At 40.3% G+C, this 122,984-nt stretch overlaps 2 protein-coding genes and 1 long non-coding RNA gene across 10 annotated transcripts; 1 reads left to right on the top strand and 2 right to left on the bottom strand.

Annotated features, from left to right (window-relative positions):
- Nucleotides 1-38,693: 38,693 nt before the first annotated feature.
- Nucleotides 38,694-62,999, bottom strand: ppfibp2a (PPFIA binding protein 2a). 7 transcript variants are annotated; one of them, XM_026999527.2, is made up of 28 exons: nt 62,596-62,999; nt 59,773-59,921; nt 57,196-57,389; nt 55,196-55,282; nt 54,068-54,181; nt 51,774-51,905; nt 49,518-49,760; nt 48,946-49,038; nt 48,520-48,648; nt 47,560-47,671; nt 47,066-47,098; nt 46,259-46,320; nt 45,337-45,412; nt 45,097-45,185; nt 44,939-45,006; nt 44,661-44,721; nt 44,159-44,200; nt 43,910-44,015; nt 43,612-43,644; nt 42,772-42,907; nt 42,555-42,683; nt 42,300-42,450; nt 42,071-42,182; nt 41,712-41,800; nt 41,463-41,585; nt 41,145-41,270; nt 40,708-40,896; nt 38,694-40,582 (listed from the first exon to the last, which is right to left on the bottom strand). In XM_026999527.2, exons 2-28 carry the CDS (start codon nt 59,834-59,836, stop codon nt 40,379-40,381), a joined length of 2,997 nt encoding a protein of 998 aa, XP_026855328.2. In that variant the 5' UTR covers nt 59,837-59,921; nt 62,596-62,999; the 3' UTR covers nt 38,694-40,378. The 7 variants fall into 7 exon arrangements, with proteins under 7 accessions (XP_026855328.2, XP_035381523.1, XP_035381522.1 ...); XM_035525630.1 differs by lacking the exon at nt 48,520-48,648 and having other exon boundaries at nt 62,596-62,992; XM_035525629.1 differs by lacking the exon at nt 43,612-43,644 and having other exon boundaries at nt 62,596-62,992.
- On the top strand, nt 61,814-72,918 carry LOC113570853. The gene is made up of 4 exons (XR_003409928.2): nt 61,814-61,967; nt 70,203-70,385; nt 71,577-71,721; nt 72,216-72,918. It is a non-coding gene; the product is annotated as an uncharacterized LOC113570853 (long non-coding RNA).
- Nucleotides 72,919-73,102: 184 nt separating this feature from the next.
- Nucleotides 73,103-93,467, bottom strand: syt9a (synaptotagmin IXa). 2 transcript variants are annotated; one of them, XM_026999528.2, is made up of 7 exons: nt 92,844-93,467; nt 86,162-86,612; nt 85,403-85,955; nt 76,893-77,013; nt 76,063-76,234; nt 75,699-75,828; nt 73,103-74,107 (listed from the first exon to the last, which is right to left on the bottom strand). In XM_026999528.2, exons 1-7 carry the CDS (start codon nt 92,989-92,991, stop codon nt 74,039-74,041), a joined length of 1,644 nt encoding a protein of 547 aa, XP_026855329.2. In that variant the 5' UTR covers nt 92,992-93,467; the 3' UTR covers nt 73,103-74,038. The 2 variants fall into 2 exon arrangements, with proteins under 2 accessions (XP_026855329.2, XP_026855330.2); XM_026999529.2 differs by lacking the exon at nt 75,699-75,828.
- Nucleotides 93,468-122,984: the final 29,517 nt, after the last annotated feature.

Consider the following 122,984-nt stretch of genomic DNA (forward strand, 5'->3'; position numbering starts at 1 on the left):
TAAAATTCCTTAAAATTCAGCCAATATTGCAAAGCTAAAATTGTAAATCATATGGGTCATGGAATAAGTGAAAGGTGGTGTTCATAAACATACAGTTCACATTTTCTTGTCATATATTACTTATGTGTGTATTGGTGACCAGATGGAGCTGAGTTCAGTCAAATGTGCAGAAGTTTCAGTGGTTGACAAATGGAAGCCCCTATTCTCACTTTCAGTAACAGGATTGCAGAGGACCCTCCATATCATGCACAATATACAGGCTGTTTTCTCCCACTCTTACACACTCCTCTTTCTTTTTCAGACAGAGCCAACTGTCACAACCATGTTTAAAAAATTAGTGGAAAACACATACACACAAAAATATTTGAAGGTGACAGGAAAAGTCAATTTGACTAAAACTGTCATTTGTAACATTGCGGTAATTATTGTACTAAATACTATAATTATTTTATTCTTACATTTGTACAATGACTAAACAAAACAAAAAAGGCTTACTAGTGAAATGTATATTATAGCCGGGAGTGGATGGTTGATGTTTTTTGTGCATTTAACAACAAAGTTCAAGTTTACAGGGAGCTGTACTACAGTGAAAGAGCAAGGCCGTGAGGCAAGGCTGGAGGAGAACCCCCCCTGCGCTGCACCACAGGCAGCAGGAAGAGAAACATCAGGCCGAATGAATTAAGGCCATTCGTCTGCTCAAGCGACAGAGCTGCAAAGAGCTCCTCACCAAGCAGATCCAGCTGTCTATGTCACTTCTCACAACACAGAACACCCAGCTCCCACACTGCTTCCTAACCCCAGACAGCCCCTTCCACTGCAGACTGATTAACTTATTGAGTCATTTATTCGCTCATTTACTCATTCATTTTGTTGTGCTGCACCATGGACCGCGAGGAATGGCGTCTCATGCAAATGTACATTAGTATAAGGAGGAATGATAATAACCTCAAATGTGACATTATTTATTATTACCTGCTGTAATAGAACCGAGTCTTATCAGCAGCTAAATGCTAAGGGCTTTATGAGCTGAATCAGAAATGTTGATGTTTGCTGTGTGAGTGTGCCTTTAATAGCACAGTGATGAAGCAGGAGAACTCGAAGGGATTTCGCCCTGCGTGCCTCCACCTGGACAGGACCAAGAGCAACACAGCTAAGATTACAGCTCTGGATCCATTGCGCAGACCAATGAAAGATGCTGCTTGCCTGTAAAAATGACTTCCACTAAACTGGGTCTTAAATGCGAGCCTGTAATCCCCCCCGGCCTCCCTCCCTTTTCCTTTCATAAATAATACATTTGCCGAGGGCAGCAGCTCAACCCCTCGCATCGAGTAAAACGCCGCAAATGACAGTGTTTGAACACAACTTGGATTGGTATTCAGATGGAATAGACAAAAAACAGTAAATCTAGGGAAACAGGCAAAAAGTGGCTTGCACAAGAGAAAACAGAGAGAGAGAGAGAGAGAGAGAGAGAGAGAGAGAGAGAGGTCAGAGAGAGCAAGCAAGGGAAATGGTGAAAAAAAAGAGTCTAACAGTTAGAGGTTGGGTCAGTGGGGATTGTGGGGGAAGGGTGTGCACTTCTCCCACCCTTAGGCTTCAGTGGGGGATGATGGAGCCTGACATCCTGTCTGTCTTTCAAAGCACTACTTATTGGGCCAAGGCCAGCTTCTCCAAGAGCAGCCAGTGACTTGGACGGATACAGGAGCTCTAGCATTACCTCCCTGCGCTCCCATCGCCGCTGGATCCTCTCGCTACCCACCAGCCTCGTTTTAGTTGTCCCCATACACGGCCAATTTGTTGTGGCACTCAAACATCCCAGAGTCCAGATCTTATTACATGAATTTGGGTTTTTGGAGAGGAGTTTGGGTGTGTTCCAGGCTAGTTATGGGAGGTTGTGTGTATGTGTGTGTGTGTGTGTGTGTGTGTGTGTGTGTGTGTGTGTCACTAGTGCCAAAACAGAGAAAGATGATATGACTTCTTATTTGGAGAGATGGCAAGAGGCAAAGCCACTAATCCTCAATGTTTGGCATATGATGCTATGCATATTTAATATGCATCAAATACAGTGTATTAACTTTTTTATGCACAGAAATGAATTTTGCCATCCTATTATGATGTAAAGAGACATTATGAAATACATTTTCTTCATGTGATTTACAATTATAATAAAATACATGTCCTCATAAGAATCATTCATAATCATGTGAACTCAAAGAGGGTTTCTGTATGGCTAAAGAAGATTGGGATCTGTGTGGTGTGTGGAGGTGTGTGAGTGTGATTCAGAGAAAGGCACGTGTAAGTAGTTTTTATAAGGTCAGATTATCTCCATGCTGTTGGCATTGAGTTAATCACTGGTGTCCGGTGATAAAAATCTCCGGGCCTATTCCAGACCTGTGGAGTGGACTGCAGCTGACAGCCAAGGCAGAGAGGGGTGGGGTAGGTGGGGGAGCAGGAGGAGAGAACTGGGGTTGATTCTAGCCTCCAGAAAGAAAAAGCCTGATCATATACAAGCTGCCATCGGTTCTGAAAGGACTCCTAAGATCAGAAATATTGGTTTTAATGGGAATACTTGCACTGACACTGCTTAGAGAGAGGGAGAGAGATAGAGAGAAAGACAGACAAGAGAGAGGGAGAGAAAGAGGTAGAGAGAGAGAAAGGTCACCAGGCTGTTAACATTTACCAAAACGATGATAACGATGAGTAATTTTTTTTTTTTCACATCCCAATTATTATTTGTTTTAGTATGAAATTTGTTTAAAAATCAGATCAGATGTTTTTCATAATGTAATGCCTTTCAATATTTCTCACCATGGCTTACACCACATGGGAGCAGTAATGGTTGGGAACACATATATGTTTGCCTATTACTTCACAGCCACACAACAATGCTCAAACAAGCTTCTGTGTCCATATGCCCCTCTTGTGTCTGCAAACCATCGCAGCCCCGTGAACCTCTGCTGAAGGCGAATGCAATGCAACCTGGAGCGGAAAAGTGACGGTCACGTTGGAGGCTCCCATGATGCAGCTGGTCTGGCCTTGTCCCTTCCCTTCCCACCAGGATGTGGGCCAAGAGGGCAAAGATGCATGGAAAAAAAGCCTCTTTTGAAAGTAAACAGATGTGAGATTGAGGAAACAAGGAAGAGGTAGGCATCCGAGGCATGTGGGCACTCAGAGAACGTGGCAGGAATGGGACAAAGGGCTGTAGTGACGACAACGAGGCTCTCACAGCGGATAGGGCCTTCAATCCCAGTGTTGGAATTTCTCTCACACGACAATGGGGGAAGTGGTGGGGGGGCCAGAGGACACAGAATGTCCTTTTTGGCAGACCTTTCATTGTATGGGTGTTGTGGAGGAAGACAAGTCAACATTCCCAGCTTCCACTTGGCATACATTTTATTACAAAGCCATTGCAGGCCAATGACATTTAATCTGCCAAATTCTTCTGTTAGTTCTGAGGTAATCACATGATATGATCACTGTTGGGGTGAACGATGACATTTTGGGAAATAAAACAATTCAGAACAGGCCATCTCTTATTTAGATGTAATGCATAGTGCATTGCCATACAGTGTCATGCTCTAAATCCTAGTTGGTGATCTCTCTAGTAAACAACGAACTGGGTTGGACATGCTGCATAGCTTCTTTGGGGTATGTGATGGGTGGCATCCCTCCATTCTACATCGTGGCAGAGCAGACCAGAATTCACCATGCTTGCCTCACTACCCGAGGCAGACAACTGGTAGGAGGGATGTTAAATAAATGTCCAGTCACCGTCCCCATAGGGGACGTGAAGGAATGACGATCTTTTCTCTTCTTCATATCCTGGTGTATGCTGAAAAAAAAAACAGTGTGGATAGTAGAGATTAAGTACTAAGAACACTCACTACATCCTTAAAAATGGAAAATGACATTGATCGTGTGTACGAAAATTATGCTTTCAGGGATCATCTGATGCGCACGTGACTTTCATGGGGAGGGTATTTATTGGGAGGCTTCCAAGGCCATTCCCGACAACAGGCCGCCCCACTGTGCAATAAAACATGCGTGGGCATGTGTGGATGAAAGGAGAGACAGCAGCCTGTAGAATAATGAGCTCTGACACCTTAGTCCAGATCTGGGGCAATGTTGTATTCCTCAAGCTCTCGGGTCAGTTTTCCAGGTTAGGCATCCTGATCTTCCAGTCACACGGGGCCGGCCTCTCTTGTCCGGCTCGGAACTCATCAATGTCCGCTGATCCCCCATGACCCCCCACCGCTATGGCCTCCACCACCCCCACCCCCACACCAAACCCCTCCCGGTCTCCCATTAAACACTTTCTCATTAGCACAGAATGCACTGATGGAAGGGGGGAGAACACCATCCATCAATAGCCGGCCTAATGGGAGCCGGCCTAAGACAATTCGCTCAATTAGTCTCCCCTCAGGAGGAGTGCTGAGACAGTGGGCTTGCGGACACTTCTGCCTCGCCGTGCAGATTGGCGAGGAGGCGCATCCGCCCGCACCAGGCCAGTCCCATTCCTCTCCTCTGCCGTCAACACCGTCACACTCCAGCTGTCCGCCTGCGCACAGCAGGAACGCCATTTAATCCATAACTGCCAAGGAACCCAGATAGAGATGTGGAGATCTTTTCCATTCCACTTTTAGACATGTGCAAATGGTTAAAGCAGAACTCAAAGGTAAAAGTGCCGTGAATCGCATAATAGTTTCCTAGCAGCAAAATTGAATAGCTAACAGGAAATGGGGACTTTACTAAATGGGCCACACTTGTCTTTTATGATGACTTTTTTTCATTTCAAAGCTCTCCAAATGTGCTATCTGTAAGCTGCTCTGGACTCTCACACACTGGATATGAAATGAGACAAGTGTGCCATGCATACACTTTACCATACACTGGCTGTTCTCCCTGCTGATGCTTTGTCAGACCTGTAACGCAGCCATTTTCAGGTCATTCTTCTTTCACTGACTTTTTTTTGCCTTCAGTCTTGTCCCAAGTCAGTAATTTTATGCTCAGTGGGGTTCAGGTTGTATGAGTGACATGCCTGTCAAAAATATTTCATTTCTGGTCCAGAAAAGCTCCATAGTTGCTTCAGCAGTATGTTCTGGGTCATTGTCCTGCAGAAAGGTAGCGTTAGTGGCTACTGATGCACAGTTATGTGGTTGGATCTGAGGAATTAAAATGTTTATATATACACTTCAGAAATTATTAGATTGTTAGATGTCTCTTCATCAATAAAGTCAATTGTGCCAGTTCCACCTGCAGCCATGCATGGGCCACCGTGTTTCGCACATGACGTGGTATGCCTTGGATCATGAGTGGTTACTTATTTTTTCCACACTTTCCTCATTTCATCACTCCGGTACAGGTTCAGTTTGTCCAGTTAGTGATGGCTATAAGAATAATTCATCCTCTCTCACTAGAGGCTCGAAGCCTGTAGTCAAAACAAAGCTTTTATTATAGAGCAAAAAATAACATATAAAGTAAATGTGCAGTCGAATTATTGTAAATAGAGGCGCTGCCTGAAATTATACGAGGTGTCAGTGAAATGGAAAAAACAGAAAGACACCACAGTAGGTAGACACCATGGTTTGGAAAGTGTAAAGAAATGTGCATGCAGTTCCAATGCAACCCAAAGTGACACCAGGATCCAACAGCATTCTCAGATGTTGGTAGCGGACACGGAACATTGACTCATGGCCATTACCCTGGCAAGCGGCGGCAGGCACACACGCATACTCTCGGGCTTGCCACGCTTCTCATAGGGACCCAAAGCGGAGCTGGCATTTCCATAGCCAACCGTGCCCTGGTTTCCAAACGCTCCAGAAAAAAGGAGCATGTGGAAGGACGGACAGGAGCTCATAAATGCAGGGATGGCTCCCGTCCACTGGTTGGTGTCTCCAGAGGACAAAATTCGGCGTCTCTTTTAAAGTGTCCCGAGTTCCCAAGTTCACCCTTATGGGTGTTGAGAGAATAGCGTGTGGTTTGCAGAGAAGAAAGGGAGAAAAAGAGGAAGAGAGACAGGAAGCAAGGAAGAAAGAGGGAGAGTTCATTCCCTTTTTTAAGGTTCCCTTTAAGGCCTTGACTCTCCAAAGTAGGTCAGCTATTAGCTCCTACATGAGGTAAATTTATTGAACATTTACTCACATGATGATCCTAAGAGTGAGTTCTGCAAAATCACCATTACAGCTGTAGATATACTTCCTGTAAATAATCTTTAAATATAATTCTTTTCTCTGACCGTCCTTGCATTGGACACTGTATTAGTCAGTGATGTAGATAATTCACATGTACATAATCTGGAGGGAGAGAGTACGTCACGAAGAATGAAACAAAGGGATTTGGCAGTGGAGTCGACACATTTTGTTCAACTACGCTATTTACAAGCATCATCGGAGTATCCACTTCCTGTCATCTCCATCATACATCCTAGGTCCAGAGAGATCACAGCCCAATTAGGCCCTGATATCTAATCAATGCACTGCTTATTCCTAGATCTAGACGTAAAGGAGCAGGCCCCTGAGATCAGCAGCTCAAATAACTTCACTGTTAGTGCTACGCGTGGGAGGGAGGGATAGCGGAAAGAGAGGTAGAACGAGAGAGAATAACACAGTGAGGAAGCAAGAGTAAAAGACAAAGAGAGAGATGGTAAGAGTTATTTTATTTTTTATTATTATTAGGTTACCCCCCTGGCAACACTGTCCTTTACATGCTCTGCAGCAGCCATGGTCCTACTTCTTATATTAGGAAGGACATGATAGCTATGATCTTTAATATAAACAGTTCCAAACAGTTTACCCATCAATGCATGTACGGATGTTGCATGTTAGTGGCTTGCCATAATGGCTCCAAGCAGAATATTACTGCTTTAAGCTGTCTGTCGTTTTGCTTCCCCTCGACACCAAACCATTCCTAAGCACTGTAGCGCAGACATATAACCATGTCTCAGTAACTTAGGCGTAAGGGAATGAGGTCATCTCTACAGTGCCATGCTGAACTTAACAAATCAGCATCAGTTTGCCAGTTCACCCTTTTCTGACCCTGACCCTCCCCATGATGGTCCACTGATGCTGACATCACGAAACACTCTCACCTGGAGTTTGGCTAAACAAACCCAGCATCACCCTTTAACCTGGCAGAGTCGTTGAGCATTTTCACACATGCGCTCATGTTCTAATGCATCACAGCCATGACAAGCTTTCCAGCGGACCACCCACTGTAACATAACTGAGGGTGGAAGAGAGTCTCAGGTAGCAAAGCACCGGAGAGGATGACGAACGTCTTGGTGTAACACAAGAATTTGAGGTGAGTCTCTTGGCTGGGGTTTCCGGACAGAGACTGAGCATAGCGTTAGCAATCTCCTATTGACAGAGTACATGTATATATGCGTACGTACATTGAAAGAGACGGAAGGAGAGAGGGAGACAGAACAAGAGGGGGAGAGAGAGTGAGAGCCCCAGCTGTCTGATTAGAGCAAAAAAGGTATTCTTTACAGATACAGCAATGGAAATGTAGATATGAATACTGCTTCTTTGTGACACTCACAAAGAGAAAAATGTGCCAAAATGTATTGTATGTACTTTATTCTACAATACTGCACTTTGAATGTATTAGAGTACTAATATGTTTAAGTACTTGATTAACTGACATCTAACTGCAGGAAGCTGTATTATGATCATCATGAAACACTACAACCAAAAAAAAAAAACCCAAAATGATGTAGCATTGCTCTCTTCCACTCCACTCTTTGCTTGTGTATCTTGCCCTGGTGACAGACATGTTCAAGCGGTCGATGTTCTAAAGAATCATTCAAAGCGATCCGTTATCAAAGCATGCTAACGAGGAGCCCGGTGGGGCAGCAACTGACTCTTTACTGCTACCCCCTCAATCTCACGCAGACGCGGGCCAGCGGGTTAGCCAGGGTGCGGGGGGGGGGGGGGGAATCAAAGGACAGGGGAGCTCAAAGCTCCTCTTTCCTTTAAAGACTTAAAGAGGCCAGAAACGACAGTAAAGGGGAGGACAGAGGCCAGAAACTTTCCGGATTAACTTCTCCACCAATCACGTTAAAGACGCACGTCTGACATCAGCAAGGAGTGAAAGTGATCATGTGCAGGCAATACTGTGCGGACACTGTGTATCCTATAGTCTACCAGTCCAGAGGGAGAAAAACTCTTATCTTTTTTTGGAAGAGGAATGAAAATGGAATCTTACAAGTAAAAGCAATTACAAACAGAGCAAATAGAAACATCAAAAGCACAAAATGTTAGGCATTATGTGTCATTTATATGAAATCGAGCTTGACACATCTGTAAGAAGAGTAAAAATTAAATAATATAATAATAGTTTAAAGTAGGAAAATTGGACAGAGTCCATAGAGCCTGGCACTAGTGCAGTGTATGTTAAAGAAAAACACTCTAAAACACATTCCTGGTATGTAGAAACAGTGATGAGCCAATCCAGCCTTGCTTTCATCTGCTCAGAGATGGAGCACTGAAGACAAGGAAGAGGTTACTTCAGATGCTACAAATCACATTTTCAGCATAAATCTTTCATTGATGACAGATGTTAATATAATTAATGCACTGATATGCATCAAAAGAACACATCACCACAATAATGGTACTAATAATGAACACTGAAACAATGGTAGCAAGTTAAGGCAAGCTGAAAGAATTCTTTAAAAGTACTCACACTCACTAGACTTACATTAACTGTCAACCATGTTCATAGTTTTAGGTAGGTTTTTGATGTTATATGTTACCCTGACGGACTGAGCTAGTGGGCTAGTGGCTCAGCATAGTAAGCACCTGAACAAAAACATGGGCTCTGTGTATACTGTGACCTGTGGGTGGTCCTCATCGAGCCTTCCACCCAGATCACAGCGTTAAAGGAGGGGCAGAGGGCGACCTGCCCTCAGGGGACAGTCTCCAAAAATCCCTGGGCCATGAGCAGCCTGCCGTCCAAGCGAAACAGAGCACTGGGGAGACAACCCGCAGCGTGCGCTTCCATTCAGGTCCCACATCCGCCCACATGCTCACCAGCCTGCCCCGAGAGTTCTGCTGGGTTTTACTGCAGGATTGAAATTATTAGCCAAGCATTGAAGAAAAGCATAAGCATGCGTTTAATGCCTCTGGTGGATGAGATCCATGTAAAAATGTAACAGAGGAGAAATTCAATGAAATAAGGGACTTAACAGCTTTACTGTGTCTTACATAATTTTGAGCTCCGCACCGCCAGTGCGCAGACATGACCAATATTTTCTTTTCTTAACCTCTCTAAGAGCATAGGCAGACACCTATTGTGCCGACACAAACCTTCATTAGGCAGAGTTAGTTTATTTTGGTTGATCCCTTAATGTCACCATCACTCATAAGGAGGCCACAACATTGCTGCGTTCTGGAGCCTCCGGTTTACCCAAGCACGGTTTCTGCATGGTGTTAAGCTCTTTAGCGGTCAGGGTTAATAGTCTCGGGGCCGGTGGTGGACTCAGCGTTGGCTGTCTCTGGTTTGTGGAAGGCTGTGCAGAGCCTGAAAGGGGCATTGTGTTCACGAGGGGTGGAGAGAGGAGAACGGGTAAAGCTGCAGCCCCCCCCTTCAGCTCCACTCTATTCCACATGGTCTGCGGTCTGGGGCCCTAGTGCTGGGACCTGGCCTGGGCCCGCTTGCAGTCACCATAGAGACAATACCTGGGTCGCCCTGGTGAGGGGGCATGAGTGAGTGAGCAAGCAAGGGAGAGAGAATGAAAGAAAGGGAGTGAGAGAAGAACTGACAGATGGATGAAGAGAGAACCTTTTATTTTCAACAGACACCGCTGTTTCTCCATCCCTTCACAGGCTGTTAATTTTACACTTGGCTCATCCAGAGACAGAATGAGAAAGTGGACCTTTGTGTGAGACAAGCTTATGCATCGCTTCATGGAGCAATAAGAATAACAGACATTTCTCTCTCTCAGTCTCTCTCTCTCACTCTGGTTCTCTCTCTTTCTTAAACTGCCTGTAAAACCTTTTCCATGGAACCATGGGTAATTAATTAAATTAACACATAGTCAAGGTCATCTAACCTTCTTTTCCATATAAGGCATATGGCCATGAACCCTCAGTCTCACTTAATGTCCTTCACAGGCCTTGCTTTGCCTTCATATGGAGGTGGACAAAGACAGGATTACACTGTGACATATCCAATACTTTGCAATTATATGCTGTTTAATTGTTCAGAATTTATCCCTGCATTAAACTCACATATAAAGTAGACATTGTGTAATTTCAGCTACAAGTTTATGAAGTCTAAGTTATGCAAATGAGACAGTGTACCAGCCTGAAATGTTTAATACTTATATATCAGTGCATCTAAACAACTTGTTTAGATATATCTTCATAATCATCTTTTTTTTTCCAGAAATTCTGTTTGTATGTGTGTGTGTGTGTGTGTGTTGGGAGAGGTGAGTTTTCAGTGAACATAGGATGAGTGTTTAAGGATGAGGTCCTAAGAGAAGGTCTTTATTTAGGAATTCCACTTCGTTTTGTCTTCTGGATGTCACGTCAGCCATGTTTATTATGACAAATCCCACACAGGTGTCACATCCTCTGAGGCAGGTAAGGATGGATCTGGCACGGACGCAGGTGATCCATCAACAGCGCAGATTGGGATTTCCAGAATCTGTTCCTGGAGGCACTCTGCTGAGGGGCGTGTGCCAGCGACCCCGATCTAGGCGATGCCACAGGAAATCAATGGCAGGCGCCCAAGGTCAATGTAGTGTTAGGAAACTACTTAAGCCCTGATGGATGGAGCGCAGTTGCAGAGATGTCAGGAGGGGATCTAACAACCACGCACATGCAGCGTGTATACAAATAAGGGTGAGATATGTCATACTGAGTGTCATGTACAACTGGCAATTTAAAATTTTCCTTTAGAGAATTCTTTAGGCCTGCAAACAGCAATGTTTTTCATTCATTTATTCATTTAACGGATTGTTTTATCTGAGGTGACGTACATGAGGCAAAGATACAGCATTCCTGCAACCAGTTACACCCAAATAGATTCTCTACAATATATATTTTCCCTGGAGTATTCTCACTTTTTTTCTTTCCATAATAGAAGCTAATACAATTCTGTTCATAAAACGGAAAAAATGAGCCTCACCTAAATTAGTATAGCTAGTCTTAAATTCAGAATGTCTGAATTAATGTCAGTTTTAAAGCAGCAGTGATCACAATAGAAGTCCAAAACCCCTTATGATGATCTCCTTCTCCCCTAACAACTAATTATGAAAGGCTCAAGGTGACCATTCCATAACTACAATATGCACTATCACTCAGTCTGAGGACAAAGAAGCCAATTAATCCTTCATTTCCCCCCGATTCTCTTTCTCCATATGCATCTCTGATGTATGTCCACTCACTAAAGATTCACACCTAGATGAGTGATACTGCACAGAAATTCTTGCTTACAACACCAGTTTAACCAAAGACCTGCAGCAACATTTAAAGCCGCTATTTCCATTATTAAGAATTTCATTATAGCAATAGTAGCTAGCAATATTAACCCTCCTGGACAAGTGTAAAGAAGACCAGGTAATGGTTAAATCATAACACATTTGGTCAGGGGATGATGAATACGTATTATTATTTTTTGATTAATACTCATTATGCTACAAGAACAGATAAACTGTTCCCTTTGCTTGGTCAACTGTTCAAGAAATGGCTCACAGATAATTAAAGTTACTTAAGGACAAAATAGACACTACTAAATAATACTTAACTTACAAACAAATATTAAATTTTTCTCAGAGCAGTGTTTGTAAAACATGATTATGAAAATTCAGGTGACTGTTCAAATGTAGGTATGTGCTTCTCTGAGAGAGCAAATACATGACCTTTCAGAGCCCATGTCTCAACTGCATTGCCATTCTCCTTGAGGGTTGATAAAGAGTGGCGGGTGGCGAGGGGGGTTGTTAGCTGTGGGCATTAGATAATGATGCTTTAATTAAAGCAGTATTGGACCTTCTCCAAACACATCTGCATGATAAGTTAATCTAGTTAATCCTGCTAGGGGCATAATTAGGCCAACCCTTTGTGGACAAACCACTCATTGGAACCAGCTATTGGGAAATACTGGTATTTTTCTTTATGGATATGCAAATAGACCTTGGAGAACAGTCATGTCTCTTGGCAATATTTTGCTGAATCTGTTTCCTGGAGTAATGCTTTACTTGATTGGGATTGTAACACTGATTTTCGATGACAGGCTTTTATATCAATAAATGGCCATCATCATGTGATTATTGGCTTCCATCACAGAGAAGGTATAACTGTCCCAGCCCCTGCATCTTGTTGGTCTGTGGGGCCGATGGTATGTGTCTTTATGACAGTGTGAGCTAGTGTGTCTGCATGTATAAAGACACCAGGAATAAGGGCCCTCATTTGGGTAAATTAGTGGGCTAGCCTAGGCCTTGGCAGCTATCGGCATGCGGCCGCAGATTCGATGGAACTCGCCTTGCTTTTTCCAACCTCCAGTTCTTCAGCTGGCCCGCTGGTGCGTCACACCAGCATCAGATTACCAGCCAGAGGCTTCATTAGAACCACAGCCTGCCGCATGGGCAGCCCTGGCCGGGTCAGAGAGAATGCCTTAGCCCAGATCCCAGCCCTGGACCCAGACCCTTCACACCCGGTGTGTGCTTGGGTGCCTGAATTCCCCATCCACCAAAATTCCTTCCTTTTGAGGAACAAAGGCTTCCTTCGGAGGAACTCCAACACACAGTCCTGTAGCTCTCTTGATAGAGCAGGTAGAGCAAGGTGCTAACAATACCAAGGTCATGAGTTCATTTCCCAGGGATTAGATATGCTGTCTACTGATAAATGTATGTAAGAAGATCAGGATAAGAGTATCTGTCAAATACTGAAAATGTAAAATGTAAACGTAAAATAGTCTGGGACGCTGTCATGACCCATGTTACGTGACCCCCCTGAGGGCAGGGGCATCCCAGGTGGCTAACTGTGCTGATTCAGCTTTGTGGAAAGCATCTTACAGTTTGGATTACTCAAGATTTCTATGAGGCACACTTAGCTTCTGTGGGACAGTTTACGGCATCCCACCAAATGGGACTTGCCAAAGGAAACATTAAGAAGCCTGGCAGTGTACAGGCCTGGCGAGCTCAGCGAAACGTCCACTATTGTTCAGCATGTATGTCAGATATAAGTCTCTCTCATACTGTAGAATCACTCACATCCTGCCAGAGCTGTGGGATCTTCAGTCATCACCACATGAAGCCCACAAGGTACTTTCAGTGTGGTCACCCATGCTACTAACACTTATGCTCAAAGAAAAGAGAAGAAAACAAAACAAGTGCAAAAAAGGCCCTGCTGATGAGAACATTAACATTGTTCCCTGCCTGATGAAAGCCACTGCTTACCTGTCTACAGTCTTTATCTCATCGCAACCGCAGAAACCGTTTATTGTAAGTGTAATAACACATGCATGAATGTGTATGCCTGAGTGAATGCATACATCCTGGGGTATGGTAAGTGACTTCACACAGCATGGAGTTTCTGAGGTTTGGGCCTTACTTTTTATTTTCTTGTGAATTTGTCTAGAAAGACCCTTTGTGCACTACATATGATACAACACACACACACAATCACATATCACACAGTTAAACAGAGAAGCTTGCATTGCAAAAAAAAAAGGTGTTTGCTTTACTTACGAGCTGTGTGTTATTACAAACAAGAGTACTACCCCATCAGACTGTGTGTGGCTAAGTGAATCTCCTTTTGACTTATCTACTTTGTATTCTATAGTATTTTTACTGTGGTACAGTATAGTAAAGTGTTTGGTCATGGCCCCTTCATATAGATATGGGTAAACAGTTATCAACAAAGTTATAATAATAATAATAATAATAATAATAATAATAATAATAATAAATTGTATTAATTAAACAGCTTACAAAGTGCCTTATAGAAAACAGGATTAATAAAGCTTATTTCATCAGTTTATCTTTGACTTCTAACACCTCATGAAGCTGTTTGCCCGAATAAAACAAAAAGAAAAGAAAATCAAATTTAATGAATACAGCAAAAAATTAAAAGAGACATTAAATGAATGGATAATTTAAAATAAATACTTTAATTTATAGACTATTTAAAACCGCATTTCCACCCATCAAGGAAGTAAAAGTGCAGCTGCATTGAAAACAGTTATAGATAAAGAGGTTGTTGGATGCATGTAAGCACTATATGCTCAGCTTTTTTGATCCATGAGTCATTACAAGACACACATGCATGTGACGCCAACACCTACAACCCAAATCACCCTCATCTAAACCTTACACATAATGGATTATATGGCTCACTCCACCAGCAGCCTATTTGTCATACTCATCCTCATATACATAGTTATTATTTTTATACACAGCAAATAAATGAGTTAGCAGCCAAGGCACAATGATCTTCAGCTCTGCTTCCTCTTCCTCTTAGCCCATTTAGAGCCTCCTGCTCATCCACACACAGCAGAAAAGACCCAAGACACATTTATAGACCTCAGTTAAGGCACGAAGATGTGCAATGCCACCGTGGAGATGGAGCTGGTCGAGGACAGGTTTCTCTCGTCCGGCTGCATTCCCCCCCCCCCCCCCCCCCCCCCCCAACACCCTCCACCTACCCCGACTCTTGCCCTGTCTGCTCTGCGGGGCACTCGCTGGACGTGAGAGCGAAGTAAAGCCAGTGAAACGCGACGAGACTGGCCTGCCACGAGGGAAACACAATGGTAGGGGAATGCAAGCAACACTGCAGCGGGGGGCTGAACCAGCTCGCTGGGGATTTCAGGGGAAAAAAAGTAAAGATCAGAAAGGCTGAATCCTTTTGTTGAGAGACGATTTTGTTTAAAGCACTTTGTTTTGGACTTGTGTAGTTTATGAGACCATGAGAGAAACAAGCCGATGAGAGAAACAGAAAGTAGATAACATTAGGTTTAGCAGTGACTGTCCTAGGCCCACTGCATCCATGCAGGCAACCATTGCTGCTGAAGACAGCATCCCTGATTGTTTAAATTTTAGGCTTTTTCTTCACCATTTCAGCCATCTGAAAAAGTCAGAGGAGATGCAACATGCTGCCTCTGCCTGATGCATACTTCAGACCTTTCTCGTGTTTCTTGCATCCAGTTTCCACATCTAAGTGCCGCACAAATAACTGTTATTTCAGACTTGAGGAACTTTACGAGCTACTTTTTAGTACACAAATTATCATCTTGGCGATTGCTGGCTCTAGGGGTGTGCTCCATGAATCTACAGCCATGTTTGAGTCTAAAAAAAAGGATAGGGTACAAAATAAAAATTAGCAATGTGCTCTCAGACACTAGTCGTTAAGCAGCAGTAGTGCTCCTTTTCCAGTGACCACAGGCCAAAGGAAGTGCCAGCCTGCCCTACATCCTGCTCCACATGCTGGATTTTAGGGGGGGGGGGGGGGGGTGAACTCCTTTAGAAGCATTCAACATGGCTGAGAAAGACCGACAATTAATGGTGGAAAGGGAGCTAGCGCGCAGCAGCGGCAAACACCACTCCAGGTTTTCCAGGGAAGCCTGTGTCTCTCATCTCCCCCTAAAGCACTGGCTGGCATCAGAAGTGGGAAGGCTGTAAAACCCGTAACCAAAATTACTTTTGCACAGTTAAAATACATTTAATGAATGAGTAGAAAATTGAATTACAATACCACTTAATTTTTTCCATCTATAATGGCTCTTAAAGAAAAGCAGCACTCGTTGGCTCTTAAAACACTGCAATTTATTTCCATTTACAGCTGCATGATGAAATAAACGCTTTTTATGTCAATTGTACACTGGCAAAGGACAAAAGGCATCCACAGCAGAAAAAAAAATTCCAGCTGTTCCACTGTGTGTAAAACATTGTCAGAAAATCTGAGGTCAATTTTGTTTCACTACAGATATTTGTTTAAGTTGGGCAGTAAATCACAGTTCCTGTGACCTCCCAGAGCATGCTCCTTTACAGCTAATGTTTCAGTTTTTCTTCCATGAATTTTGTGTCATGGCATGTGAGCATAATATCCAGAAAAGAAAGCAGAGTTCTCAGACAAAGTCCAAGAATGAAAAAAAGAACAAATCCTTCCTGCCACCTATGGAACCCACAGCACACGGTCTGCTTGGTCACTGTGGTCTTAGCCAAAGACTCGTGACCACAGTACAATGACCAAAAGCATTCAGGAACTTTCCACAGTGACCTCAGTCCCACGCTTTCACTCCTGGGTAAATACAAATCACACTGACAATACAGGTTGAGCAAGGTGCTAGCAACACCAAGGTCACAGTCTTAGGGAGCACACTGTCATACTGATAAATATGTGCAAGTCGCTGTGGATAAAGTGTCAAATCCTTATAATGTAAAATGACCTCAATTTCTTTGATATCTAGTTTGAAGTAGTATAAATACTACCTGTGGATAACCATCCATTGGTGCTGTATCATACATACAGTTTTAAACACAAACACACACACACACACACACACACACACACACACACACACACACACACACACACACACAAATATACATGCATCATTCAACCTAATTTTAAATGGATGAAAAAAATATTTTCTTGTTGATGGCATGATCTAATTCCAGAAGAATCCTTGTTTGAATTTCTTAAGTGGGTCTCCTAAAACATTAGCTGTATACTGAAAACTATAGGCGGGTTACAAAAAAGGACCTGTGGTCCAGGTAAGAGTTGTTTAGAGGGTTGGAGAGAGAGAGGAGATGAGAGCAAGAGTATGATAGGAAAGAAAAGCCTCTTCTTGCAGTGCAAGAGATTACCAAAGAACACTGGTAAGCAGCACTTGTCTTCTATCGGGGGAAATGATATGGACTTGAACTCCCACTGCAGACGTGCTTACAGACATGCACCTGGCCTACACGGATTTTGTTTCAACACTGTACCTGAATGAGTTCCGCGGTGTATGTGAGTGGCTTTGTCAAGCACTAAACACAAACATCGTCTCCCCCTATACACACACAGACACATACACTCTCTCGCACACATTCCTATCAGTCCACAATATAGCTACAGTCTTTTAGCCAAAGGCACACAAACATGCCAGCATGAACACACCACACTCACTATTACCCCCATTTTCTAAAATTTGCTAAGAGCCACATGTTATTTTATTGGCTAAACGTAAAACCAATAGTAGCTGTGATTCAGACAAGTGCTAGGTCACCAGTTCATTTTTGTTGGCAAAAACCCAAGAAAGGCCAAAAAACTCAAAGATATGTGGACATAAGTAAAGCCCCGTTTTTCCTTTTCAGACATGAATTTCCCCATAGAAATGCAGCAAAATCTAAAGCAGGAATGGCTGAGCACTTTGAAAATAAATCTATACAAACTTAGCAGGAAGTAAAACCCTCACGCTCTTCTTTTAAAATTCCACGTAGCAGCTCTTTAGCACCTCCTTATCTGTAGCCTTAAAACGCGGTGGTTAGTCCTGCCAGTGAAAGACCTTCATCAGCACTTTCACGCTCTCTCAATTTAATATTGATGATTCTCACAGGATCAAATAAGTTAAGCGGAGATATGTTAATCCGTTCTTTTGCTTGCCGAACAAATTTATGGACTCTGGGGTGTCAACATGTGCTCCATCCCAAATGCAGATCATCTCTCACTTTAACATTTCTGCGCTTCTCTGGGATGTTGCCAATGTCAAAGTTAAATTGATTTGTGACTATTTTTGGTGCTTTGTTTTAAAAGGTATGTGCCCCAACTGTTTCATTTTTCAATTCTATTCATTATGTTCTATGCAATTTGGAAGATTTTAAGAAATACAACTGATTTTACTTGGTTTTTTAGTATGGCAATGTCATTTTCTCAACATGTTTGAGTTAAACTCTAAAGCTGTGGCTTCAGCACCAGTACAGTACATTAACAAATGTCCCATGTATTTACAGAAAGAGAGTATAAAGGGATTCATTCATCCAGAACACTACATCAGTAAAACCATACAAAACAAGAAGCAATTACTAGCAAAATGCTTGCTCTCGAGTTAATGCATAATTGAAGTGTATCATTGAAAGGAAAATCAGAGAACATTACCAAGTTACAAGTTACCAGGTCTGTCATATGACTTTAACTGAGTGATCTCTAAATGGTGAAATTTTTACTTATGCATATCAACAATAGGTTCTAAATTTTTCATAATATTTGAACGATGAATAACAGAGCTCAGAAACAGGATGAGATATAGTGGCCTATAGTGTCATAGCATTGTGTTACATATGCTGTGGTGAAATTACAGAATTGGCATTTAATTTTTTTTTATGTCCATATTACATAATTTATCATACATAAATTACTTTCACAATACCTTTTGTTAACTTCATATATTAGGTTACCCTGAAAAATGATAATTGCAAAACATATTTTGAAATGAATGTGCTTTTCACATTCTGAGGTAGGAGTATTTCACACCTTGGCAATCTGAAAATTCTCTCAGCACCAAAATATCACAGTACTCTCAATGACCATGAAGTCTCCCACCTCAGTCAGCGACATTACAAGTTAACCTTCAACCCTGATCTTGGAAGCAGTATGAAGGATGTACAGCCTCTGTGAAATCACCTCCTTGGAGTGCCACTTGTTCATCTGTGATAGTCCTCATAACAGTTATTCATTTAGAGAACTGTAATTAGTACACTAATTCTTGTCCTGGCCTCTGATAACATCAATAATTGCATTGCTGCTGTTGCCCCAGTAACGGTGAAGTGCAGAGTCCCGGTGGAGACATGATGTGCCTTGCTGCCTCCTTCAGATCTCTAATGCAATTGGATAGGGATGCAGAGGTGGAAAAAGGAAAGCTTGTAGCTTGCAGGTCCTTTATGGTAAGAGGAAGAAGCATCACTTCCAAGATCATAATTTATTATTATTATTGCATTTTAGCTACCAAACTATGCATGGTGCCCTCTGTTGGTATGAGAAGTAAGTCTTTTGCCCTCTCCCTTTGCTCACAAGTGGTCTTGGCAGTATATTATCTCTAAAAGGTTTATATCCTGAGTTAACTCCTCACAAAGGCCAGCAATATTAGGTTAATTATACAGTGACCAGCCTATTTTGATATGATTGGCTTGGAACAATAGTAGAGCCAGTACAGTCAGTGTGGTATCAGGCTAGGGTCAGGCTTGTTTGTATAATGTGGTAGTAGAAATTATCTAAACGTCTAAGAACCCATCAAGGTCATTCTGTTAGGAAAGGTATTAATATTCAAATAATGATATAACAAATCTGGAATGTGGGAATGAAGCTGGGATATAACTGCCTTTTCTGTGTTGGTGCTTGTGGTATTGCTCTGTGGTGGTATTAACATGCAAGAGGAAAATAATTTGACAAAAAAATACCACAGTATTCCTCGAATTGCTCATCCTCTCCTGTCGCCTGTAACTGGATCCTTTTATTTGGGCAGGCCAGGAATCGCACGAACACTGCTTTAAAATGCTCATCTGCTAAAAAAGGTTCCTTCCTGGCCACCGCAGGCCATGGTCAGGCCTGGCAAGGAGGATCCTCGTTCCAGCCTCCATGCAGAGGCCTGATTAAGAAGCATCTCTCCCTAGAGAGGACTTCCTGCCTGCCCGACCGCGCTGTGACAGAACTAAACCCCTGACAGGCACAGGCCACGCTGATCCTGGCAGGAGCAGGGAACAGGAGGCTTGACGTCAGCCCAGGCTGCCCGCACGACGTGTCTGGTCCAGGGTTTGAGCCCTGCGCTCCCCACCATGGCGTCCTTTGGCTGGCGGTCCTTGGCCCGGGACCAACTTTCGGCTCTCTGCCGCACACGTTCGGCATCTTTGTGACTCCCTCCTCCCCTCCTCTCCCATCTATACACGCCTAGCTCTGCCTCAGGGGCTTTTCTTAAGTCCTGCGTGACAGAGGACTCTATGGGGCTGGCGTCCTTGCCGAGAGCAGCTTATCCACTTATTGGAAGCACATGCTAATGCTTGCAGCAGCTGGGGCAGACGGTCCGTTGGCACAACACTCAGACGGCCATTTGATGGCTTTCACGTGGCCCGTGACCCCCAGGCCACTAGAACTGCTTCTCCTTCCTTCTCTTTCCCTCTCCCCTTCCTTCTTGAATGAAGTCACTCAGAGACCACTTCAGATATTTCCTCCACCCAGCTCTGTGCTTCGTTTTTTTGCTCCTGAAATGAGCATATGGCTAGCATAGCTACGTCACATCACGGGGACCGGAATTCAAATCCCAGTGATGTAACTTCTCCGGATGGCTGGCAGCTGCTGAGAGTGAGGCTCGGTGGCACACTCCAGTGGCAGGCGGAATTTGGTGTGACTAACACTGAGATAAAATGTCACAAAAATGTGAAAAGAAGAAACACTTTTGAGAAACCCTCAAACAAGGTACAGAATAATCATTTTCTTAATGCCTACACATGCTGTATCTGCTCCCACAATTAGATTTGCCACTAATACCCAGGCAGCACAATGGCCAACACTAGTAAAATCATATACTCGCATACACTCTATCAAAACATAAAAGGAGCGGTTAGCAGCATGGCCACCTAAGTGCTTGCGCCGGGTCATAATCTACTCCTATCTTTCGAGGTCAACTCAGCTTGCACTATAAATGTGAATAGGTGATAACCTGAGCAAGAGTGAGAACAAACAGCAGAAAATGTTCCGATGTTGACAGAAACTGCCCTTGTCGCTGATCCGAGAATATATTTGCCATTTGGCTCACCATGCTGCAGGTCCTAATCCCGGCTGAGGTGGCTGGTCCTGGATCAGCGCCACACAGTGGTCACTATGTGGGACATACAGTTGAGCGCATTGCCACGTGTCTATAATAGGAATCCCTGGTGCCACTGCTGCTACCTCACAAATAATGGCCCACATGTGTGAATGTGTGGGGCTGCATGGAGGGGGTGAGCGGTAGAGGGGGTGGCAGGCTGAACGAAGTGGGAACAATGCCCACCCAAACTCACATCAGGGCTGCAATAAATTTAGCTGCTTGTTTTCCACAGCTTTGTAATTTAGAGACCAGATGTGCACAAAGCGGATAATGGAATTAGATATATAACCTTTTATGCTATTTCTTCTTCACTGTCACTGCACTCATCTGACTCTTCCGGGAAAGTCGCAGCACTGAGTTTTTCGCCACTCTCACAAGCCCAGTTCACCTCAGAAAACATTTTGGCAAAGAGCTGAGAAGTTGAACCGGGAAAAACACAAGAGCCTCAGTGAAGCACTGCAGCCAGCGAGCGTGGGGTTTTGCTCTCGCGTTCTATGCAAATGCACATGCGGAGATGTCTCAACCAGAACAGCAGAGAGAGCAACAGATGAAGGCTGTCACAGGAAGAGACCAGTAAAACGCAAATCTCCTCCATAGCTGTAACTGTGTGGATGTGCAAGATAAGCCTCACAAAAAGTCCAGGGAAGTCTCCTGGCAGGAGTAGAGTTGGACATTATCCTCAGGAGTAATGGAAGATCAACGAGAGCATGTGCTTTCCTCTCTCATTGGTGGTCAAAACCCTGCTGCATCTCCGTTATGCACACTACTGTTAATGGCATAAATGTTTCATATCAGATGAGACACTTTGTCCTTCCCTGCTACCCTGGACTGAGAGCTATACAGCCTGCTGTGAAGTGACTTTAATTCAGTGTTCAGAGGAGTTAAAATGTCTTTCATCTGAATAGGGCATTAAAGGACACAACTGGATTAAGTAGGTGACTCTGATGTCCATACGGCGGAGGTAGTAACGAAGATCAGCATATCAGGATTCTCTGAACATGTGATAGACTATTTGATAAGCTCCACAGATAAAGTAAAATATACATATCTTCTAATCACCATACCAGGACACAAGCTCATAACTGTGAGGGTATGAGGATGGCATGCCATAGAAGTAATAAAATGGATTCTGACTGTCATGAGACAGAACCATGCGGAGACATTGCACAATGGTGGCGGACTGTTTGAAGATACCACAATGTGGACTGAACAGCTTTCATGAGTGCACCAAGCCATGGACTGGGCCAGCCCATACCACAATAACAAACAGTGCCCTGCACTAATTTGGACCCCTGCTGTGCTTCATTTCATTCGATCTCTCTGCCCAGCCCGAGCTTCTTCTGTGCAGAGGGCAAAGAGTACAAAATGACTAAATGTCGAGCAAGTCAGCTATGCACCAATTTGCACAGCAAAATCACAAATTCTTCCATGCCACAATGGGAAGTAACTGTAAAGTGCGTGTGCATATGTGAATGAAAAAAAAAAAAAAGTGACCTTTGCCTTGCTCTCAGCCACAGCTCTTTCAGTAATTTCAGTTCCCTACGTCTATTTTTTTTCAAAGCGCCTGCTGTGCGCTGATGTGAGAGGAATATCTCTCAAACATGGCAGGCATTTAATCTAAATGTGAGCAGATAAACATACACACAGCACTTAATCTGAACATGAAGAACTGACTCAAACCCACTATAGTCTCAATCATACAGCAGCATAGCACCCTGCATTAACGATTAAGCAGCCAAAAGGGTTAACATGTTAATAACAAAGCTGATGCAAATCAATGATTAAAGTATTTCAATCTTGGTCAATACTGTTTTTGCAAGCATAATTATTGCTAGAATTAATTTCATTAATAGCACACTTCTACTAAGGTTACTCAGTATACCATTAAGTAACGTAAAGTTTAATATTAATGAGTCCTTCACCTTGTCTCTACAGTTTTGGAGTGCTCCTCCATCTCTCTGCCCTGTTGGATTCCATATTGCTCTTAATATGATCTATGCTGTATTTCTTTGTATGCATGAGTATGTGCACGTGCCTGTGTTTGTGTGTAGATGTGTTTGTGCGAGCAGGCTCTGCTCATGCACAGTCCATCGCCAGACTGTCTGTGGCCCACACAGAGCGACGCAGCGGGAGGGCCACACCTCCCCCTTTATTGGGGTCGGCTGCTCCTGCCGAGCCGCTTTTACTTGCGCTCTTTCTGCTTAGAGTGGCAACACTAATATTGGATCAGCCAGGGATGCTGCTCAATAGAAAATGCTTTATGCCCGTTAAAATAATTGCTCTTGGTTTTCCACGCCGTAAAGTTGCTTTTGTGATTCGGTGAGGAATGCATCTTTTGAAACAATGGCTCTCGCTGCCCTGAGGAGGGGTTTTAATTAGTGGCACTGGATTTCCAGTGAAATAAATCTGGGACTATTGCACAGAACAGTAATTACTGGGCGATAGGCTTAATAATTCTGATGCTTCAAGAAGTGTCCACCTCAGTACTGCCAGTTGCACCTTTTGGGGGAAACCCAGGCTTTCTGACTAAATGAAACTTGGACCCAGTGCATACATAAGCTTATCTTTTTTTTTTTTTTACCCAATCCCCCTGCCTCCCTCCCTCCCTCCCTCTCAGACCCCTGCAGATGCATACTGAATCCCTCATCCCCTTTAGCCAATCTTAATATAGCAGGGTGCCGCTGGGCCACAGCGCCATGTTGGTCGCCACAGAAACCATGCCTTGACGACCAAGGCCCACCCCAGGCCCTAATCCACTAATCCTTCTGGTTGGGGGCTGGAGGCACTGTGTGCAGCCTGGCACAGGACTTTTAATTAAGACATGGAGGGACTGTGGAGGTGAGGGGCCATGAACAGCTGAAATACCAGAGCTCTTTTGGAGAGGAGGTTGTTACTCACATTTTTTGACACCCTCCGAGTCTTGGCGTCAAGGGAAATCTTATCAGCCAATGTCTGGGTGGTCAGTTATGGTTCTGGCCTCACCTTACTCCCCTCACTTCCCAATTCTGTACTCACAAAAAAAATGTGTCTCCACTATTCAGCTTTAAAATGGAAACTGGTTTAAGAATTTTAAATATTTCATATTCTTCCAAAATTAGTCACAGGGCGAGTGAAAGTATCCCCAAATTTAGATCAGTCCCACTATCACAATTAGATGGAGGCCATTATTACATTTTTCATACTACCAGCCCAGATGCTTTTTTACAAGTTATCAGTTTTTACCAGGATTTGAGGACCTCTGTGTCTGAGTCTGGTGGGGGCATCCTCTCCAAACATAATCCTGTTTGAGACATCCTCTTTCCAAGCATCTAACATGAACTGCCCCTCTCCAACTGCTCCACAACTAACCACCTTGCTGACAGCAATGAGGAAACTGATGAGGTCGCCTGAAACACGAGCGGGGTGGATCCAGTCCTGCTGTGATGGCGGTCTGGTTTCTTGTCCCTGTGTGGATGCTCATCTGCGGCTTCTAGAGCACAGGCTAGCAGGAGTCTGAGGGACAGAATGCTTTTCGTCTCCCACTGCCCTTCTCTCTGTTATTATGATCATGGCTTTATATGAAGTATTATGCCTTACTCAGGGAGTTAGGATGGAGGCCTGTTTTTGTCTCTTGTGCATTGTTTGTATCATTATTGCACATTAATCTTTTTTTATCTTTATAAATGTTCTTTGAATACACTATTCAGAATGGTTCAAGAACTTATAAATAACAGCTGATACCCAAATTAATTTATTACTGACTGAACAACTCTCTGATTCTTATGTTGGTACATGGACAACCAAGTGATTAAACTAGTGGGCTGCAGAGTTCATGATGTTTAACATCCCTATTATTCAATATATTCCATTGATCATTAAGTTCACTGGGCAAAGTTTGAACCAGACTGCCAAAAGCAGGGCTTTATGTACAAAAGTTGAGAAATTTACTAACAAATGATTAGTGGGAAGATATTAGCTAGTTTGGTTTTCATACAACGAATACTACACATGTAAGACAGTCCATTTCTTTTGGATAAAAAGAGATAATTTTGTGTAGAGATATTAAGTTGGCACTGTCAACTGCTTAGAACAAACAAAAAACTAACATAACTGTTGGAGCCCCACATTTCTTTGACAGTATGTACAAAGTATGCAGTCATATACACAGTCATATACACATATACACAGAGTTCCTGGTATCACACCAGCACTTATCTCCTCTGACACTGCAGTGCTATAATCCCGAAGCACTTATGGCTGTCCCTGACTGAGTTCAACAGGGAAATAAAATCTAACTACATTTCAAAGGTTTAGTACATCCAGGTATTACCTCACAGCTCCTAGAACATTATCACAGATCAGATCAAAACCTCTACCACATTGCCTTCACTAATACATTATGATAATGATTATTATTAATAATTTATATATATATATTTTAATAAATGTATATTTTGTATTAGTAGTTGCTGTGTTTTTGACAATTATATCTTAACTTTCTCTATGCCATTCCCCAGGAAACATTTTCACTCAGAAAAAAAAACAAAAAAAAAAACGCACTGGGTGGTTAAAACAGACATATGATTAACTGGCTGTAACCACTTTGAAAAAGTAGTAACTTAAGCAAAGACAAATTCTAGTTCACTAAGACTTCTTAGGAACTCAGTAATATGCACATAGAAAGGTCTTAACAGTCTGACAGACACAGAAGGTGGACAGATTGCTCAAAATCCTTTCACACTTTCTCATTTGCACAGCAATGGAAAATGAATCATTCTGAAAGAGAATGAGTAATTTATTTAGTGTTTTACTAACAGTGACTCTGATGATGAAAAATATTATAATATAACCATATTAGAATACCTGGATTATTCCTGTATGGACATAACTAGTGTGATGTAGAACCAGAATAAAATGTGAAACACGAACTAAGTGGTATTAAGAGATTAATTAATTCACCCTGCAAATGTGCGAATATATCACAGTTAAGAGAAAGGGGGTTTGTATGTCGGGGGTATTCCCCTACCACCCAGATTGGATTAGAGAGTTAAGCCATGCTGTCACAGACAGTGATGGCTCAAATCTCACCATTGCTCTGAGAAGGCACTGGGTCTGTCAGTTCACCCAGCGCTCCATTATGTGATGGCTTGCCTAAGAACAGTAGACCCTGAGAACACTCCTCGTGTTCCTTCCTCTTCCAGCCAGAGTGTGTGGAGTGCAGTGTGCAACGAGTTGACAGAAGCCTAGCACCACTTCTGCCGGCTTCTATGTTTTACATAGAGATAAGTCAATGTGAAATACTGACAGAATATTCATGAAATATTCTCAATTCTCATGTTATTTATAGCAAAAAAGTTAATCTGGCATTCTGCTGTCCGTGTCGAACGTCCATCATGGACAAGTGGTATTAGTGGACTCCCAGACTGAGCTGCCTGTTAAAGCCAGAAATTTGCTAAAATGTACAGTGTCCTGAGACCCCAGAACCTGGCATCAGAAAAATCACATTGGTGTCTAAGCTGTGGCATGATCATTAAATTTGCCACAAATGTCATACTTCAGTACCTCTCATGAGAACTTTAAGCACCAAAAATGTTTGTTCATGGAAGGTGTGAACAATGGAACCATAAAATGACATGGATTGTCTTTTATGGAACTCGATGTACAAAGCACTGAAGGGCTACATTTCTGCAAAATTATTCAAAACCTTGAGCACCATCATATTACAAATTAAAATGATATAAGTTCCACACTATCGACAAAGCCATGGTACAACACTGTCCCATGTGGATTTAGCTGTTCGGAGGATATACTGCATTTCTTGAGCATTATCATAAATCATGTTATTTAATTATTCAGTACCACAATGCTCCCTGGGGTCCTAATCCGTTTACTATGGTTGTGTCTTTTCTGAGGGAACACCTTAAAATCTATACTAAATGCATTTTTAATTGGCAAACAAATGCAAAATATATTCCACAAGGCAAAGTAGCCTGTTCAAGCATGTGTAAGGCTTAAAACTTATTTAGCAAATAGTGTACATAATATTTCTGATAAAACTGCTGGCGTAAAATACTGTCCAAGCATGCCAGATGCTTTGAGGTTTCAGTTACTGTGATGTCTGTAGGTATTAGGCTCATACAGTTGATTTTGGACAGCTAATTTATTTCAATCAAACATCAGTGCACTATGTCGTTAGCCACAAGATCTTTCTCCAAACAAAATTTGACGTTCACACATAGCCATTCACACAAGCACACACACAACCTGGTGCAGGATGATTCACAGCTAGGATTTTACTGGGCTTTACTCTAAATGGAACCTTATGAGCCTCCCACAGAAAAAGACATGAATCAACATTTTCAGCTGTTTCCATAAAAGCTAGAGAAAACCAGTGAAGCTCAAAATTAAATAAATATACATGCTAAACATTACATTCCATCACTTAATACGTATAATATTCCCACAGTTTTTACAAATTTGTCAATCACAAATGCCCCAGACTCTATGTCTCCAGCACATCACCCAGTTCTAATATAAACGCAAAAGACAAGCACATGTGGGAAAGTAGCTCAGTGACAGACAGTTAGAAAGTGAAAAGGAGCATCAGAATGCTTGACTAGAACAAGACAAAACATTAAGAGATGTAAACCAATGTTGTGTTGTGGTTAATTTCTATTAATAATATAGAACTTGTTACTTCAGACAATAAAAAGTTAAGAAATTTGCAAAACAGCTCAATTATAGTAGGGTTAATGACACCTGCATTACTGAGAAAGGAAACACCAGAACATCTAACTTTATAGTGCAATCAAATATCATTTTACAGCAGAGGACCTCCTTGCCAACTGACAGGTTCTAACTAAAGTTATCTGTGTTCTTTAGAAGAAATATTGCAATAAAACCAATTTTGTAGACAGAATAACACTTGATCATGATGGGTGTATTTTTACAAGTCTATTATAATTTCATTAAAAACTCACATAAAGAAACTTTAGCCATTGGGTACAGTGGAAGTGTTTTCATTTGCTTGTTACTATATAGGTTAACTTTTAGTCATCTATGAGTTCAATAACCAAGGTGACACAAACTGTGTTAGACAAACAACCATTTATGATCTGCAGAGTGGCTGACCCTCTCTAGCTAATCTTTTAATAACTGTCCATGCAGCCAGTGGGCCTTTCCATCAGTCCAGCTCATTCATGAAGCTTTTGGGCAACTCTGCTATCATGTCACTTCCTCCGTTATCAACTCACTGAGGACCTTTCATTCGTGCCATCTAACCAGCACTGTTAATTATTCTTAAACGTGCCTGAGACTATGGTCTGTAATGGCACACTTACACCAGTGCCATTAAAGTAATGAGGGGGTCAAGGTTCAAAGTCACATGATTGTCACCTCTGCTAAGCGCTATATCACATGAGGTGAAAGGAAGGCTTCTGCTAATACTGAAATGCCACTCTAATGCTTAGATTTCCACTCCAGAACTGATTAGATCCTAGAGCCCAAACTCACAGTACAAATGACAATGTGTTTAAATCTCACTGGTATCAACAGTATCACTACTGATGGTGATTGATTGCAGTACCTGTCAGAGCATCCATGAGGAATGGACTGGAAACCTCTCATATAGTGTCTATTTAGCAATTGATATTTGGCAGCAAACACTGAGTGGTAGGAATGATATATTAATCATTAGATTCCAATCATTATCACACACACACACACACACACACACACACACACACACACACACACACACACACACACACACACACACACACAAATATACACACACACAATGCAAATATTAAAAAATGCTTTAATCTTTCACAAGGGCAGTGTGCTTTAATAGCTGTCAGTAGCTAAATTGTCTTTGAAATGTCTCCAGCGAGATGCATTCAGGTCCAAAGTTGACATGGCATTGTTTTATCAGGGTAATCAGATGGCAGGGGCAGATATGCATTTTACAGCAGCCAGGGGGACTGCAAGTAGTTGCCCTTTTATGACTTAACAGCATGTTTTTTCTTCAATTAGATGCAGTTATCTAACAGGCTATAAAACATACAGTGAAATAAAGTTTTAGAACATTGAGAAATATTTAACTGAGTGACAATATACAGTATGCAGCCCCTTGTAATTATTATTATATATATATATATATATATATATATATAAAATCCATATTTTATATATATATATATATATATATATATATATATATATATATATATATATATATATATATATATATATATATATATATATGGATCTTGGGAATAAATAAAAATTATATAATATATATATATATATATATATATATATATATAAATAAAACATTTTTATTTATTTAGCCACAAGGTTATTCCCAAGATCCATTCTGCCTTATACTATAGAGTGAAGCTGCCTGACCTGCAGATGGCTCATCCTTGAATACACGGTTAGCATGCTTGATTTGTACTGGGGAATCCTGGATTTTATCTTAGGCCACTATGTGTGCAGTGACCGAAAACTAGCCACTGATTTCTGCTGCCAGTAAGCTCTGCCCTGGGTTCAGGGTGAAGGTGGAGGGGTACAACTAAATGTGCAACGAACCAATGGCTAATCACAGGAGCCAGGAAGCTTGACCTGCACGACATCGCCATGTCAACACAGTGATGTGATAAGGGAAGACTTAGTGCCACCTCCATTCACTTGGGTAGTTCCCGATCAGCTGGATCCGCCCCACTCAGCTCTGCTGTGAAACTACCAAGTTAAGATGTTTACTCTCAACTCTCATCACAGTGGCGGAGTTCATAAGTCCTACTGCAAAGAGCCCAAGAGGCATCTCTGCCCTGCTCACAGATAAGCAGACCTTTCTAGGACTGTACATAGAAAGAAATTAGAAAGTCATTAGAAAGATCCCCTTCTGTGTATTTGCCAGTCTTTATGTAGTGCTGTTAATTAAATAATGCATCAAGCAATGTAAACTTTGAGCTTTACATCCTTAAATGTTTAAACATTGGGGCCATGTAACAAATCTCACAAATAAAGGTTTAACCGTAAATAACCTGTTTTAATATTACAACATTTGGGGGCAAGGAGTGCAACAGTGTTACATAACACAGTTTAGCATTAATTTGAACATGAATGAGAATGTGGCCCTCCACTGTGACCTGTGTTTTTCACACACTCTTTTAGAGAAAAACATTACATAATTTTTTTTTTGGTATTATCTTCCTGTATCAAATGCTTGATTGGGAGAAAGACATAAAACAATAAAAATATTATCAGACCTAATGGCAGCTAAGGTTCATGTGATTTCCTAATAAAAATACTGGAATAAATAAACATGTATATAAATGGATTGCAATATTTGGGAAATTCTGCCTGACAAAGTCAAGAAAACCTTAAAATCAGAGGCTACTAGAACACCACCCATATGGTCCATTACATGACACCAGTGTTCCCGCTGCATTAGTAGATTTTTGATAATTGCGTTTATATAGTAAGTCATCATCTTATGGTGATAAGTGTGATGCTTTCAACATGTGCACTAAGGAGACTTGCGTTATTCATTCCTTGTGCTGCACATTATTTTAAAATAATTCAAACTGTATTACCCATCTCCTGTAAATGGTCAGGTAAACCCAACACTGGATATATTTGCCTGGACTGCCTAATGTAGATGGTTAATTTTTAATTTCCAACATGATTTACAGTTTTCTTACATTATTAACTGTAAATTACAGGTATAGGGATTACATATTTTTTTCCTTCTCTATCACTCTTCCAGTGTGTTATATAAGCCATCCATACAAGAGCAAAGCACACCATTCTAAGATTACCCACTGAGGAGCGCAGAAGACTGGCCAAGCATACAGGCAAAGCAGAGGAGTAATGAAGCGGCTAAACTCATCCACACAAAGGATGGGAAAAAAAAAATGTTTATATGATTAACTAATGCTGCCTGCCAACTTTGACAAGGGTATTTTTAATATTCATTTTGAAATGTCACATCTAATGGAGAGCCAATCAAGGGAGTGTGAAAGAGGGTTAATTAACTCTGACGTGTTTGTTACTCAGTAATTTCCCTTTTAAATGTAGCAAAGCAACGTGTCCTATTCTTAAAGATGCCAGTGCAAGCTTATCAAGCAGATCAGTGAACACAGTGCCAGTGGAGTGAGCAGCATTCTCCACTCTCACATGGCCGGACATGACATATAATGAGCACTGCTTTTTATCAGACTCTCATGAGCAATGGCATGGCTTCATATAAACTAAATGCAAAGGAGGTAACCTGCTTTTATGGGATAAACTAGCATTCTTTCAAAAGCTAATTCCAGAGGCTGTGATTCATTCAATTCCAGAGGTTGTGGTAAAACCAATCTAGAAGAATTCATTAAAAAAACCTAAAGATTTGGTGACTTTTAGTTTAAGCAAATAAAAAAGAGAAGAACTGTGAAATCATAGTCATAGACCCAAAAAGATAGAAATTCACTGGTACATTAGGTTAATTTGCTTTTAGTCAAGAATACCTGAACTTCACTCTTTTTTACTTAAATTAACTCACTTCCTTATCCAAAAGGCATACAATAATTTGAATTCTAATAATGTATTGTTGGTGTTCCTAGTGGTTTTGAAAGAAAATAGCCTGTCAACATGTATATTGTGGACACATATTCGTAAGATACATAATCAACAGCTAGTAAGAAAAAAAAAAAAGAAGTTGAGAAGCAAAGCTGTAACAAACAGTGTGTAATGAGGCATGACACTACACCATATTTCCCATTAAAAACTAAATATTAATTTATTGAATAAATTGTTGTGTGTTAATATATATGTGTGACAAGCTTTAAACCAGAATTGACATGTGGATGTAAAAGGTCCCTGTAACATTTGATTTAACTGTCAAGACACTAAGGAAAATATTAACACAAACAACACTAAATGCAGTTTATTTATACAACATAATATGCATAAAGAAAGGCTTCCTGTATAATGAGTAATTCCATCCAGGGTCTATAATTAAGACAAAATAAATGACTACTGCTTTAATATCGATCAATTACTACAGATGCTGTATCAGTTGTTCTCCTGTAATTAGCAGCTCTCATACAAAACATAATGCAAATCATATACCTCTGATGAACATGTTAAAGAGATTTCTGAACATGTTTTGACAGCAGGCTTCTCATTACATTCTGTGCCCAACACAAAAGGAAAAGCAGTCACTCTTTACACAGGATCATATGGATGTCTCAGTAGTATAAGGCAAAGTTGCTGAGCTTTGGCTCCAAGTGTTCATCTCAATCAGTACCTCGTACCTATGCCACTTGTTAGAGTAGTCAAATTCAGGGGTAATTGGAAATGCATATCACACTGCAACAATTGCATATTAATACCGTTGCAGGGGCCAATTGATCATTACTACATCAATATTCAGTTTGCATAAAATTATTCCTCGTTAAATAGTCTATGTTTGAGGTGGCAAGGTTGCCTCATCAATAATGCAAATGGACCTTAGTCCTTTAGCAGCCAGTCTGAACGAATGAAGGACCATTCTCTCTGTGATGCAATTCTCAATACACTCTGTTACATCAAGAACCTCTATAACATAGTTTCACTTCTTTAAATAAGTCACTGTGTGATGAAACATTAGATGCTAGAAGAGTTAGGTTTTCAATATATCCACCTTTAACTCCAGCTTGCAATGAACAACTAGGAAATGCTCATAACAATACCATTTTGTTACTGAAAGCAACATCTTTTGGGAACACCCAGGATATTTTTTCCTTATGTCACTTCACTTGCCTGCTATTATAAAATGCCAGGAAGAAATACTGCCTTGGCTACATATGTTTTTCATATGCATTTATACATCTAATACAAAAACAACTGATTGGTGAAGTCTTGGCTGCTCCTCTGACCTCAAAGCTCCACCTCAATCCATACAGTTGTATGAGATGGCTCGTGTCCTTGAGATACCCCTGCTTCTCCTGAGCTTGCCAATAACATTCAGGGCGAAAAGGCAGCCTCTCGGCCTCGTCCGTCAATACTGCACACAGCAAAGAAAGGAAAGATGGAGGAGGAAATGTCGTCACCGGTTCTGGGCCTGTCTATGTTTTTAACCTTTGACACCAGAGAGGACAGGATCCATTATCTATTAACACATTAACATGATAATTGGTATAATGCAATTCCACTGGAATCAGAAGAACACATATTACAAAAAGAAGCATTACAGAGTCTGGAACACCCTTTGATCACAAAAAGGGGGCAATAGTGCAATAGAAATCTCAAAACATCAAGGTATTAAAATAAACTCTATATTAAAACTTACTCAAAGAAATGTATACCATAAATTGCTTACAATAAACAGTTTTGCACCGTGGCTAAAAGGCAAGCACAGTAGCACAGTGAGCTTGTAAAGGGGAAAGACTTTATGGAGTCCCAATAAAACAAGACAACGTAGGACTGAATGGCTATGAACCATTGTTAAAAAAGCAAAAGAAAATGAGACATTAAATTAGCACCAAAATATTTCACCTCCAACTGACAGAAGCCAACTAATTCTCATAAACTGCTTACAGGCTGCAGATGAAAAAAGCAGGCTGTGCTGTAGAGCAATGCCAAAAAAAGGCAACAGTAAAAAAGAGGATAAATCCACTGCAGCTAGGCTGCCTGGACGGATCTAGTATCAGTAACTGAGGGAGTAGTAGGCTCAGAAAAAAAGCAAAACTTCACTGATCCTGTAACACTACACACATGCCAAGTTCTAACTGACACTAAAAGGCTGAAATAATATTTCACCTGACACTGGGCTAATATATAAACACCCAACTGCCAAATCCAGGCCTCTGTTTTTCTCTTTCTCTAGGCAAAACGTAGCCTGCATGTCTGAAAAAAAAAAATGTGGCCAGGAACAACACACTGACAACATTCCAATGGAACAGTGTACAGGGCACTGATCAGGTTACATATGAATTAAACAGTGAACTAAATTTAGGGAATCAAAGTCAGTGAATTAAAGTCAAACTTTGAGGCAAAGGAGAATAAAGAGTAAAAGAAAAGTCTAGATGTCTGCATCATATTTCACTCTATTAAAATGAGTAATAGAGTATTACTGTGGAACAGAGATGCCTCTTGCTGGAACAAAAGAGGTACTGCAACTTAAAGCCCAGCCCCAGCAAACCTAACGTTAGTATAATTAGGCTACCATACAGTAAATGTAGCAGGTGTATCTACTCTTGTGTGTACACCTGTGCCACAAAACACCATTGAGACACTTGCCATGGGTGATCTAGTGGATAGGTGATGTGTTGCCATTTATAATTTATATGATTTTGAATTCATAACCATTAAAAATGATTAATGACTTAGAGATAAACATTATACAACCTCTTTTTTTTGGAAATTACAAAATTTGCATCAGTCTGCCATAGCTATAAATGTATCTTCTCTCTCAATGGTGCAATTCATTAGAGATGCTATTAGCATGCATAATTATGTTAATGAAGCAGTAATTAAATGTCAATTCTTCTGAGGCTGTTTTTTGCCTTTTTAATTTCTCTCAACATAGTGATTAGTTATGTTTTATTTAGCTTGTTATTAACTCCTATTAGGATATTGCTTAGCTTCTCCAGGCAACTGACCAGCTCAACCAAATGCAAAACTGAACCAATCACCACTGGAGTCCATGGCAGTCTGAGGGAAAGCTCTTACATACTGTTACACAATTTTGTAAAACAACTGAAGATGACTGAGAGAACACGCATGTGTACATGTTCTGAAGATGAATATAACAGCCTTTTAAAATCCCCAGGAGCCTGAACGTTAGCAGTGAAGATGACGCTGATAATACGCAAATGTCCCACTCATTCCCCATCAACATAAAAGAGGCTTTTGCTTCAGCCCATTGCCCCTGTCTCTGCCACTCCAATCAGATGTGCGTGAGAGATGCCGCAGGACCAAGTCTAATATAACCATGATCCATGCCCTAGAGCCCATGGGGGAGTGTGAGAGAGTCAGCTCTGAACACGATCCAGCTCCCTAAAAACACAGCGCCATTAAATCTCAATGACCCTTGATGCCACCCATTACATACAAAGAACACTCATTTTCTGTTTCTGTGGCTGACTTTTGAGCTACAGAGTATTCCAGCAAAATCCCAATTGACTTTCACTGTTTTCTGGCTTATCTTCTTCTTTGCTGTCTACAAATGATATTTATATTTAAACATTATTAGTCCATAGAAGCAAGAGATTATTCATCCCTGAATGCGCTGTTGAAAGAAGGTTAGGCTGCATCTTCATTCTTGGTGAGTCGTGCACACCTTGTTATTAAATTGTATTGCTGGAGCATACAGGTAAGTGTAGTCACAGATATGAGGTACATCTCTGCCCCAGCAAGCACCGTTGCACTTTTATTTGGCTTTATGGACAGCAGATACTCTTGACAGTGGTGCAACTCGGTATAACATTGAATCCAGCGAGACACTGCTTCCCTTATATTTCCCCTGAGAACAAGACAAGTGTTCTCATTGGACATGAAAGTCCTGGTTCGTTATAAGAGACGGGTGTCAACATAATAAGTTTAGTGTGTGTTTTCTCAGGGCTTGTTAACATACAGTCAGGGCTTATAGAACGAGGTCTCTACCGTGGGAATATCAGAATTTCAGAGCTCTGGTGTTGCACAACCATACAATATGTGTATGAGAACAGCACACCAACGGCCAAAGCAAGCTTAGGTCAAAATGTTATGATTATTTCATACTGCACCATTTTATCTCAAATGTCGCACTTCACGGGGCAATTCGCAAATCCAGCACTTCAGATTTGTTTGCACAAACACAGACTCCAAATGATCTTGGGCCAAACTGCCGTGCTTTCACATTCATTAGTGAGTCCCCATCTGCAATATAAACAACTGCTGAACTTGTGGCCTCACCCGCAGCTACCCTCTCTCTTAGCTCCTAATACGGAAGGACGTAAGCGCAGCCCCAGCTGCACAAACACAGGTGAGAGGTCACCATAACAAAGCACACTCACTGATCGGGCCAGCAGGCCTCAGCCACCTGGATGCCCCAATCACCCATGCTGGCTAGCAGCCTGGCACTCAGCCTGGCGCTCTGGATAAAGGACCTTTTCTCCAGCCTGCTGCCACAGCTGCATCTCCTGCTGGGCTAGTTCACAGGCAAAGAGGTGACGAGAGAGCTCGTCGAGAAAATCTGTGGGCTTCAAGTACACAGGTTTCGAAGAGGCCAGCGTAAGGTCAAGAGCTGAGCCATGTCCCAGATGGTCCTTTATTTTGGATGTCAGAAGTCTTAATGAGGAATGGCACTGCTAATGGAGCTGAAAGGTGAGTGGTGCTGCTTACATGCTCATTTCACCCTGTTTTTAAAATCATGTGGTATGGTTCCAACAACTGCCCATAGTATAATTACACAGGCGAAAGCTTTACACAGGTTTAAAATTTTTTCCACCCAACTGCTGTTTGCGTCCTCTTGTTCTGGAATGCTCTCTTCGGCTTGGAAATACACTTTCTCCTAACCACAGTAGACAGGCAGTTGTCTTAGACAACAGAATGAGGGCCCCGGGCAGTGCAGAGAGTGAGAGACAGAGAGACTGACAGAGAGAGAGAGCTGCAGCCCTCCCGCGCTTCACAATCTCTTTAAATCATATTCCAGCAGGAATGTTTCGAGCCAGAGTGCACTGAGAGGATGGACATACACACAGAGGTTTGATGGGCTCGAAAGAAGTGCCCAAGGACATGTGACTGCTCTCTTCTGATGGAGCATCAGGGTTGCCTTTCACCAGTCGCCACCATGTCAGCCGCAGAATGTCATCGATGTGGCATGGCTGTCAGGCCACACTGGCACCAAGGGAGTGATGGATCTAGCCCTCACCACGGTAACGTGGCAGCGGCTGACACACTTGTGGTCCTGTCCAGAGAATATGCTCCGCAAGCTGTCAAGACGGTGGCTACCAAATGACAAGAATATTGAGTGACACGCTAAAAAAATGTGATTATGCTACCTTTTTCTGAAATGTACTTTTAAATGATCAAGCAGGCAGGCCATGGTTTATCATTGTTGAGGCATGACTGCTGTTTCTTTACCTTTGGTACATGTAACCAAAGCCAAAAAATACACAAACTGGCTTTTGTGACATGCAACTGAGGCAAGGTGTAAAATAAGGGAATTAATCACATGGAATAATCTATAGTACAATGTCTTGGACACATGAGTGCCAATTTGGCACTGAATAGACCATTAAGGATTATTGTGATAGTTATTAATCAACCAGAATGGACAGGTTCCATGAGAAAAATAATATGTAATCATTAGGAAAGTGACTACAAATTATTCATATAACGCGACAATGGCTTACTTGTATTTTCCCTGGGCTTTCCACAGCCATTAAGAAGTAACTTCAAAACTAATAAATGTCACAACTGCTTTCACTTAATTAAAACAATAGATATCACCCAGTAAATTGTGTTGTCACACACAGCTCTCTTGCTCATGCAAAGTCACTTCTGTGAAGGACTAGCATAAATAATAGCTATTAAAATGTCACGGAATGGACATCAAACCACATAACTGAAATTAGCTAGCATGAACGACTGTAAAGAGAGCTGCCTACATTTTTTTTAAAGCATAAAGGATAAAAAAAAACACAGCACAGCATTAAGCCTGTCATGTCACCATGGGAGCAGAGAAATTGCAACAAGATGAACCATCCCATTAGTGCCATTCATCTAACAAGACAGGTCAGTGATTCAATAAGTATTTATTAAGTATTTTCTCTGAATTCAGCATAGCCACAACTCAGACCACACTATCAGTCATTTAATAGCTCTCTGTAAGGAACGGGAGTGGGAGAACCAGGTACACTGCCTAACTGTGATGGCTTTCTCAACACACATTTGCCTTTCTGCACATCTGTCACATATCACTAAGAAAGAACACAGCATGGCATGAACCTCCGAATTTAAAAAGCTTACCTTGAAATAGCAATGGTACCATGCAGTTTTCAAAAAGCATTATGAGGACATATCTCAAACCGTCTAGTTTAAAGGGGATATATATATATATATATATATATGTGTGTGTGTGTGTGTGCGATATAGCTTGAGCATTTAGAAATTTTAGATAAATGCTGCCTCCTTCTGGTTTATTTAAATGCTTGGGAAATTCTGCTCACACATCTCTTAACTCTCCAGCCAGAATTGTTCAACAAATCACACCTAAACTGGGCGATAGACTGCAAGGTCTATCGTGTTTGTGCCCTCTTCTACAAAAATGACAATCCACTATATTTCTTTTCCCGATTTACTTTAAAGTTGTTTCACAATTTTCTGAACACAATCAACTTGGAACACCTACCACTGTTACATATGGTAGCCTATATTGTAGCCTCTATGCACTGGATTGCACTGAATGCAGATGATTATATTGTCATTCTTTTCAATCTGTGATCTGCATCATTCCGAACTATACACCAAACAGGCCAACGACAGACACCCCTAATATGGACCTACGTGTCTTTATACAAAACCATCATATCAAACTACGTCTGCTGCACGTAGCGTTCATGTTCTTCCACTTTCTCCATCTTAAAACCAGGCCTACCTGACGATGTCGGACACTTGAAGACGCGTTTCAGATGTGAAACGTATGGACATCTCAGCGTTAGTTCATTTTCCCCACTAGTCAGCGGCAACTCCTTTCGAAGACATGCGTTTCAATATATGGAAACTTATGATGTCTTCGCGAAGTTCACGTCACGTTCAAATACGTAGTATACAGCTCTCTTGCAAATGGATTGCCGCTATAAATCGTCGTTATAAATAAGATCTTTAACAAATTCTCTTGTTCTGCTAGTGAAATAAAAAATAAAAGATGACTCTCATGCATAATGAAAATTATCATGTGAGGTGAAAAGTCTGCAGCGTGGTTTTTGCTCTTTTACTTCTGTTCACAACTCTCAGGCCACCTCATAGTGTTTCCAATCGCAATGTAAGACGATAGTAAGTAATTTGGTGAACAACAAATACTGATAAAGTATCATAAATACTAGAAGAGTACCATCGGCATCAGTTTAACAATGAAATGTTTGCGCTACCTGGAAAAAAAAAAAAAAAAAGTTTCTTCTTGTTGATTTAGGCCAGTCCAAGCGGGTAACTGCTAGAACACAAAAATGCAGCCAGGGATGTACACGGCATTTGGGCACTTAACACTTGACTGTATTTCTCTGCCACTTTACAGCAGCAATTACCATTTACAATTTTTATTCCGAGGTTTTTTTTTGTTTTTGTTTTTTGCCAGTTGCTGGCCGTATTGCACCACAAATACCAGGAAATATATTTATTTTTCTAATCCTTGTGAATCCACTGGCTTCAAGGTCCAGTAATCAAACGTGTCTCTATAGTATAAGTACTTAAAAAAATGTATGAATGAATGCTAACTAGCACTCAAATTATGTGATCAAATTATGTACATCTATTCAGGATGGCCACAAAGTGTAAATAAACTTAAAACTCACTAGTATGTTATTAGGAGATAGGAGATGGTTGCCTATTCTGTGTTTCCTGTGTCCCTATTAAATGCAGCAGAATTAGTTTAATTGAAATTTAATATACACATTAGTATTATAATTGAGTTTTAAAGTTTTAAACCTGCATATTTTCTCTCTTTTAATCTCACTATGACTGTCCTGGTTAAGCAAATGTTAGACAAATACAAAATATTTTGTATTGGTATCTGTGAAAAATATCTCCATGCGAAAATATCACTTTCTTTTAAACACAAAAATAAAACAAGGACTAAAATACCATAATGTTATATGCTAGTCAGTAAGATGTGGTGCTTTTATAGCAAAGTATATTTAATTAATATTTTTAACAAGGCTGGAAGTTGGAATATGACTGACCATTAACCTGAGAGAGAGAGAGAGAGAGAGAGAGAGAGAGAGAGAGAGAGAGAGAGAGAGAGAGAGAGAGAGAGATGGAAGCATGGATAAATGATAAATAATTTGATGCTATTGCATCACCCACATCAACCCTGGTCTCCTGGCATGGGTCAGTGTGGCCATTTGAACACACAAATCATCAGGAACACTACCTTACTTTTGCTGACTTCTAATTAGTGTGAGAAAGCCTAGACACAACCTCACAATAACACTCCTCTGGTGGTCTTTTCCTCTATGTATTGTTGAGTTTCATTTAAACACATACTGAACCTGTCTGGTTGTGTGTTTCCATTTAAACACATACTGCTCCCATTTTCTCTGATTCTGATTCACCCTCGTATTTGATGTTCATAATAATGTAAAGCATTTTGTAGTTCTGATTCAAATTTCTAAGATCTTCTTCACTAATACATTACACCAGCTTTCAGCATGCCAAGAACAATGACACAATAATAAGAAAGTCCCCGCACTCATAAAAAGTCCACATGACTCCCACTTAATGCTCTCCCATATGAATCAGCTGAGAATCTCATCCTTAATTCAACAAGCAGCAGGGGCCGGGCTTTTCTTTTCTGGGCTGTCCATCAGCATGAGGGAGGAGAGGGGGCAAGCACAGAGTCACTGCCTAAAGAGGGCAGCTGCTGACTGGGAAAGGTGGGGTGAAAGGATCAGCTCCTCGGCCCGACGTGATCCACTCTCTCAGAGTTTCTGTCCGTCATAGGGCTCAGACCCCTGAAGCCAGCCTGAGTGTGGTGAGGAGTTCCATTCAAGACCGGTGAGGCCTCCGCTTCCACCGGACAGATGTAGTCCGCAGAGTCGTCGGGCCTCCTCTTCCTCAGGTGGCTGAAGTTTGTGAAGCCCAGCTTCTTCGGCTGAAGTGTAGATGGACAGTGAAGACAGCAGCGAAATGCAACAGGTAAATAAATATTACTACAGAACCCAGCACATACAAGAGATTTAAGCAGTGGTATGTGATGTGAGGATGGTGGGTGAGTACCCGGACTTTGGCAGTGGTTGTGAGGGGTGTGTGCCCGCTGGTGTTGGCATACTCTCGTTTTTCCTGCTGGGCCTGCAGGCCCACAAGATTGTTGAAGTTGGTGGCTAAATGGCGCCTGAGTAGAGTTTTCTGGGGAGGGATGTTGAGCAGCATGGCCAAAGTCTCGGAGCTGAAACGGGGCTCTAGGATCTGAGGATGAATAACACAGAAGCATTTGGTGACCAGAAAAACCTCAAAAAAAATTTTTAAAAAGAAAACACACCATTTTGCAGAGAAAGAGAGAGAGAGAAACATCATACATTACTGTTTGTATGCTAGTCTGCGTCACTATGTTGATCTGACCGGTCAGTAACAGGTCAGTGAATGGGGAGGTGCAACAGTAAGTATTCAGAGCTACTCATTGTGCAAGGGAGAGACAGGTGAGGGAGACAACTCACTATGAGGCCCCCATGGACGCCGCTGCCTCTGAGGTTGGGTGCGTACTCAGCCAGGTCCACAGAGCGAAGCCACTCCATCACCCGGTGGTTCGACCACTGCACCACCTCAGAGGGAGATGTTTTATTCTACCCAGAAACAGAAGACAAGCACCCCGGCCTTATTGGTGAACACAGTGTTTTCTGTCCACCCCCCCCCCCCCCCCCCCCCCATCTGTCAGTGCATTATGATGAATACTGTAACTGCTTGATTAGATTTTTACATTAGCTTATGTATTATGATTTGTGTCTTATTCAGTGAATGATCCTGATCATGCCCACCTCGTCCCCTGGCCTGCGTCTGAGGCAGTGGGGGTTGAACTTGTTCACATGGAGCACATGAATGGCACACTTGATGCTGAGGTGATGGAGCTGACTAGTGACTTTCAGGAACAGAAGATCATTCTGAGAGGAGGATGTGAAAAGAATACTGAAGGTACAAAAACTAGTACTGTGCCAAAGCATTTCTGGATTATATTAACTTTGCTTTACCATCAGGGGTAGTAGAAAAAGACTGCAGTGTGTCCTTACCACGGTCAGATACTGAAGCATTTTGCCATCTACCCTGCTCTCGTGGAACTGGTCCTTGTACTGGGGCAAGCCGATGTCATCCAGCCACCCTATTTCCACAAACCAGAAACATCTGAAAGGCTCCACTAAAATGATACATATTTTAGGAGAATAAAGGCAATTGTACTTGCTCAATAGATGGTAAATATTTCTGTTTAGAGCAAACCTCAATATATGTCCTGGCCATAATCAGCTCATGTAGCGCAAATAACATGAGCTTAAACAGTACAAGTTCTTAGTACATGGTCTGATACTATGCCTCGGTTTTGTGCTTTATTGTAATTGTAATTCACATACATCCACATTACAAGGATACATACTTGTAACCCAGATGTGATCGAGCTCAGAGGATTTCTCCATTGCTTTGCTGGTGAACGACCTGAGGGCCAGCTGCAATTTCTTTCTGTGGAGGGGGTGTTTGATGCCCATCTCCTGTGCCAAACAAATTAAACACTAGAGAAAATCAATACTGACAAAATTTTCAGTTTAAGTGTATTTAAAGAGGCAAAACTTGCAAAAGGTGGACGGTGACATTAAAGAAAGCAATACCTTCTCAAACTGCTGTGGTGTGGCCAAAAGGAGGGTCTGACCACTGACCACCCACTGGCGGGTCAGGTTAACATAATGACCCAGTCCACAGTCCTCCAGCCATCCACAAACCTGCTCTGTGGTCCACTTAGAGAAGGGCACTGTCATATCTCTGTGGAGAAGGAGGAAACCCATATGGTAACACTTTGTAGCCATACAGCTATTTGTAAGATAAAGACAAACGGGGACAATTCACTGGCCAGTGCAGAACGTTACCGGGTCGCCCGAGCAGATTCAGGTGTTCGGGCGAGTCTGGGGCCAGCTGTGGCTCGGAAGCCACCTCTTTTGAATTCAGTGGGCTCTAGATCATCTCCCTGCAACCCCCCCGACTGCGTCCTCCTGATCCTGAACAGAGAATTGTGTTAAAAGTGTCCCTGCTGACTCAGATGGCAGGGGTCCAACCATGATGGCTCAACCATGCAGGCAGACTCACTTTCCCCACAGTCTGCGTATGCTCTTGTTGTTCTTCACAGCTTCCTGTGAAACAGGGGACTGCTGGTCAGATTCCCCTCTAGGCAGCACTGGAGAAGAATCAGATGTGCTTGTGTCCTGCAGTCTTTCTGTTTTTCCTGTGAGAAAAATAAAGAAAACACGTCCATGCTACCAAGTGTTGAACAGTTGTCACTGTAATAATATAAAGACCACAGAGAGAGATCATGCCAAAATAATCTGTCTGCCATTCCAAGCCAGTTGGAAGGATTTCACAAGTCAAATAGTGTGATGCTATCAGTGCAGCTAGCCACTGTTTAAAGGATCATTTACTATGTTCATCTATGTTCAGCACAATTAAATGTAGTCAGTAAGTCGTTTAAAAAATTTCACAATAGCAAGAGAATAAAACACTACACTGAAACTATGTGGCCTCTTTTACAGTATCAAGTATCCCAATGTTTTGATTCACTCTTATTTTAGATTGGAATGGGTAGGTTGCTTATCTCAACAAAAGATAAATAGGTGAGAGCAGAGTAAACATGCAGCTGTGGGTGTTGGCATGGTAACAGACGCCCAAGCATATGGCCCTAGTTACAGCAGCAGCTGCAGCCACAGGTCTGGCTCCAACCATGGCCCACAGAGAGAGAGAGAGAGAGAGAGAGAGAGAGAGTCCTAACCCTGGTCCGGCCTAAACGGCTACCCCACTACCCTACTTGATGAAAGGAGAGCGTGAAACTACATGTAGGAGCACAGGTGGTTTTCGTTTGCTGAATGGGTGGAGGAGAGAAGAGGCCAGAAATACACATCTACAAAACATCTAGCAGATGCCAGCAGTAGCTACCTAAAATGGGAGCGCTGGCACTCCTGCAGCGAACTTCAAGCCAGAGAGGAGGGTTGAGCAAGCCCAGAGGAAGAGAACAGGGAGAGAGAACACACATACACAGGCTGTTATGTAGCAAAAGTTAGCTACAGCGCCACTGAGGCGAAACAACGCATCAAGTGGTAAGCCCAAGCAAGATCAGTAACACACAGCAACCGTCTGTACAGGGCATGTGTGGGTTAAGGGTGCCTTATTTCTCAGGAAGCATAGGAGCATGCTGACGGTTAATGTACAGTGCAGTCTGTGACATGATTCATACGCAGGTCACTGTTCTCGCTGCTTTCTGGAGACCTCTGGGCGTCACTCATTCCACCCTCTGTTTGAGTGAAAACACCCATCTGGGGTCTGAAGTTGGAATTCGGAGTCTGGTAAAGACAATCACAAGTTGCCAAATTTAAGAGCATTTTATTCTGGTATTCAAAGTTGCACTCAAAGTTTCACTGAGCCGAGCATGTCTGACAGCATACCACCAACAGTGTCAGATTAAAAATGAATAAAAATGCAATACCTTCTCTGAACAAACAGGTTGAACAGAAGTCCCGATTACAGTCTACGGATTGAAGGGTTAAACAAATAGATCAGAGAAGAAACAAAATGGACATCCCAGCTACTAAAACCATGTCACGAGTAACCATAAAAAGAGAGACAACAGTGTTTTTGCAGTATGGCTCTTCTGACTTTAAATATATTCAAAGTATTAAAATAACTATACATAATTAATAACCATACATAAATAAGTACGGTTATAGTCCATTTGACTAGCACCTTGTTTTTCCACTATCCTAAGATATTTAAGGTTTAGTCCAGCAGGTGATGCTCTTGAGCAGCTGTAGCTCACTGCTAATAAATTTCCTGAAAGCTCTCCAGAAGGCAGAACAAAAAGTGATTTCTGACCAGTCTGTGCGTGTGTGTCTGTGTGTGTGTACAAATGTGGATTCATTTTTCCAGGGCACTTTTTTTTCGGTGGTGTTTGTAGATGGGAGAAAAACTGGACAACAAAGATGACAAACCTTTTGTGTCACTCCACTTTTCAAGTCCTCCATGCTACAGGACAGAAGTTTGGATTGTGAGCTGAGAAAATAATGCAGAGGATTATTCACACTGATACTTTTAGAATGCCACTCAATAAGCAAGAACTTTTATTTTCCATATGATACTCTGAGGCATGTAAAATAATTTAGCATGGAGTTGCTGATCACAGGCACTAGGACTGCACTGAAAAGCATGATTTGTGCACAAAAACAGTTCAGCCTGCAGCCCACCCAGGCAATACAGGAGACTGGTGTACCTGAATTCTGTCTCTTTCTGAGTGGAAATTGTGGACACAAGAAGGGGAGAGGAAAAGCTGGACATCAGCTGAAAGAAAGACAAGTAAATACCCGAATGTCCAAGCAGATTAACAGCAGCAACTGACGTGTACCCACACCTACACACATAGTCACACACCTCAGAGTGAGCCTTTACTGCGAGAGCCTTCATCCTCACTCCTCCACTTTTCTCTTCTTCCTCAATGCTGACTTGTAAAGCTGAAAGTGCTGGAGCGTATGGGTAAAAATACACCAGTTACTCACAAGACATATGGAATCAAGACAAGATTAGGTAAACAACTGATCCTTCAAGCTGATACATAAACAAAGTGCCTAATTCAGTATAAGCCAAGAGTGTAATTCAGATAAGCAGGCTTACGCTGCAATAGGGTCATGCCATCTCTAAACTGTCTGCAATGGTTCAGGAGGAGGGAGAGCTCCTCTATACGCCGATCCTGCACAAACAAACCAACAAACCTATTACACTGCAATTCGTATATGGAGTATATGAATAACAATGCATTAAAGAACTCTATTTAGAAAATAAGAAACACAATCTAAAACAGGAATGTGCAAAACATACACAGAAAATACAGATGAATTGTGTCACAGTACCAAACAACTACTATCAGAATGACTTTTGAATGTTCAAGATGGAAGAGAAAAAAGTGTGCCTCTTAGAACACAATTCCAAAGCGATGCATAGTGCCTTGATACTTTATGGGAATTATGTAATCCTTCATATTACCATTCTGATTACAAGTTCAATCATCTAACTGGCAATCTGTATAGACAAAGACTGAAAGAAACTTTCCTCAGCCTGAGCGTATATTACACACATGGGAGCAAAGCTAGATGGTGCGTGGGCTAGATTGGACAGCTGCAATCTGGCGATGAGTTCAGAGGACTGGGCAGGTTTTGAAGTGGTGCTCTAGGGTGGAGCCTGCCACATCTCTCTGCAAGTCCATGATTTTTGGCAGGGTCTTGCACCTATAAGTGGGTTCAAATGACCCATTTGGGGAAGAGTTTTGGTGGAGGTCCTGCCAACACCCCATGCCGTTCCCAGACTACACAGCTCAAGGCTCTGCTGGGAACACTGGCTCGTGTATCCTCACCCTGTCACCAGCTAGTGAGAGAGCGGAGGAGAGCCCGCTGCTGGCTACAGCATCGTCATGGTACCTGGCACATCAACATATAATTCATTTTATGAAGAATTTAATTACATTAGTTACTGTATACCCTTGCTGTACTTCATTTATCCCAGCATAATCATGTTTGAATGCCAAGGACAGACATATTACCTTTTCATTATTGGCTGCAATTAGTAATTCCATCCCTGCCTTTAACTTTTGTAACTCTTGATCTGTTGAGAAAGAGACCAAATGAACACCTTTACAAAATCTCTGTGACAGCAGCATGAGGCATGAGGCACACAGTTCTGTGTGCTTTATATAGTCTGGATTTCATTACAAACACAGTGGTTGCAGGCCTGCAGACAGATCTCATTACAGGACCAAGGTTCCTGCATATGGACAAGGCAGTAAAAGAAGAATTATATGGAGAAACACACATTGATTGAGATACTGTATTAGAGCACTGTTCTACTGAGAACAGAGAGGCCAGCATAATTCTTCTAATTCCTCCAAAGGGCAAAATTAAGACAGATTATTAAAATCCACCCTGGTCCACATAATAGACCAGGAGCTCCCACTGAAGCTGTCATAAAGGATAGAGAGTGACAAGGCAGTTTGTTTGATGTAAGGATGGATAAGGACAGGCATGCTTTGATGTGTTATTACATAAGCTTACTGAAGTGCTGGAACAGGAGTAGTAGGCAGGAATGAGTCTGCATAAGCATACCCACTAGAAAGCCAGCCGGAAACAGGGACATACTCGAGCATCAAAAAGCCTCTGAAGAGCAGTAGAGGCAGTGGAAGTGAGTGCCTCCTGTGCAGCTACACGTGGCGCTTAGAGATTTAAGAATCTCATATGTGTATGCACTTGTGTGATGAAGAATCTCTCGTGTTGAAAGGAACTCTAATGTTATGGTAAGTGAGTGTGTGTGTGTGTTCTGTATCTGAGAGTGAATAAATATACTAAAACCTTACGTTTGCTGTGGAGCCTTCTCCTGTATATCTCCTCTAATGTTGAGAGCAGGGTGGAGAGGACACAGAGCCTCTATTAGATACCACATACTAAACATTCGCAGACACCACAAAACACTTGCTATATAAATGCCACACCAGCAGTTACAGTGCATAAACCGCACCAACACTTATTGTGCAGATACCACATGCTGTTGTACATATCACAAATAAACAATTCATACTCTGATGGAACGCACAGCTCTTATATACTTAATTGAACCATTTATTAAGCAGGAAGGTCACAGGTGAGCTATTGTTTAATATAAAATTCTAAGCTTTGTTATGGCACTTACCAACTGATCTAGCAGGTAATTGCAAGAATCAATAGCGTAGATCAAGACCTTGCATGGACCATCATAACCCTTACTATCACAGCAAGAAGAGCAATCTTCATGCACAAGAAGTCACTGTGAGCTGATATAGCCATTAGTAAACCCACAGGATGGGATGTGTACCTCTTTCTGAGCTGTCCACAGAGACAGGGGCTCTGGATAGGAGCTGGGTCTGCAGGTTCTCTATCTCAGCATTCTTACACTGCAGCAGCTGCTGGAGGCTTGAGATCTCCGCCTGTGGGGTAGGGGTTTCTGCATCAATCTTTATGTCTACATAAAGAGTTTTGGTTGACTGGAGGATGATGAGAACTCGCTAGTGTGATAGAATATAACAGGAATTTATGGGAGTGGCTTCAGTACCCTATACACATTTCTATTTCAGGCAGACATGAACAAAATGTATATCCTCAGTATTGTAGAACAAAAGCAGAAAATGAAAATACAGCAAGATATATTTTGAAAGCAGGGACCGCAAGCTTTAAATTGCTACCTTAAATGGCTTCCTTTACTAATATTCCCTTAGCAAACCTTCACATATGTGAACATTTGACTGATGACTTTGTCACACAGTAATTAGAATGGTTCATAGACACGTGAAGGGTGGTGCTTTGCCCCACAGCAATTAGCACAGTCAGCAGATTCCATGCTCCAGGGGCAGTCAGGTGAACTGGTCAGCCAGTGGAAAAGTCCAAGAGTTAGAGCTAAAAACATATGAAGGCTTTATCTGAGAGGAGCTAAACTCACAGAAGCACATCATCTTGTCAATGACATCAAGCCTATACAATAAAACTGTGAAAAGAATATGACAAAAAGAGACGGCACAGGAGCTGTGGAGGCATGAGCAGAAGACCTAAGATCAGGGGTGACAGCTGGTCTGAGGGAGCTAGGAGGAGGAGGAGGTGTGGCAGATGAGAGTTGGAGGCAGAGAATATGAGACTGAGGCAGCTAGGACAAAGAATAGGCAGGACTGAGGAAGGTAGGAGGTAGAGGAGGTGTGGCTGAGGAGGGTAGGAGATGGAAGAGGCAGGGCTGAGGCAAATAGGACATAGAGGAGGCCGGACTGAGAAGGGTAGGAGGCGACACCTGGAGGCTCCTGCTGCGCTCCTCCCACTGCTGCCGCTCCACTTGGAGCTGCTCCACTGAGAGCCTCAGACTGGACAGCTGGGTCACCAGAGACTGGTAACACACGTGAAGAGAGTAGGAGACAGAGAGCTACAGGAAGAGGAGGAGAAGAGACAGAGAGAAACAGAGAGAGAATAAGGGAAGGAAAGAGGAAGACAAACAACGACGCAAAGGCCAAATGTGAAAGGGAACTGGCCAGTACTGAAAAGGGACTGGCGTGCTTCGCTGCTCTAACGATTCCGAATAGGCAAGGTTAAAATACAGAAGAAAAATAAAGAAGTGAGGGGGATTCCTGTAAAGTGTGTGCTGCAGAGAAGAGGATGCAGGCATGTGCTGTACAGTTAGGCCACTGGGCCTTTGGAAGATCACGTACTTCTGTAGCTGTACCTTTGTAGCTTTGAGTTTCTGCTCGCACTGCGACTTCTCGTCCTCGAGCTCATTGACTTTATTTTTGAGCAATCTCAGTTCCTGCAGCAAGCCCTGTTTGGAAGAACACAGCATAAAGATAGGATCACATGGCATGATTACTACTCTGAGCAATGTTTGTTCTCACGCCATGCTCGAACAATACACTGTGCTTGTTTCAAAGGAAGACTCAAAAAGTTCTGTTATGACTTCAAGCTACAAATGATTTAGTTAAGCTTAATAAAACATGGAGCTCTCAAGTTATCCATTTTCATGCTGAGTTAGACATGTCTCCAGACCTTAGAGCAAAATGCAGTGGTACATAAACAGAGCAAAACAAAAAAACAACAAAACCCCAAAACAAAACAAAACAACAAAAAATCTTCAAGCCCAAATAACCAAGCATACCATCACAGATGTATTGGATAAGTAACAGGCATTCATTTTGGTCAGCAAATGACAGAAACAGAAAAAAGCAAGTTTGGTAGCAGGTTCACAGGCCAGTCCAACATTCCAACGAAAGCAGAGATCTAAAAGGTTAACACAGTGCCTACACTTTCTTTGCCACAGCAACAGCGCTCCTCAGCATCTAAACCTCCGGAGCCTGGCTCCAGCATGGGCCCGTCTTCAGCCTCCACTGCCCCACCTGGAAGAGCCTCGGCTGGGCTAGCTCCCGCACCCTCATCGGGGTCCAGTTCCTGGGCCTCTGCGTCCTGTTTCTCACGGATCTTACAAGAGAGCTCTTGCTGAATTCTACACATCTGCTCCTGCAGCTCACTAATCAGATTCACTACATGCTGTCAGAAAGAAGGACAGGACAGGAAAATGAGCATGAAAAATGTAAAGCAAAAGAGGTTGAACTAAGGGGACATGCGTGATATTCTGTATATGCGTGCATTTGTTGTATTCATGCCCATTTGAGTAGGGTCAAACAATCATTGTACTTAGAGCATTTGGCACAGTGACTTACATATTAATCAGAAACTAAATATTCCTTAGTATAAAGAGACTCGGGTTTTGACTTATGCCACTTGCCATGTTTTGCAGTCCAGACTTTTTCCGAGCTGTTTAAGTGTGTCACTCAGCAGGACATTTATAAGACCAGAATAAAACAGCAAAGAGAAAACACCACACAACACAGACTAAAAGCCGCAGAGCTGTTGAGGCTGGCAGGGCCTGGAGGCATCAACCCAGCCACCAGAGTAAACAGCTCCCTGACCCTGTGTGGGTTGTTTTTTTTTGTTTGTTTTTTTCTCGGCATGCCAGGAATTCAACTATAAGGCCTTTTGTTTAGGAGCCAAATGGTAATATTTCATTTCCTGGATATGCAGCTTGGGCATTCTGGGTCTAAATGCAAACCAGATTCAAATGTTGTGTTTATATGACTTCATTGTCTGGCCAGCTGAATCCGAGCACTGAACTGGCCTTTAATTCATTTAACTAATATATAAAGCTTTCCTCTGCAAAACATAACACATATGTAGTGATTAACTTAATAAAAAATATGGTGCACTTGTTTTTAATGCAGAGTTGAATGGAGCAGCCAGACAGGCTTGATTTTAACTAGTGTAAACATCAGTTAAGCAATGACTGGCACATGAAGGGAGGAAATGTCATGTGATATAGACAGAGACAGAAAACACAGCAGATGAGAGGATCAGCCCCAGATCACTATCTATAGAGCAGTGCTGAGAGAGCCGGGGTGAGGGCCAGCTCCCCTCGGCTGAGCCCTAGCCCGCCAGTGGAACACTCCAAGCCAGATTGCTGTCATTCCTTCATTTTGAGCGAAGCCCCACAGTTGTCAGAGGAGCTGGTGCAGCTTGTGTGTACAGACCTGGTTAAAATATAGATCGACTTTGACTACTAATCTCTCAAGCACTCAAGACATCTGAACCATAATAAGATGACAAAAACCACAGGCCTTCACGAAGGGCTGCTTTTGAAATGGTGTAACATGGGTGTGACAATTTGTTTGGTTGTTGTTTTGAGTCATATTTACAAGGGAGACAGACAACCTCACACAGACAGAAACACACACACACACACACTCGTCACATGCACTTACAGATGCACAAAGCCTAAAGCAAGGTATATTTTACATCACCAAACCCTAACTGTCATGGGGAACATAGCAATTACAACTGGCACATAAGCCATACTTTTACATTACTGTAATTATGAAAAGGAAAAGTCTCAATTTGTTGTTGCAAAAAGGTTGCTGCTAACACACATATAAATGTGGATGCTCCAACAAAAAAGAGCCCATGTGATCACTGAGCACACTATGTCTGCAGGTAGAACCATAATGTTTTGTTCTTCTCTCCTAGTTTTCATTAAATAGAAAATTTCCACAAATTGAGGACATGCCTTTTTCCAGCCAATGAAAGGATTCAAAAAAAGAGACACTAGAATTGAATTGTGTCTTAGTCTTTAATCTTCTTCTTCTTTTTTTTTTTCTTTTTTTTTTTGCTGTGTTGGGAAGACTGAATGTGAGCCCATGCACTGTTCCACTTACTGCTCCAGTGCCCCAAGGAGCAAGTATTAGTGTAAAGCTTTTCACAGCTGAGTGATTGCATCCAAAACTGAGTCACAGTGAAGCAAGATCCTGAACCTTTCTCCAACTCCCCTCAGAACACATACAGTTAACGAAAACATACTGGTGTAGCATTGTTTTGTGAGGGAAAGCTGCCCAAAGCAGAGCCATATAACCAACTGTACAACTTGCCCTTACTTTATTAGACTACAAGGCTCTCAAACCACCTTAGAGGTTTGCTAGAAGGTTCAGGGGGTAACAAACAGCAGCGTGGTACCTCGGCATTATGCTGCCTCTCCACGGTGTGATTCTGCCTCTCCTCCATGCCTACCAGCTTCAGTTTCAGAAACGAAACCTCATCCATCAGATCCAATTTCTGGGTCTCGAGCGCCGTCCTACTCAGTAGCTCCTAAACAAGTCCATACACGCACGCACATGCACACACATCATACACAAACACACACACGTATGCAGACACAGACGTGGATCTCAGAGAAACCTTTCCTCAAAGAGACTTCAAACATATCCCCGGGCTCTGCTGAGCCCCTGCTTGACTTGGGCTAAATATACACAGCCTATGAGTGCTATATTTGCTTTCCCTCTCAGAGAGCGAATGACATGAGGGGGAGCGCGCAGCTCGAGCTGGGGAGAGTGAGGCCACAAACACGCAGGAGATTAACAGGTGGTTTTCTATTTGTGTGAGAACTGTAGACAATCACCATAAAGAAAAAGCCCACAGACAGACTTAAAACGTACACAGTATCAGTGACAAAAACAATGTTACACTGAGTTCATCGTCTGAAGTTGATTGTAAGCAGTGACACATGTGTCATGTGGTACAGCCCCAGAAAGTATTTCGAATGCTCGACTTTGAGCGGGCTTTCCACGCTGCACATGGAAAATATTAGAGCAGTGTCACTGGAAATGGATTTCATTTTGAGGCCAAAACCTCATAATGACCACATCTCGGGCAAGCACACTAAAAATACTTCCAATCAGAGAAGCCAAAGCTGCAGATTCCATCATCAAAGAAACGCAGAATATAGAAACGTACAATTAACTTCGCAGGAAAACTAGTTTTGCACATGGGGCACAAATTGAAAATTGTTTCTTAATTTCTAGATCAGATGGAGAACTTGGAAATGATGTGGAAATGTCCAAAGTTTTGGAATAGATTAGATATATTTTTTATAAGGTGACGTCTTGTGCTTGTCCCCAACGAGGCTTAGAGTATTCAGCCAGTAAATATCACTGCCTTTGAAAGGCACCAGTGATACTTACCTGAAAGACTGAGCACTTAATTGATCACCACTTGTCAGTTACCTAGCCTCACTGCTTAGCTTGAGTCTTTCTCTCTTTTTGTCAATTACCTAGTCTCAGTGCTCAGCTCGAGTCTTTCTCTCTTTTTGTCAATTACCTAGTCTCAGTGCTCAGCTCGAGTCTTTCTCTCTTTTTGTCAATTACCTAGTCTCAGTGCTCAGCTCGAGTCTTTCTCTCTTTTTGTCAATTACCTAGTCTCAGTGCTCAGCTCGAGTCTTTCTCTCTTTTTGTCAGTTACCTAGTCTCAGTGCTCAGCTCGAGTCTTTCTCTCTTTTTGTCAGTTACCTAGTCTCAGTGCTCAGCTCGAGTCTTTCTCTCTTCTTGTCAGGTACCTTATCATACTGCATATTGAGTTGCTCTCTTGTTTCGTCAGTTACCTAATCTCCCAGCTCTGCTAGAGTCAAGCTGATGAAACCCTCAAACTAACACTCTGCTCACCTGGCCTGAAAACTCCCCATCCCAGCTGGGCACAAACCCAGTCCTGGAACACTACAAAGCCCCTCAAAATATTCAGGTTGCCAAGGCAATGTGAGGGCCAGCAGTCTGGAATCACATGGAGGAATTTCCTCCTGTGAAGCTCCAAACACTCAGAGCTCAACTATGGGCACATCATGTCCAGATTTTCCCCAAAGATACAAGCAAGACCTCCATTTTAACTATAGCCTGGAATTACAGCAGTGAATAGGCTCTTAACTAAAAAATTTGGCACATGTCTGAATAAAACCAAGATTAAGAAATAGCACAAAAGAAACCAGCAAACATGTGAAAGGGGGTAACAATGAACTTACAGATATGAAGAAAACACTGTAAAAACAAAACAAAAAGAACAAAACAAGAACCATGAGCAAAAAGTGACTGTAACAGCAGTAACAGACACACTGTTGGCAACATCAAAACAAAAATATCCACTCCTTAGTGTCTGCTTGTACACTTACTTATTTTAAAACAAAGTGAGCACTAGAAGACACTGGATACGCATTCAGTGATAGATTTCTATACTGTAAAGCTACTACAAAGATAGGAACCACTTTTTGTTTGTGTTAGCATTAATAATGAATTTAATTTACATTTACATTTTTGGCATTTAGAAGATGTGCTTGTCCGGAGCAACTTCCAAAAGTGCTTTGTAATCTACACTCAGAATATATCCTAGCCAGTACAGTAGGCTAGAGTTCAAGATACTGTTGAACTAGAATACTACTAAATACAGGAATCAATGCTGATACCTAGAAGTGCAAAATAAAATGATACCTGTTGCAGCATCTCTTCTGTGGAGTTGAGTTTGTGCTGGTGCTCCTCCAGAGAATTCTCCAAGTCTCTGATCTTTTCTCCTTGAGCCTCTACCTGGTCTGTCAACACACTCACCTGTGTGTTTGTTTACATTTATGACACAAAGAGAGAGAGAGAGAGAGAGAGAGAGAGAGAGAGAGAGAGAGAGAGAGAGAGAGAGAGAGAGAGAGAGAGAGAGAGAGAGAGAGAGTCAAATAAAGAGATTATAACAACCCCTCCTGAGCTCACACCCCCTTACAAGCTACAGTACATGAGCTGAATCAGCACTTCTACACCAGCAGTACCTGTCTTTATTTGGCATTCAGGTGCAACGCAAATATTAGTAATTTAAGCAAAGACTCAGGAGCCAGTCCTAGTCTAAACACGTCCTTCACAGGCTGCTGCCCCAGAACTGTTTCTGCAAACAACTGCAACAGAGATACTCGAAACCCAATAAGCCAAGACAAGCCCTGTTCATTTCAATGAGTTTTGAAACAGTCTGAGCTCGTAATCATGAAGAAGCCAAGAAGAGCTGCCCCTATATCTTTAAGAATCAGCGCAGCTGCAACACACTCTAACACACTCACACATCACTCAGAAAAGGTGCTGGTGCCTACCGCTCTCAAGCCCAGCCATCCAAACATGTGACAGAGCAGAGTAAACCCATCCTTCCTGCCTGACTTCAGCTTCACAGGACTGTGTTACCTGATCCGGCCAGTGTTTCTCCACACACCCACCACAGGGGTCACACAACTGTCTGCTATAGGGCATGTTCATATGCAGCCAGTCCACATCCCTCCAAACTGTGGCCAGGTTACTCAAGGGGTTATGGTTAACATAACATTTGCCATGAATACAAAACATTCTGAGGAAAGCCACTATGTCATACATATGTCGTGAATAATTTAGTAATTTGACCAGAAAGTTTCAATAATTCATAAAGACCACAAGGGGAAAAAAAAAGAAGTTATGAATGCACTAGATAATATAAAATATCAAACAGAGACCAACATGCACGCATGTGCACAAAGTCACCGTACACATGCACAAACATATGCATGCACAGACTTCCACAATGGCATTACAATACAACCAATACAACCATCTTACCTGTAACACAAGAGATTCCTTATCTCCCTCTAGTCGAGACAGTCGCTCTTGGTAGCTCTCATTGTTGCCTAGTGTCCGCAGATTGACCTGAAGACCAGTGGTCATCCATATATAGTATTACAATTACATGTGTCTAGAGTGCTACTTACTGCAAGATAAAACAGGCAGGAGAAAACATGTCCGTTTCAAACATGTAGACTGAGAGGATTATAACGGCAATCACCCCTGCTTCCTGGGAGTCCTAGAGAGAGGTTTATCCATCAAATGTTTGTTGCTCCAGCTCCAAGCTGAGCACCTCGCCCTGCATATATGCTCATTCATGTGAAGAATCTATGTCGACTTCCCTGCCCTATATTAGCTTTCCACTCTGGTCCGAGAAGTGCTGTTAAGCTCCTCCTTAAGAATCGTAAGTGTTCATACTGCCAACTCTTCTATTCATGCAAGAACAACTACATTTTTTTTAAGTGACCTGTTAAGCTGTCCACTCTGGTCCGAGAAGTCCTGTTAAGCTCCTCCTCCTTAAGAATCATTGGATGTTTTCCTACTACCAACTCTTCTACTTATGTACAAAAAAAAAAAACTCTAGTGATTGTTTAAGTGACCTTATAGTGACTTCTACTCTACAAGGCCAAGTGAAACATACAGTTCCTCTCCAAAGAAATACCAAACGATGTAGCATCTTACAACTTCCAATGGTGTACACAACCAATATAATCAATGCAGTACAATTTCTCATCAAAAAAATCAATAAAAATTTAAAAGGAAATACAAAAATAACCATCATAGTCAGGCTTACCTTTTTAAGCCACACAAAATGTTTGTAAAAATCAATGTCACACTCCATGATTCAAGGCCATGTTCCTGCTAACTTCGTTTCTCAGTTACCAGAACAATGACTACCTCAGTGCTGGAATCAAATGCAGAACTAAACACAGCAACATGCAGAGCTCAAAGCTACTTCCTCTGTGTCTCCTGTTTCTAAGCACGTAGCTCGCTCTCTCCAGATGAAGTTTGCTTCAGGTTCCTGAGCATCTGGTTTGGAGCACTGAGAGAGCTCCAGTCTCTAATATAAGGCTGCAGGCTGCCGACTGCAGTCTCACCAGCTGCCCTCTTTCGTCCTCCCTCCCTTTCCTCTTTTCCACATTCTCCTCCTCCTCCTCCTCCTCCTCTTCTTTCTCTCCCTTGCTCTTTTCCCCTCTTCTGTGCTAATTCTATTCCACTGTTTTCTATTTCTTTTTCTCATGCCCCACAGCATACAAGCGCTGATTTACCCTCACAGGCTGCCTCTGTGTCTGTCCTCGCTCAGCTCTCATTAGCGTGTACTCTGGAGGCACATCTGAATGGCGTACTCCCTTTGTGCACACATGTTGCACTGCAGGCGGGAGAGAGAATAAGGGTGGCGAGGGTAGTCGAGGAGTAAGGGAGGTGAAAGTACAGTGAATGGAAAGGAAGAGAGAACAGGAGAGAAACTACTAGGAAGCAGAGGGGTGAGAGATGAATACTGAGGCGAGGGGGGGCAAATGGTATAGGGGAACAACAAGGAAAATGGTTGATGGAAATTTTTGAAAGGAGTGGGGGTAGGAGGCTGAGACCTCCACCCCAACCCAGTACCTTCAGCCTCTGTTTCTCATTATTGGTGGACTGCATTACCCAGAAACCCTCCGCAAAACCCATTTCCTTTCCCAGTCCTCCCAGAGTGGCCCCAGGGTGCAGACTATCACACTTGGGAATTGTCTGATGGTGTAGGTATACATAGCATAAGCTAAATGACTTTGCTTTGCTTAAAAATTAATATTCTTCCATACTTACTCTCTTGGTAACTTTTTCTAACCTTTGCCACATTATGTTTTTTTGGGGTTTTTTTTTTTTAACATTTTTAGACACCTAAATTCATCTTTAAAGCCTTCATGGTAAGAAGCACATAGTACCAAAAAAAACCACAAAAAATCCTGTTAGTCCTACACTACACTTCAGACAGAGCAGTCCCACCCACTACTCACCAGGCCTTTGTCCAGCCACAGCAGAAGTGTGTGTGTTGTGGTGGTGGGCAGTTGCCTCCTCAGGACATTCCTGTGCCCCACGCCCACCTCAGCATCCAGACTGCCCCTCAGCTCCTCGGCCAGACGCCGTTCCACAGACGGGACTGGGACCAGGGCACGGGCCGCCTCACTTTCCGGCCCTGCAGCCTTGGAAACTGTAGTGGAGATAGGCAGATGTGGGCAGGCCTTGTCTTGGTGCCAGAGTTTGAGTTTTCAACCCATTTATGTTTTGGGTGATGTGCACACAACTTGTGTATGTTCTGTGCTGTAGTGCACACATGCTTATGTTTAGAACTTTAATAGCACAGCTTTTCAGGTGTCATCAAAGACAAGCTGCAACTTTTACAACAGCCAGGAACATGTTTCTCTCATTAGTCAAACTTCCTTTGCGGTTAATGGTTTTAGGGGAACTAACAGGATGAGGCCACACACATTGCTTTTAGTGCTTCTGTGTGTTCTGTTTTTACCTTTAGTCCTCAATTAAAAATAGTTTAGGTTACCAATACTTATAGCGCTCTTAAAAGTACTAACCCAATACATGTGATTAGTATATGTAAAATATATAGTATAGTACACGTAATAGTATGGCAATATGTTTATGAACTAGAACGTGACTTATGGTTAGTTTCTGTGAACATGAACAGTTAACATCTATATCCACCAGATGGCAGACTCTCAATTTCTGAAAAGAGCTCAACACGACTGGAGAACTCCCACTTTAACTGGGCAATTTTTAGAACATTTCAAATTTTCAAATTTTCGAACTGTTAAATTCTGATCCTCTCCGATTTAAACATACACTCCCTGGGATGGCCCTAAAGTCACCTTCCATATTAAAAAGGAAGGTATGTTTTTGGATCAAGGGCTATTTTTTTCCCCCAACATGAAAACCTTACAGTTAATCAAATCAGAAAAAAAATACTTGACTATGTTTTTTGAAACTTCTTGCTGAGGCTGGATTGAGTTTCCCGTTATAGATGACTGCAGGTAAAATGGCAAAACCACTTTTAGAGATGTCAGAGGCATGGCACAGTTATCTCGCTTCCCACAAACCACCTCTTCCCACAGGCCACCTCTTCCCACAAACCACCTCTTCCCACAAACCACCTCTTCCCACAGGCCACCTCTTCCCACAAACCACCTCTTCCCACAAACCACCTCTTCCCACAGGCCACCTCTTCCCACAAACCACCTCTTCCCACAAACCACCTCTTCCCACAGGCCACCTCTTCCCACAAACCACCTCTTCCCACAAACCACCTCTTCCCACAAACCACCTCTTCCCACAGGCCACCTCTTCCCACAAACCACCTCTTCCCACAAACCACCTCTTCCCACAAACCACCTCTTCCCACAGGCCACCTCTTCCCACAAACCACCTCTTCCCACAAACCACCTCTTCCCACAAACCACCTCTTCCCTCAAAACACCTCTTCCCACAAACCACCTCTTCCCACAAACCACCTCTTCCCACAGGCCACCTCTTCCCACAAACCACCTCTTCCCACAAACCACCTCTTCCCACAAACCACCTCTTCCCACAGGCCACCTCTTCCCACTGCACCCTGAATATATAATGACTCGGTATGTGTAAGTAATACCACACTACTGAAAAACTGTTCACACTACCATGACCTGAATGTCACTGAGATATGACAAATGTTTTTTTTTTTCTTAGCAGTATCATGACCTCCAAATTCAGTGCATTTTTACCTCAGTGTGAATGCATTGTATGTAACTTCAGCGCAACGTGGACTTTCATCCTTTAGCCTCGGGGTGTTTATCTGATTCTCAAATTTAACAAGCTCTGAAACGCAACACTGGTAAAGTCTATAAAATCAATCCACACTCTTTCTTGAAGGGGATTAACTCAAACTCAGTTTAAGTTCCTTTTTATGCACCTCCGAGACCCTCAAAAGTATGTCTGTTGGACCTATTAAGGAGTCTTCCATGAGTGTTATTCTGACTTTCCCATTAGTGCTGGATGCTTCTTGGTGAATCACTGTCTGTAATTGCCTTCTTAGTGTTCTGCTTTAACCATGCACCATCAAAGACTATTGGAGATGCTGCTGTGCTATTCTCTCTCGTGGTAAGTAGAGCTGGCGTAAAAGAGTAGAAACTTGTTTTTACTCCTTAGGGGCCAGAGGGAACACACTAGCAGAAAAAAGATCATGATGTGTAGAGGCAGAAAATAGGAAAAAGATAAAGTTTTGTAGACATTTACAAAGTGGTATGGGGTTCTATATGTAGCCATTTACAGCTGTCAAGTTTTATCACGATATTTCATGATGATCTCTGATTTACTGCTACTCCTACCCTGATGAGCTCATGTCATGGCCTTGAAGCAGTTTTAAACAAACTGTCAAATAACATGTTACATACAAACCACTATGTATAAACAAATGATTTGTGGTACACTTAGGTCATTCTGTATTCACACATCAATTTAAAAAACAAAACAAAACAAAAAAAACCCAAAAAAACCCAACAACATCAGAGAGATGAATGCAATACTTGTAATTGAAGTGTAAATCTTACCGGCAATAATGTCATCCACTTGCTCTAAGGCTGCCTCCAGCACGTGACTGGCATCTGATGCCATGGTGAGAAACTACCTCTTCAAATTTGGAGCTTCAGGAGGCAATAGTAGACATTAGGAAATATCCATGCAGCCATCAAAGTATGCACTGCAAAGCCAAGATCAGCGGGGGAAACAATAATTTAGATCCAGTCTGATTTTCTAGATCCACCCAAAGGAAAAACAACAGCAGATGCTGGGGACTGTGTTGCATATATTCACAGTGGAAATTTCTTTGGTTTGAGACTTTCCTCTCATTTGTCAGCAGCCACTCCCGCTGTTGTCCATATTTCTAGCCCACTGCAGTGGAATGGTGGTGTGGTATATTAAAAAATATATCTATTTGCATAATTGATTTATCTGAGCTTAAATTAAGTGCCAAAAATGTGATTAGTACTTGACCAAATACACACAAATGACCACCATAATACCCAGGTTACACAAAGTCCACTATCTCAAAATTATTTTGTCATATTGGAATATAAAGATAAGCACATATTCATTCAGCAGTACCCACAGCTCTCTGCCTCAACTATGCTGTAGTAAACCCTGATAAGCAATTACAGAGTAATATGGCCCTTCTCCTGACACATCATTAAGGACCAAGTTGACAGTGCAAGATACGGGAGCTGATGAAGTGCAAAAAGTGGACCCTAATGACAAGATATTTGAACACATACACATGCAGACACACGCCATATCATACACATACATGCAGGCAGACAGATAGACACACACACACACACACACACACACACACACACACACACAAGCCAGCTAGGCAGCAGTAATCACTCTGGCAACACAGATTACATAGCCCCCTTGGTGACAACATCTGACAGCTATTACTGCAAATAGTGTGTGAAACACCTGACATCATAGCTGTCTAAATAATTAGCATCAAAACACACATACATGCACATGACTCTTTACACACACACACACACACACACACACACACACACACACACACACACACACACACACACACACACACTACCCCTGAAATGCAATACCTTATACCCCTAACACAGGAAGCCAGATGAAAGTAGTAATTACCATAGTCCTATGTAAACAAGGACCTCTTTTGTATATGAAACTATTCATAGTGATTATTAAGGTAAGTTTAATTTTAGTTTTACATAAGAATGCTCTTATAGAGAACACATAAATTAAGATTTAGTTATGCACATATTGTAGGGCCTTTATTGACCTTCTCAGTCCAGGCTGAACTGATAAACTTTTCTCAAACTGAAAAATGAAACAAGAAAAATAACAGATTACATTCAAATGTTAATATACAGGTATGTTTATGCTTGGAAAGTAACTGGCAGCAAGACTGTGCTAATATTTTAGCACAGTCAATAATATTTAAAAGCCAAAATAATCACTCATAATCACCTTGGGAATAGCTTGAGGCTCTGAAGCATGAGCGGGGAGCGGGAGCATAAAGTGAGCAAAGTTCAGGCACGTCATCCTGCAGCTGAGACACAAACCTGCTCACCCGCATTAACTGCAGCCCCCAAACCAGAGCCCGCCTTGAGAGGACCGTGTTACAGGGATCACACTCAACTGGTTTTCACTTTGGTAATGAGAGTAAATTACAATAAAGATTTAAAGTTTATCCTTCCCAACTTTTAGCATCAGCTTCACATTGGCATAAGGAAAGAGAGCAAGAGCATGAAACCTCTCATGTGGAGGGAAACATCTGTTGCTGTTTTTTTCCGCTTTATCAGGCCTCTGATTCACAACATGCTCTAGTGACAGTGGCATTTTCTTCCTTTCTTTTAAAACTTCTCAAGATTTGATCATGAGTTCCAAATGGAGCAGTGATCGGCTAATTAAATAGGCTATTAATAAAATTGTGCAATTTGAGAAATCCAGAGCACTTTCAATAGATGACTCATCTGAGTGGAGTATCATTGTGTCTTCCGGAAAAGAGGCAGATGCACCCCACACTATTAACATAGCACTGCTGGGTACAAATAGATGCACCCATGTGCTCTGGCGCGTGATGCTTTTAATGATAGTACAGCAATTAAACTCAATCTCCTCAGGCAGGCAGCACAGGCCTATCTCACACACACTGGCACCATATGGCAAGACTCCCAGCGACACTGCCTCATAGTCAGAGAGAGAAAGACTGCATCCAAAAGTAAGTCCATGTTCCATTTTGTGTTCATATTATAATTATCTTAATTCCACTGGTTTTCTAGCTATGTGCAGTACTTCAAAAAATATATACCATTTATTTATGAGCGTGCGGAGCAAAGCCTCAGTTGATTCACACACAGCGAATCATGCCTTAAGTATAAATTATTCTCATCAAAAATCATATTAAATTATATATTTTCTATTATATAAATTACATATATTCTATCCTCATTAAATTATTTTTAAGACACCTTAATCAGTGCTTTGCTGTATAACATGGGTTGGTTTTAAGTAGTCTTAAGGGTGAGGTTAGTCTTTGCAATCTTATATAAAGAAATTTGAAACATTTATAACTCCAAATTATTAACGTCCTTTGCACTAATAAGACGCATACGCATCGTAAACTACACTGCTGACAAGTTTAGTTATATCAGTGGGTAGCAGAAGTATGTCAGGTACTACTATCAGAAGTGTCTTATAAAACAACACTATTAAAATACATTAAACAAAGACACACGTGTAGTTGTGAACCGAACTGTACAGTCCCATTCAGTTCATATGCACTCAAAAAACTACTGAAAACACACTCTAAAACAACTGTGAACGGGAAACGAAAGCGACACACTTACCAATAAGCGCATTGTTGGGCTCCACTTCTTTTTCCCGAGATGAACAGGTAAATACAAGGCGACTGATATGATACTACAATGATGTTTCGCTCAGTTCTGCTGTTAGCCCAGCTTGAGCTCTTTAGCGCCCTCCTTAGGTTAGCCTGAGAGTTGTCTTTCTGTCGATGAATAATGAAATCTACATATAAGACAAACCATTTACAGTGGTAAAAACAAAATCTAGGACAAACTAATCTTTCAACAAAGTCCAGAGACTAATGTGATGGAAATTAGACTGCAGCCTCTAAATATTGTTTAAATATAGTAATTCTAAAAAAATTATCGTTTCACAAAGTTACTGTCATAATTTATTAAAATGTACTCGATAGACCTATTTCTGTCGTTGGTTTACCCAGATTACTCAAGGCAACGCCTACTTGTGCTATCCACCCAGTGGCGCAAAGCGACTATACAACTTTTTTTAATTTATTTTTTTATGTTAATATTTTACTGCGAGTTCATCAAATTACCAAAACAAGAAACAAGGACAAAGCATAGAAAACCATATTTTGCATAAATCTGTTTAAATATCTATAGGTTAAAATAGTCCCACAAGTTTGTGTCCTTAATATATTCCTTGTCTGTCTTTTCAGTTCAATTCATTTTTAAAGACATTTGTTGCTCAGTAGTCATTCTGCTTATAGTTATCCAGAGCTTAGATTACAAATGATAAACCACAAAATATCAAGTTTTAGTAAATCCTTTCTTTTAAATTCTCATAAAATATACGTTTCATATTCATTTCTATCCGTAGACCCATATCTTTCACTTTGTGTCTTACTTCTTGAGAATCACAGCAATCTAAAAGGTGCTCTAAAGTTTCTACGTCTTGATAATTTGGAATGGATCACAAGGTTGTGTTGACAAAACAACTCCACCTTACCACAACTCTCACTCAAACTCTTCTAACTGCTATTACCCACAAAGTACCTTTTAATTTATCTATTAATTTTTACCCTGTACTGCTTTTGTTTGCTGCATTGCTGATTTTAGAAGAGTTCAGTGTCACGACAGCACAGACCCCGAAACGAATGCTTTCATTATTTTTATCCTTTCTTCCTAACTGTTTTGTTCAAGGGTTAAATATAGTACTTGGATATCGACAAGACTCTGCACACTGAAAAATGGTCCATTTAAATCCCCCCACGATCAAGTAGTCTTTCGGCAGCCCTATCTCTCGTATGTCCATCTCAGTAGTGTGGAACACATCTATTTATATTTTTATAGTTTGAGCACAAGACATATTCCTAACAGGAAGGTGAGGATTGAATGTTGTTTAATCTACACTAAGAAATAACAGAAACATCCAGCACAAAATTAGAAGATTTAATATGGCAAATATTCATACTTACACTGACAAACAAAAGCTCTGTAAAAAGAATGAAATTTTTATTGTAATTTATTATTTTCCTTATTGTTTTACATGATACAGATTGATCACAGATCAAGGCTAATCATAGAGGGTCAGCACTGTTTAGTACATTGATAATTAGCTGGTGTGCTGTAATACATACAGCAGTGATTATGCACTATAGAATTCTGTCTTTTCTCTTGTTTAAACAAACAGGTATACTTTATTAGTATTACAACTAACTTAATGCTCGGTGGTTGAAAAACTTAGCAGAATCATTCGGCGACACCTAGAATACAGTCTGACAACGTGAAAATTCACATTAAACAATAGCCCTTTGACTTGGGGTTTCTTTCTAAAGTTCTTAATATTTCACCTCAATAAACCATCTCTTGACTGCTTGTTATGCGTATCCCCAATAAAGACGCTGCATCTTCACCAGAAAATTATATTTTTGATGTTCAGTTGGGAAGTTTAACAGCAAGAACCTCACTTACTCTGATAGTGCTCTGTATGTGCTATACAGGCAACTGTTCACATAGTTTATATGGGCTAGGGATAGCCCCAGAAATTTCAGGCATGTAGCTATAACTCCTACTCAGTATATTGTGCATGCAAGTTCTGATGTTAGCCCAAGAGATCTTAGGGACAGATTGAAGTAGTATTCCCTGCATAGCTGTGCTTGATCTAATCTGTACTTCTGTTCTTTAACCACCAGGTGGAGACAGATTTACACATTTGTAAGCAGTGAGCAGTTACCCAAATCTGTAAGCAGGCATACAAGGAAGGTTTATGGGTTCCATCTCTGTAAATAGTCATAATTATGCAATATGACGAGCTCAGCATAGAGTACAACTACGTTTTAACTCATATTTTACATTTTGAAGAAAATCCTTTAATAGGTCCAGTGTTAAAGCATGTGTGAATTGACTGTGAAAAAGTGAACTGTGACATACTTAATACAAGATACCATGCCTCATTACTGTATTAAATGGAACAGAGTGTTTAACATTTGACATTTAGTTGGAATTTAATTTCAGGTTTGTGGTTTTGATTTGAACTTGAATTGTTCTCCTCTGACTCTGGACTTGGATACAGCCACGTAACCCTTATTGATAAGACTCGGTCTATAAATAACAGCCTATCATTGTTATGATCTGTCTTATCATAGTATTGCCGCTGGTTGGGCTTTGGTGTTCACACAGATTTGATGTGTGAAGGTCAAGAATTATTGGTCTGACTTAGTCTCATCTAAAGTGGTCTCAAACACAACACTGCCTTCATTATTTCTTTCCTTTCACTGTGTATGTGTGCCTGTTTGTGTTTGTGAACATAATGGAAGGCTGAGCAAGATAAATGGACAATTAACGATAGAGATCCTAGCATTGCCACAGGGAGCATTCTGACATTCTGACATCTCACTCAGTTCAAACAGCACAACCCTCGTCATCAACTCAGGGTGGCATATAAAATATCAGAGTTCAGAGTATTTACCCTAATTATTTAATATTAAACTGCAAACTATCAGTCCTCTTTATCGCACATTTTATTTCATACCTGGTGGTTTTGCAGTGCACAGAAGTATAGTAATAAAATGAATATTAATGAGACCACCAGAGGCAGAGATAATTCACGTGTCAGATTTTTGTAGAGAAAGCTTTAACTAGAACATAAGACTCCGAATATCTTTACTTGTATTCTAGATCAAACTACACAGACACCCTCTTCATTTACTTATTCTCTTTTTTTCATTACAGCAAGAAGAGATTATTCTTCTGTGGTGACCACTTTTCAGCAGTTTCTGGGGTCTTGGGGGCTAGGGGCTGGGGCCAAGGCCAAAGCTCTCTGTCAGTCTGATGGACCTGACCTTCTCCCCAGTTCTGTTCTCTCGCTAATGTAGTTTTCCCAAAGAGAAGCAGATCAGTCAGGCACTCCACTCAGTAGCCCGCTGGCCACACAAAGGGGCCCCTCTGCTGCTGTGTTGTACATGGATTTTAGCAGGAAATGACATATAGGCTATAAGCAGTATATTTGCAGGCACCTAACATCCACAGCACTGCCAGAAGTGAATTTATGGGCAATACCTGCATGTAGTTATTCATTTCTTCCACTCGTCATCAAACATGTTGTATTTAGAGTAATATGCACGTACGATGTTAGACTATATAACAATAGCAACACAGCAATAACAACAACAACAATAATACTAAAAATTGTAAAAAAAAAAAACAAAACTGTCTGTTCAGCATATATTGAAAGACTATATTTTCTCAACCTTTGTGAAGACATCCTTTTTGTTAGGCTTGTATTTCACCTCAGGTATTACATCACCAACAATCATCAAAGGAGCAGGGAGAGCGACACATGCACAGAGGTCTCCGTGTAGCATGCATAAATAAAGCAGATCCTCATGCAGAAGCCAGAACCGCTGAACTAGCGACAGGGATGCCAGTGGCCAAGCTCCGGGCTCAGTCAGCAGACAGCACAGTAAGCATGGCACAGTAGTAGAAGTAGACTGTGAGCTGCACTGATTCTCCTTTGGAGCATTAAGAAAAGCAAGAGTGAAGGTAACCTTAAGTGTAACATCTGTCATACAAAACAGGATATTTAGCTTCTTGTAACCTAACCCTCCCTTTGATAAGGAGAAAGCGCACTCCTCTATATATCTCGGGACATATGAGAAAGATGAAAGAATGTTTGTATTTGTGTGGTTTACACAAATACAACAATGCAGGCTCAAACAGCTGGACCCAAAACAGAACTATATTAGGATAGTTGGTATTTTTAGAAGCATTCCAAGTTGCAAAATGTCTGCATAGTTTCTCCTGCCAATTATGATTTTTAATGATAAATATAGACATTAATGTTGATTAGATCCATGACTAATAATGATTAGTGCAGTAATTTTACAAGGGTGATGATAATTAGAATCATAACAAGGACAATGTAACAGCACTGACACTTATTATACAGGAAAGAATTAATCATTCCTAAGCTGCTAAAGGTTTGTGTGACACACACATACAAATACACAGTAAGAGAGAATGAGAGAGAGTTAGAGAAAGAGAGTGATCAGTGCATTTCCTCTATTTATCCTAAATGTAGAGTTCACCTGAACTCAAGGGATTTCTTATACTCCTGCAGATTTATGCCTTTCATCTTACTGGGGTAAGATGAATATTTTAGTGTTCATGCATAGCAGCAAAAATTGTATTTATACGCAACATTATCCTCTTATTTCTCTCCTTGAAGTGTGGACTAAATTTTGGCATCCTAGACATTCACATGGGCTTTACTCGCATAATATAATACTTGTCTGACCACACTGGCACATTGTGAAGAAGTGAAATGGGATATTTGCCAATAAGAGTCTGGTTGCTATGACATGGTGTAAAAATATTTAAGAATTGATAGTATTCATGACATCATTGTTAGGAATATTTGTATTTGAATAATAGTAAATATGTCTTAATGTGGTTTTCATTTATGAGGAGATATTGAATGTTTTATGATCTATTCCCTCCTAATTTTACTTAGGATACAAACAACGCTTTGTTGATAATAAAAGGGTTAGAATAATTTACTTTGCATTTACGCTTACTGGTTACTTTACTCTAAAATAAATAGAGCTATCTTGAATGTATATTGTACAGGTGTATATTCATATATGTGTTTATCAGCCACTACTGCATTCCTCCCTGGTGAGTGTCTGACCACAGGACCACTGCTGACAGGATATAATTTGGATGGCTGACCATTTTCAGCTCAGCAGCGGGTGTTGTGTGGCTATGAGTCTGTCAGGCACAGCAGTGTTGCTTGAGGTTTTAAACATCAATGTCACTTCTGGGCTGAAAGTGCTCAGCCACCACAAAATATCCATCCAACATCCTCAGGTCAGAAACTGATCATTGATGAGTAGGAGGAGGATTCACACAAAGTATGCATGGAAAGAAAAGGGCTGCAGTCCCTAACTGTACACCTACAAGGTAGTAAATGAATGCTTCTAATAAAGTGGATAGGGAATACAGTCTGTAACTGGAAAACCTACAAGGTAATTCCGTAATAGAAATTGCTTCAATGAAGTGGGTGATGTTAATCCTTATGTCTTTGTGAAAATCCCAGAAATTATTATTTTTTCTATCATATACATTGAATATAATTAAGAAACAATGCATTACTGCCACAGTTATTAAAGTATGTCGTTTGTGCCAGGGCCTACTGTTTTTGGATAAGTTCACTGTAACCTATTTAAATACCTGAATAACACAGTCAAACTGACATTGCATTATTCTGTGTCCATAACACAACAGTGAAAAATATGAGTCATGTACAGAGGGTAGCGTAAGGGCAGAGAACCAAACATCTTTAGGAATCCACCAAACAAAACTAAACATGATGAATCCACGCTCAAGAACCTGCAATGAGGACCATGGTGAAAGAGGAAAAACATCTTAGTGATTCTAAGACAATAGAAGAACATCAAAGCAAAAAAAGAGTCATGTACAGCACCAGTAAAGACTGTATAAGCTGGGAAAACGTGAGAGGATCATCACTGCCAGGGGCTAGGGCTCTTGCGGAATAGCCCAGAATTTTGGCGGCTGCGTTCAAGTAATTCAGTATCCTGAACATTTCATGGATATAAAAAAAAATAGCTCCCTCATCAAAAGTATGTTTTTATATTCTTGCTTTCTCTTATGAACTAGACTGCTAGTCACTATGGTACCAGCTGGCTGAAACAATATTCCATGTGAAGAAGCACAATCGTGTGTCTTAGATACACTGCAACACAGCCTAAGTTGTGAGAATTGTGTTTGGTGTAAAAAACATGTCAATACTATGAATGAATGAATTAAATTATATAGCGACTTTCTCAGAACCCAAAGATGCTTTACAATCAATATACAGCTTTTACAGCCAGTCAACACATGAGTGAGAAGCGGCAGCCAGTTGCACACAGCGTACTCTTAAGCAGAAACCACAGCCCACTATGCCTTTGGAGAGTGATATTGGGGAGATGATAATATGTTGGTTATGATGTCTTAGGGATATACATCATCTTGTAAATGTTGGTTTCTTAAGTATAAATGCACCTATTTGTGTGTTGTAGACTGGATTAAGAGTATTGGGACAATCTAAATGTAATGTGAAAAATGCAAGTCAAAGGAATGCCTTCAATATGTCTAAGGCTTTATTGGAAAAAAAGGGCTTGTGATATAACTTTCAGACAGGCACCTTTTCTTGCTCATCTACAGCTGTAATGGTTGAGCAGAGGCAGTAGGCTTGCACTAGTTGGCTTTATTAAGTGCATTCAAAGCAGTGTAGTCATAACAAAAGTCCAAGGTCAACAAATAAGCAGACACGAACAAACTAGAAAAATCCATAATTATACCAGCAGAAAAAAAGCAGACAAAGAATTGGACACCGAGGGGCAGCGAAAGCTACGAAAGCTAACAAAGAAGAGAACCAGAGAAACAGAAAAATGCATTAGGAAATGCAGCTGAAATGGCTGAGAAAAATGTGAAATCAACTGCTACACTTCACAAAGGGGAAACCAAAGTGAACAGGAATACCAGGTTAATGAGGTGTGAGGCTCAAAAGGTCATGTGACAAAAGACAGGAACTTGTGTGATGGTTGAGCTGACCAATGGTGAGAAAAAAGGCAGAGAAAGGGCAGAGCAGAGTCTCCTATGGGGTGTTTCTGTCCCAGCTCTTTAGTCCCAGGACTAGAGGTAGATAGCACTACACAGACGAAGATTCAGTTCATGAAGGACTACATAATTGTTTGATGAGATAAAATAGGTGTGTCGGAGTAGGGGAAAACATACTCATAAAGCAGCTCTCTGGTCCTACAGGAGTGTAAGTGTCCAAAGTGTCTTAAAATTACCTAAATTAATTACAGATTAATTTTGCTCAGGAAAAAAATTGATGTTTTTTTCATTTTGACTGAAAATATAAATATATAAATCACTTAATTTCTCCTATCTCCGCCCATCCCAAAATTCCACTCATTCTGTCAGTCCCATCCCAAAATGCATCAAGGGCAGAACTGGAAGCTTCCATTTTACCGTGCTCTGCTGTTGTAGTAGCAGTAAATGCACAAAATCACTTATTGTTGCATTAAAGTAAATTCTTGAATCGCTACCAGTATAGACCACAGTGGAAGATAAAGCAGCAATTGCATTCCCCATGAACTAGTTCTCTGACCTGTGCTCTACAGAATTCTGCCAGTAAGCTTCTTCTGCATCCCCTCCCCCTGCTATGTGTGAAGGGCTGCGGTTCCCCAGCAACCGAAAGGCAGAGAGTGTGCACAGAAGCACATTAAAGATGATAACCATGAAAGGGGGCTTGGGGGGAGGACAGCGGATGTACAGGAAAGCAGTTCTGTAGAACGGAGTTAAAGGTGGGAGTCTCCGGTTTGCAGCTCCACCACTTCTGCATGAGCTCAGCCTGTAGTTAAGGATCTAAGAAGGGCTTTTTCTAAAGGTTGTAGCATGATAACCCATGGTAATAATCTTTGTCACCACACCTGCATGTGTTTCTGGTTATTTGCTATCCTTTCATGAGACATTTTAAATAGGACAAGACATTCAAAGAGATCTAAATCCAAAATTGCCAGAAAATAGAACTTAAGATCACAGAGAACTACAGAATCTGCTTCCAGACACCCTGTTTTCCATATCAACAAAGTCATTCACTGAGATAACAGTGGTGTCAGCCATAGGACAAATAACACATAATATATGCGTAGGATTTCTGTCAAAGTCCTGCCAGATCAAAAGCCCATTTTTATGACAGCCTGTGTTCCGTCTCATCATTATTATTTTTTCTCACTCCAAGTTGTCAATTTCTTATCCTATTGCCTAAAGCAAGCCTCTGGTAGCCCTGCAGATATGACATTTTGTCAGATCAAAAATGGTTGATATTGATTTGCAAGTTTTAATTACAAGTTTTATATTCAGTCCATGTCGTTAGCTGGATGTGTTCAGCAAAGTATGAAACCATGGCATTAAATTAAATAGCATTTCTTATAAACCCTCACCACTAAAAACCAGGCTGCTATGTGACTCACCACATTTGGAGTGTTTTTGCCAGCGATCAAGCGTTGCTTGACATAGCATTAATTCCAGCTTTTAGTCATGTACATGGAAACATACAAACACTCTGTCAAGTGTTGGGTGCCTCTTCACTCTCTGCTCTAACATATCACCCTTCCCTGTCCCTTCCCCTAACGAGTCCCTAACAAGGTCGTAATGAGCTCCTGCCCCTGGCTTCTCACAGCTGCACAGTGAGAGAGTGTGTCATTCTGAAGCAAGAGATGTGGGCCACTCTTGTTTCCTGAGCGATGTGCCAAATGTCATGCCCAGACAAAGGCTGGTAACAAACTCTGAACACTGCTTTAACAGCTTTCTGGGAAATTGCCTTTTTTTTTTTAGCTGGGAGCTGAGCATGACAATATCTGGGAGGAGAGAGGGATGTAAAGGATGCTTGATGGTTTAATATAGCATACGCATGCAGGTGTTAGTTTTAATAACACTCTGACCTGCTCAAACATGCACATGGGGGTGACTAGTTTTACATTTGTTCCCCGCAGTTCCTTTCCAGAATTGAGGTGATGTCTGTGAATGCCAACTTTTCAGGCAGCTATTAGGCTTGGACAAAGCTTGTACTGAAACAGGCTTTTCCAGTCACTGACCTGTGGGCTTATGGCCAACTGGGACCTCCCTGTGCTCAATAAGGTATGGTATGGTTCATTTTTAACTCGACATTAAACAGTAGGCAATCTGTACAATTTGGCTTGTGGTAGGAGTAAATTAACTAAGAACTGGAAATGAATTTAGACCATGCTGTGCATGGGCTGATAGTATTGTACAAAATCATCTTCAGAAAAGATTGAATTCTGTAAAAAGTGGGCATCTACATTTACTCTTATCCAGAGTGACTTACATATTTATCAATATGACAGCAATATGGGCTCCCTGGGAACTGACCCCATGTCCTTGGTGTTGCTAGCACCTTGCTCTACCTGATCTAGTCAGTGAGATACACTGTGTTGCTACAGCAGAATAAAATCTGATACTGCATTTTGTAGTTTATTTATTATGAAAATACATCTAGGGTCCTCTATGCATTGCATTATTTAAGATGTAATAATGTTGGGTTATTGTTCATGTGTTTATTCTATGTGGTGTTCATTCCTGCCCTCATTATCATCCTATATCATTCTCTCCAGCTACTCTGATCTCCTGGAGTCCCACTTTAGCAGTGCTCACAATCAATGCCCAGTGAAACTGAGCCAGTGTGCATGGGCAGAGATATGACGGCTGTGGCCCAGGGAGCTCTCCGCTGGTCGTCTCTGCAAACGAGGCTGTTCCTCTGCACAAGAGGTTCACTAATTCCAGTACTACGCTTTAGTGGTTTTAGAACAGCATAGAATAGCGGTATGCACTTTTGAGTTTTTCTTAGGAAAAGCTCATTTAGGGTAGTTCAGTATATATTCAGGTATAATGCTTTCTCAGCTATCTTTTGCTTCTGAGATTAAAAATGCAGCTAGATGAACTAAATATTTTAATGATTAAATCAGCAATGTGATCATATCATTCACACATAGGTATCAAAAATAAAGGAGTACTTAGTCAACTCTTGTTTTCCAAGGCTTAAATTGTTTTAGCCTAATTCTGGAGGAACCACAATATCTCTCAGATCCCAGCAGAATGCTCACAAGTCAGTAAGTGATCTTGGTTTGCATATGACAGCATGGGGGCATTTATTTTATATGCTTCATTTCACCACTATTTTTAAAATGGCTACTACACTGAACAAGTGAGTAAATGTGGAGATTTGGGTACAGAATCCAAATTCATTTTGCAATGGAAGACCAGGTCACTCCTGTATGTCTAACACTCTTAGAATGATAATTATACTCTGTCTCATTAAGCTGCTTAGGTTTCACAAAGTTCTGATTATTTTGTATCATTACAATGTAAATATTAAAAAGAAAAACAACCAATGGTGATGCTAAAAGGTATATGATATGCCCAGTTTAAAAGTTATAATTGAGCAAATCACTTCACTGAAACTCAAAAATTCACACGACTTTTTTTTAAGAAATAAGTGTTTAATAACATGAAATTACATTTTACTTGTAAAGTTTATGAGTAAACCATCAGCAAATGGCAGCAACGGTTTTTGACGGAATTCACACATTATTTCATGACGAAAATGCTTTAGACTGTACCTCACCAAAACAAATTCATGCACTTTTGAGTAAAAAAGGAAGGATGTAGGAGAATAACATGACCTCAAGATCTACAGATAACACAGTAACATACATTACAATATCCACTCAAAAACAGGAACCAAGACTATGCTTAAAAAAGAGAGACATTTAATCAAATCAAACCTATAGACACCCATACAGATGCTTTATGTGACTCATAACGGTTAGTCTTAGAGCGACTTTTTCTATAAAAGCACTAATTCCAGTGCAAAGTGACCCCGAGGCTGAATCCCCAGCTGTGCTGAATCTTCTTTCTGAGAGGACTGGGCAACATAGTCTCTCTCTCCCCTGTCACTAAAGGGATGTACCAGCTTGTTAGATTTGTGCATCAAGGAGTCTGACCACACTGTCAGGCCAGTGGATCAAAGAGGTGCAACAGCAAGCTGTCTATGCATCAAATGACATACACTATCGTTTGACCACCCTGACTGGTGGACACCCAGTAGGGGAGGGGCATGTTAGGCCTTGAACTGGCTACTTCAAAATTGGGGGGAAAAAAACCCCCCAAAAAAACAAAAAAAAACCTTGTACTCTTTTCATATCACCATATTTTGTATAAAGGAACCGTACAGTATGCGACCACTCAACATGCAGCTGAAACAATCAGTGTTCCCATGCAAGGAAGGGCTTCCAAAAGCCCAGGTTGAAGAGAATGATGTTCCAGCCTCTTCATGAGAAACACGCCTCTGGAACTCAGCAGCCCTGTGTCTGGCCTCTTAGCTCACAGGGCGGAGCCTATCTCCAACACATATGCTGAGATGGAGGCGGGCATTGCTCTAAGGGGATGGAGGAGTCTTGAGGGAGTTGCAGGATCCAGTCTGGCTTCCCCCACCAGACCCCTGGTACTGCAGTAGAGAGAGCAAAGCAGGAGCTGTTATTTAGGAATAGGGTTCTCTAAAGAGAAAACCTTTAAAATATGGCTTAATTTAGGATGAAGGCTATAGTCAAAATGAACATGCAGAAATGCAATACTAATCAAATCATTTAATCACATATTAAATGGAATATGAGTATAAGGCATACAGTAATGTAGTATTATGCTTTCAAGTCAGAGGTTGAAAGCAGGTTTTGAACCAAGAGTAAATTTCCACTAGCAAAGCAAAAGTGGTGCTTGAATCACAATGCACTTTTCCACCCCAGCCTGAAAACCATCTGTTGTGAGAGAAATTTTGTGTTCTTTCTGCCTGGAGTGCAACATAAGAGCCCAGAATAGCCTTATTAAAATATTATACAGACTGTTACTTGAACAAACAGGAAACAGAATTCTGTGCCTCCTCTGTGCTGTGTGCTATCCTTTAAAGTTTGAAATAATAATAATAATAATAATAATAATAATAATAATAATAATAATAGTTTGTTTTCTAATGATACTCCCTTTTCAATTTCTTTTTCACTACCAGAAAAAAAACAAAAAACTTTTGTGAATCCAAACAGTAAGTACAGGCTCACCTACAAGAAGATGACATAGAGTGCAAACTGATGGCATTTTGAATATGAGTTTAGTGAGATAAATGGGGTTTGTGCAGGCATTATAACCTTCACTCAAATGGCATGAGATGAAAACTACTAAATAATAAATGAGCTCCCTTTACAGTTCAGGCCACAATTCAAAAGCACAGGAGCACTGAGTCAGTCAGAGACAAACTGTGCTGGTGTCCATTTTCTCCTCTTCTCTTTATTCATTTTAATCTCTTTCTGTCTCTCGCTGTACCCTATCTGTGTTAATATCACACACTATCTCTCTGTCTCTATCTCTCTTTCTCACTTTCACTTACTCTGTATTTGGCTTGTTTCTTCACTTGCTCAAATGTTGGCAGAAACACAGTTTTATCGTTATTAATTATTTAATAGACACACATTCTTCATAATGTTTTGAATTAGTATTCTTGGATAAGTGCAAAGGTCACATCTACCGTCTGGCAACTATGCCATTATTTTCTTATATTTATTAATGGTTCACGCCAGGATCACAACCACAGCCTGATTCCTCTGACATCCTCCAGTAACTGGACCAACTGGTTAAATAAAGTGGCAACTTCTCACAAAAGAGTCATAGTAAACTAAACAAAAAGAAAAGAAAAAGTAGTTCCAGAGTTCTGGTTTTCAGAATCTCAGGCTTCCACCAATGAATAAATGATTGAATGAATAATTAATGCATTCATTAATGAATGAATTAATCTTTATACTACCACTAAGTTTATATTAACACTTTGGACTGATATATGTTTCATATGATCATGAAAGGTCATTTGATGATACACCTAAGTGTATTCCTGAATGTAATTACCCATATAAAAGACATTTATGTGCATACTGTGGAAATGCCTATGACATTACTGAGTCTAACATTTGTTACAATCAGCTGACAGTTAGTTGTCCTGTTTTGGGCTAATGTACAATTTCTATTTTTCACACTGATACCTAACATATTCTTACCTCAACAAGAGGATGCCAGCGAGCAATGGGTTTACGAGGGTATGTAAGCATCTCATTCCAGTGGTCTCTTCCCAAACTCTCTGCATCGTTACCCACCCGACACACACCTATAACCTCATTGTGGCCTACACTGTGAAAGGAGCCAGGGACATACACTCTTTACTGCACAAGAACAACAACCTTTGTCTGACATAGAGACAGAATTATGGAATTCAAAAACCTTGTTCCTGAAGGACTGAATTCTTAGAAAACGACTCAAAGAAAAAAGTCTCAGAGAGAAAGTTATATGACAAAAAAGTTATATGCCGCATTTTGTAAAATATTAGTAACACATATTAATTATAATAAAGAGTTTGTGACTCACCGATCATAGTCCATCACAGCTATTAAAAGGCTAATTTGATCAATGTTCTCTGGTGGGACATCAAAGACTATAGCCTCGTTATAAACAGGGTTCAGGGTGTTCCTTTTTGTGGAGGTTTTCCTCTTCTTTAATCTCCGCCCTTCACACATTAAAGAAACCTTCACATATGGATCTGTGAAACAAGCCAGGAAATTAGAAATGATGAAATAATACTTTATGTCTCATTTTGCACTTTGTAAACAAGTGATATCAGTAAATTGATTTGGAAAATTGAAGTTGTAATGTGTAGATTTTTAGTGATCCTTCTGTGTAAAGAAAAGTGATCTAAAGCCTGTTTCATTGATTAGAGAATTAAATTCGGATGCTACTGCAGAAGGCAAATTGATTTTTAGGTCTTCTTAGATAATTAGGTCTAGGACATGTGATGCAGTAGTAAATCTCTTCCATAAGATGGAAGTGATGTATGCTGTATGCTCTGGAAGTTGATATGCTTTGTTCTTTGTTCTCTGGCTGCCATCATAAGGGAAGTTATCTTGTATCAAATCAGTATGAATTTATTTAATCAACACTTTAAATGATTTGCCAAACTGTTCTGTCCTTTAAATGCACTGTAACAACACTAAATTAATTTCCTACTTACAATTATGGGTTTGAATGATACTTGAATTAATGTCTCTGAGATTTTTTTAATCTTTTATCCTCATAGACTTAAAGACCTCACAGGCTTCTGAAATGAAGACAATTCTCCTCTTCCAAAATGACAACAGCATTATTAAAAACATATTTGCTTCTAAAGAGAATGATGTGCTACATATCCTGTGTGGGTATACCTGAAGCTCCAGTAATGTCCATGGCTTTTAGGTTACGTGCCTTTATCATTGTGATGGTCAGGCGACCGGCAGTGGGCAAGTAACACAAAGAAAACATCAAATCCCCCAGGTCCACATTGTCCTGTCAACAGAGACAGAAATGTTCTCATGTTACAGCCCTTTGTTTAATTCTTGCGCTTCTGGAATGAGAACAGAACAGTGCAAATTATCCTTTATTGCAAAGGTGATCACATTTTATTCTATGCTTAAACATTCCATTCAGTAAAGCACAGAATTCCTAGACATTAAAGATAAAGTGAATACATCTCACAGTGAATAAATCTCTTAGAGTCCTACACATCTTTTCAACACTAGCGTCAGTTTCCATTTTAGAAATTAACAGCCACATTAACACTTGCTCTCAAAATAATTCAACTGTGAATATACACCCAGGTTTTCTCACACCTATTCCTCTGTGTTTCACAATGATAGCTTTTTTACAAGGCACTTGATATGTAGTTATCAAGCTAGATATTAAGAATTCAAAAGACTCAAAGTCCTAAATATCATTTGGCAACAACGCTTGAATAACACCAATACATTTTTGCAGACTGTAGAAACAGACATCTCTGCAACAGAATGTTGGAAATTGTGTCGTATGGGCAGACATGCAGAAGGCTCCCTAAGTCAGATATGCAGTTTTGTAAAAGCACTGGTAAGATAATTCTAACTAGAGGATAGAATAACCAAAACATCCTTGCTCTTCAGATGGTCTTTGTGCTATGATGTTAGGAAACTTGGTCCTAATTAGTATTCAAAAAATAAAAAAGACAGTGGAGAGAGAGAGAGAGAGAGAGAGAGAGAGAGAGAGAGAGAGCAACAGAAAGACAGAGTGAGAGAGAGAGAGAGCAAGAGAGAGAGAGAGAGAAATAGAGACAAATTCTGAGAGAGCATATAAGTGTGTATCTGTGGCAGTTTTTAGCCTAGAGGCTGCATGTCTAAGCCAGACAATCTATTCTCTTCTGACATTTACCAATCATAACTTAATTCTTCTTTCCCTGGGGTGAAAAGACACCCAGTGAGGTAAAGGCTGCAAAAATGGGGTGAGAGTAGGAAGCTGTTCCCTGCTATTCATCGGAGGGCCTGCTCAGCAGAAAACAACACTTCTTCCAGAGGAAAAGGTCACCCTCGTGGTGCACTAAGATCAGTACATCCTAGTACTTTACAAAAAAAGTGCAACACACCACCAAAAGGTCATCCACTGCAATTAGTTTCACTGTTTTTAGGTTACTAATATAGCCCTTTTGGACTTGCATCTAAAAACATACACCTGATTATAGAATAAACACCTTATTGCATTCACTCTTCATCTTTGCATTTTGTTATGCTGGTTTGCATGAAATTATCTCTTTGGAGTAGCACCACTCAAAAGGCTTAAGTGACAGAACTCCAGGTAAATCTCTAATGATCCACTCCCAAGGCTAGCCAGCCCCAGGAAATATCAATATATTCTCTGCTTCAAACAATCTGCATATAACGGTGGATAAAAATAGGCTAGTGATCGCCTACGAGCTCAGACCCCTCCACAATGCTGCAATCTCCTGAACACATTATGTTTTGATTTATGTTGATATGCCAAAATTGAGGGCACAGATTGGCATTTAAACTTTTGTTTTATTGTGGGGGGTGGGGTGGGTAGGTCTCAAACTGTCTAGTATGAGACATTCCTGGAGGCCACAGTTATTTCACAGTAACAGGCTGCTGTCATTATTTAAGTCCTATGGTACTGGAATAAGGGTAAGCACCGCTTATGCGCATTATGACAGAATGTCACAAATTCTAACTTAATGCTCACCTTCCACCTATAGTGGTTTATTGTCTATACGTGTAGTATCCTGGCCATAATTTTCAAATATGCATCTCATACGGTAGTTTTCATTCTAGGATGAACATGTTGCTTGTAGATATAAATTTGTATATGAAACAGCAAACATATGACTATGAAATGACAACCGATTCAAAGTGATTCATAGTATCACTATGCAGGCAGTAGTATGTGGCTGTGTTCCACTTCTGAGCTAGGATCAGCCTTTGTGTTTTAGGTGGGTGGGGACATGTTGCAAATACTGTACATATCAGTTCTTCATTTCTACCGAAAGAAACACCCACAAAGTCAGAATTTGTGACTATCAGAAAACCCCTTTTGTGCTAATTATAGGGAATCGCTTCACTCCATTCTACATATGCTGACTGGATCGAGGCATCTTGTAGAACTTCGGAACATGACATTTAAATTACAAGTCTTTGTCAAAGGAAAGAAATGACACTCTGGGAGATAACTTTAATTCAGCTGAGAGGAGTGTGCTGTCTCTTCAAAAGGCTGCAGAGACATAATTAAAATTCCTCATACAAATCTGCATTTATCTTGATCCATGCTATTGACTGATGTGCACAACTGATTTGTTAGGCTGTCATTAAGAGAGTTTGTTTGTGTTCTTTTGGCTGTTCACCTGCACTCTTTAATTGAGTAACTGATGAATAATGGATTCATGGTGCTAATTAGATAAAAGTCAAGAACAGCAGATAAATCACAAACACTAACTGCATATGTTATCATCATCATAGCCTGTAGGGTCACTGAGTACATACAGGTGTTGGTCAGCATTCAGTTTCATTAAGTACACGATTAAACTTTAACCACCTCTGCCTTTAGCAAAGAGACTAAAGGGGCTAAGCAGAGAGAGGTTATTTATTCATCTTCCAACTTGCTGAGATAAAAGATGTATTTCCGCCTCCGTGTTTTTACAGTTCACTGTAAGATCTTGGGAAGGAGCCATACGCCAGTATGAGGTCTGCTGGGAAACAGTTGACTATTTTATGTTTTTTGTACCTTATAATTACAGTAAACACTTGCAGGAGTATATAAACAGTAATCAAGCAACAGCTCTTTATCCATTTGAACAACAAAAGGTAATCCATTTCAAATATGTGTGCATATGTGTGTGTGTCTGTGTGTGTGTGCGTGTGCATGTGTGTGCTGGCTGCTTTGACTTCTTTAACAATATTTTCTTCACAAATTATATGCAATACCAAAAGCTGAAAGGTGAGAGGTGACCTGAAAACTCTTCAAAAAATGATAATCAATTATACCAATTTGCATTAACTCTTCAAATAGATTGTTCTAGTTTACTGAAAACAAAACAGATGTTTACACCATTCACTCTTGAAAAAGAAACACTTCTCAGTGATTGACTGGTACATGATCCATATTTTTTATAACCCTGTAAAATTATGAAAACAAAAGCCTTGTCCATAAGATGTAGTCTGGGGAAGAACTCAGACTGCAGAAGAGGAACTGGGCAAAGCATTACTCTAGCTTCACTAAGCTGACTGCCACCCTACACTACCAGCCTTATCTACCTCATAGAACAGCTTATATCCAGCAGGATAATGAAACCATTTAACACCGAAGACAGCCTACAGGTAGAAAAGACAAAATAAGACAGAGAAAATCATAAGGATTGCTGAGAGATTGATTAGGTGATGCAAATAAAATGCTTAAGTTTGAACAAATGGGATAAAAATGTCAAGTTGTGGAAGAAGATGGGGAAATGGGGGTAGTCATTTATTTAAATCGTAAGTCTATGCTCATTTTGACTTTGCTTTGCTGGAACACACAAAAAACTTTTATGTGCAAACAAACTATGTAATACATAGTTTATAGCTTATCAACAGTCAAAGTACATAAAACTAAGAAACTAACAATGGAAACTAACATCTAAAGTCTAGAAAGTCTAAAGTCTGAAATGAAAGCACGGTATCCCAGAAAAATTTGTTCAGTGCTATTTTCCATCTATTATTTATACACCTTCTATACAATACACTGTATTTGTCATTAGTACAATAAATTTATCTGTAAAGGCATTTTAAAAGACATTCACACATCATTTCTTGTGCTTACATTTGCTATGGTTAACCCTTTCAGCAAAGGATATTTATCAGGTTTCCCTACTAAGTGTAACCAGCCTCAACACTGACCCAGCAACCATAGTTACTTATAGCACCACTATAATTTGCTGCCAGAGGCATGCAATGCGTTCTTATTAGAGTGGAGAAAAAATAACACTCTAATGCCAACCATAGCTATGGGTACCTAAGACAAAGAAGCATTTTCTTGCTATTAACATTCAGTAACATTGGCTGTAGAACACTTAAAACTACTGACGAAAATTCCCCTGACATATCGATCCATGACTTAGAGTAAAACATATATTATTTTAAATCAATATTTCACTATATATTAATTGTACTACGCGATCGTTGTTGTCGAATTAGTTTATTATTCTGGTTACCTTCGTCTAAATTCGTCTAAATGCTACTATCTAGTACATGTATCCTAGTATACGCTGTACTGAGTTTATACGTAAGAGAGCTGCACTAGTTGTTCATTTAAGTGAAGGAGAACGTAGTTAACACCATTCACTGAATGGTGAATGTGAAACATGCCCTCAATTGTGCAATTGACCAATGCCTGTCCTGTGACCACTTTCTATGTTGAACTGCGCGTGCTCTGTTGTGTAAGAAAAGAGAAGTGCGTTTGCGTCAACGTAAAAAAAACAAAAAAAAAACAGAGAGAATTGGCATATTTCCCGGCTCAGAAGTTTAAAACCGTGTCGTATGAAGTTATTCCCCTTTGCCATGTCTATTTTTCAGACATGCTAACAGGTTATGGACCCTAAATAACATTAGTAGCATTACAAAACTTTGAGAAGACAAGGTGGTCGATATGACGGTCGCATAAGTTACTAGACCGAAATACCCAAAGGACAAAATAGGCCTACCCGGTGGAGCAGGTTTGTGTTCAATGGAGATGAGAAAAACTGAGCTGTGGGAAACAAAATTCTTAGGCCATCTATGATTACAAGGGTTAAAAGGATGAAGACAAAGCAGACGTTGAAAAAAATGGCGAAGCCTACACAGAGCTGATAACAGTTTTAGATGATACTAGGCCCTGCCTCGTTATATGGGAGCCACAGATGATGGCAGGGTAGCACTGAAAATATTGAGCAACTGCTACGCAGGTTGCAGAAGATGCAAAGAGAAAGCGTGACTATTTTCTTAGGACAGAAAACACCATTACAGCTATGAGGAGTGCACAATGAAATCTTCTGCGATGAATTTTTAACTGCAATGATTTAAAAGGGTTTACCAGAGACATTTAAGCCACTCGCTATTCATGTAACGCAGTGATAAAACAATGATCTTAGAAAGTGTAATTCTGAGCAGAATAAAAAAAAATAGATTATGAGACAAAGAGAAATACAGTAATTGTACAATGGATGGCAATGTGATTATAATATAATAATATAAATATAATAACTGATTGCGGAGGACGATGCCTAACACGCTTACAAAGCGAGTGAAGACTTGAGTTAATTGAAAGTGAAACTGGCCTGCTTGATACAGGAGCAATGTCTCACATTCTAACCGACATAAGAAAGTTTAAGATGCAGAAATATGGAATTGGCTGATGGATCAAGTACCAAACAAGCTGCACAATCAGTGAAGCTGATCGACAGCAGAGGATGACAATGCACAGAGATGCTTAGAGAAGCACTGTACATTCCCTCATATCCATAAGACATCTTTTTCGTGAAAGCAGCGATGACCAACAGAGCCAGAGTGATGTTCCATCAGGGGAGGAATGTGATACAACTCAATGATGATAAAGAGCTCGACATCAAAAAGTACAACAGACTACTTCTTGAACAGTGTAATTGATGCAAAGAGTGACAGTTGTAACAGTTGTAAAGATGTGCAGTCATGGTCCAGAATTCTTCGTCACTGCAATTAAGACAACATACTAAAGCTAGAGAATGTTGATGGTATGAGAATTAAAGGTGAAGTTGATAAATCTAATCTTCATTTTGAATTGTATATCCAGGAAAAGGTCCCCCAGAGCAGAAACCAAAATCTTGACAAAAGAGCTAAAGAGGTACTAGGACTAATACATTTGCAGATTTAACAGGTTCAATTGATCCATCATCAAAGGAAGGACAGATATGCAATGGTATTCTCTGATGATTTTTGCAGTGCAATATTTTATTTTTTTTTTAAAAGGGTGACACTTGAATAGCTTTGGAGCTTTTATTGCTGACTTGGCTCCCTATTTGAAAATCAATTGCCTAAGGTCAGACAATGGTACTGAATTTCCATATAGAGATTTCAAATCACTACTCAGCAAAATTGGTATTAGGCATGAGACATCGGCACCATATTCACCACACCAGAATGGTACTGCAGAACAACAGTGGAGAACTGTTACATGGATAGATGCATGCTCATTGAGAGTAATTTGCCTAAATTACCAAGTTATGGGTATATGCAGTACAGGCAGCAGCAATGATCTGAAATAGGTGTTACTGAATTTGTACTATACAAACACGATACTTTGTGTTGACAGGGAAAAGCCTACTCACTGAGAAGGTCTAAAATGCAAATTGTTTTGTCAATGTGTTGTGCATATAAACAGGACAAGAAGTTGTTGGACAGAAGGTGTGAGAAGCATATCTTTGTTGGCGCCAACAAATATAGCCTAGCCTATATGGTCTACTCTCCAGCTACCAGTAAAGTTCTAAAGAACTCACTTATGGATTGTAATTAAAAAAGTAGGGTAGTGCAGGACACACAGACTGAGCAACAGTTAATGACTGCAATGACTGCATCATTAAGGGGAGTGGTAAAACTAAACTAAACTGATGGTAATCTTGAAGTTACTGATGAAAACCCATTACAGACTCAATGTAGTCAAATCTTGGCAGGTAGTCAAGTTAATGCTCAAAATAATTTTAGTGAATGCTATCCTAGCAGAGAGCATAGGAGGCCAGAATATTTGATTAAATATGTGTCCGACATAGCCTGCAATGATTGGGCACTGACCAATATTGACTATTGTTAAAGGATGATAAACAATGTACCTCAAACATGTACAGAAGCTGTAAATTCTATTGAGTCCAACAAGTAGAAGGATACCATGAAAGAAGAGATGTATTCACTGAAGGAGAATAATATGTTAATCATCTTAGCTGAGGCTAAAAAGGCAGAGGGGACCAATGGGTCTATGCAATCAAGGATAGCCCTCTGATGATTCAGAAAGGTATAAAGCAAGGTACATAGCTAAGGGAGAAGGAACTGACTACATAGAATCTTTCTCCAACAGGAAACATGACAAGTTGACAAGTATATGGGTGCTGATGCAGTTAGCACAAAATGATATGTTGTTATACCAGATGGATGTGAAAACTGCACGTCTGCATGTTCCAGTACTGTAGATAGTGAAGTGTACTTGGAACAGCCAGAAGGATTTGAGATTGAATCTGAGAAAAGTGGAAAGTTAGTATACAAACTGGAAAGTCTATTGTATGGACTAAAGCAATCAGGTCAGAACTGGAATGAGATGCTACATGATCAGTGGATTCATGATACGTGATCAATGGAAACGATGCGTTCAACTGTTGCATGCACATTAAAGGCACTGACAAAGTAAGACTCATTATATGGGCTGATGATTTGACACTAGCAGCAAGTGATGAAAAGGAAATGAAGACGGTGAAACAAATGCTCACTAAGAGGTTCAAAATGAAAGACGTAGGGAAACTGAAACACTTTGGGCACAGATTGTGAACAAGGAGATGATTTTGTAAAGATGAACTAAGAAAGATATATTGAGAAACTTTTAAACAGGTTGAACTTGACAGAATGTAAACCTTCAGACCTGAAGTTAAACTATGATGACTGTGAAATGTTCATTGATCCCAGAAAATTCATAGAACACGAATTGCGATATTTGAAAGGCATTATTGACTATGAGATGTGTTACAGAAAGCAGAAGGATAAGTTGAAGCTACAGCCCTATAGCCTTGCTGACTGGCCAGCAGATAGACAGGACAGGCACAGCACACACACACACACACACACACACACACACACACACACACACACACACACACATACATATATATATATATTTTTTTTTTCTTATCAGATTCTGCCACTAATTTACATCTTAACAGCTAGTATACTCTCTCCTTTGTGGATTAGCACCTTATTTATAGTCAGTTATACTGATACCGTCAAAGATGAACTATAATGCATTAAAACCTGCTATTACCTGAATACCTCTCCAAGCCCTGCTCCTTTACCGGAGCCTCTTGCTTCCAAGATCCACCAAGCTAGTTCCTTCAGAGTTCTCACTCTATTACAATATTCAATATTTCAGTGTTATAAATCATTCACTCATTTACTCATTCACTGTTCACTATTCTCACATCAATACACTGAGGTTATGTTATTGACTACATTTGGAAATGTATTGACTAACAACTGTGCTAAATGCTGATTCTGTCAAAGGTCAGCATAAAAAAGGAATTTAAACATATGTATAGAACAATTCATTATTTGCTAAGGAAATTAACTGAGAACAGAAATGCTGGCATTTGAGAGGGTAAAGCCATAAATAGAAGACCACTCACCGAGGACACATAATGGATGTCCCGGCACAGCTTGGTCTCCCGGGGAAAGTCCACCAGGTCCAGGAAGTTGTCCACCACCACTTGTCCAATGATGTCATGACGTGAGAAGCGGTCAAAATCGTAAACAGTGAAGTGGAGCTTTCGTGTTGGAAGCTCAGCGTATGCCACAGGGAAGAGGAAGACTTCATCGAACACGGGGTTCAGAGTCTTCCGGTGCACCTTGGTCTGGTGCTTGGTCTTGCGATCTGGCAGAAGGTAAATCTTAACATAGGGGTCTGAGGTGCCAGAAAAGTCCTTGGCAGGCAGGTCTTGGGCGCGATGGATCTTGACGATGAGCTGCTCCAAGTCGCAGTCATATTTGAGAACGAAATGGAGGCGGCCACAGGTGCCCCCCCGACCAGCTCGGGTCTCCTCGCCATCCAAGGAGCGCTGCTTGTACAGCTCTGGTTTGAGGCGCCCGAGGCTCATGCCTGTCAAGGAGTCTTGTCTCTGGAACTGAGCTACCATAAAGTCAGGATTGGACTGGTTCATGTGACGGCGAATAGAGCTTTGCCTGTAATCGAAGAGGACAAAGGATAACAGTAAATGAACTGCCCCAGTATAATCTATAGAGGAATCATAGCTTGAATAGAAGGTTGGCTATAAGGAGGAGGAACAAATGAACAGATCTTTTTGGTGAGTGTACATCATATAATGTGCAAAAAGTTGAGGCACTTCATCCAAGAACAAATACTAATGCCTCTGTTAAACCTTACTGACCGAACACAGGTTGAGGCTGGATCAGTGATCTGCCTCTGCATGCGACTGTTCCCATAAACACCATTCTCCCCCGCCTTGGACTCTGCTTCTAGGGGAATGTCAGGAGAGGTGTGGCTTATTTTCAGGGCTGCCTCAGGCACTGGAACTGGCGGCGGAGAACTGGGAGGCGGTGGGGAGACTGGTGTGGGGGGTACCGTCGACTCCTTAACCACCGAACCCCGAGGCTGGCTCCGGCGATCGAGCGTTGTGTCCACCTCTGTGTAGATGGGCTGTGGTTGTAGGGGTGGAGGGGGTGGGAGGGGGTGCTCTGGTTGGCCCTCTTTGGTGCCAGGAGAGAGGCCTCGCTCGCGCCATGGAATCCAGCATAGCTTCCAGGAGACAAAGAGTGAGACACCAAACAGGGCCAGGCCACAGGCGGTCACCACCAGCGACAGCAGGCTCACTGATACATCTGTAGTACAAGACAAACAGAAAGGGTTGACGGGAATTCAAAAAACAGAACTGCATTGCTAAATTTCCCTGGTAATTATACCAAAGACAGAAAAGCTGATATCACTTAAAAGCACCAGTACAGTTTCAGTGCAGTGCTACAGCCAATGGTTTTATTTCATTTTCATTCATGTAGCATTATAAGAATTTTGGGATTATATCTGATGATGAGAAAAAAAAAAAAAGCTCTTCATTACTTCGTTATATTTTGATTAGTCATATTTCTTCAAAATTTGTTCAAAGTTTATGCAAGTATTCATCTCACCATTTTCAAAGGTGAAGCGTACCAAATGCAAGACTTTACTTTTCCCCAGCTACCTTCAGAAAACTGGATTCTATTAGTATGAGTACACTGTTGCTCCCCAGACTGCCTGGTGTGTGCCTGCTGGGTATTTCTTTTCAGTCGGTGCCATTTGAGAGCATGGATGCTGTCACTGCACTGATGGGTCTTAACCACCAGCGACTCTAATGAAATCCCTGGGCTTTAATTGAAAGCAGAATGTTCAGTTAATTATGTCTGAGTCACATATTAGACAACCCTATCTACCTTGACTTAAAAGAAGTGGTTACATGTTTAATTAAGATTAGCAAAATTGGTTTAATTATGTGCAGTCTGACTTATCTTTAACCTGGATCGTGACGGTGTGCCTATGTGCCTTTTTTCCAGGTCAAAATGATTGAAGTTATGGAAGAATCTTTTACAACTAGCAAGCTGTGTGCACTTTGAATATAGACCCCAAATTGGTTATTAAAATAGTTTGCACTCAGAGGGTGACTAATGTTTAAAATTAGAAATCAAATGGAGACTGCATATTCAGTCAGTGAGTCCTTTTTATAAGTTACCTCCTCAATTTTTGTCAGTGGTGCTTTTCCATACAAGAATGAAATGAGAAAGGTTGTGTTTTGGGAGAAACATGTAATACTAGCAAGCCAAAGGTTATGAAGCTTTTGCAAATCCTAAATATTAAAGTGTGCATATGAATAATCCAACCCTTTCACACATGCTTTAAGTCCCACAGCCAAAGAGGGAGTGCTGAGGAGAAGCGAGAAGTCACGACAATCACTGTGAATAAGCTCCATTCGTCACCTCCAGCTCACTCCACAAAAGCAGCTTCAAACCATGGACAAATACACTAACATAACAAGATGATTTTAGAAACACAGAAAGAAACAGATTTACCTTGCTTGAACACTAACGTCTTCCTTCATATGCCATTTTGTTTTAGAACTTTAGAAGGTAATTTAGAAAGATTTGTATGTCATCTAAACAGTGGACAAAGGGCCACATAACAGGAATAATATAACTGGACACTGAGATTCACTTCAGAGTATTAATGATTATGCAGGATCGATCATCAAATGTACTTGTTGGGTAACAGTTTGAGTATTCCATCCTTAAAACAGCTTCCTTATTCATTATTGACTTACTGAATGAGAGCCACCGAAGGCATAACTATCGTGTACACATCTGAAAAATTAAGGCATGAATCAAGCAAACTTTCAGAATCCCACTAAACCAGCAGGTTGACCATTTTGCCCCACAGCTTTTGGCATTAGATATACCATCATCATAGCCAAGCACTATAAACATAATCACCCAGGGGCTTCATTTACTTTGCCAGTGTAAAGCTATAAATAATGGGCAAATACACTAATAGATATAAGAGTGGGTCTTTACAGTTCCTCACATTATACACTACACATATAATCATATGCTGTGCTCTTATTTTGGAATAAATACAAATTTGCTTCTATGGATTGAAACAGTCAACTGCTATGCCATGGAGTACTTTTTAATGTGATAGTGAAATCACAATTATATAATTATGTAACTGTTCTAAAATATAAACAGGCTGGTGGATTGTGGGGTTTGTTTTACAAACAGCCTTTTTCTCTCTTGTGGCGAGAAGTGAGACAAACACAGTGTTTTGTGCCTGCAGGCAATCAGTTACTCTTCACAGACTGCTTTACTGTAGCTGAAGAATCCACCAATAAAGACCTTTAAAAACACACATGCTGCAGTATTTCACAGCCAAGTGAATGACATATCTGCCTACTCACCTTAAAAAAAAAAAGTTTATTTTTGCATACTAATAACTAGATAATTAGCTGAATAAAGTAACTAGTCCTTGCACAGACACAAGTGTGTTAGGTTTATATGTTCTTTGAGGGCTGTACATTAGAAATGTGGGCCCACAGCACCATATCTATATAAACTTACTATTGTAAATCAAATTGTATGATTTAAGTAAATAAGAATAAACATCTTACACATCTTATTAAGCATTCTAAAAACCAAGCAGTAAGGGTGCATTCTACACTAAAGGTCTAGATAGAAATCATTTTCAGAGGTCTAAAGCTAGTGGTTATATTTAACCAACTTAATCACTGGATAGAACCTGGAAACATGGGATTCATCCTTGCAGTGCATGTTTTTACACCTAATGAGATGTAACATTCGGTAAGAGCTGGTGAGCTTTACTCTGTGTTGCAGTACACAAGATCATGCTTGGTACCAGCTCCTGCTGATGATTGTTTGTTTTTTTTGTTTGTTTGGTTGTTTGTTTGTTTTTTTTCTTTTAATTCAAGCACTTTGAGGTCAGATGTCTAATCCCTGTCTTTTAGAAACATACCTCTAGATGTCCTCAGGCATTCTGATTTTATTTTTTTGTTTCTACCTCAGGTCATGTAAGATATTGTGTACTGTAGTAAATGCCGTTTCCAGAACATCCTGACGGCCAAGACTCTCAATACTGAACACATACTGCTGTTTGCTAAGGGAGCCATTCATAAAAGATTTAGCCTAAGGGAAAGTGGCATTTCAATATTATCTCTGTATTTTAAGTCATTTTTGCAAACTACGAAGGGAATTGTTATGAAGTTGTGAACATGACTTCTGTGTGATAAAAACACTATAGATATACAAACTTCTGTGATTGATAAAAACACTATAGATATACAAACATATAGCCAAACATATCAATATCCAAAAATATCCATCCATCGTACTTCAAAATATAGCCTGTTTAATCAAATGTAAGTGCCAAATGGGTTTGTGTGGACACCTTTATTTTTTGACCTGTTTTGTGAATGAATGTACTTAGAACAGATGCGCTGACAAGAAATTCTTTAGTGTGCACTTATCATCCTGCCAATAAAACAGTTGCTAATATTAAATTTATATACTACAAAATCCTTCAGTCCTTCAGAAACAGCATCTCTTTATAAGCAGCCTCCACTAATCTCCTACAGACTAGAAAGAAACAACAAAAACATGCTCATCAAGAGTGAGATTAATGACCATTTGGATAATAACTGTAGTATTATAACCTGCAACTGCTTGAGATTTGCTACATGTAAATTTATTAACACAGCCACTAAAGGATCAATTGTTATCCTCAAGCAGTACTGTGGGAGTTGTCTACTGCAAGAGCTCTAATCAGTTTTACATTGTAGAATCCAAGAGAAGGCTTGCTGATCAATTTGTTGAACACCTTCAGAGCACCAGAATTAAGGATTTGTCATTTCCAATAAAAAGGCACTTTAATACTAATGGGCATTGCATTAACTAAATATCTGTTTGCATTGCCATGTGTTGCTATGGCAGCAATGAAATTAGGAAATGCAAAGAAAAAGAATGGATCTGCATTCTCAGAACTTTAGATCCCTGTGAATAAATGTTATGTTTTAAACATCTACGTTTCTAAAATTAACCTAGATCCACCTGCTAGAACTTCAGAAGGTCTTTGCTTGCACAGTTAATGAAGAAACTCCAAATGTCCAGAATGTCCTGTCTCTCTGTAAATTTTATGTATTTCACTGAAATTTTTCTATCTCTACAAGGAATTTTACACTATGTGTTTCCATGGAACTAACAAGAATGTACTAATCAAAACCTTGAGCAGCTGCAAAATGACTGTTTTGCACTTTGCCCAGCCTTTATCATGGTAATTATCTAATTACAGTTTGCACTGCCATAGTGATCCATACTGAACTCTCCATGGGAAGAGAACATGTCTACTTGGGTTGAAGACCCATCACATTGTTTCCGTTTGCTTGCAATAACGTTTAGCTGCCTAAGCCAGTCATCACTACATTCATTTTTCATTTCTGTAGAGTCAGAGAAAAAGAATGCATTCTTGAGTTCTGGCACATCTCTCTCTCTCTTTTTCCCTCTTATACACACAAAGACACACATACACACACAGCAGAGGATTACAATGGAGAATAGAACAGCCTGATCAGTCATTTGTCTTACAGGGCACGGAGGATTTTACTTCTTATAGGAGAGGAAGACCAGTAGAGTTTAATGTATGGCATTTTGTGTTTTTAGACTTTTAGGTTTACACACATAAAAACCCCAATCTGATTATGTATTGCATGATTATTAGTTATATTTGATAGTAATCTATATGTCCGAGACGTAATAGCAGAAGAGCAGCATAAGGACGATACTGCTGCTATCATTTTCTGTGCAGTCACTGGCCACTTTCAACCTGTCAATACATAAAGTGACCTAAGGGGTTTGTCTGTGCATGCGCATGATGGTGCAAAATGAATATAATACATTGTTCTACTATTTATTGCTACTAATTATAATACTTCTAAGACTAGTATTCAGAATCCATGAAACATGGACTCACAAGAAATTCATCTGGGAACCATAATGATCTTAACAATGCCAATTTATTACTATTCTTTCCCTGTCTCACTCTTATAGTAGCAGGAAATTCACTCTGAAAGAGATGACATGCCTCAGCTGTGATTCTACATTAAGGCAAGTCTCAGGGACTCCTCAAGAGGAAACAGTCCACTGTGTTTTATTGAACTGACACTGCCAAGAAGGAACAGCTGTCAATATAAGTGTAAGTGTATGTAAATGTGTGTGTGTGTGTGTGTGTGTGTGTGTGTGTGTGTGTGTGCGTGCATGCGCATGTGTGTGTGTATTTCTATAGGTGTAACTCCATGCATTATGCATCCAGTCATGCAATCAGTCATGCCGCTACAGGAATTTGAGCCAGAAAACATCTTGACAGTTATTATTAAAAATAGTGATGGCAGAGCCCTGACATCTATTTCTCATAATGTGTGACCAAGCGGCTGGGACTCGGGTGACACCGGACTGCAGAAAAAAGCTTGAAAATAATTGCACATGTCCTGCGTTTTCATATCATTCAAGAAGAGCCAGAATGGATGTTCAGGCTGCAGCTGAATAACATACTATTCGTGGGCGGTAAAAATGTCTGTTTCTCTCTTTTCTGTGCATCCCACCTCCCTTACAGTGTACTATTAACCATCATTCAGCATGGTGAACCATCGTGCAGGACTGGATTCCTTGATTAATGGTACAAATTTTCACCAAGGCGATAACAGTTGTTTTCCCCCTGATGATGTAGCATCCATTACTCATTAAAAATGTTGATTGATAGACAAAATGTCAATGTTTACATGTCGCAATTCCATTACTTATTACCATGTACTGTATGGAATGTCTACTACAATGCTGTTCTATGAGGGCCACTCAGCCAAAAAGAAAAATATGTGATCTCATTACCGCATTAAATGGGTCAAGTAGTCTTAATGGAGAGAGCGAACACATGAAACTTAGCAATGATTTATTGTTTAACGTCGTGTCACATACTGCGTGAAATATGTTGCTGTTCGCTAAGAATACTATTTTAGGTACAGTAAGAGAACGGGAGGTCGTTTCTAGGTTGGCTAGTTGCAGAAGTTGGATCAGTCAGTCCGTTGCTGTCATACACTAGGAACATGCTATGAACTATGAGTTTACATCAGATAAACATGTAGGCCTAATTGAAATGCATGTTAATTACAGTTTAATGGTATAAGAGGCTAGCGCAAATGTTTCCATATTTCTCCACTGCATCGCCAATTTGGTGTATGGCAGTTTTTAACGCGCCTGACCAAAAGAAAGGCAAATTAAACCCAATGGGCAGCGCCGCGCCACAGGTAGTATGCATGTGCTTGCGTTACTTCAAAATGCATAGCTTCTGAAGTAGCACAGCAAAGTACAATCTCAAATCAAAAAGTCTATCTCTAGTAAAACGAAAACTATCATCACTTAAATTAATCAGTTGCAAACGTTTCGGTACACAAGTCCACTGAGTGGAATAACAAAGAGACGCATGTATCGTTAAACGACATGACCAAAGACTCGAGTTGTGCCGCCTACCTGATTCTGAATACCGTGGTCTTGCAAGGTCTCGGAAATAGTAAATGAAGTCCAAACAGTTCTCGTTCTGCACTTCCCCCTTAGAACAGAGATCCGATAAGAGTTCCAGCGCTTTTTGACAAATCTCGGCCTCTCTGTCGACAGGCATTTCCCACCAGCATCCTTCTGAATGGAGGCGCGCCTCGGCAGCACCGCACCACTCCTCCTCCCGCTGCAATCCACACCTCTCACTGTCCACCCTTTTCCGCCGACCGGCGCGATGCGCACGACAAAAGCTCAGTTTCTAAAGGCCATCGCTAGAGTGTAAATGAGCAAACCCGACGTCACGTCACTTTCAGCTTATTTTGGATCATTCAGCTGTATTGTAACAGGATTTCAATACATCCAGACGTGCAGCCAAGTAGCCTACAGCTGTAATATCTGTGAATTTAATATGCAAGGCGAGTTATATATCGGGGCCACCGGTTGAATCCGCAGGCGAACAGAAGCAGGTCCAATACGCTGTCCAGACTCGACTCTCGGTGAATCTAAAAAGTAGCGCCACATCCGTGGACTCCCCTGGTGTCGCGTTCTTATCTTTTGTTGCTAGCGAGGCTTTCTGGGGTCTCTAGTTACCATACCACATTCCATATGTCCACCTCTGACGTATCCTCAACCAGTCCAGTCGAATTAATTACTTGTGCGTATTCAGAGAACATTTCAATAATTTGTTGTAGAATAAACGTTGATATCTTAAAAGGATAGTAGTAATGATTACAAACGATTCCGTTTCTCAAAAGGTAATGATCATCTAGTGTCCTCGTACAACAAACAAGATAACTCATAACGTTTTTTCTATGTCGGTCGCGTTTTCTTATTACAAAAATAAATTTTGCATGAACTGCCGAAAAAAACTGACGGTAGGTAACTGCTGCCAATTATCTAATGTAGATATTCTCTATAAAGCTGCGTCAGCCAGTCGCCATGCATTTTATATTACCTGCTTTCTACGACTCTTGAGAAAACAATTTTCTTGTAAAGAAAAAGTACCTGGGAGATGTTTAAAGACCCAGTTGTGAACTACTGAAGCTTCATACCAACTTGTAATTATACAGTCTAAATCAGAAAATGCGTATAAATAGGATTACGTTCTCTTAACTGCTAATGATTTTGTGTTCATTGTTTTTGTAATCTTTTGAAGGTGTAGATCACAAGGTTTTAACCAAAATGGTAAAAATGAAGGAAAAAACACAAACAAAATTACACAGCAGTTTTATAGGGAACTGCCGTCACTGTTTTGCATCCATTTATACCCCAGTTTCATTTTCAGCCCTAGTGACGCGTGCATAGCGGAAAACACTGCACTTCCAAATTGTCTGACCTATCACATTTGACAAGCCATCGCAGTGGGAAAGTGAACGTTCTTTCCCCGATTCCTCTTCAATCAGTCAGGGATGATGGCACCGCACCCGTGAACAGACCACCAGGTAGGCATAGAAGCGGACAGAACTCGAATGACATGAATACGAGTGGACAGAAGCTTGAATGCTGGCAGTAATGAAGATGCATGTACTCTTATCAGCAAGGCCTGTAGTACTTCTCACGTTTCTTACTTGGAGTTAAATGTGCTGCCTCTGCTACAGAGGTCATCTTTGCCTGGCAAACACCTTGCTAAAAACATTACAATGGAAACAAGCTGAAAGTCCAGCTTGTTGACTCAAGTGCAAGCACCGGTCAAAGTTTTACTGGTAACCCACTTAGGAATGACTGAGTTTTAAGATTTCTTTCTGCCAGCTTTGTGCAGTGGGAAGCCAACCTCATAAATCACCCAAATAACCTTTGACCATGAACTTAGCAGAGGTGTACACAATATAACCACAATATACCCTCAGAGAGCAAAAGCTATTTGCCGAATTGAACAGGAGCAAAGGCATTCTGAACATCATAGTTCCCAATTACAAAGGTTGAGCTCACAGTCACTGCTGAATAATGCATACAATATGCAATTCCAATGCTACAGGGTCTAACATTAAAGAAAAAAATGTATACAGATGTATTTGGGATGTTTTGTCTTGTGAGCTCAAGGTATAGAGTGAATAAAAACTCCAGTAGAGGTGGATGAAATGAATTAATTTCGGTATGTTGAACCTGTTTAGGTATAGCAGAACAGTTTTTTTTTTGTTTGTTTGTTTTTTTGTTTTTTGTATTTTGTTTTAACTCCAATCGAGCTAGTTAAAATTATTTTCTCCTTTAAATATTCTACTTGCCTCCTTGATCCCATTTCTGTGAGGGTACATAAAGAATAACAAAATCAACAAAATAATAATAATAACAAAATAATTAAACTCCTCTATCAATCTTGTCTACATTCCAGAAACTCTTAATGTCACAGTAATCAATAACCCTAACCCTATTATCAAGAAACCTAATCTCATTTCCTGAGATATAGTTTAGTACAGGATATTTGACATTTCATCCTATGTATAACTACATGCAAATTTCTATCTAAAATCTTGGAGAAAGCTGTGCAACAGCTAAGCTCAAACTTGCATAAGAATTATATGCATGAAAAACTTTCTGTCAGGCTTTAGGCTGCATTACAGACAAGCAATCGTGTACGATCCTCTGATCAAGGTTACATATCTTTGCTGCTTGTAGTTGATATGTGTGCAGTAATTGACACAGTAGATTAGTGTTACATGATATATCAGTATAAAAAAGTACCATGGTACTAGAGTTTTGAACATGGTACTATACCAGCATTTTGAAAAATATTTATACTTTTGTTATGTGAACGTTTATTTGATCTGGCGAATAGGAATCTGTTTGTTTGAGCACAAATACTGACAGCAGTGACATTGCTAGTGGTGTGTGTGCCACTGAGAGAAACAACCCTACGTTTATAATATGAGCCAAGCATGAAGTAAATTGAGAACAAGAAAGAACAAATATTAGACTTGAAGAGATGGCAGCAACTTCGGATATTTCATCTTAAAAGTGGACAAAAAATGAGCCCCTAAATACATTAGCACTGTACAAGTGCTAAAAAAGATTTTTAACAGCTGCTACTAGCAGTATTTAGTCTCATGGCGTGCATCCATCAGGGACCTTTCTGAAGCATGACATGAAAAAAAGGATGCTTGCAAAAAGTCATTCAACCATTTACCAGGTCTTGATTGTAAATCTTCTACTCCATATGCTACCTAGGAGAGGAAAAAGAAACTAAACTCAATTAGAATAGCGAGATCCCACAGGATTATTAAAGGGATGATTATAATCCCAGCTACTTGTATAAATCATTACTTGCTAGTTAAACTACAATAAATCTAAATTATTGTTTAAATTCAAACTGCCGCAAACATCCCAGTTCTAGAAAATGCAAGACACTAGAAACTCACTCGTCCTGTAGTCATTTTAATGACTCCTTTTTGACTCCTCACTGTCTTTTGAACCCTACATCGTCACTGGTTAAAAATGCCTTTTTTTCCATCTCCCTAATATTGCTAGGATTAGGACCTTGCTTTCCAAACAAGACTCAGAGACTCTGGTTCACACTTTCATCACCTCTCATCTTAACTACTGCAACTCTTTCTTCATTGGCATCTCAAACAAAACCATCTGCTCACTTTAATGTGTTGAAAATTCAGTTGCAAGATGTCTCTTACATGTTAGAAAATCAGCCCACATTACCCTTATACTATATTAGTTACACTGGCTCCCCATCCCTGAATGCAATCAGTATAAAATCCTCTTCCTTACATTCAAAGTTCTGCACCTCTCTACCTAGCTGAACTCCTACATTCATACTGCCCCACCCGTACACTTCGGTCTTCTGATGCAGGTGTCCGTTCTATTCCCAAGTTTAGATTGATCTCCGTAGGAGGCAGATCCTTTAGTGTCATGGCCCCAGAATTATGGAACCTCAATCTCTCCATCTCTGCTCTTCACTTAACTTAATCACAACTTAAAACATACCTCTTTTTTCAACATTTCTCATAACTTCTCTTCCTATTCGTAGTTGTTATTTAATGTGTTGAATGTTACTGTTTTTTTCTCTCTCCATCTTTAGTGTTATTGTGAAGTGACCCTGAGTCTGTGAAAGGCATTATATAAATTAAATGTAATATTATTATTACTATTTAATATCATCTGGCTTCATGCGTTTAAACACTGAGGAAGCATATACAATGTTTCATTACAAACTTCCCACTGATAAACTAATCCAGTCAAAATAGGGCTCATGGCATTATATGCGAAATAGTGTAGAAGTGTAGAAGAGACTATCAGCTAACTGCAGAGACATTTTTCGAGCATGCAACAAAAATGAAATAATGCGTACATGCATCTCTGAACTGCAAAGTCTCAAGCGTGATTTTATACTGATCCTAACTGACCACTAACAATTTGTAAATATAAACGGTGTAGTGAACATCCAGGCAAGCAGACAGTGTTCCACAAGGCTCTGTGCTTGGATCTTTACTTTATTATACTACATGGCATTTGTTTCTACTGCTATGCTGATGACACACAATTGTATGTCTTCTAATCCAAAGAATCATCAATTTAATAGGACTGAGGACTGTATAAGGACTTATGTCAGATAAGTTATTCTTACTAAACCCAGACAAAACAGACTTCCTGAATCTGTTAGAAACCATCTGGATGAATTAATGCTAAATTTTGGTAGCCTTTTTGTTGCACTTGGAAGAACTTTGAGAAATCTTGTCATCACAATAATTTCTGACCTGTCCTTTGATGCTCATATATCTAATATTACTAAAGCAACTTTCCTTCTTGTTTGAAATATTGCAAAACTAAGAAATACACTGTTCAAATGTAGCCCAAGACTGGACTACTGCAATGCCCTAACTGGATGTTCTAGTAAGAGTGTCACACCACCCTCAGCCACCATCCACTACAATTTCCAGAATCCTGTACTCAACCTAGAAGAGTACAGGATTCTGTACAACCATTCACACACTCCACAACACTATTTATCTCAGCTGATCAGCTGCTCCCCTGCCTGTTTGCCTCACTCTTTGTGAACTATTGCCACTGTTACTTAGGGCATACTGAATGTTTCTTGTTATTTCTGTATTTCAGTGCTTTGACTCCATTTTGTCATTTGGATTTTAACTTTTGCCTGTACCTTTTGGATTTCTTTGCTTGGTGATTTGATTCTCCAGTTTTTGACCCTCGCCTTTCTTTTCAGTTTGTATTTGGATTGACCCCATTTACAGCATTTACCTGATGCTTTTATCCAAAGCAATTTACAATTATGACTAAATCTAATTAAAGCAATTGAGGGATAAAGGCCATACTCAGGGGCCTAACAGTAGCAACTTGGCACTGAGAGGACTTGAACAGGCAACCTTTTGATTATTAGTTGAGTACTTTACCTACTGAACCACCACTGCTGATTTATTATTAAACTTGTGTTAATTTTATCTACAAGTCTATTATCTGTTCTGCAACCTAACAAAGCTTTAGTTAGTCCAGAATGCAACAGTTAGAGTCCTTACTAGAGCCAGAAAGGTTTTCCATACTTTAGCCAATATTATCAACACTTCATTGGCTGTCTGTCAAATTCAGAATTGAATACAAATTCATTTACTGACATTCAACATTCTACATAATCTTGCTCCTCAGTATGTAAGTGAATTTATTTCCTATGTTCTTAGATAACCAGCACAAGGTGGTCATATTAAATAACCTTCTAGTGAATATCAGGGACTCATAGACAGTCTCTATATTCAAATCTCAGTTAAAATCTTATTTCAAGCTTTTGGAAATTTTCATGTTATCCTTGGGCTGTTACTATTTAATATTTATATTTTACTTTTAGGGCAGATCGTTAAGAAATGTGGTTTGAACTTTCATTTTTATGCTGATGATACCCAAGTTTATTCAAACACTAAGAGCAACTTGGCATCTGCCTGGATGCAGAAAACAACATTTTCTAAGACTGAGAAAATAGCCATCTTTCTCTAAATTTGGTAATTTGCATTACCAAATACACGAATTTCATCTACTACCCAAGTACACGACCCAGTTAAGTTAACATTTGACGTTCACATCATTACCAAAACCTCTTTCTACCATCTATGAAATATTGCCTTCTCTCCCCATCTGATGCTAAGTACATGCTTTTGTTTCTTGTCATTGGACTATTGTAATGCTTTTTTTTGTTGGGTTACCTTCTAAATCTCCCCAGAGACTTCAAGACATAGAGAACTGTGCTGCCAAATTTCTCACTGACTCTTCACCTCATGCTCATATTCTACCTGTACTGCTGAGCTACACTGGCTCCATGTGCATGCACATATTGATTTTCATGGTTTAGCCCTAGTTCATCTTTCTGACCTGGTAAAGTCTTATATTTCTCATTCTTTATGCTGATAGCTCTCTCACTCTACACCAGCCTCTTTTTAAACTTAAATCCATGCATGAGAGAGCTTTTCCCTGTAGAGCAACTTGATTATGGAATACTTTGCCTGACCAATTAAAAATGCTCCTACTTTGTATTTTTGTTTAAAAAAAACAAAAATAACAACAACCTTAAAACTCATATTTTGTGTTTGGGCATTTATTGATTGTTTGCTTTGTTTGCTTATCTTTTCTTTTTTGTTTATTTTGTTTTCTCTGGGTGTAAAAAAGCCCATTTTAAATTGATGTTATTATTATTATTATTATTGTATTAGATAAACGATGCAGATCATGGAGTTCAAAGACATGGAACATTAAGGAGAACTGAGACTTTGGTGCTTTCATCCCACTGCTCATGCATACACATGTTTGAATGCAGTGGAGAGGAGGGGTGCTGGTATCATACGGAGCCCTTATGTTTGTGCCTCCTTCTGTGTCTCCCCTTTTAGCTAAACTGTTATAGCTGGTTCTGCCAGAGTCTCTGCTGCATTCATTGAATCATATATAACTGTCCAGTGCATCCCAAACAGAACTAACTCCACATTTCTTTTCTGTTTAGTTATACTACTGCACCTCTTATGCTCTTCTGATGCTGATGCAAGTACAAACCTGAAGGAGAGTTCTGGCTTGTCTGTCCAGCTTGAGCACCACAGACCCTCCAGGTGTACCTCACTGGCTTATTTGCATGTTCCACCTACTCTCCTGGGGAGATCAAAAACTGTTCCCGGGTGCCATGGAGACTTTACTGAAGAGCTCATCTCCATCGCTATCAGCTCTTCTGCTAGACTGTGATTAGCTGCTTACTGTGCAGACTACTAATTGGTTCTCATTGAATAATCTGAATACCTCTGTCAAATATTTGTTAGTCATTTGCAATTCTTATAAGATTTCAGTATAAGGTTTACTGCAAGTTAAAGTTAAATGTGCACAAGCACCTTTATTCATTATGTGTTATTAGTTTGCCATCTGCTGTCAGCAAGAGGAGGATATGTTCCCCTTTCTGAGCCTTTATTCCTCTTAAAGCTTTTTCCTCTTGTTCTCAGGGAGTTTTTCCTTGTTGTTATCACTTTAGCTTGCTCATTATGGGCATGTGCTCACTTACTGTATATATATAATTTCTGAAATGAAATGAATTTGAATTTTGTTTCTTCATAGTTTAAATGTTTATTCTTTAACCTGTTCCAGTTTCAGTATAAAGACATTTTTAAACAGAAAACCTGTATTACTGTAATTAGAAGATTGGTTTTGCTTTTATGGTGCCATTTTCAACATGACTGGACTGTCCATTAATGTGTGTATTTGTGTGTTCTCCTAAGAAGTCAAAACACTTAACAAGTTGTATGGCTGTGATTAAATAACAGGCAAATAGCCACCAGTGGCCACCAGTATGACCTGTATAAGCCATATTCTCTAAGGGATATCAGTTAGAACACAAAGTCAAATGCTTAGTGAGCTCCTTTGAAAGTTGTAACCATAGAAATGCATGAAATCACATTTGATGCATTTCATCTCTCAGACCATAGTCAAAACAACTCTCAACACTGGAATATGTTTAGCAAGTGTTTAGCATCACCAGCCTATTGATCACTTGTACCTACCTATGAAGATCATTCACCTATGCTCTGTGAAATCTTTCTAGTTTATCCTTCTGCAGTATGAGCAGTCTACTATCTGTTTCAATTTGTTACCCTTGCATGATCTCCAAATACCTCTATACGTGCATTTGCCTGACTGCCTATATTAAATTTCACACCTCTAACATTTTTTTTTAAACATTCACCACTGTCCACTCTTTTAGGACCCACTGTGTACAGTAGGTTTGGGAGCCCTTCTGTATGTGAGGAGGTGTGGCATAGAATGTACCTTTCCTCTGGAAAGGCATGAGAACAACAGTCCTTCTTACAGGGTGTGTGAGGTAGTCGCTACGTTTTGTGCCACTAATGTGCAGCGCTGTGCGGCTTCTGGCACACAAAACACACAGCACGAATGGTACAGGGCCGGAAAGCCTGCAGTGAACTCATCCTCCCACACTGGAACCATCGTGTGACACAGCAAGAAGTACCAGGATTGGAAATTAGAGACAACCAGGCAAAAAAGCAAAAGCACCGTGTAATACATATAAAATGCACGTGCCATGAGTATGTTTAGAACTGTATGTTTATGTTCATTCATTATGGACTTCCATATGTGGCTAAAAAAAAATGGAAATGAGACCACAAGACTCTGCCAGTAGCCTCCAGCCATGTTACTTGGTGTCCATGGCAACTGACAGGCAGAGGTGCCTCTGGCTGCAACTCCCTTTCTCACATGCCATTACATAAAGAGCTACAGCATCTTCCATAGGCCCAGTGTTGGTGGGGGCAACAAGTCCCACTTCAGCCAGGGTTCTGTCACATGCCTGGCTCCTGTCAGCTGAAAAAACACTTCTTTACATGTTAATCGCTGCACCCGAGTTGTTCATGGTAAGGAGTATTTCCTGAATGTTTTGAATTTTCATTAGTGATCAATACCAATGCATCATTGACTGGGATGCCATAAAAGGAGGGAGTAGAGATTTGCAGAATGGCATATACTGAGAAAACAAAGTTAAATCAGCACTGAAAACACACATACACAGGGCTTGTGGGTGGTCTTAGCTGGATGGGGCAATGTACACAAGCAAATGCAATAAAAGACTGTCAGTTACAGCACAGAGAACTCTGAGTGACAGGCCAAAAAGCCTACAGCAGTGTAAGCAATGCACCTCTGCTACTACACAGTGAAAGAGTGACACAGGACAAAGCAGGAGAAACAAGAGGGAAAGCCACCACTGTACATGCTCGCTCGCTCGCTCTCTCTCTCTCTCTCTCTCTCTCTCTCTCTCTCTCTCTCTCTCTCTCTCACACACACACACACACACACACACACACACACACACACACACACACACACACACACACACACACACACATACACAGGCCTTGAGCTAAAGAAACTAAGCAGAAATCTTTAAAACTTATTTTGCCCTTGACTCCCACCACTTTTTCTTTGTTCAGTGATTTGAATCATAAAAAAGCTTTGTCACGCATCATAAAAACATTTGTTTGACTTCCAAAGTAAGGATTTGGCACACTGAATTAAACAAGTGGCACAATTCAAAGAATAGTGCAATGCTTAAAGCATTGGCGTCAAATGGCACAGAGGAGTGTCTGATCTGTTCTTCCTATACATCAGTAAAAGTCTCAGTGCATTCACATGAAAGACCCTCACCCTCACCCTGCATTCACACCAGACCCTCCTGGTGTAAATAATGTTACAACAAAAGGTGGTGGCTGTGCTGTACATGCTCTCTTGAGAAAGTTTGAAAAATAAGTATATAGATTTCTATTTTTATCACACCCTAGTGAAGGCTAAAGTAGTATTTCCTAAATCACCTTTTGTTCCTAGCCTTACATACAGAGCTTCTCTGGATGAATACCCCATTGTAAGGAAACTGCCTTAGGCAAGCAGGCAAGCTATAGAAAAGTGTAATGTGATTTCCCTGGCTCATGCTCAAAGGGTGCTAGTGGGAAAAGTGGTTTAACAGGTCAACCAATGTCTTGATGTAGTACTTTATCCTCGGATATATTCCCTACATTGAAAGTTGAAATTTGTAGCAGGAGCAATCTCTGTGGTATAAGGGGGGAAGAATACCTCGGGGCATCCTGCGTTCACAAACTGCAATATGTTATTAATATCTAACAGGAAACTAACAGGTCACACCACCTAGAAAAAGCCCACCGATGAAGGCTTTCCCTAGAAACACAAATATTCTTTACAAGCCTTTTCCACAGGATGCAACACAAGTAGAAAACTTCAGTATCACTTCCTGCAGAGAGCACAGCAGGACTCTTCCATTTCACAGCTATCTCTGTAGTCAAAACAGCCTTATTATTCCACAAAGGCCATCATTCTTCAGTATGAGAGTACTGCTTCTAGGTCAATCAATACTGAGGAGAAAACCAGCTGAGATTCTTTTATACAGTGATTTGGCCACAGTGCGGCAGAAAGTATCATTGTAAGGTTAGCTGAATTATTTATTATTGCAAAAAGTCTCTGTGTATTGTAACAGAGTAAACAAATAAACAACAACAAAAAAATTATAAATATATTCAGTGGCCAAGGACTAATGAGTGTCAGAGCCACTATCCAAGTATGAAAAAACCAAGAACCAGGAATACAAGATAATGACCTCCAGTGACAAAGTGCTTAGTGAATACCTTAGACAGCAGAAACATGAGGAAGATGGAAATGAGGAGGAACAGGGACCATCATGGGAGGAAAAATCCCTGCACGGTATGTACCACCGGCGAATAGTGGAAGTGACTAATATGGAGAAATCCTACCAATGGCTGGAAAAGGCTGGATTGAAAGACAGCACAGATACACATGGCACCTCAGGAACAAGTGCTAAAGACAAGATGAGTAGAGGCTGGGCTCTACCACACCAGGATGCCAGATGCAGATTATGCAAAAATGCCCCTGAGACAATCAAGCACATAACAGCAGGATGCAAAATGCTAGCAGTCAGAAAGTACCTCTGTACAGAAACATTTGTGCCAAGTACAGGCTGAAAGTTCCAAGGTCTAAGTGAGATATACCCAAAGGTGGTGGAAAATGATCATGCTAAGATCCTGTGGGACCTCCAGATACAGATAAGATGGTAATGGATAACCAACCAGACATAGTAGTGGTGAACAAACAGCAGAAGAGGGCCGTAGTGATATATGTATCAATCCCGAGTGATAGCAACATCAGGAAAAATGAACACAAGAAGCTCAAGAAATATTAAGGGCTGAAGAAATAAATAGAAAAGATGTGGGAGTGAAGGCAACTGTGGTTCCGTGGTAATCAGAATACTAGGGGCTATAACCCTGAAACTGGGACAATGTCTTCAACACATACCAAGAACAACATCCAAGATTTTGGTCCAGAAGAGTCTAGTCCCGGGAACAACTAAGAACAACTACGCAGGACTCGCAGGCTCCCAGGTCTCTGGTAGAGGACCTCAGCTTGATATATATATATATATCCATCCATTTCTTATCTGTCATCAGTTTCTTCAGGACTTTTTCTAAGAACTGGCGCTTTTTTCTTCCACATTTTTCTTTTGCTGGACCATATAGTGTGCCTTTCTAGAAGGACTATTTTCACTCTCTGACTGACTAAGTCCCACTGTTGAAACACAAGCATAAGGAATCTGTTGTGATCAAAATAGCTGGAAAATAGCTAGTAAAACAGTGAACAAAACCATGGGATGTTTGGTGACATTCATGCAACTGCAACATTTCTTGCCAGAAGGTGTTGGCTGTGGCCATCTCTGTGTTAATTTGGAAGAGCTGCAGAGGTATGTTAGTTAAAGTTGTGTCATTTCATGTGGCTGTGTTTGAAATATTATTGTAGTAACTGAAGCTAGAAAAGGTGTGCCAGGATGTACTATGGAAAAAAATGCACTGGTAAGTTACTGTCTGTATTTATCTCGACTGTTATGTCACTTGTGTGAATGTTCTGCACTTAGCTTTCTAGGTAGCTATCTATTTAATATAGCAAACCTTCGCAAGCATGCATTGAATGATACCAGGGACATTTGATGATGTATATATTGTGTCTGTTTGCAAATTAGCTGACATTCTAAGTCACTGAATGACAGATCCCCTTTGTTGAAATGTGCATGCATGAGAAGTGTTAGCACATTTGTACAGTACCTAGCTAGGTAGGTATCTAGCAAGGTTAGTGGTACACACAAACTGATTAGTAGTGAAGACAGAAATAAACACCTTGTTGCCTGTGAAGTCATTCTTGTTCACCCATGATTCTAATATGGGTGGATTATATTCAGGAATAATTATTTTAACTAGCTAGTGACTTTTTCTGGAGATATTTAACATTCAATTTACTGTATTGTAATCTGTGTCTACTGTCTGTAACAATACTAATAGTAATGAAATTATTGTAAATACAAATACTTTAGATTTATCTTATTGTCTCCAAAGGTAATGGAAATGTCATTTTATATGAGTGATCCTCCCAATGCGAAAATGCACATAAACCACACATTTATTTTTAGGAATGACTATTAATAACAATTACAAAGTACAAGTAGTATTAATATTTTTGCACTCTATACAGCAGATTATATCACAGAATTGCAGTCCTGTAGAAACTGAGGTATTTTTCCAATTAGTAAGACAGAAGACCACTTCCATGATTTTTGTGCTTAAGGATTCATATGGCGAAGCATCTAGTTGTCAGGCATAAATTAGAATTGATTGGGGAAGATTAGGATAATTAGAAAAGGATTCAGATTAGAAGACGATGGGGAAATTTGGTGACTGGGATCCTTTACACCTGTGAGTGATTATTGCAAGGAGCAAGGTTTGGGAATAAGAGGGGATGGTTCAGAATGGAATGAGAGCAAAAATAGCAATGGCGAAGATGCTGGAATGCAGAAATGAGTGGCGTGATGGGGTGTGCTAATATGAAGTGACAATTCAGCAGAGTTGTTGAACGATAGCTGTCATTGTGTCAACTAGAGGGAAACCAAAGTGGTGACTGCATGAGGGGACCTGTAGAAAGGGAGTTCAGATGGGTGATTGAGAGAGAGGCCTCTGCTCCATTTGGGTTACACAGGAGCCACAGATGTAAAGTGAGAGGAGCCCTGCTGGAAATAGAGAAGGGTGAGAACCCTCACCTTTCCTAAAGCTAGGTACTCTCTCTCTCTCCATAAAGGGGACAGGTCCTTTTAAATTCTAAAGCCATTTTGAAATTCTAAAACCAATTTATTGTTGAATATACTATTGATGCTTTTTGTGTATTTAACTTCACTCTCCCCTATCTATTGAAGAGTTGAATTGTAGCCCTTTAGGTTTTGTGTAAACATATGGTGTTGGCTATTGGGTTATTTTGTTTTTTGTGGTTATAGTGGTTTTGTTTCTTTTCTTTCTTTTTTTGGTTTTGCTTGAAATGTTTATTTTGTAAAATTGTTTGTGGGTTTATAGGTTTATTGTTTATAGGTTAAGTGACTTTTGTGGGGTTTTTTTTTTTTGGAAAATATTTATTACTCACCCCTGAGAGAGGGTGTGCTCCTTTGACAATTGACTGCACTTTTTTTCTTTTTGTCCTTTTTTCTTTTGCCAGCTGGAGTGATGACAGGAGGAGGCTTGTGTAAATAGAAATAATTCTATTTACACAATAAAACTGTGTAAAAAGACCCATCCTTTCTTCTTCCTGTTCCCTCTTGCTGAACTCTAGCCCTGTTGAGAACTGGAGTTGGACTGCTCATTGAGCATATTTAAAACTTGTAAAACTTTGGCAAATTCAATTGAGGGTGTTCAATCACTCCTGACATATTTTGGATTAGTCAGCAGGATTTCACCTAAGGTTGGATAAGTTGATTTGCTCCTATGCCTGGTGAAGGACCTACAAGCTTTGTTGCTTTTGTTGATGATGCTATTTATTATGGGGGCTCCTTGGGTGCCCAGGTTTAGGGGGTGGGTGCAGGAATTTGGGAGAATGGAAGGCCTGTATGAATTGCATATTGAGTGTTCAGAGTGAACAGCATCAAGTAAATATTATTTTGGGCCCTCTGGATGGGAATGCTAAGAGGGAAGTTGTAGCAGTAGATGAGGTTCAGAATACTATAAAGAGAAATTTCAAACTGCTGAATGCTGATTATATAAGGGCAAAACACTAATTGCTGCTTTTTAATTATTTTTAATTCTAGGCAGAAAGCTAGGCATATTCTTAGATCTTCTGTTCTGCATCACTGTGATCTGTTTTCCAGGTTAATGAACTGAGAAGGTGACAATTTGTTGAGAGACCAGTTCATTATGGGGTTGTGTGATGGACCTGTTCACCAGACGTTGAGGAAACAAGCTTGGAGAATACAAAGACTGACCTTAGAGGCTATAAAAATACAGGACTTGGCCTTTGAAGATGAATGCAAAGAGAATTGGAAGCTCTCTGTGTGTACGGCAGTTAGTGCTGGGTTTCATCCCCAAAATATAGGCTGAGACAAGAAATTCGTTTTTTTGCTTCTCAAGATGCAGGATTATGCCCACTTGTGAAAGTGTATATGTTGTGGACATGTGTCTGACACTGGATTTCAAGTTGTTTGCTGAGAGCCATCATAAAGAACTGTTTCAGGATAAACAACTAGGTGGGGCTAAAGAGATCCCGTTGCTCATCTTGAGAGCAACCAGTAGACTTGATATCCCATATGTAAGGTATTTAGTGGCAGATTTTCAAGTAGGGAAAGTAATCATTGTAGTAAGGACAGCTGTCTGGGGAACAGCTGGGCATTACTGGTCATGAATGTTATTGCCACTCGACTGGAGGAGCTGTTTCAAAATAAAATACATTTTGTCTTCGCAGTCTCAGACCATCCCATTGGAGAAAGACTGAGAGAACACCTTTCCTGATTGTCATCAAATTCAAGCAGCTCAGTGTCAGCAGTAGAAGTAAGACAGTGCTCGTGTGGCTTGTTGCTATCCCATGATTATCCTTGCTATATGTGAAGCCTTGCTGTTGGCTAAGTTGCTGAATATCAAGGCAGATGTGTCCTGGTAGAATCATATGGGAAGGATGCAGTTGTATCCTTATACAAGATATGTTGGAAGGGAATATAATAAGGGAGAGTTGTAGCCCGTGGACCACCCCTGACATTTTGGTCCAAAAACATTTTGGGGTCTGTGACGATCTCACATGGACTATTGTACATTAAATAGTGTGACAAAGAAGTATACTTTCCCATTCTCTAGAGCAGAAGCCTCCATTATTAGCTGGACTCAGGCAGAGTGGTATTTGACTTTTAGCAAGTAGTATTGATAAATTATTCTTGATGATAATGATGCTTAAAGGATCACATGGGCGAGTCCACATGTAACAGAGGCTAAAGACAACCACTCTACCCAGGACTTGAACCCAACAAGTAAACTTGAGCTCTGACCACCAGACCAAAGCCATTTCTCTGGCATAGCAATTGGAGTACCCATTTAATCATCCTACATGACAGTCTCCATCACACCATCTTCCCCTTTTGAGAGTGACTGTCTCCATCACAATGCCTGCACCTCCAGAGAGCACCCCTGAAAATGACACTGCCCATGTTTCTCTCCACACACAACTGCCCTTTTTCTATCAGGGATCCTCACACTGGGCTACACCATCCCCTTACAGCAGGGGTGGATTCATTAACCTGGGGCAAGCTCCTGATGGCCTCACTACCATCCCACCACTGTCACAATCTGTGAGGATTCCACATCAGAGGATGGTATGATCTATGGGAATTCCAGGACTTGTGCATGGTTTTGAAACAAGAATGAAGCACAGGACACAGCCATATAAGTTTAGCATGCTCAAGTAATTATAAAAGAATTGCAAAGATATATAAAAATAAAAGGTTTTAAAAGTAAACAGCAGTTCATGCTCCTCAAACATTAATCAACAGTCCTATAAATTAAGAATCGAGCTGAGCTGAGCTGAGCTGAGCAACCACTCAACAAATAAACTGCCTCCCATGTCCCCTAACCTCTACCTTCTGTTCTACACCCCCTTAAATACAGGAAGCCCTGCACTGGGCAAAACCAATATTTCTGGCAGGTGACTCTACAGAAGAACAATAAAATCAATATCAATATAATACAATGTGTCAATGTCAATCCTGTGCACAGTTCAGTGGCCTTTATACCAAACTGTTTACTGTTAAATATGAACATTTATTGTCCTTTTCTCTCCACATGTGTTCTTCTTTGGCAGCTCCCCCTACCCTTGTAGGGTCATGGGCCCTTCTGACCTGTACAAGTGTTTGAGCTGCTTCAGCTCCCACTCTTGGAACCAGGATCTCAGGTAAGTCTACTTTGAGTCACTATATGTTCCATCAAGTATTGCTGCTGTCTGGCATGTGACTTGGTGAATGGGGCAGGCTTCTGACTTGATGTGTATTTGTATGATGTTATAATATTTTCTGTGGATTTTGCAGCTTGTTTAGAAGCAGGTTTCCAGTCTCTGGAGCAGTAGGACCTGAAGATTCAGCCACTGTTTCAGTGGAAGTCAAGTTTCTGGACCAATGAATTTAGCTACGAAATTATTTTCCCCTACCTTGGAAAGATATTGGCTGTCCAGTAACTGATGCACCTAAACATTTAGGCAGGTATGAATACCACAGGATTTATGTGGTATTATAGGTGGTTTATTAAACTTTCCTAAAACTGCAAACTCTCAAAATGGCATATTGGAGAGCACAAAATGTCATAGATGGTGGAATTCTCTGCATCCTGAATTGTGAGAGTGCCTTCCAGCAGTTTAAACAAAGGTCCCAGTCACCTACATTGGCCATTGAAGAATTTACACAGCCTTTAATGCTGTATACAAGTGCCAGGTATCCATGGGTAGGGTTAGAGTTCGTACAACAGCAAATGGGTATTAAATGCGTTATGCAAGCAAAAACCTACATCCAGCTGAGTAAAAAGATTCAATTTACACTTCTTTTAAACTGCAGCTTCTGGCCATAAAATGGGCTTTCATGCAAAAGTTCAAAGACTAAATGTAAATGTAAATATAAATGTAAAAGACTATTTATAGTGTACTAAAGTAGTAGTGTTTAGTGATAATCTCTTGGTCCATTTGAATACAGGTACACTAGGAACTCTGGAACAAAGGTGGGTAGCCCAATTGGCCAGTGATGATTGTGATCAAGTACTGATCAGGGCAAAGGGATACTAATGTTGATGTTCTTTCAATACTTCTGTTGTGGAAGTACATTACCCTTTTCCTCTGGAATTAAAATATTTTTTAGTTCTTCCCATCTTCTGCCTCCCTTGGAGAGGGTTAGGGTTAGTCAGTTTCACAGTAACCAGAGCCTCCTAGGTGCCAGGATGTCTAACCTCTACAAACACCAGGTGCCAATCCTCTCAGTTAAGAACAGGTAACTGTGGCTACAATTTGCACAGGCTCACCAAAATTTTCCAATAGAAGATTGGAAAACATTGTCTGGTCTCATGAGTCTCAATTTCTGCTTTGACATTTGGATGGTAGGGTCAGAATTTCATGTAAACAACATGAAAGCCTTGTATTAATAACTGCTGGTGGTGTAATGGTTAGGGGATATTTTGGCAAACTTTGGGCCCCTTAATACCAATTGAACATCATTTAAATGCCATAATCTACCCGAGTATTGTTCCTGACAATGTCCATCCCTTTTTGACCACAGTGTACCCATCTTCTGAAGGCTACTTCCAGCAGAATAACGTGCCATATCATCTCACACTGGTTTCTTGAACATGACCGTGAGTTTACTGTACTCAAATGGCCTTCAGTCAATAGATCTCAATGCAATAAAGTATCCTTGAGATATTGTGGATTGGGCGATTCACATGAATGAGCAGCCAACAAATCTGCAGCAACTGTGTGATATCATGTCAATATGGGAATGTTTTCAACACCTTCCAACCCGGTACTAGCAAGATGTGCCTAATAGTGGCATACTGCTTACATAAGTGTGTATGTATATGTAATATGACAGATTCAACAAGGTGCTTGAATCATATTGCATATGTATGTTACACTTAAAAATAAATCGTTTTACCTGCTTAGTTCTGGGCTTATGCCACACAGCTGTCCTCTAGGCACTATCTTGCCAGCAGGCTCTAGTCCTATAATAAGCAGATCAATCAAGAGCTGGATCATTGAAGTGTAATTCTGGGCCTCCAAACTAAGCAAATGGCTTAGCCAGGCAAGTGCAATCCAACTTTGGTCTGGTTCAAGCTCAAATTTGAGGACCTTTTGATCAAAATAAGGCATAATAATTCTGTCCATATGCACAGTTGATGCTGTTGATTACATGTAATTCTTTTCAGCAGAGGTAGATTAGGTATTTCTAATTTTTTATGTAGATGATAAATGACTGTGGCAGAACTTTTAGTTGAAACTGAAATAAAATCTAATCAATTTTGCCTGAATCGGTCACGGTATGCGCCCCCCCCCAAATGACTCCCAGTGTGTGTGTTCATTTGTATTGCCACGCCCTCTTGTGTTTCTCACTGGATCCTTGTTGTGTATCATTGTCGTGCATGTATATAAGTCATTTGTCTTATTGTGGATGTTGTTGGTGTTTGATAACTATAGCCTGCGTGCTACATCTTAATTGTTAAGTGTATGAATAAACGTCTGTCTAAAACGTGACTCATCCCCGCATCCTGCTTAAGGATGCCATTTTTATGCATCACAAAATCAGGGTGGTGCTCCACTAGCACAGGATGCCAGCAAATTTATGGTGAGAATGGTTGAGGCCCCTGGAACACCATTTGATATTCCCTGTGCCAATAGGGATGGGATTATTGACCTTCATGTTGCCCAAGGATATTTGGAGAATAATTCATTCTTTTCAGCCATTCCCTTCAGAGCAGTCAAAACAGGTACAGAGAATGCCAAGTCACTGGAACCTTTGATGAGGTTGTCTTCTGTCATGACTTATGAGACAGCTGTCCAAATCAACATGCCCCAGAATTATGTTCAAATTTTGGTAAACCTCATCATGACCAAACAATAACGGCCTCATCATGACCAGGTAATAACAGCCTGGAAAGAACAGTGTCCTTATTGAGAAGAGATTTGTACTGTGTAAAGATGGCTAGTATTGTATGTAACTTTATTTAGGCAGGTCCACACTGCATAAAGGCTAGAACTGAAAATACACTGGTACCCATGGTCCACTGCATTAGTAGCCCACTGCATTAAATTGTGTACCATTTGTTGTGTACTAGGGTGTGTGCTTTCAGTCTTTTGCCCACTTTAGGATGCATTTTCCTCAACCCAAACACTTTTTTTTTTTTACATTTGGGTACACACTTTCAAGGCCTCTAATCACAAAGGCAGTGAAGCAGGCCAACAACATTATGGACCCTCCATAATTTTTACTTTTCCTGCACTTTTCATAAGTTTACATAAGTTTACACCCAAGCTGTTTCACTAAACACTTTGAATTTAGGAAATATGAGGCTCAAATTAACAAACAAAGGATGACATGTCAGAGTATGAGATTTCAATAGACTTGAGGCCTTAGGTCAGTGCTAATACAATATGAAGCACTAAAGAACTTAAATAGGGAAAATAAATGAGACAGGTAAGAGAGGTTGGTCTTAATAGATTATTTGGATTGGGTGGAAGGTTGATAGAGAGCTGGGGTGTTGCCAACTTAACCATGACAGGTGTCAATACTGTTGTCCATAACTGTATCTAATTATAATACCTGGCGATATAACTACTCAGATCAAATTTTTAACAAAAAGAAAGACAATATGGTATTTGTAAACTGAGGATGCTGGTAATTGCAAATCAAGTGCTGCATGAGGATGAAATCTTTGAATCACACAGTATTAGTTGTGCACACCAACAAATACTATTATATAATACTAATTATATAATACTATTTTAATGTTATTGTGTCAGTCTTTACAATTTAAATGGCAGAGGAAAAAAAAAACAATTGTTGGCCATAATATTGCCAATATCGCCAAGTTAAAAAAACTCACTGCAGACAAATGAAGAGTCATTTTGGAACCAAAAGAGACAAATGTTACTGATGAGCTGAGTCAATTGATTCTAAAAGGAGTATGAATGCCCATTACTAACAGGGAGGTCTAGTGAAACTTGCCATATTCTCATTTTCTTTTGTACTGTATTCTATTAAACTGTTCTAGATTACTGCTTAGACTTAAGTATAAATATGCTTTTCAAGATTAAGTGGCATATTCTGCATTCAGCTTCTTTTTTTCTATCATTTCTTTATTTTATTCGTTTCTTTCTTTGCTGATATGTTAATACTTTTAATACTTTATGCATGAAATTAAAACTTTTCAAATAGAATTCTATTAAAGTGTTTGGAGAAAGTGGAGCGGTGCAGCCGCAGGGACTTAATGTGCACAGAACTGATGCTGCTAATTAAATAGAATTGAATTTACACATTGCACATATAGCTCAAGTCCTGGGAGTCTGCATAGTTTTCATTTTTGCTGTTTCCCCAGTCTATGTGAACAACTGACTGTACACCATGTACTCTAGTTTCCACATGCTGATGCATGGGGCTTAGCTTCACAGATCTGTACCTTAATAAACTATTAAATGCTAATGGGGGTTCACTCCTGCATGCATTCTAGATCACTGTAAAATCCATAAATGTGTGGATCATCTCATTCCATCTGAGTTAATCAGCACGACTCTTTTACTTCTTCCACCTTCAAAGTGTTACATGTGGAGAGATTGTCTGATAGCATGAAATGTGGCTGAGACATTCCCTTGCAAGAAGCATTCTGCTGGCTTGGCCCTCAAGCAGTATGTTCAAAGGGCTAATAAGAAGATCAGATACATTGGCCCTTAGGAGAGTTTGTTGTGATTCATTTTAAACAATGCCTTATCCATGAGCATGACAGCAGAACATAGTGTTCTCTCAACTTGTTCACAAAAAGAAACACAAGGCATGGCATACTGACCTTACTCATCTTCTTGTAGCTTATGCAATGACATACGACAACATTTTGTAACTGCCTTCCTTTAGGGTGTTTGGACCAATATTATCTTCCATAATGAGTAGTGATGACTCTTAGATGATTTAAATAAATATTTAAATAGGGGCTGTTTTTGTTTTTTTATTGGGATAAGCCTGCATATACCATTCAAATATACAAGAACAACGAAACATTAAAATAATGTTGCTTCATTCAGTGGACACCACTGAAACAAGGTTAAATGAGGTCTAATGGTAATTCCTCTTTTCTGTCATAGCCCCTATATATCATGGCCATCTATCCTTGGATGGCTATATCAAAACAATTTTTCAGTGAGCCATCAATGGTCAGGATTAGTCCCTCCCAGGTTCCGTGTTCCATGTTTTCCCTGTATTTTCTGTTCCATAGTTAATTTTTTTCCGCCCCTTATTTGATTTTAAACACATGTCCCTCGTTTAGTTGATGTATATAAACCCTGCCTTGTTACCTTGGTTTTTGCTGTTCATTGTGTTCACGTCTAGGGTCTTTGATGTATTCCTTATTTGTATGCATGTATGTAAGTTTGTACTCCTTGCGTTTGTGTCTTTCCTAGCCTTTGTGTTTCTTAGCCTCCGAGTATTTCTTAGCCATAGTTATAGCCTGCTTCACCAGTTTGCCTTTGTTTGTTTTTGTTTGTTTGTAATGTATTCCCATACTGTCCGTGTTGGCTCTATGACCCTGGACTACTACGACTCTGATTTTGGATTTGCCCATAATCAATTTCATTCTTCTCCGAACATGCATCCACCTTCTTACTGCTCACCATTACAATCAAGCCTTTTTAAAAAGTGTAATAATATGCCACATGACAGTGGCTGAATGGAAGATGAATATGTTTTTTCTCTTTGAGGTACAAGAGGATTTCAACATCATGCAAAGGAAACAGAGTAGAGTAAAACTTATTTGGACTGCTTTCTGCTTTTTAAAATAATTGTATATATGATAAGTATATTTTCTCAAATGCTTTAGTGTAAAAAGAGGGAACAAATGCAGTAATATATACTTTATAAACAGTCATTTATTTAATAGTGACTTTATGCAATGTCACTATAGCTAAACTTTAAACACACACACACACACACACACACACACACACACACACACACACACACACACACACACAACCATTATCTATTCCATCACATGGCTTTGGTCATTAAAATCTCATCTACACCACAACTATTCAATTCCCTGTGGGGAAAAGTAATGCTATGAAGGATCCATGTCAGTCGCAAATCTTGACTGATACCTTTAGAGCCTCTACGCAAGAAGGTCCCAAGGTTTCCAAACTCCAAACTGAAAAATGTTTGATTTTTAGTGGGATTTAGGAACATCAGATATGGTGGAAGAAATATAATTTCTGTATGTGATGTGCTTGGTGGAGGCTGTCATTATCCCATATAACGATACATGTTACATTGTATGGTGTCCTATGCAGTCTGTCTAGGAGTGAGAGGAAAATTACATACATTGAAAGGAGGAATTCTGAGAGTGATGTGTTGTGTTAGCCAATGGTGACATGGCAATGGACAACCCTTTGTAGAGTAATAGCAGCACAGATGGTTACATTTCACTGTCTTTGGCCAGGGACCTCCCCCATTGCTCTCTGCCATATGATACTACACTCTCCGTGGTGCCTTTTGGTCAGATTAAAGCCAGTCTCAGCAACATTCACATATTAAACTGGGTCAGCATTTGCATTAAGCTTAACTATTCTCTGAATACATACACACAGTAAGCAGAGTACAGCAAATACTGTAGTAGTATACAACTGATATTGCATATTGCATGTCTTTCAACTGGAACTCATATTTGCTTTATGCTTATTTGCTATCTTCTCAGCACACAATCAATAGTGCTAATGTTCCCAGTTACATAAAGTACTAGAATCTTCTATGATTTAAAGATACCCCATGTTATGGAAAGTACTATCATCTTCTAGGAGCTGCAGGCTAATGCTGTTTTTTGCTACACCGTGTTGAAATTTGAAGCTTTCGGAGCTGGTGAAAATAGATGTATTCCCATTCACATTATGGTCTTCTTTCAATCTTGCAGGAAAAAATTAAGCATCTTCATCACCAGGAAAAGAAGAATTCTGCTACTGCTAAGACTTGTTTGTTCTCAATTCTAAAGTTGCAAATGATTCCAACTATAGAGTAAACACTGACTGCCCCGCCTCCTCCTGTTTTCATGCCATGGCTGTTAGCACTTAGCCATCCGGATAATCCTGTCTTCTCCCTCAGTGACCTTCTGTTTATTGTTTTCCTGAGTCATTGTGTTACATTATATACTTGGAACAATGAGAACTGAGTGAATAATTATGGTTTATTGTATTTACATGCAATAGATGGGTTTTTGTTCATTAGCACATTGAGCGTTGATTGGTCACTGAAATATTTCTAAAACATGGGACATGTGTGTTCACAGTGAGAACTGTGGTAGTGAAAAAGTTGTCTGTTCCAGTCTTGAGTTTTCCCTGCCCTAACCTGACCCACTTCATCAACTCATTATCAGACACTGTAAATGTAAGTATATTTTAAATAAGGAAATAAGCTTTTTAAAAGGCTTCTTTCCATATAATATGAAGGAAATGTTTTCAGCAGTAGGAACAAGTTTTCATGAAGTAGGACAATAATGTTAAGTTTCTACTGAGTATTTTCCATAAATTTCTACTTTATGCTTTATCGACATTATTTTTTGTCAACAATATTCATATTTTGCCGAAATGCTAGAGTCTGCAGTCAATATAAGAAATACAAAAATGTTTTTTTTACGTGTTAGCCAATATACTGACAGAATGCTGAGCAGTTTTTAATGAATTCAAATAAATACAAAAATATTCCATTATTTCTTAAAAATCACAATAATTAAAGAAGCCCTGTTGCTATTTTTGTTGTACAAAGCACACTGCTGGAATTACAATGAATGTCCCATTAAATGTATAGAGTTTTATGAGGAACATGCCAATTAAACCTAAGAAGTTTAATCTTCAGTAATCTAATGAGGCATAGCGCCAGGATGTTAGATTTGTTGCTATCACAGTGTCACCATTTGAAATAGATGAAGTACATTAGAGCATTCAAATTGCAAGACAGCAAGGCATTAAACTGTTTTGTTAACCTGACTGATCCTGATTGACTCTAAATCAATGTTTTACTTACTTACCCTATGGGAAATAATTATAGAAGTTGGTTTACCTGAAGGTATCTGTGTAAGAAAAAGTGAAATAATGAATTAGTTTTCTGACATATTACATGTATATGGTATTTTTATACACATTTTTATACAACCTTTGCATGTTCATGGGTTCTTGGATATCATCACAAACTATGCATGCTCATCATGTCACTAGGGTCCATTGTTTTAGAAAATTTCCAAGATTAAAAAGAGACTATTTCAGAGAATTGCAATGGAGAATATACACTAATTACTTGATCCAAAACTAAATGAACTACAAAACATAAATAATAAAATAACAGATCACACATTTCTGGGTTTAAAAAAAGAGAACCAGCTTGACCTATCTTGAGAGCTTTCCTCCAGGAATTGTATTTGTGAATGGGATCTTGTCTCCTTCCCAGGCATTTACAGTTCATATCCTAAATCACATTAAAATCATCATAAAATATCTTTTTCTTTAATGGACCAGTCAATACAGGTACACAGTAAGAGATGAGGTATTGCTTTTCTTATTTCCTGAATAGCTATGGTGTATTTGCCAATGTATGAATTACTGGAGACATAGCTGAAGTATTAAAATGTTCAAAAATTGGTTTGTTCACAAGGCCTCAGATTTCCGGAATAATTGCCATTATAAGAGGAACTTTAAGATCTGATCTTGAAGAAGAATGAGCTCCAAAGACTCAGAGTTAGTTATGTGGGTTGACATATGCAACCTGTGGGCTAATGTACCAATCAGGCATATTCAGGACTATGGTTTATTTGGGATAGGTTCAGGCATATAAAAGGTCAATAAAAAATATAAGGTATTTCATTTAAGGAAACTGTTATTGTGTGGTTGGTCATGTTAAGGGAGAAGTGAATGTTGTGAACAGGGTTGGAATAATGGAACTCCTGGCATCCCTTTTTACTCAGTCAAAGACTACAAAGTCTAGTACCACTTGAAGTGATGTGTCACATAAGTTATGGGGCTCAGGTGGCATGATCTACAGGGCTCTATTTCTCACTCCTTGAACATCAAGAGACCATCATTGTCTGTTTAAAACACAGCAGATGCTTTTGGAAGAGGTAATGTTTAGGTAGCATTCTGGATGTCCAGGAGCCTGAATTATTAAAACTGACCATAGACACGCTGGTTGAACACAAATTCAAACTGAACTGGTCATTGTGAATGATTACTGGTGAAAGAGTTTCTGGATGCCAAGCTATTATGACTTATTAAGATTCACTAGCCTTTTCACTGCTCAAGGAAATATTGAAATGGATCCTAGTAGAACATAAACTAGCTAAGCCAAGGGTAATGATAGAAAACACTCCATTTAGCTGAGACTTTTATCCAAACTTACAATTATGACTGAGTACAACTTGAGCAATTGAGGGTTAAGGGTCTTGCTTAGGGACCCAACAGTGGAAACCTGTCAGTGGTGGGGCTTGAAGCAGCCAGCAACCTTTTGATTACAAGTCAAGTACCTTAACCACTGAGCTACCACTGGCGTACTCCAGATGCAAAAGGATCTAATTACAATAGGTTTTATTACTTCCCAATAAGCAGGATGTGTAGGAGACAAAAATATTTTAAACTTATGGTATTGAGTGGTGGGCTTTTTGCATTGTTATTCAGTTCCTGGTCAGTCACAGGAGAGCAGATTGTGAGAGGAGTCCAAGCGTTAGGTGGTGAACCACAGGAAAATAGAGAATAGCTTGTTAAAATTCAGGTGAATGTCATCGCATCTACCGATGTGTACGGATGTGGTTCTGGGTGGGGCAGTGACTGTGGGAGAATCAGTGGGGTGTGCAAGATTTATGACACCAAGCATGGATCAAATTTTGAAAGAATTTCAATAAGTGAGTTATGGTTAAATTTGAAATAAGGCTTCCCTCACTTTGGGTTGGTCATGATATTAATTACCTAGGATAGACCTTAACAGACACTGGACAAGAGACATATACAATCATATATGATCATATATGGTTGGTCAATGTGTGAAAAGGTAATTTCAAGAAAGTCCTTTATCAATTTTCTTTTTCAGTAGTAGTAATAATAGTGAAGAGGGCCACTATACAGTTATTGATATGTTAGTATACATTCTGCTAAAGGGGGTTGTTTACAAAAATAGAAATTAAAACAGCAAATTCAACAATGATTTTATTCATGCTACTTCACTGCTATATGCTACTTCACTGTTGTTTCATTCAGGCCCTGTTGTAAAAAACCTGTATTAACCTGTCACTGGTGTGCTGGGCACCTCAGTTGGGCATCACACAGTGCTATTTCTTAATAGACTAATAATGCACCACGTATTGCTCTGGGAGTTAAGGTGAAGTAAGACTTCTCAAACAGTGCTTTACTTCATATGAGTCAAGAGTGAATCAACAGTCAAGCCCCATCACTTTACCTGACATGATCATTTAAATACATCTTCTCACAATGGCGTGAATATCTAGATATAATTTAGCTGGAATGTTTATCTAGATGCTGTCCAGTTTAACTAAAATTATGTGTACCTAAGATTTCTAATAAAATATCAACAAATGATAAAATATTTTTTTTTTCTTAAAATATCAATTTAAATTCCCAACATTTATGTTGTACAAAAGCCCTGAGGGCTCTCTGAACCCAGATTTCCTGAGGATGGGAGCTGAAATGATTAATTATGTGTGCTGACAGCTCCACACTCCCTTATCCTAGATTCCACTTTCTACAGAGCAGTCACTACTTCTCTCTTAATTATCATGGATCCGGGTGAAAAGCAGGGTAGAAATTAAATTAGCCTTCACCTGGATGTCATCAAACATGGGAGGACAGGCTTAACAAACGGTAGGGGCATAATTCTGTAATAGAGGTACTGTTCTAGTTCCAATGTAATCAGCAGTTTTAAGGCCTTGGTTGGAGATAACACACCACACCAGCAGTAGACTGGTCAGGAATTGGTGAAATACACCTGCTATAAACACCAGACACTGCAGCTGTAAATGTGAATATTGACTGTGAACTACACATGCTTGTGCTAAAATGAATCAGTTCAGGTTCAAAGAGAGCATAAAGTATTGTGTATGTACTGAAAATATTTAAAATGTAAATGTTGATGGCATAAAACAAAAAAACACCTTTTTACTCCTGCTGTACCCAACAACATGTTGTGTGATTTAATTGTTTTTAGATGGAGATTCATGACATGTGATTTTAATTCTTTTAGATAGAGATTCATGAGACTGGAAAAGAGAAAAAGGACAGAGTGAGAGAGAGGGAGCTGGATAGACAAGAACTGTGTACTTATGTCTCAGTACACGTCTCAGTCCACAAGTGCTGGAGCTATAATGTGGTCTAAAATGGGAGAAAAGGGATTACGTTGTGCTAACGGATGAGTACAGAGGGTATCTACCGATGCCTCAGCATTTGACCAGCTGGGAATGAGAACAGATCAGATGAGTTCAGATGAGTTCCTAACTGCATAGCAGCATGGTGAAGGCTTAGAATACAGCTACTGACCAGTTCATTATCTCTCTGCTCTATGTGTTCTTGAGTGTGTTGTGCAGGTATCTGAATGTCAGAGCTTGTGTCCTGTTCAGTTGTGATCTACCCATATATTGGTGGAAAGCACTGTAATGAACCTGTGGGCTTTAATCTCCAGTTGCTAGAGTAGTCATGGACAGTCCTTTTAAAGGTTTGTGTCAGCACCAGAATGTTAATGTGTCACGTTAACCTGTAAGCGTAGGATCGAAAGTGTAGAAAAAATGAAGCGATTTTAGGTGAAACATCATATAGGCATTGGTACTGGCTCACGTGCCTTTGTTGCTAATGACAGCAGCTGGATGAAGTGTGAAGTGTGCAAAAGTTTCTGAACTACTGATCAACCAAAGGCATCAAAACTCACTGAACCATACTTCACCTGGCAAAATTACAACGCCCTGAGACATAATGCTCAAGCAACTGGAGTTTTCTTAGGTGAAAAAGTGGAATCTTTTGGTTATCCATGCTGAATCTGCAGAAATCCAACTGACGGAATTCAGATCCAAAACCCACAAAAGAAGCATAACCTCAGCATTGTGGTGTTATAGGTCTGGAAGGGCATCATCGAGGAAGAGACGCATTGTCGGGTCAGTGGTACACTGAAACCTGTGTGTCATAATTTTCTTAATACCTAAAATATAATTAATAAAAAAGGATCTATTTTTTTCAACAGTCACAAAACATTAGCAGTAGCCTACTGTATCCTAAAAAAAATCCTTGCCTTGTGACTGCTTTTATACAACTCCATTTGTCAGAGGAAACCTATGCAAATTTGTCAGGTGCAATCATCTGCAATTTACATACATTTGCACTTAAGATTTGCGCCCAAGAAAATTGAATGCTTCAAGGCAAAACTAAAAACATTTAACCTGCTCTTAACCTTTCCTCCTTGGAGTTTAAATTTACGTAGTTATGAAAATCATCTTTTTGACAATGACATTTTTAAAAACATTTTAACATATTCATAGCTTTATCTAAGAAAAATACCTTGTTCATTCCTGTAGAAGACCTATGCAAAATACTTCTATAAATATAATGTATTGATTATTTTGGAACATGTATATATGTTGTCACTTTGTACTCTCTTATTTTCACAAAAACTTTATACTTTATTGCATTTGCATATGCAAAATTTTATTTTGTATTGTGTTCTGATGTCATGATGAGCAGAAAATATTAGCTTACCGCCCAAACTTTAGGTAGCTCAGAAAAACAGATCTGTCAAAGCTATCAGCAAGGAGTACTGAAGTATGTATGCCCACATTTATATCTCAGAAGTGCCGATTTCTGCCTGAGATATTGTTAGTATGTTATTAAGCAGAGCTATTATGTACTTGTCTTTATGACTTCTATATGCCTGTGGGGGGTGGTAAGTGCCGAGAGACAAGCAAATCCTGTTAACTGCATGAGAACCACTCATCGAGGGGTCTCCGACTGCTGTCCACGTCTTCCTCGCTGATCCAGCGTGACCCTTTCTCCCTTCCTCTTATCACTTCTTTTGCAAGAATGGCTCAAGGCTGGCCCCCACACCCACTGCGCAGGGATTTCAACACCACGCTTGGAAAGCACACAAGCGCCCGCTCGCTCATAAACACACAAACACTTGCCGTGCTTTGAGGAAAGGCGTTGCCACGGAAACACAGAGCCCTGGTGTGAAGCGCAAGCAAGAGCGTTGGATTGCACAGAAGACCGCACAACAGGGCTAAGGGGAAGAATGTCTGTTTCCCTAAGCTTTCTCTCACCCAGCACTTACCCCAGGCAGCAACACCTGCATGCTCCTGACCTCTGGTCTTATCATGTATCAGTATCACTCATTTAATTTGAATATGTTTGACACAAATATGGAATTTCCAGAATGAAACAAGATGAATGATGCAGAGCTAATAAATATGCTTTTTATGGCTGATTTTGTGTGCACCATGGCTAGTTGGGTGTGTGCGTGTGTGTGTGTGTGTCGGGGGGGTAATTTCTTGTTCTTAGTTTCATGATTCGCACATGCTGGAGGTAGGCAGTGTTGTCATGACAACATGATGCTTGCTGAATGGATGAGCAGCGATGGGCTGTGGGGCTTTAATTGCTTTATTGGGAGAGTCTCTTGTGCCTGCCTCTCACCATCCCCATTTACCATGAGCTCACACTCATTGCCTAATGATAAAACATGTCCTGCCATCAACCCTGTGCTCCCATAGAGCAAACAGACTGGAACAGTTCCTTTCACTGTTCACTAAATGCCATTTATAATTGAACCTGGAATGGTTCTACATTCATTCTACTTGCCCAACCTCTGTAGGATGCTGTGCTATCTTTCAGTTACATTCCCTTCCACAGTTAGCCGAAATGTATCTTTATATCAGGCTATAAGCATCACAGAGATGGCTATACTTACTTCTTTTCCATGTTTATTGCGTCTTGTGATGGAAGTTCATATTTAATTGTGCATGGTCTTTTCTTAAGTCTTGGTCCTATTAATAATTGGAATTCGTTCTT

This window comes from Electrophorus electricus, chromosome 4 (genome assembly GCF_013358815.1).
Source record: "Electrophorus electricus isolate fEleEle1 chromosome 4, fEleEle1.pri, whole genome shotgun sequence".
In the NCBI taxonomy this organism is placed as follows: domain Eukaryota; kingdom Metazoa; phylum Chordata; class Actinopteri; order Gymnotiformes; family Gymnotidae; genus Electrophorus; species Electrophorus electricus.

Coding starts and splice junctions, on each gene's coding strand:
- ppfibp2a (XM_026999527.2), bottom strand. CDS start 59,836: ATGGCATCAGATGCCAGTCACGTGCTGGAGGCAGCCTTAGAGCAAGTG. Junction 54,182..55,195: donor AGGAATCTCTTGTGTTACAG/GTAAGATGGTTG, acceptor ACAAACACACAG/GTGAGTGTGTTGACAGACCA. Junction 41,586..41,711: donor TGCTTCAGTATCTGACCGTG/GTAAGGACACAC, acceptor TCCTCCTCTCAG/AATGATCTTCTGTTCCTGAA.
- syt9a (XM_026999528.2), bottom strand. CDS start 92,991: ATGCCTGTCGACAGAGAGGCCGAGATTTGTCAAAAAGCGCTGGAACTC. Junction 85,956..86,161: donor CCAGCCTCAACCTGTGTTCG/GTCAGTAAGGTT, acceptor CTTCGATTACAG/GCAAAGCTCTATTCGCCGTC. Junction 77,014..85,402: donor ACATCCATTATGTGTCCTCG/GTGAGTGGTCTT, acceptor CTCTGTTGACAG/GACAATGTGGACCTGGGGGA.